The 144,179-nt window shown below is 43.6% G+C and overlaps 1 protein-coding gene and 1 long non-coding RNA gene across 3 annotated transcripts; one reads left to right on the top strand and one right to left on the bottom strand.

The window, feature by feature from the left end:
- Positions 1–24,558: 24,558 nt before the first annotated feature.
- Positions 24,559–39,490, bottom strand: LOC122563381 (transcription factor SOX-7-like). Its single transcript, XM_043717122.2, has 2 exons — positions 39,260–39,490; positions 24,559–31,710 (listed from the first exon to the last, which is right to left on the bottom strand). The coding sequence occupies exons 1-2, from the start codon at positions 39,471–39,473 to the stop codon at positions 30,899–30,901; spliced, it is 1,026 nt and encodes a 341-aa protein (XP_043573057.2). The 5' UTR covers positions 39,474–39,490; the 3' UTR covers positions 24,559–30,898.
- A 10,953-nt stretch (positions 39,491–50,443) lies between these two features.
- Positions 50,444–127,239, top strand: LOC148142154 (uncharacterized). 2 transcript variants are annotated; one of them, XR_015752205.1, is made up of 4 exons: positions 50,444–50,521; positions 93,340–93,510; positions 118,364–118,441; positions 125,984–127,239. It is a non-coding gene; the product is annotated as an uncharacterized LOC148142154 (long non-coding RNA). The 2 variants fall into 2 exon arrangements; XR_015752204.1 differs by lacking the exon at positions 50,444–50,521 and adding an exon at positions 81,904–82,081.
- The last annotated feature ends 16,940 nt before the right edge of the window (positions 127,240–144,179 follow it).

Below are 144,179 nucleotides of genomic sequence, written 5' to 3'. Positions count from 1 at the left end.
CTAGCTTACCAGTCCGTTTCACACTCTCCTCTTCAACAATACGGTCCCTCTCGTTTGTACATACTGAAGAAAAGTACTCATTCAAGACTTCTTCTATCTCTCCCGACTCAATACACAATCTCCCACTACTGTCCTTGATCGGACCTACCCTCGTTCTCGTCATTCTCATGTTTCTCACATACGCATAAAATGCCTTTGGGTTATCCTTGATCCTATCCGCCAAAGATTTTTCATGCCCTCTCTTAGCTCTCCTAATCCCTTTCTTCAGGTCCCTTCTGGCTATCCTGTATCCCTCCACTGCTCTGTCTGAACCCTGTTTCCTCAACCTTATGTAAGCCTCCTTCTTCCTCTTTACAAGACATTCAACCTCCCTCGTCAACCAAGGTTCCCTCACACGACCATTTCTTTCCTGCCTGACAGGTACATACATATCAAGGACACGTCGTATCTGTTCCTTGAAAAAGTTCCACATTTCCACGACATCCTTCCCTGACAGCCTATGCTCCCAACTTATGCTCCTCAGATCCTGTCTTACAGCATTGTAATTACCCTTCCCCCAATTGTAAAACCTACCCTGTTGCACGCACCTATCTCTCTCCATAACCAAGGTGAAAGTCACAGAATTGTGGTCACCATCACCAAAATGTTCACCCACTAACAAGCCCATCACTTGTCCCGGTTCATTACTGAGTACCAAATCCAATATGGCCTCCCCTCTGGTCGGACAAGATGGGGGAAAATTGAACAGTTGGGGGGGAAAACTGCCAAGCCACCAACATTTGCAGACTATCCAGAGAATAGCTCTCTTAAAGGTACCTTTATCCATCAATGACCTGTGAAACAGAAGTCCCTAAGAAGAAGAAGATAGGGGAAGGTACAAAAAGAAGATTCAATAGTGGGCGGGCTGGTTTTGAAATCTGAATTTTTCTGTAAATCATAATCATAAACTGAATGTTGTGAATGTGGTGTGAGTCAAATGGGTGCTTTGTCCTGGATCGTGTTTAACTTCTTAAGTTTTGTTGGAACTGCACCCATTCAGGGAAGTGGGGAGTATTCCATCACTCTCCTGACTTATGTCTTGTAGATGATAGATAGGCTTTTGGGAGTTAGGAGATGATTTACTCACCGCAGGATTCTCTGACTTGAACTTGTAGTGTCCATACTTATACAATAACTTCTGTTCAGTTTCTGGTCAGTAGTAACCCAAGGATGTTGATAGTATCGGACTAGTATTGTAGAGGGGAAGGTAAAAGATAGGTTAGAGAAAGGTGTTGAAAATAGTTGTTAATTAATTATTCTCTGTAAGACTTTTAAAAAATAAAATTGTTAATATTTACTTTAAATAGTGACTTTCGGGAATAGTTTCTTGCCTCTCAAATCTTAACAGATTACAGCACGGGTCAACTCATTTCTGTGCTGTTGGTTTTAAATTCGCCGGGGGGGAGCTGCCCGCGTTGTAACAGTATTAAAAGGCAGGGGTGTAAGGTTGTGAACAAAGCATATGGGATCCTTTTACTTAGAAATAATGTACAATGATAAAGAAGTTAAACAGTAATGAAAGCAACAGCAACTGTATTTAAATTGTGCTTTTATTAGAATGGACAGACCCCCAAGTCGCTGTATGTTATTAAACAAAACTTTGCAGCAGGCTCACAAGGATGACCAAATCTGGTCAAAGAAGTTGATCTAAAGGAGCATCTTAAAGAGGAAACAAAAAGTAGATGGAGGGTATTCCTGGGCTTGGGAGTATTAAAAGATTTATTTCTTCTTGGGATGTGGATGCCACTGGTGAAACCAGCAATTGCTGCCCATCCCTCTTGTCCTTGATGTGAATGGGCTTGTTGGGTCATTTCAAAGGGCATCTAAGAGTCACCTGTGAGTCTGGAATCACTTGTATTGGCCACACTAGATGGACGGCACGGTGGCCCAGTGGTTAGCACTGCTGCCTCACAGCGCCAGAGACCCAGGTTCAATTCCCGCCTCAGGCGACTGACTGGATGGAGTTTGCACATTCTCCCCGTGTCTGTGTGGGTTTCCTCCGGGTGCTCCGGTTTCCTCCCACAGTCCAAAAATGTGCAGGTTAGGTGAATTGGCCATGCTAAATTGCCCTTAGTGTTAGGTGAAGGGGTAAATGTAGGGGAATGGGTCTGGGTGGGTTGTGGGTCGGTGTGGACTTGTTGGGCCGAAGGGCCTGTTTCCACACGTAAGTAATCTAATCTAATGTGGAAGACTTCCCCAAGAAAGACATTAGTGAGCTAGATAGATATTTACAACAATCAATGATCATTTCATGATCACCACTACTTAGACCAGCTTCCAATTCTAGATTTTTATTTATTGAATTTTAAATCCTATCAGCTACAACCGTGGGATTTGAACCCACATCCTCAGAATGTTAGTCAGGTCCCTGGGATTGTTAGTCTATGGCAAAATCAAATTTTTCATTCAATTATAAGCTGAGGGCTTCACTGACCAGGTCAGCATTTATCATCTATCCTTCTTTATCCTTTAGAAGGTGATAGTGAGCTGTCTTCTGGAGCTGCAGTAGTCCATTTGGCTCCTGCTATTAGGGAGGGAGTTCCAGGATTTTGAACCAGCAATAGCAAGTGGTGGTGTTATTACGTATCTGCTACCCTTGTCCTTCTAGACGGTAGAGACTATGGAATTGGAAGGTATTGTTTATGGAATCTGGGTGAATTTCTGCATTGCATCTTGTACATAATGCACTTCGTGGAAGAGAAACTGAATGTTGTGAATGTGGTGCGAGTCAAATGGGTGCTTTGTCCTGGATCGTGTTTAACTTCTTAAGTTTTGTTGGAACTGCACCCATTCAGGGAAGTGGGGAGTATTCCATCACTCTCCTGACTTATGTCTTGTAGATGGTAGATAGGCTTTTGGGAGTTAGGAGGTGAGTTACTCACTGCAGGATTCTCTGACTTGAACTTGTAATGTCCATACTTATACAATGACTCCTGTTCAGTTTCTGGTCAGTAGTAACCCAAGGATGTTGATAGTGGAGGGTTCAGCTATGTCAATACAATTTATTTGTCAAGGGATGATGGTTAGGTTCTCTCTTGCTTGAAATTGTCATTGTTTAGCACTTGTGCAGTGCCATTTACCAGCCCAAGTCCGGAAATTGTCCAGGCCTAGTTCATTTGGACAAATACTGCATCAGTATCTGGGAACTCACAAACATTGTGTAATCATCATCAAACATTACCATTTCTGACCTTAGGATGGAGGGAAGGTCATTGATGAAGCAGTTGAACATGGTTGGGCCATGGTGATTATCCTGAAGGGCTCCTGTGGAGATGTCCTGGAGCTGAGATGACTGACCACAACCATCTACTTTGTGCTAGGTATGACTCCAGCCAACATAGAGTTCTTTCCCTAAATCCCGTTGACTTTAGTTTTGCTCAGGTTCCTTGATGATACTTCGTCAAAAATAACCTGCAATCCCTCTCACCTCATCTCAGCAGTTCAACTATTTTGGCCATTTTTGAACCAAGATTCTAATGAGGTCAGCAGCTGAGAAGAGCTAGCACATTCCCCTAGGTATTAACCAAGCGTCTTGGTAGCTGAAGGCCGAAGGTCCAATGATGACGCATTTAAAGTTGGGGATATTGAAGGAGGCGGGGATTGAAGAAGTACGATGTTTCAGAGTGTGGTGGTGCTGGAGGAAAGTACAGACATAGTGAGGATGAATATCAAAACAAGGATGAGCATCTTAAAACCAAGACATACCTTGACTTGGAGCCAATGTGGGTCTTTCAAATCAGACTTAGTAATTTGATTGAGCTTCAATGGTATCAATTCTGGGCCGCACTTTTTGGGAGGCATGTCAAGGGTCTTGGAGAGGCTGTGATAACTGTATAGTAGAATGGTTCCAGATATGCAGGATTCAATAATTTTTTTTTTTAGATTAGATTAGATTACAGTGTGGAAACAGGCCTTTCGGCCCAACAAGTCCACACCGACCCGCCGAAGCGAAACCCACCCATACCCCTACATTTACCCCTTACCTAACACTATGGGCAATTTAGTATGGCCAATTCACCTGACCCTGCACATCTTTGGACTGTGGGAGGAAACCGGAGCACCCGGAGGAAACCCACGCAGACACGGGGAGAACGTGCAAACTCCACACAGTCAGTCGCCTGAGGCGGGAATTGAACCCGGGTCTCTGGCGCTGTGAGGCAGCAGTGCTAACCACTGTGCCACCGTGCCGCCCTTTTTTTAAAATCGTGGATAAAAGCCCCCAAACCATTCAAATCCCAGATGAGGCCCCAAACCGTTTATGACCCAAGGTAAACCCTCCTGCTTAAGTTTTTTAGATTAGATTAGATTACAGTGTGGAAACAGGCCTTTCGGCCCAACAAGTCCACACCGTGGAGAGCCTCAGCAGCTGAGATAGATCTTATTCGAACAGAGAAGTCTAAGGAGACATTTGATAAACATGTTCAAATCATGACGGAATGATCTTAAATCAATAAGCAGAAACTGTTTCCAGAGACAAGAAATGATAGTGGGGACAGATTGAAGGCGAATTGGAAGCGATGTAAACAAAGATGGGGCTTTTGCAATCAGGAATGCAATGCCCAAAAGGATGATGCTGTCAAATTCAACAGTAATTTTGAAAACAGAATAAAAACCTGAGGGGATAGACTTATCTGTAAAGCTCATTCAAAGAGTTGACGCAGTCAAGACAAGCTGAATGGCTTCCTGTCTTGAATCATACAATGATTGTTTGAGTGGAGTTTCTTCAAAGTGTCATCATGACTGTCATGTAGTAAATACTGCAGCTAATTTCCGCATGACAAGGTCCACAAAGAGGAAATGGATAATTTATTATAGTGATGGGTATAATACTTGCCTCCTTAGCTACCTATCTCTATGGCACCCATCCCATCCAAAGCTAGTCAGATCTCCCACTCACTGTGGCTGAACTCACCATTGCCTGGATAACTTGGACTGGACTATCATCTTAAAGGATAACTCTTGACCAGTTCACCAGGGAAAGTTCCCCTGTTCTTTCTCAACTGGTGTTGTGGCAACTTTTACAAACAGTCAGAGCCTTGTTATAATGGATCCCCCAGACAGATGTACCTCCAGCAGTGCAGCACCCCTTGTGAGCTGGATTTGGGCTCAATTACTCTACAGTTTAGATTAGATTACATTACATTACAGTATGGAAACAGGCCCTTCGGCCCAACAAGTCCACACCGACCCGCCAAAGCGCAACCCACCCATACCCCTATATTTACCCCCTTACCTAACACTACGGGCAATTTAGCATGGCCAATTCACCTGACCTGCACATCTTTGGACTGTGGGAGGAAACCAGAGCACCCGGAGGAAACCCACGCAGACACGGGGAGAACGTGCAAACTCCACACAGTCAGTCGCCTGAGGCGGGAATTGAACCCGGGTCTCTGGCGCTGTGAGGCAGCAGTGCTAACCACTGGGCCACCGTGCCACCCACGGTGGGGATTGGGACTCTGGGGTTTGAGTGCTGTGCACTCAGCTATGAGCTGCTCTTTATTGTAAAACATTCACTATTCCACTCGGTTAAATTTGCATTATGCCCAGCACACTCAGTGTTCACAGCAAAGGTACAACTGTAAAGAAATTGGATACAGTTGAAAACACCCAGAGAGCTGGGAAACTGCCAGAGGGAACAAAGAATGTGCAATCTGAGGAGGAGCTGGTCGAAGAATGGGAAGAATAGAGGGAGTGACAATCACTCAGTGATTTATTATCTTGCCCAATTTGTTTATGTTTCAAATTAGCATTTACTTTCAAGAATAGAAATCCAAAAATCACACTATAGAATGCAAAAGTAAACACACTCAACATGTTTGCCTAAAACTCATCTTTCTGTTCTATTTAAGAATGTGATGAAACATTTAATTATAAATGTAAAAACTGGAGAGTGCACAGGTCTAATCATATATAAAACATTTTGGAAAAGGATCAGAGCCTATACAATGAATTGGAATTGGAAGAAGATTTCATGTTCTAAAATAAATGTGAGTGATTGGTAGAGGGAGTCATTCCTTCTCCTCTGGTTTCTTCTTTTACCCCCAGTGGTTAGATTTACTGGGGGAGGTGGGGGGTGGGGGGAGGTGTTTGGAGCTTTCAGATAAGACATGTCACACTGTTCCCAAGAATAGTGTAATTTACATGCCCTGGGCACGGGGGCAAGGTTTTGGGTAATGGGTTTGGGGCCTGACGTCAGGGTTGAATGGGACTCCCAATCCTGCAATCTGTCAGGACCTGGCAGGTATGCTCCTTGATTGGTAGACAGAGGGTACACTCGCTGACTCATTGAAGATGACAGTTGAGCTCTTGAAGTTGACAGAAAGCCTTCCATCACAGAAATTGCTGCAGAATGCACCTTGAACTGCTCTTTCAGGAACTTGAACGAACATTGTATTTATACATAACCATTGCTGCCAGATTACCATTATGGTGAGGGGTCTCCGATGGACCCGAGCTGTGACCAGGTAAGTGGGGAAGGCCTAGAGCACTGCTCCCAGCCATGCTGCCCCCAATCACCTGGTCCGTCATGGGAGGCTTCCACCGGGCAACTGGCCAGGTTTCCACATTTCAGGGGCTCATAGAGACTGGAAAATTCTAGTCAGTTCCTGCAGATTTGTCTCAAGTGGACTTTCGCTTACCATCAATGGAAATCCACTGCTTACACACTCACTTGACTGAGTCTCCAATGAAATGGCTTGAATGTGGGACTTTTTCACTCAGAGGGTGGTGCATGTGTGTGGAATGAGCTGCCAGAGGAGGTGGTGGAGGCTGATACAATTACAATATCTAAAAGATATCTGGATGTTACATGAATAGAAAGAGTTTAGAGGGATATGGGCCAAATGCTGACAAATGGGACTAGATTAATTTAGGAAATCTGGTCCGCATGGACATGTCAGACAGAAAGGCCTGTTTCTGTGCTGTCTAACTCTATGACTCTAAGGTGCTAGCAAACCAGCAACCTTAAATTTACCTGGACCATCTCTGACACCTCCCTCCTGTTCCTGGACCTCTCCATCTCCATTAATGACGACCGACTTGACACTGACATTTTTTACAAACCCACCGACTCCCACAGCTACCTGGATTACACCTCTTCCCATCCTACCTCTTGCAAAAATGCCATCCTGTATTCCCAATTCCTCTGCCTCCGCCGTATCTGCTCCCAGGAGGACCAGTTCCACCACAGAACACACCAGATGGCCTCCTTCTTTAGAGACCGCAATTTCCCTTCCCACGTGGTTAAAGATGCCTTCCAATGCATCTTGTCCACATCCCGGAACTCCGCCCTCAGACCCCACCCCTCCAACCGTAACAAGGACAGAACGCCCCTGGTGCTCACCTTCCACCCTACCAACCTTCCCATAAACCAATCATCTGCCGACATTTCCGCCACCTCCAAACAGACCCCACCATCAGGAATATATTTCCCTCCCCACCCCTTTCCGCCTTCCGCAAAGACCGTTCCCTCCGTGACTACCTGGTCAGGTCCACGCCCCCCTACAAACCACCCTCCCATCCTGGCACTTTCCCCTGCCATCGCAGGAACTGTAAAACCTGTGCCCACACCTCCTCCCTCACCTCCATCCAAGGCCCTAAAGGAGCCTTCCACATCCATCAAAGTTTTACTTGCACATTCACTAATATCATTTATTGTATCCGTTGCTCCCGATGCGGTCTCCTCTACATTGGGAAGACTGGGCGCCTCCTAGCAGAGCGCTTTAGGGAACATCTCTGGGACACCCGCACCAATCAACCACACCACCCTGTGGCCCAACATTTCAACTCCCCCTCCCACTCTGGCGAGGACATGGAGGTCCTGGGCCTCCTTCACCGCCGCTCCCTCACCACCAGACGCCTGGAGGAAGAACACCTCATCTTCTGCCTCGGAACACTTCAACCCCAGGGCATCAATGTGGACTTCAACAGTTTCCTCATTTCCCCTTCCCCCACCTCACCCTAGTTCCAAACTTCCAGCTCAGCACTGTCCCCATGACTTGACCGGACTTGTCCTACCTGCCTATCTCCTTTTCCACCTATCCACTCCACCCTCTCCTCCCTGACCTATCACCTTCATCCCTCCCCCACTCACCCATTGTATTCTATGCTACTTTCTCCCCACCCCCACCCTCCTCTAGCTTATCTCTCCACGCTTCAGGCTCACTGCCTTTATTCTTGATGAAGGGCTTTTGCCCGAAACGTCGATTTCGAAGCTCCTTGGATGCTGTCTGAACTGCTGTGCTCTTCCAGCGCCACTAATCCAGAATCTGGTTTCCAGCATCTGCGCTCATTGTTTTTACCTACACGAGGTTACTCGCCTGCCCACATCTGTTCTCACCTCTGAATCTGTCTGCAAGTTCTTCTCTGGGAGTGAAATTCAGCGTAGGGGTTGGGGAGTTGGGAATGCGTATAAGCTGTCAATACTATATTCCTGTCAGAGGAATTAGCCCCATAAATTAGAACATAAAACATAGAACAATACAATGCAGAACAGGCCCTTCCGTCCTCAATGTTGCGCCGACCTGTGAACTATTCTCAGCTCGTCCCCTACACTATCCCAAAATCATCCATGTGCTTATATAAGGATTGTTTAAATCTCCCTAATGTGGCTGAGTTGACTAAATTAGCAGGTAGGGCATTCCATTAGGGATCACAAAACACGGTTCGAAGTGAAATTAACAAACAGTATATTAGTACGGCGATATCGCGGAAGAGAAACTGACGAAGCTGAAACAGCACAGACAGTATGTCCGGGTAGCCGAGAACTCTCTTCCCCGAACCCAGGTTTTATAGGAATTTTGTACAATAAGGTTAATTAAAATGAGGAAAGATACAATGTATTTGGAAATTAATCCATTTTCAATGGTAGTAATTGTAAAACAGTTATCGGAAGAATGTCCTGATTGTTGATACAACGTAACACTCTGACAGTATCAATGAGTTCTTGATGGGATCAGGAGACTCCAGCTCTCTTTGCAGGTAGGTGAGAATGTCTCTTTTGAAACAGTAAGGTGCTTCCATTGTTCACGTCCTGGGAGAGAGGTCCTCTGGTGTACCTCCGTCTAACCTGTCCTTTGTGTGGCTTTGGTATTGCTGTGTTATGAGACTGCCCTCGGGACATTGGGACAGCTGTGTTGACTGGGTCCAGGAAGCTTATTGTTAGTGTGTTTTGGGAAGTGTATTCCCTGGTCTGCAAGTGACTATGGTCTGTCTGGTTTCACTTGTCAGCCTGTTTGGTCAATGCTGAGGCATTCTAGGTATTTCTGGTATAGTTTGGCTAAGTTGGATTTCCTATGTTCTGTGTGGGCATACTATGGGTAGGTAGGGTAGCAGACCTTTTCCCACAATTCCCTTTCCCTTCAGTGGCTTGGCCTTCAGAGCGAGAGGTTGCAGCTTCATCCCTCAGCCCCCAGACCTGAGCATGTAATTCAAGCCAGCCATTCCCCACACTGTGCTGAGGGAGTGCTATACTATCGAACGTGCCATCTTCAGGGTGAACTGTCCAACCGTGGCCAGCAAAAACTCTCAGTAAAAGATGCCACTCCACAGCAAAGGTCTAAGAGATCTCCTTGGGCAACGTTTATCCCTTGCTCTGTGTTATTAAAGCAAGTTGCTGAATCATAATATTGCTGCTTCTGGGACTTTGCTTGCTGCAAATTGGCTGCTGTGTTTCTCATATTATAACAAGGTTTATATTTCACCTGGTACTTCATTGACTGTAAAGTGCTTTGAAGTGACCTGTGTTGTGGAAGTTGATATATAAATATAGGCTATTTATTGTATTTCTCATGGGTGTAGAGAGCGAGAGAGAGAGTTAGCAAACTAGATCATTGCTAGAAAACAATAAGACATTTTATAGAGTCATACAGCATGGAAACAGACCCTTCTGTCCAACTATTCCATCCTGACCATGTTCCCAAACTAAACTAGTTCCACCTGCCTGCGCTGGATTCATATCTCCGTAAACCTTTCCTGTTCATGTGCTTATTGAAATGTCTTTCAAATGTTGTAACTGTACCTGCATCCACTACTTCTTGGCGGTTCATTCCACCCACAAACCACGATCAGTGTCAAAAGAAATCCCCTCATATCTTTTTTAAATCTTTCTCCTCTCACCCCTAAAAATATGCCAGGTGAAAGTGGGTACTGCAGATGCTGGAGATTAGAGTCAGGATTAGAGTTGTGCTGGAAAAGCACAGCAGGTCAGGCAGCCTCTGTGGAGCAGGAAAATTGACATTTCAGGCAAAAGCCCCTCATCAGGAAGCAGGGAAATTGACATTTCAAGCAAAAGCCCTTCATCAGAAACAACATGCCCCCTAGTCTTGAACTTATCCCCGATCCTTGGGAAAAGACACTTACTATTCATTTTATCAATACCCTTCATGATTTAACAAATCTCTATAAGGTTACCCCTCAACCTCCTCCGCTCCAGTGAAATTGAAGCTTTCTGTTTTGAATATATCAGGATAATGCTAATATAAGGTGAAACCAACATTTATAACGCTACCAGAAGAAAGTGTTGGTTGGTTGAGAATTAGACTGATTGGTCGCGACTTTGCCCCAGAAAATGTGTTAATTAATGATGACTGGCAGCTAACTGGCAAGTTGTTAAACCAGATTTGACTCTGATTGGTCAAGACCTGAGAAATGAATCAGTGACTGGATGTCACCTGGCAACTGCATGAAATAGTTTTGTGGGGTTCCATAGGTCCAGACTATAGTCACGTGGGTGCCAATCCTGGAAGGAGTGGCATATTTTGGATAAAGTGCCAATCAAATGGGTTTGCACATTCTAGTTTCAACAACACTGCACTTCCCTAATTGTAAATACTCAATACAGCACTAGGCATGTCCCTCCACTATTCTCGCAGTATCACAGTGAAGGAGTTTAATTCATGTGCCGCATGTTGGGATAGTGTCTAACCTGAAGGAAATTCTGAATGTTATAAAATAAAGCTTAAACAAGTTCGGCATTTAACTGTTCATCATTTTTAATTGGCACATTTTCCATGTCAAAATCTCTACCGATCAAAGTCACTTGTCAATCATTACTCTCTTCTTGAATATTATGCATGTTAGATTCACCTTACATTTGATACAGATGCTAATCTCCAGCATCTATTTCTTGTGAATTGTCCTGATAGGTTCAAGGCTAAAGTTTTGATTAATGTGTGCTTTTTCAGTTATAGTTAAGCTCTGTCTTCTAGACCAATATATCCATCATCAGCACACCGTGGCAGCAGCAGTGTATCCAATTGCAGGATGCACTGCAGTGAGTTGTCAACAGTTCTGTGGTAGCACCTACAAAATACACAGTATCCATCAGCTAAAAGGATAAAGGCAGCAAGTGCATCGGAACCACCTACAAATCACACGCTATCACTATATGGGACACATAAATTCCATTCCTCTATTGCTCCTGGGTGAAGATAGTGAAGGAAAAACCTCCCCCATTGCTAATGATTGGATTGAATATTTAATTTTAAGGAGGTAAGACGAGTTTGAAACTAATACATGCACGCCTACTTCATTGGCACTTAATCTACCATCCAAGATATACAACTCACTCCATCAATGATATCTGGATGACTGCACATGTACGTACAGGACCTCTAAAACCTGCAATATCTACCACACTTGGGAGAAGGGCCGCAGGCCTCTTCCTGTCTCACACCATTCTGACCTTGGCGTATATATTACTATTGCTCCACTGTCAATGTGTTAAAGTTCTGCCCTTGTGCAGAAGGTGGCTTACCTCAACTTTCTGAAGACAGCCAGGGATAAGCAATAAATGTTGGCCCTGTCACATTCTGTATGGAAATAAGATCTCACTCTTCTACCCAACTCATTCCTTACAAATGTGGATAAAGCACTATTTCTGAAATGTTGAACCTCCTTTAAAACATCAGTGACAATTCTCAGACATTCTCTTTGCTTCTTCGTCTATCTCTAGTGATTAACACAGTTTCTATGGCAGCAACTATGTAATCTCTGGCTAAAAAAAATTAATGACCATTTAACTGCGATTGCCCAATAGCATTATTATCCATCAAATGCCTATTAACAAATAATATTCTTGCTCAAGATCATATTTGGGCACAGTATCCTTTCACACCTACAGGTCACTGAACTCACATTTCTTTCAACACATGAGGCTTTTGAAAGACCTTTTAATCCCAATATCCATAACTCTTGATCCATTTTTTTAAAGTTCTGATTAATCTGTTCAGAGAGATGTTGATAACACACCTCTAGAGCTGGATGGGACTTGAACACAGGCTTCCTTGGTGCAGACACTAACACTGCACCACATAAGCCCTCTACACTGTAAAGTCAATGAAGTATTTGTCATTGCTGTAATGTAAGCAGCAGGTAAAGTAAGCTCTCAAAAATGCCAATATGACAATGACCAGTTTCACCTGCTTTGTTTGGTAATGTTGGTTGATGGATAAATATTGAGCTGGGACTGGAGGGAAGCACCCCCAGCTCTTTCACAACTTTTGCCTGGCAATCTTTAATGTCCACCTGAGAGAATAGAGCTCAGTTCCATGTCTCACTTAAAAGATGAGACCTCATTAAGTGCAGCACCCCCTCAGCCCTGCACTGGAGAGTCTGCCTAGATTTTGTGCTCAAGCAAGTGGAATATTGTGATTATTATTAAAGGAGTTGGGAGGTCATGCTGCGGCTGTACAGGACATTGGTTAGGCCACTGTTGGAATATTGCGTGCAATTCTGGTCTCCTTCCTATCGGAAAGATGTTGTGAAACTTGAAAGGATTCAGAAAAGATTTACAAGGATGTTGCCAGGGTTGGAGGATTTGAGCTATAGGGAGAGGTTGAATAGGCTGGGGCTGTTTTTCCTGGAGCGTCGGAGGCTGAGGGGTGACCTTATAGAAGTTTACAAAATTATGAGGGGCATGGATAGGATAAATAGACAAAGTCTTTTCCCTGGGGTCGGAGAGTCCAGAACTAGAGGGCATAGGTTTAGGGTGAGAGGGGAAAGATATAAAAGAGACCTAAGGGGCAACTTTTTCACCCAGAGGGTAGTATGTGTATGGAATGAGCTGCCAGAGGATTTGGTGGAGGCTAGTACAATTGCAAATTTAAGAGGCATTTGGATGGGTATATGAATAGGAATGGTTTGGAGGGATATGGGCTGGGTGCTGGCAGATGGGACTAGATTGGGTTGGGATATCTGGTTGGCATGGACGGGTTGGACTGAAGGGTCTGTTTCCATGCTGTACATCTCTATGACTCTCTGACTCTAATATTACAAAAGTGAGATTGATCCATCAAGCTGATAGCCAAGCAGCAGCTTATATGGAAACTTTGGCAACACAATAGCAGTTATTTCCCAAGTAATCTCAATATTTCACTGGTTGCTGCCTTGATATTTGGCTTGAAAGTAGAGGACAGGCTTCAGCCTGCCACACTGGGACTCTTCAAGATCTCATTTGTTGCTCCCAATGCTTTTCAGTCAGATCATAATAACATGAGAAGAGTCAAAATATTAAACTGAAAAGGTAAGAGCGTGCTTTTATTGTAAAGATAAAAGGCTGATCATTATATAGCACTTTATGGTATCCGATGATTATATTAATGAGAAAACATCATAATGTTTTAAATAAACCTATTCATGTGCTTCAGCTAATTGAAAGGATTATAGATAAAATCTTTGGCTCAAAGTTTATGATTGCAACCATTATTGTTTCTAATATAATTTAGATGATAAATTATTCTGAATGTGCGATTTGCAGCTAATTTCTAATCGCAAGAATCGGCAGCTGAAATATTTCACAGAACCACAGAACTGTTACAATGCAGAAGGAAGCCTCTTGCCCTTCATGTCAACACTGACTTTCTCAGCATTTTGATTTAGTGCCAAATGCCTGCTTTTCTCCCAAAACTCTGCACATTGTTTCTATTTAAGTAATCACCTAGTACCCTCATGATTGCTTCAACTCAACTTGCCCCCATCGCATTTCCAGGCACCACATTCCAGATCCTAACTACTCACTGGGCGAAAAAGCTGCTTCTCATCTCACAATATTTTCTTTTGTAAAACACTTCAAACCTGTACCTACTGGTTCTTAATCTGGTCTTGACTATAATTTTCTTAATTCTACGTATCTTTTAAAGATGGCTTTACTGACAAAATTATAGTTTTTTAAAAATTGCAATTCAGATTTACATCTTATTTAATTTTAATTCTTTTCTATTCAATCTGTCAAATATGCATTTTACCGTAGACTCAATTTTCCAAGTATTTGATTTTAAAACACTGAATTTTTATTTTGTGACAAAGGTTTTCAGTTTATTTAAAAGACATTTTAAAAGTAAAAATGGTTGCTGACCACTGGGCTACCACTAACATTCTGCCCCTCAACACCAGCAGAATAAGGCAATTCCTTGATGCTGCAATCCCAATTATATCAGACAATAAGAATTAAAATTTTACCCAGCATGTGTTACATTTTGAACAGACCCATCGCACAAAAAGCAAAAGTCACTCCTTATTCCTCACACCATCTGAAATGTCTTCCACATTATCTAGTTGGTTAAGTGAGAAAAAGTGGTTAATATTCCAGCCCTTGGCTCATTGTCTGCTGATGCTTTTATCCTGAACTGCTTCTTTTGGCAGTTTATTGTCAGTGGTGGTTTGCCATTAACTTCATGGGCATGGTGAAGAGGCAGCCCCCACATCCACTGCTGGCATTATTCTGATTGATGCACTTATCATTTGGCTAATTGAATGAATGGGTCCCACTGGTTTATTGCTGAATTAGTCATATACAGGGATAATGCTGCACTCACCAGGACCGGCCGTTTCTGTGAAGACAGAAGCCAAGCACAGAGATAGTAAACAATATTTTCTGCTTGGTTCAAAATCGTGAATTGGAACCAATGCTGTTTTTAAAAGCTTGCATTTTCTGAAAGCCAGACCAGAAAAGACTATTTTTCCAGAGACAGATATCTAATTGACAAACTTCCAACAAATCTTGTAGACCACACTGATTTAGGACCTTAGAAATCTTTATTGCTTCCTCCCACCAATCAGCTGCTCCTGGGAAAAAACCCTGTCAGTGGAACTACATAAGGAGTGGACTTGGTATGTCTCCTTATTGATTGTCTCTACCCAACACCCACCAAAGTACCCCCACTCCCACAAAATCTGCCAGACCAGGATTTGAACATTGCAGACTAATATTTCAGTTTATTGGCAATTCAGATATTAACTTAATTGCTCTATCCACGAATGATGCCAGACCAGCTCTACATGTCCAGCACTTTCTGCTTACAGGTCAGGTTTCCAACATCTGCAGGAATTTGCTTTTATAGTAATCAAGAGATATTCGGGGAACATGACGAAAAAAATGCAGTCCTCAAGCACAAGTAGAATAGACTTGATGGGTCAGACAGCCCGCTTCCAAACTGTAGGGATTATCTGATTCTGTGATTCTAAGTGAAGCTGAGAGCCCAGTGAGATGGGAGGAGTGAAGATCTGGAATTCCTGATAGTAAATGCAAAGTAGACTTCACTCACCTTACTGAAGCAAATCTAAAGTTCTGTCTAAAACTGAGTTTGCATAGATCCAAAGGATATCAAGAAAGTTTTGAAGAGGTCTTACTACCTTATGACAAGTGTTGAAGACATTTTGCTACAACTTGCTAAGGCAAAGTTCCTTACTGTCCTTAATGCAAAGGACGTTTACATTCAACTAAAGGAAGATAAAATCCTATGCAGGAAACAAAGAACTGCAGATGGTGGAAATCTGAAACAAAAACAGGAATTGCTGGTGAAACTCAGCAGGTCTGGCAGCATCTGTGGAGAGAGATTGGAATTTATGTTTTGTGTCCAGTGACTCTTCTCCAGAATGTCAAGCATGAACAGGAATCAAGTCCCAAAGACTAATGTTTTACAGGATCAAAACTACTTTTCCAATAGCTAAAGCACTATTGAAACCAGAAGCAGCGACAGTAGTGGATGTCAAAATCAGGGTGAAATGAAAAAATATCAAGTTTCACTTTGACAAACAGCTAAACCATTGCCAAAGTTGAGCACTGAAGAGTCAGAGTGCAAACATTCAAAGCTGATGCTGCTCACTTGGCAACCTGGGACGTGTGTTGATTAGTTGTAACCTTGATCATACACAGTGAGTATGTGTGGCAGCTGCGTTGTTATAACTGCTGATTCATGTATGTACAATCAGAGAAGCTGCTCCTTTACTGCAAACAGCTGATGAGGACGATATGGTAGAATCGCTGTACCCTGTCCAAAATTCCCATCAGTCCAGAGGGCCACATTTAAGGGAATGGCTCAGCAAAAACAGCTGGCAACAGCACTCACTGTGGAAATAACACATAGTAGGGATGGAACATAATCCCAGGAGTTACCTTTGAGTAGATTAACAGCCAAGCATAATGCACATGCATGTCCTTGGAACACCTGCACAACTGAAAGATTATGTATACATTGCATATACAGGGATTGCTGAAATTGGGACTCATTATATTACGTCTCATTGGAGCAGTGCACTGGGAATCAAACCCCACTATTCGTGCAGTCGTCCCAAAAGTTAAAGGTGTTATCCAAATACGCAATATTCCCCAATTTACCTGTCTTTTAAGACCCAGGTTAACAGAAAGCACATATGCTGCCAGATCCGCTGAGCTTTTCCAGCAATTTCTGTTTTTGTGCCAAACTTCTAACCAGTTAACCAGACTAGGAGCTGCTGAAGTGGTGAAAGTGTTAATTCACTGAGTCATGCGGTGTGTGTTTCTGATTGACTCTGATGATTCATCACCTGCACTTGAAGTTGACCCAAATCAACAATAAGGCCAGAACACTTACCTTCCACATCCAAATAATGGGATGTCTTTCACTGTTCTAAAAGGAGGAGGCAGTGAAGCAAATTATTATGTAAACATAAGAAATAAATTAATTTGACTAAGAATTATTTGCATTAAATACAATTTTCCTTCAAACTGTCTTTTGTTATTTCCTCCCCTTTCTCATTAGGTTTATTCTGATCTCAGTCCAAGGTCAAAGCCCCGTCAATGACAGGACTGCATATTCATTCCTGAGCTCACCCCTGGCACCTTTGGTTCTAAAACCAACCCATACCAATGGGTGAATATGTCCTCATGCTATTGCTTGTATTAACATTAAGTAAAGTCAGCTCAGTTGTGTCCACAGAGCAAAAGAGTCTTTCAGTTATAAATGAATTAGCTTTATTATCACATGTACTGAAATGAGTACAATGAAAAATTTACAAGTTGCCACTTATGGCATTATCTGAGGTATAAAAGGAGGCAAGTATTCTTCACTACGAGTTCTAACAGAAAAAATACTTAGAAAAATAAAGAAATAAAAGTCCAGTATTGTAGATTGTTTGAATAAGTTAGAAAACAGAGAAACAAAATGTACTGAACAACAGTTCTTCCATCCCAGTCCATGCTCGAACCTACCCTCCAGTCTGTGTCAGGCCTTGACTCCAGACCGTGCTGGGCTTAACCTCAAGGTTCTCAAAGCTGGGAGACTGCTCTGGATCACCTTGAGACCTGAGATCCATGCTGAGGCAACACTGGGCTGAAAGTCCACTACACTGCGCTGAGAGACTGCCATGTTGGGCTGAGAGACAGCCATGTTGGGTTGAGCAACTGCCATGTTGGACTGAGAGACTGCCATGTTTGGCTGAGAGACAGCCATGTTGGGTTGAGCAACTGCCATGTTGGGCTGAGAGACAGCCATGTTGGACTGAGAGACTGCCATGTTGGGCTGAGAGACAGCCATGTTGGGCTGAGAGATTGCCATGCTGGGCTGAGAGAGCGCCATGCTGGGCTGAGAGACCACCATGTTGGGCTGAGAGACTGCCATGTTGGGCTGAGCGACTGCCATGTTGGGCTGAGAGACTGCCATGTTGGGCTGAGAGACTGCCATGTTGGGCTGAGAGACAGCTATGTTGGGCTGAGAGACCACCATGCTGGATTGAGAGATCACCTTGCTCCGCTGCTGAGTATTTAAAATTCTGAAATGTTTTGATAATATGGATACAGACAGAATGCACTGGATTATGGACTGAGGTAAAGTGGTGGTTTAACCTGAGGGTCACTAAACCGCAGGCAAGGGAAGAGGTTGAGAAGTAAAGCCTTTCACAGCAACCTTAATTCATGTGGGAATTGAATACACGCTGTTGGAGTTATTCTGTCTTGCAGACCAGCTGTCTGCCATCTGGGCTAACCAAACCTCATAGACTGGTGGCCTGCTCCCCACAGCCCAGCTCATCAGAGGACAGCATATCTCCATTTACTAGCCTTCCTTGCTTTAGATTTCAAGGTAGCAGCCCTTTAATTAGTAGGAGGCAGAACTCCATCTCCAGGAGGAAGTTCCTATCATAAAGCCTTTGCAATCAGAGTCTAGTGTCTCTGTACTTCAGCAGGAACAGTGGTCACTGCCAGCATTACAAATTGATTAAGGTGGAGGTCAGCAATGTACTAGAGCCCTCAGTTCTTTGGGATATCACTGGGGCTGGTGTTGGGGCTGGGTGGGTTGTATAGAGGAGAAGGGGGAATCAATAAGGGGAGGAACTGCCAATTGTCATCAGGAGCCCAGCAATGGCATCCCTCATTCAAGTGGCTATCACAAGGCTGAACAATGATCACTGCCCTTTACTACCACCCCATTAAATCGGAGGCATGGTGGATCAATTCTTAACTGGGCTTTCATTGCACACTTGTGAATTGCAATTAGCCAATGAGGGGCAGCCCATTCAACATCTGTCCCACCATTTATAAAATCACAATGGGAGCACAGGGTGGGAAATCTGGTGGCATGCAAACAGCTGAAGTCACGGTAGCCTGGTTTATAGGTCTACCTGCTTGCTTTCCTGTATGCAAGGCAATCTGTAAAATTCAGCCCAACGTTGTCACTTGTGGGGAAGAACATAAATAAAGGTAATCAAGAAGCGATAGTCACCAAGAAACCTCTGTATGCCACGTGTCGGGGACAATGCAGAACTCACCACCAAGAGGCATGATTGCAGGGGTAGTAAAAATGCATTGAAGTAAAAGCTTGTGAAGCAGATGAAGCTATTGTGAGTTTGGAAGATGCTGTTGAAGGATCTTTAGTGAATTTCTGCAGGGCATCTTGTAGATTGTATGCACTGCTGTTTCTGAGCATTGGTAGTGGAGCGGGTGATTGATTGTGGATTTGGTGCCAGTCAAGTGGGCTGCTTTGTCCTGGATGGTGTCAAACCTCTTGAGTGTTGTTGGTTGTCATAGCAATTACATAATGTAATCACATCATACATACAGCAGGGCTCAACAAAATGCTACCTATTCATGAAGTTAAGAGAAACACTTGAGGTTCAACCTCAAGTCCAAGATCCTGTCTGGTTAGTACCTGACCCTTTCAAAAGTCAAGAATTGTAAATGAAACTGATGAAGACTTTGTGAGATCAGCTGAATTAAAAATCTGGACAGATCACTGATTGTCTCATCACTTCACTATGCCATAAGCCAACATGGGTCACCTTGCCTGGGAAGGTCCAGCAGGTATGCATAGCTCAACAGCCTGATGCCAAAATCATCTCCTCCCAGACCCACTCTGTAACAGCACGTTCCCGAGGGAAAGGAACATTAGTTGCTTCCCCATCACAGCTTCCTTACTGACAGTGTTCACTGGAGTTCAGATTCTGGGTGTGAATGAAGGATCTGACAGGGACTGTCCTTCTCCAGACCAGCCTAGCTCCTGGTGTTTGAAAGCATCAATGGCAATGAGGCTTTCCTCAGGCAGGTGTGAGCTTCCCCTTATAACCCCAAAATAAAAGCAAGATATTTTGGATGCTAGAGATCTGAAATAAAAACAGAAAATGCTGGAGCAACTCAGAAGATATGGCAGCATCTGCAGAGATAGAAAAGGAGTTATTTCAAGTCCCATTTGATTCTACTTCAAAACTGAATCATAGAATCTCTCCAGTGTGGAAACAGGCCTTTTGGCCCAATGAGTCCACACTGATCCTCTGAAGAGTAACCTACCCAGACCCCTTCCCTATTACCCTATATTTGACTGTGACTAATGCACCTAACCTACACATCCCTGAATACTATGGGCAATTTATCATGGCCAATTCACTTAACCTGCACATCTTTGCATTGTGGGAGGAAACCCATGCACACACAGGGAGAACATGCAAGCTCCACATTGACAGCCACCCAAGGCTGGAATTGAACCTGGGTCCCTGGTGCTGTGAAGCAGCAGGACTAACCACTGAAAAAAAGAGGGAAATATGCTGAGGTTTATGTTGTTGATAAAGGGGAAATGTAAGTAGAGCAAAAGGGAAGGTTGGTTAAAGGTTAAAGGAGGTACGTGGTGCCATAATGATAATGTTACTAATCTAGTAATCCAGAACCTGAGGCTAATGTTCTGGCAACATTGATTCAAATTGCATGATGGCAGTTGGTGAAATTTGAAATTAACAATTATGTGGAATAAAAAGCGAGATTAATGGTGACATGTAACCAGTGTTGGTTGCTGAATAAACACATCTTGTTCATTAATGCCCTTTAGGGAAGGAAATCTGCAATCCTTATCCGGTCTGGCCTGTTATGTTTTTATCTGGTATGTTATGTTATCTATCTAGACTTCCAAAGATGAGGTACCTCATGGGAGGCTGCTGAGTAAGGGAAGGGCCCATGGTGTTCAAGGTGAGCTACTGGCACGGATTGGGGATTGACTGTCTGACAGAGAGTTGGGATAAATGGTTCTTTTTCGGAATGGCAGCCAGTGACAAGTGGTATCCTGCAGGGTTCAGTGTTGGGGCTGCAGGCGTTCACTTTATCTACTAATGATCAGGATGAAAGGACTGGGGGGCATTCTGGTGAAGTTCGCCAATGATACAAAGTTAGGTGGACGCTGAGGGAGTGGGGCGGCTGCAGAAAGATTTAGAAAGTTTAGGAGAGTGGTCCAGGAAATGGCTGATGAAATTCAACGTGAGCAAGTGTGAGGTCTTGCACTTTGGTAAAAAGAATACAGGCATGGACTAGTTTCTAAACGGTGAGAAAATTCATGAAGCCAAAGTACAAAAGGATCTGGGAGTGCTAGTCCAGGGTTCTCTAAAAGTTGATTTGCAAGTTGAGTCTGTGATTAAGAAAGCAAATGTAATGTTGTCATTTATCTCAAGAGGGTTGGAATATAAAAGCAGTGACATGCCCCATTTAGAATACTGTGTCCAATTTTGGGTCACACACCTCAGGAAGGACGTACTGGCACTGGAGCGTGTCCAGCAGAGATTCACATGGATGATCCCTGGAATGTTAGGCCTAACATATGATGATCGGCTGAGGATCCTGGGATTGTATTCATTACAGTTTAGAAGGTTAAGGGGAGATCTAATAGAAACTTACAAAATAATGCATGGCTTAGAAAGGGTGGACACTGGGAAGTAGTTTCCATTAGGCGGGGAGACTAGGACCCGTGGGCACAGCCTTAAAATTACAGTGGGTCAATTTAGAACGGGAATGAGGAGACATTTCGTCCACCAGAGAGTGATGGGCCTGTGGAATTCATTGCCACGGAGTGCAGCGGAGGCCGGGACCTGGGGTGTCTTCAGGCAGAGTTTGATAAATTCTTGATCTCGCAAGGAATTAAGGGCTACAGGGAGAGTGTGGGTAAGTGGAACTGAAATGACCATCAGCTATGATTAGATGATGGAGTGGACTCGATGGATTGAATGGCCTTTCTTCCACTCCTATGCCTTATGGTCTTATGGCCTGCATGTGACTCCAAACCCACAACAATGTGATTTGATTCTTAACTACTCTCCAGACTGTTAGGATGGGCACTAAATGCTGGACTAGTCAGCAATGCCACATCCCACGAATGATTTTTTTTAAACAATGTGATGCCTTAAACACTGCAGCAGTCCATGTTCTTAGGCAGCAAGACCTTGACAACATTCAGGTCCGGACTGACAAGTGGCCAGTAACATTTGCGCTACACAAGTGCCAGGCAATGACCATCGCTAAGAAGAGAGAATCTAATCATCATTCTTTGACATTCAATGGCATTACCATCACTGAATCCCCCACTATCAACATCCTGGGGTTAAAAGTGATCAGAAATGAAATTGAACTAGCCATATAAATAGAGTAGGTCAGAGACTGAGAATTCTTCATTCACCCCAAAATCTGTTCATAATCAACAAAGCACAACTCAGGAGTGTGATGGAATACTCCCAGCTTGCCTGGGTAAATTTAACTCCAAAATCTCTGAAGGAGCTTGTCACTATCTAGGACAAAACAGCTCACTTGACTGGTACCATGTTGCCACCTCCAGTATTCGCTTCCTCCAAACCAACATACAATGATAGCAGTGTGTACTATTCTAAGTGTGCTGCAGTCACTTACAAAGGCTTCCTGAACAACACGTTCCTCTACCATCTAAAAGGACAAGGGCAGTAGAAACACATATATCGGTAACTTAGAGCTATATTACTGTTCTTTCATTGTCGCTGATGTCAGATCCTGGAGCTTCCTCTTTAAGAACACCGTGTGTGTCCTCATACTACATTCACTGTAGTAGATGCTCATTACCACCTTCTCATGAGCATTTAATGGTGGTGAACAATTGCTGGCCAATCAAGTGATGGTGTGAAAAAATAAAATATGAAAACTCTTTTGAAAAGCAGAGCAGAAAATCAGATTTCCTGACATATAATCTAAGTGTCGAGGTTTCCTGGCCCGAGGTTGCAACTGCAGTATTCACCAGGAGGGTTTTTAGACAGGATATGGAAACCAGCCAATGGCACAGCCAGAAATCTCAACACTTGTCAACAAGAACCAAAAGGTGTTGCCTTAGCTAATTAACATTTTTCAACAGTAGGATTTTAATGTTTACCTTTCAATAAATAAAAAAAACTTTGTTTTGTGAAATGACCTCAAATAAATCCGTATCTGGTTTCTTGAGCAGATCTGTCAAACATGGCAGAATTAAAACAACGCTCAGAGGAGGTGAGCATAACAAAAGTTGTTCCCTGGTGCCCTTTTGTAACATCTGAAGCAGGTAGGACTTAAATCCAAGCCTCCTGGCCCTGAGGCAGGGACAATCCCACAAAGCTCATTGCTCTTATGTACAAATATTTTCTAATCAATGTGGGACCGTGAACCTGGGTTGAAGTGACCCTCAGGCAGTATGCTGCCACTGCACACAAGTACCCCCCACCTCTCTAGCTGTAATTAGGCACAGACTTGTCCAGTAATGAAGCATCCAGCTTGCTTGCTTTTCAATGATTTTTGCACATCAAACTCCTTTAATCTTCTGGTTCAATGCCCAGTCTGTACTGAGAAAGTTAATCACTTTTCTATTTTACTGCAATCTCTAAAACATTTCCCTGGCTGCCTATCAGGAGAGAAATTAAAATGAGGCCTAATCTGCCCTATCAGATGCATGTGAAAGAACTCACGGTGGCAACATCGTTTAGATTCATGATTAAATAAATAAGTGATATTGCTTTGTATTGAATAAATAGGAAATGTACAAGAGATAGTTCATGAATTTGCTTTTAATTAATTTCCAATATCTGCCAAGATAAAACAAAACTACTTTGGCATATTGCTCACTCTACTGTTTCAGTTAATAATCATTAGCCTGATGACGTTATTTTCATAGGTGACTAACTTTCGATTCTAGGGCCTATATATAGTACAGAATGATGCAAAGTCACATTGTGACTGCTGTAAAGGTCTATGTAGATTGCACGGTGCACAGAGGCACCCATAGAGTATAATTTATTCACATCAACATATGACCAAAGGTTCTTCTTTAATAACAAGACAGTAAAGTAAAGGAAAATGTGGGGCATCCCTGGTTTGTATAGAATGTACGTTTCTCTAAAAACTGTTTGTTGTCCATTATCTCTGAGCTTCCACATCCTGGATTACTCCTGGATCATTAAGACCAGATGTTGGCAGCATGAGGTGATAGGTCTTAGATTGCACCAGCTGAGGGATAAGGAAGTAATGAAAGAAGGAAGGCAGGAATAAACAGATAAAGAGAGAGACAATGAGAACAAATGGAGAAAAAAATAGGATGAAAGGAAGAAAGATCAAAAGAGTGAAAGAGAGAAAAGGAAGAAGTAAAGAAGAGGAAGAGAGAAGCTTTTCAAAGTGACTGGTTCAAATTACATCCAGAACAGTACATTTGTTCCTGTACTTGCAAATGCCTGGGCCCAAATTTACAGGTTCACCTGGCTCAAGCCCTTTACAGCCCTGATGCCTGCGCTGAGCATAGGTACTGTCTATGGTCCTAACAGTAGGAGTCATTGACATTGGGTCCCTGCCCTAGATTCTGCACTTGCTTTATATCACCAGTCCGCTAGCAGGACTTCAGTGGAGGATATATGGCTCCAGAAAAATGCACTTAACTTATGTATGGCTCAGGTGTACATACAGTCATTATGGCTGACTCAGGCTGGAGTTACAGTGGGCGTCTGTTGGAGCAGCTACTTAATGTCCCAGTTTTGAGTGGTGATGGTTCACTAACTTCTGTAATTTCACTGCAAGTTTAAGGAGGAGTTTTCAGTAGAGACAAAAACCAATTTCATCAAGTGGATTTGGACACAGTAGAGCAGGGACTGAGTAGGGAGACTTTTTGTTGGACCTTTTTAAGAACTGCATTGATCAGCAATTTTAAACCAGACCTGATATATGAACAAAGACTGGATCGACTGGGCTTGCGCTCTCTGGAATTTACGAGAATGAGAGGGGATTTCAAAGAAACACATAAAATCCTGATGGGATGGGACAGGCTAGTTGCAGGAAGAATGTTCCCAATGTTGGGGAAATCCAGAACTAAAGGTCACAGTCTAGGAATAAGGGGTAAGCCACTCAAGTCTGTGATGAGGAAATATTTCTTCTCTCAGAGTTGTGAACTTGTGGAATTCTCTACCACTGAAAGCTGCTGGGGTCAGCTTGATAGATATATTCAAGAGGGAGCTGGATATGGCCCTTGCAGCTAAAGGGATCAAGGGGTACGGAGAGAAAGTGGGAATGGGATACTGAGATTGCATGATCAGCCATGATCATATTGACTGGTGATGTAGGCTCGAAGGGCTGAATGTTGTACTCTTGCACCTATTTTCTGTCTTTACATGTATCTTTAAATTAGACCAAAGACTCCTCCTCCAGTGAGTTCTTCAATTGTTCCCAGCCATTCACAACTATATAACACAAAGCTCAAACCTGAACCTCTGTTTATGGGTTCCCTTAACCCTGTCTATTGCAGTCACTTTAAAATTAAGCGATCTCCCATTTGAAACAGAAATTAAGGAAAAAAACTGTTTTCCCAGAGTACTGCAAATCCGTGGAACTTCCTTCCCCAGAGTGGGGATTCAGAATCATTGATTGTGATAATGTACACTTCAGAATTTTAATAACATCATGTATTGAAAGAATCAGCTATAATTCTTTTTTGAAATAACTTATTTCCTGAGATGAAAAAGGATTAAAAGCAACTTATTCATTAACCAGCCCTGGGAAGAAGCATTTAAAACAATATAAGGAAGGTGCTTCCTGGGAGAGAGAAGGCATCACTGCTTGATAACCTACTGCCTCATGATAAGTGGGCAATTAAGATTGCCTGCAGGAGAAATGTCCTGAAGTAAAGGGGTTAATTGCAGTACAGACTGTTTCAAACAGACAACTAACACCAAATACAACAAGGAGCAGGGAAGTTACTTCTGATAAGAAGGCAAGCTACAGACGTGAGATCTCCAGAAGTGAAATCAATAATGGGTATGAGGGAATCTAAAGAATCATCAATAATATCACCACAAACTTGACAGAGAGAAAAACATATAAAAATTCAACCTCAGAACAATTCAGCAGCAGAACTTCAAAGAACAGCATTGCATAAGGATTGAACCCTGGACACATCCAAAGACTGACACTATTGGTTGGAATCCTGGCTAGATTCTACCATTAGTCAGGTAATAGTTAAGTTGAGATGTGATGGTTAACTTGCTTACTTGAAGGCTCTTATTTTGGTTGCTACATACAATAAAGTTTAAATCATTGTTTCTGTAATTTTATTGTCTGTGAAATTTCTTAATAAGTAGCTAAATAAAAGGTAACTCGGGGTAATTTACTCACAACAGAATATTGTCAGGCTGAGTTAGATTATTGATTAATGTGGGAGTATTTGGTTATCGTAGGTATACTGGGAAGTTTAATTGAGGCCACAACCTGATCAGGATTTCAAGATTTCACTCAATAGTTTGGGCTTAGATTCTTCAATTCTGGGTACATTTAAGAAAACTGAATAACTTGTCCCCTTGTGATCATAGCCACCTATCAGTATTGTCCATCTTATTTTTCGGTCAAGGGTGACAGGTGATGGGCGAAGACCCAGGAAAATGGAGCAAAGAAAATATATGGAAAGATATGTCTTTGCATCATGATATTTCTCTCAGAGGCTTCTCAAATTGCTTTGCATACAATAAGTCACTTTGAAATTCCATGGCATATAGCTTTATGATCATTTACAAAGTAAACTGTGTTCAGTGATGTTTTTATTAAGGGAGGAATTGTGCTCAGGATGTCAGGAGAGCTCTCTGTTCTTTTTAGAATAACACATTAGATTTAGAGTGTTATCTTGGGGAGACAGGGCCTCACTTTGATCTAATCCGAAGGAGGAAATATATGTAGAGCTCCCACAGCACTGCCTCAGAGTGTCACTGCAGCTTAAGCACATGAGAACTGGACTAAGATTTCAGCATACCAAGGAACCTTAACAAAAAAAAGGCAAACATTCTCAAGAAATAATCACTGACCACATTTTCTATGCAAACTGTCTTTTTATTTGCATAATCAGGAAAAAGATTTCTGGAAATTAAAATAGACGCAGCGAGAAATCCATTTTTGGTCAAAGGTAACCTTGATAGATCGTCAAAGAAACCATTTTTCCGCATTCTTAAACCTATCAATTTCATGGCTTTCCCCCTTGTTTCAAGATATACCTTTGTAACACCACTGATTCCCTTTCCCATTTAGCCAACATCTATAGAGAGTTGCTTGTGTCTAACTGTACGTGTGTCAGTTCAATGATACAGAAATAGCTGCCTAACTGTTGAGTCTGTGCTGTGTGTAATGAGCAACATTAATGGAAGAAAATTGCAGGGAGCGCTGTGACAATTTCCTGTTGGATGTGGTAAAGGGTCAGTGTTCCTTGCTCCCAACACAATCTGGGAAATAGTAAATTCACTCCACAGGAAGGACAATGACCTGAATTCGCCAACCCAACCTCGCCTGCTGTGTGCGGTCCTGAGCTCTTTAACTGACCTTAGAGATGTTTTTTTCCTTGTTCCTTTCACCCTGTTTGCCTAGCTAAGCCTTTGCCTCGCAAATATTAAATTAGTCTTCAATTCTTCAGATGGGTTCCAGAGTTTTTGTTCCAAGAATCACTCACAAATTGGAAGTTGAACATTGGGTGCATCAATTCTTCCAGCTTTCTGATTAATGTTCCAGTTGGCTTAGGCTCAGTGTAGCCTTGAACTATTCACAATATATATCTTTTTTGCATCCAGTTCTATCACTTCAGCACAGCCAAAACAATCGCTGTCACGTGCTTTCAAATCTATCCTTGATTTAAATGGCCTGGTAAATTGTATGATTGGAAGCAGGAGGGTAAACTTCCATGTGGAACCAGTATTTTATTTTGTTGAGGCTTTAATTCATTTCAATTAAACTTTAGGCCAATAATAAACCAATGTGTTTTACACAAGTGATGATGTGTGTGAAAGTATCACTCAGTGAAATTTCAAGGTCAAAGAGAACCAGGTCTGGTGCATTTTGCTGGGAGTGGGAGACACATAAATTAGGGTGTGTGCCCAGCTCACCACCTTCCCACACACCCCTGAGCTTACCCCACTGCAGGGTAAGCACTGGGCAAACACTGAGATTACCAGCCGAGCCACCATGTTTAAGTAAATAATTCAGGGTCAATAGAGTTTGTAACAAAGGCACTTGGCCCTGATAATTGGCTGCCCACACTATAAAATATTTCACTACACAAAAAAAAAATAAAACCTGGAGAAAAAAAAAAGCACTGCTGCATGTAGGCGGTAGTGTGGGGGGATTGGGCAGTCTATTCTTTAAAATGTTTTTCAAGGTCAAAGATTGTTTGGGAGGTTTGTAATCTTCGGAGGGGGCGCACCCCAACACATGACAGGAAAACCTGACCTCAAGATGAAGATAGCGCATTGCAGTATCCATTTGAAACAAGAATGATGTTTACTTCTGGCAAGAACCAGTATGTGGAGTATTTTAACATGGGAGGATATTGCACTATAGCATCAGATGGCACTGGCTGACCAGGTAACTCTCCCACTCTTACTGCCTGCCATAAGTTTACAGGAATGATCCTGGAAATGAAGGGTTTGACATATGAGGAGCAGTCGAGGATTCTGGGTTTGTACATGATGGAGTTTTGAAGGATGAGGGGGGATGTGATTGAAAGTTACAGAATGCTGAGAGGCCTATAGAGTGGATGTGGAGAAGATATTTCCACTAGGAGGAGAGACTAGGATACATGGACACAGCCTCAGAATGAAAGCATGACACTTTAGAACTGAGATGAGGGGGACTTCCTTCAACCAGAGGATGGTTGTGGAACTCATTGCCATAGAGAGCTGTGGAGGCCAAGTCATTGAGTGTATTTAAGACAGAGACAGATAAGTTCTTGATTAGTAAGAGGTCAAGGTTACGGGAAGAAGCCAGGCGAATGGGGTTGAGGAACATATTAGTCATGATTCGATGGCAGAGCAGACTCAATTGGCTGAATAGCCTAATTCTGCTCCTTTATCTTATGGTATTATTTGAGCCCAAAGCTTCAGGCTCAGAGGTAGAGATGGTACAACCAACCACATGACTCTTCCCAGAGATAGTACCCCATTCAGTATGATAATACTTCTCTTCCTTTTTACTTGCCTGCTGTCTAAACCAACCACCCCATGTTTCCAGTCCCCTGACTCCCATCCTGAAGTGGACAAACCCTCCCTGTAGATTACCACCATATTGCCTTGTTGTGGGATACATTGGGACCAGCAGGACTCACTCAGGAGCTCTTGGTGCTGCAGGAACTGCTGAGGCTGTATTCCAATCTGTTTGGCTGTCTGCTCCAGACTGTTGGACTTCTTCCTACTGTGGGGCACCAATTTGCGCCAGGTCAATCTTCTCAGTCATTTGGTTGCCTATTAACTTTCCTGCTGAAAGGGTGAGTGGATATGTGGTGGGGGAAAAGGGAAGGGGCAAACAGTCTGCTTTCCCTGAGAGATTTTGGCCCTATGATCTGGGACAGAGTAGGAACTTGTGACCTGGGAAAAGGCTATTTAGCCTTACTGTGTGAAAGTCATACCTCCCCTTCTACACTAAATCGATTTGGCTCCACTTAACTTTTTTCCATTCAAACCTAAGCCTATCCTGTTTTTGCCATTCTTCAGCTGCTCCACATTTGACACACCTTACAATCTCCAGAAACCATGAAGATCTGAAGAAATGTAAAGGCAGGGTCCTATTGAGCCTCTTATTGGTTTGATTTCCTGATTGCACAACTAAATTCTCAAGCTCTCACATCCTCTTGCCCTTTGGAAAATGACCTAGGTTGCAAATAGAGGTGGCAAACTGACCACCAATGTGACTTTTTTGTCACTCTCCTCCATTATGACTCACCCCCAGCTGCAGCAGTTCAGCCCTGGAGTCCATAAGAGGAAAATTAGTGCTCACTTGCTTTCACCAATCAATGAGTCACAGCCCTGACTCACTGCGCCCTGCTCTCCACCCCAGCGTACCTTTTGTTGATAAAACTGACTCCAGATTTTGTGCAGCTTGTCAAGAAAAACTAAACTTTTCATTATAATTTACCAACCACTTGGGGTGTTATCTGACTTATCTTTACCCATTTCCTATTTATTGAAATAGCAGATCCCTCTAATACTTCCCAACGGATCCCAGCACCATCCTTCTCCCCCTTCACCCTCTCAGTTTCCAATGTTTAGAGGTCAGGTTGGAAAATTACCGCAGTAACTAAAGCAAGGATTATGGCCCGAGCTGTTAAATATACCAGAGAATTGGCCTCTACAGTGAATCCTCTACTTTTGTACAAAACATTATTCTCCAATATTTTTTTCACATTTTATTCTGCTTCATATTGGAATTCCCTGCACTCCCAAGACATACTTGTCAGCTCCTCCCAGATTCACTCTGCGTGCGGAAACTCTGCCAAATTTGATCTTTATGACCCAAGAAGCTTAAAACTAAATTTTTAAAATATAAATTTGAAACTAGTACTTCAAATATATTTGTTGATTGATTATCAAAATCAACATATTACTATGACATACATGAAAAAATTAAAAATCACACAACACCAGGTTATAGTCCAACAAATCATGAAAAAATTAGATCTATTCTTTCTGCAATAAAGGACTTACAATCCTCTCATTTCCATTCACTCTATTCATTGGCTGAGAAAGAATGAAAGGTAAAGAAAGTCTGATAGAAAGACGTGATTCTATACAGCGACTTTTTGACATCCCAAAGTATTTTAGAACTAATGTAATGCTGTACCTCTAAAGTCACTGCTGTAATGTAGGAAATGCTAGCATACACATGGCAAGCTCCCGCATTAGCAATGTAATAATGGTCAGATAATCTGTTTTGAGTGGTATAGATTAAGTCTCAAATATTGGACCAGGATATCAGAGATACATAAGCCATCAGTTTCATGACTCTTCTGAAAGGTAGCACCTCGACTGTGCAGCCCTCTATCACTTGCTGTACTGGGAGTGCCATTATGAAAGAGTGTCAAATGAATCTGGAAATGGTATTATAACAGGCTGTGTTCATGTCAGCCAACACAGACACAAGATCAGTTTCACTGGTGTCATTGCTCCCAAAGACCTTCTCGTTCAATAGATGGCCAAGTGGATCGGACCAGGAGTCATTGTTGAGGTACTGGTCAAACTCATTGCGATCCACATCAGCCAGTAGTTCAGCATAGCACAAACTATCAAGGGCTTCTGAGCTGTTCACTGTCTGCGGAGCTTGACATAGCTGACCACAGCACTGGGCTAAACTTCCGACCAATGGAGAAGTTCCTACTCCCGTGTTGTGAGAACACAGTGCTGTATCATGGGGAGGGAGCAGTGGGCTTGGCTGGTGGAATTGGCTGCCATTTGGACTCCATTTGGTTTCGGGATGACTATAAACTGGATGAGACCTCGACCATTCCATCCCTGTCGATACATTCCCTGTTTCTGATGTGCGAAGTAGGTGAGTAAGTTGCTCTCTGGAGACTGGAGACTGTTTCCCAAAAGGGAAGGTTTCCGGCATGCTGGAGGGTGAATTTATCTTTGGGGGGAGGTTTGGGCTGCTGATATGATCCATTGTTTGGGTGCTGGTGGGCAGTTCCTTGTCTTGAAGGCCTGCGGATTCCAGCTGGTCAGTGCCATCCCTGGGAGCAGAAATGCCATTCCTGTAGGGACCACGGGTTTGGCTTTTTCGTCGTGGCCTGTATTTGTAGTTGGGATACTCCAACATGTGTTCAACCCGCAACCTCTCCGCTTCCAGGATGTATGGCCGCTTCTGCACCACAGTAAGCGATTTCCAACACCGCCCTGGTAAAGGAAAGAAGGAGGATCATTGAGACTGGTTGGAGATGGGGTAAAAAAATTAGAAAGAAATAATTCTGATTATACAGCATTTAAGCAGATAGAATCATAGAACTTTAGAATAATATAGCACAAAACATGGCTATTCTTGACAAGCAATGTCAAATTCAACAATATGTACTGATTCTTTTGAAGTGTTATTCAATTTGTCCCACTCCTCTGCTTTTTCTGTATATCCCTCATTTTATTCTGTTTCAAGTATTTAGCCAATTCCTCATTGGAGGATATAATTGGATCTCGTTCCACTACGACCCAACAGCCTATTCTAAATCTCATGCTCTTGACTACATTTTGTCAATATTTTTTAAGTGTAGTGTTTCCATACTGTACATCTCTATGACTCTATGACTCTATAATTACAGCAAACATACTGGCTGTAGAGCACTTTGGGGCATTGTGAAGTCATGAAAGGTGCTCAATAAATGATGGCCTCTTTCTGGATAAATTCAGCAGGATTCATTAGCTCTATGAGCCAATCGTTAAGATCACATAATCTCTATCAGATCTTAATTAATACCTGAATGTCTTTAATTGGAGACATATCCTGCTCAAATTTCAATTAGGGTATCCTATTAGCGCATTGCCCTTTGTTTTCGAATACCTAGCTCACCTTCATGTGAAATCTTCATCCACGTCTTTGTTAACTTTAGACAAGACTATTTCAATTCTCTCCTGACCAGCCTTACACTGTGCTGACCTATATGAACAAGGAACAAGTGTTGACCAGGATGTCCAACCACTTCTGCAGCACAGTAAGCAATTTATTAACATCATCCTGGAAAATGATCCCTGAACCTGAATAAACCTGAACTCATCAAAAATTAATTTACTTGTATCCTAACTTTCACCCATCACCCTGTGCTCACTCACCTCCACTGTCTTCTTGGTGTTAAAGTTCTCATCCTTGGGTTCAAATCCTTCCTTGGATTCACCTCTCCCTAACTATGCCACATCCTCCCAAGTCTCCATATTCCCTGCACTTCTTCAATTCAACTTTTTTGTGTATTCCTGATTTTATGTGCTCCATGATTGGTTGTTGTGCCTTCAGCTCTGGCCCTGAGCTCTGGAATTCCCTTCTTCAACTGCTCTATCTTTCTCTTCTCTTTAAAACTTCTCTTTGGCAAAGCTTTTCTTTTGATAGCTCTTTTTGCTGAGATTTATTACAGACCTGAACTGCTGAAAATCCACAGGGAGCATCTGCAGAAAGGGTAGTAGCCATACTAGATGTCAACAACCTGAATTGTTAATTCTACAAACGTCACCATATATTTGATTCATTGAAGTACACTTGACCATTACTTAGTAAAGTTGAAAAATGTGGTGCTAGAAAAACACAGCAGGCAAGGCAGCGTCCGATGAGTAGGAGAATCGACATTTCGGGCCTAAGCCCTTCTTCAGGAATGAGGCTGGTGTGCCAGGCGGGCTGAGATAAAAGGTAGGGGGGAGGGAATTTGGGAGAGGGATGCTGGGAGTATGATTGGTGGAAGGAGGTGAGGGTGAGGGTGATAGGCCGGAGATGGGGTGGGGGTGGAGAGGTCGGGAAGAAGATTACAGGTCAAGAGGGCGGTGCTGAATCCGGGGGTTGGCACTGAGATAAGGTTGAGGGTTCCTAGGCGGAAGATGAGGCGCTCTTCCTCCAGGTGTCGTGTGGTCAGGGTCTGGCGATGGAGGAGGCCAAGGACCAGCATGTCCTTGGCGGAGTGGGAGGGGGAGTTAAAGTGTTCAGTCACGGGATAGTTGGGTTGGTTGGTGCGGGTGTCTCAGAGGTGTTCCCTGAAACGTTCCGCAAGTAGGCGTCCTGTCTCCCCAATGTAGAGGACACCACGTTGGGTGCAACGGATACAGTAAATGATATGTGTGGAGGTGCAGGTGAATTTGCGGCGGATATGAAAGGATCCATTGGGGGCTTGGAGGGAGGTGAGGGGGGAGGTGTGGGCGCAAGTTTTGCACTTCTTGCGGTTGCAGGGGAAGGTGTCGGGAGTAGAGGTTGGGTTGGTGGGGCGTGTGGACCTGACGAGGGAGTTGCGGAGGGAGTGGTCTCTCCGGAATGCTGACAGGGATGGGGAGGGAAATATATCCCTGGTGGTGGGGTCTGTTTGGAGGTGGCGGAAATGACGGAGGATGATATGATGTATCTGGAGGTTGGTGGGGTGAAAGGTGAGGACCAGTGGGGTTCTGTCCTGGTGGCAATTGGAGGGGTGGGGTTCAAGGGCAGAGGTGCGGGAAGTGCAGCCCTCCACTCCCACCGCTCCAACCCCAACCTCACCATCAAACCGGCAGACAAGGGATGCGCAGTGGTAGTTTGGTGCACTGATCTTTACACCGCTGAAGCTAGACGCCAACTGGCGGACACCTCCTCCTACTGCCCCCTTGACCATGACCCCACCTCCCACCACCAAACCATCATCTCCCAGACCATCCATAACCTTATCATCTCAGGAGATCTCCCATCCACTGCCTCCAACCTCATAGTCCCACAACCCCGCACCGCCCGTTTCTACCTCCTACCCAAAATCCACAAACCTGACTGCCCCGGCCGACCCATTGTTTCAGCCTGCTCCTGCCCCACCGAACTCATCTCTGCATACCTGGACACTGTCCTGTCCCCCTTAGTCCAAGAACTCCCTGCCAACGTTCGGGACACCACCCATGCCTTCCACCTCCTCCATGATTTTCGCTTCCCCGGACCCCAACGCCTTATCTTCACCATGGACATCCAGTCCCTGTACACCTCCATCCCCCATTACGAAGGACTCAAAGCCCTCCGCTTCTTCCTTTCCCACTGAACCAACCAGTACCCTTCCACTGACACCCTCCTTCGACTGACTGAACTGGTCCTCACTCTGAACAACATCTCCTTCCAATCCTCCCACTTCCTCCAAACCAAAGGAGTAAGCATGGGCACCCGCATGGGCCCCAGCTATGCTTGCCTCTTCGTTGGATATGTGGAACAGTCCATCTTCTGCAGCTTCACTGGCACAACCCCCCACCTTTTCCTCCGCTACATTGATGACTGTATCGGCGCTACCTCGTGCTCCCACGAGGAGGTTGAACAGTTCATCCACTTCACTACACCTTCCACACCGACCTCAAATTTACCTGGACCTTCTCAGACTCCTCCCTCCCCTTCCTAGACCTCTCCATTTCTATCTCGGGTGACCGATTCAACATGGACATTTACTATAAACCGACCGACTCCCACAGCTACTCAGATTACACCTCCTCCCACCCTGCCCCCTGTAAAAACGCCATCCCATATTCCCAATTCCTTCGTCTCCACCGCATCTGCTCCCAGGAGGACCAATTCCAATACCGAACAACCCAGATGGCCTCCTTCTTCAAAGACCGCAATTTCCCCTCAGATGTGGTTGACGATACTCTCCACCGCATCTCCTCCACTTCCCGCTCCTCCGCCCTTGAACCCCACCCCTCCAATGGCCACCAGGACAGAATCCCACTGGTCCTCACCTACCACCCCACTAACCTCCAGATACATCGTATCATCCTTCGTCATTTCCGCCACTTCCATACAGATCCCACCACCAAGGATATATTTCCCGCCCCTCCCCTATCAACATTCCAGAAAGACCACTCCCTCCGCAACTCCCTCGTTAGGTCCACACCCCCCACCAACCCAACCTCCCGGCACCTTCCCCTGCAACTGCAAGAAATGCAAAACTTGCGCCCACACCTCCCCCCTTACTTCCCTCCAAGGCCCGAAGGGATCCTTCCATATCCATCACAAATTCACCTGCACCTCCACACACATCATCTATTGCATCCGCTGCACCCGACGTGGCCTCCTATACATTGCAGAGACAGGCCACCTACTTGGTGGAATGTTTCAGAGAACACCTCTGGGACACCCGCATCAACCAACCCAACCGCCCGTGGCTGAACACTTTAACTCCCCCTCCCACTCTGCCAAGGACATGCAGGTCCTTGGCCTCCTCCATTGCCAGACCATGGCAACACGGCACCTGGAGGAAGAGCGACTCATCTTCCGCCTAGGAACCCTCCAACCACAAGGGATGAATGCAGATTTCTCCAGCTTCCTCATTTCCCCTCCCCCCTCCTTATCTCAGTCCCAACCCTCGGACTCAGCACCGCCTCCTTGACCTGCAATCTTCTTCCCGACCTCTGCTCCCCCACCCCCTCTCCGGCCTATCACCCTCACCTTAACCTCCTTCCACCTATTGCATTCCCAATGCCCCTCCCCCAAGTCCGTCCTCCCTACCTTTTATCTTAGCCTGCTTGGCACACCCTCCTCATTCCTGAAGAAGGGCTTATGCCCGAAACGTCGATTCTCCTGCTCCTTGGATGCTGCCTGACCTGCTGCGCTTTTCCAGCAACACATTTTTCGGCTCTTATCTCCAGCATCTGCAGTCCTCACTTTCTCCCAGTTCATCCACTTTACTAACACCTTCCACCCCGACCTCAAATTTACCTGGACCGTCTCAGACTCCTCCCTCCCCTTCCTCGACCTCTCCATTTCTATCTCGGATGACCAACTCAACACAGACATTTAGTACAAACCGACCGACTCCCACAGCTACCTGGATTACACCTCCTCTCACCCTGCCCCCTGTAAAAACACCATCCCATATTCCCAAATCCTTCGCCTCCGCCGTACCTGCTCCCAGGAGGATCAATTCCACCACCGAACAACTCAAATGGCCTCCTTCTTCAAAGACGCAATTTCCCCTCCGATGTGGTCGACGACCCTCTCCACTGAATCTCCTCCATTTCCCGCTCCTCCGCCCTTGAACCCCGCCCCCTCCAATCGCCACCAGGACAGAACCCCACGTGTCCTCACCTTCCACCCCACCAACCTCCAGATACATCGGATCATCCTTCGTCATTTCCGCCATCTCCAAACAGACCCCACAACCAGGGATATACTTCCCTCCCCACCCCTATCAGCGTTCTGGAGAGACCACTCCCTCTGCGACTCCCTCATCAGGTCCACACCCCCTACCAACCCAACCTCCACTCCCCGGCACCTTCCCCTGCAACCGCAAGAAGTGCAAAACTTGCGCCCATACCTCCCCCCTCACCTCCCTCCAAGGCCCCAATGGATCCTTCCATATCCATCGCAAATTCACCTGCACTTCCACACACATCATTTACTGTATCCGTTGCACCCGATGTGGTGTCCTCTACATTGGGGAGACAGGACGCCTACTTGCGGAACATTTCAGGGAACACCTCTGGGACACCCGCACCAGCCAACCCAACTGCCCCGTGGCTGAACACTTTAACTCCCCCTCCCACTCCGCCAAGGACATGCAGGTCCTTGGCCTCCTCGATCGCCAGACCCTGACCACACGACACCTGGAGGAAGAGCGACTCATCTTCTGCCTAGGAACCCTCCAACCGCACGGGATGAATGTAGATTTCTCCAGCTTCCTCATTTCCCCTCCCCCCACCTTAACTCAGTCCCAACCCCCGGATTCAGCACCGCCCTCTTGACCTGCAATCTTCTTCCTGACCTATCCGCCCCCACTCCCTCTCCGGCCTATCAGCCTCACCCTCACCTCCTTCCACCTATCGTATGCCCAGCGCCCCTCCCCCAAATTCCCTCCCCTCTACCTTTTATCTCAGCCCGCCTGGCACACCAGCCTCATTCCTGAAGAAGGGCTTATGCCCGAAACGTCAATTCTCCTGCTCTTCGGATGCTGCCTGACCTGCTGTGTTTTTCCAGCGCCACATTTTTCAACTCTGGTCTCCAGCATCTGCAGTCCTCACTTTCTCCTCCACTTAGTAAATCAAACATGTTCTGATATGAAAACATTTTTCCCAGAAGAAATGAGTGCAGTGCAACTGACAAAATTTAATGTTTTAATCTCCCGGTTTGCTTTTACTCAGTGGGCATGGCCTGAATTGGGCTATCTTAATCTTTAACTGCTTAAAGATATCACTGGTAACACAAACGTAAGCTGTCTTGGGTGTTACATTGCAAAAAGAGAAGACCATTTAACTCCTTGAGCCTTTACCATCATTCTGTGAGAACAAGTCTGATGCAGTCTAACTCTACACATCAGGCCAATATCCCCTAACACTTTTCAGTAAACTAGGTGATTTATCAGCTTTTGTGATAAATGTCACTGTTTTCCTATCTTTTCCTGGATTAAATTTGAAAGGGGGTGGCCCGAGCTTTATTTTGCCACTCTACCATCCGTTGAGGCCCTTTAATCAATAATCAATGAGCACTAAAGGACTTCAGCTCACCTGGACTGCAATTATACACAAAAACACTGATCTAAGAGCTTAGTCCTCAGGACGTTCGGTGTAGTCTAGGCATAGTCATGATGTTCCATGTGGGCTTATCAAATGGGAGACCTGTTGACCTCTGCTTGGCTGGCAGCTCTAGCTGGGTAGAGACTTATGACTCAGGGACTTAATTTTGGAGGCCTATATCTGCTGTATAAACTGCCTTATTGCAAGATGATGCGGTGAGCCTTGTACCTGAGGATCAGGGCAGCTGCCTTGCCACCTCTTTAGCAAGTGAGCAAGACGTCTAACCAGAATAGAAGTCTCCAGCCTTGTTCTGTAGAGCTAAGGCTCCTCACTGCATTCACTGATGGAGAGAATGTTTTGCATGGAAAGTTGTTCGAGGGCAACAAGAGCAAAGTTATTTCAGTGAAAGAGAAGGCAGTGTGAATTCTACCAATGCAGAAATATTACACCCACATTTCCTAAGTCCAGATCAGATCCTGGATTATAAAAGATGTCATCAGTGGTACAGCAGGTGGCACAAAGGAAATTATTCTATTGCAACTGTCATCTTTTAAGGTGGTCAATAAACTGAAACTACACTTGTCCTTTTGAGTGGTTCTAGGAGATTTGATGATGCTATTTTGACAGAGGACTTCTTCCTACTGTCCCAATCAATAATTACCTGTTAACGCGCATAACTAAAACTGATTATCTGGTTATCCACTTGCTATTTCTGAGAGCTTGCTGACTGTAAATTTCCTACATTACAACAATGACAGTAAATCACTGCCTGGAAAGTTTTTGAAGGGTGCTATGGAAATGCAAACTCTTTTTCTTTCTTTACACATTAATACTTTTACAATCATAAGCTCCTATGTATACCTATGTACAAATGTATTTGTATATGCATGCATATAAAATTGTATCTGCAGCTATGCAAGGGTATGTATTCACTTACATGAAAAACACAGAGAAAAAGGTGCACTCACACACATTCATATGTGGAAATAGCTTATTCTGACACATAGAATCATAATTTTACACAGTTGGATAATGTGTTGCAGCACACATAAGGAGAAAGAAAGAAATGTAATTTGTCTTTCAATGTACGTATAACATGCTGTAAAGGAAATAACATAGCCATAACCAGTAATCTACGAATTTCAAAAACTGACATTATAGAACATCTTAACAATATGGTAACTTTCTTTGAGAGGCTGTTTAAGTGTGTAAAATACAGAGCATTGGAACCATTCCCTACTCTGCCAATCCTTACCCAACAGTTTGCTGAGCTCTGTGTTCTGAAGGTTGGGATTCTGCAAAGACAGCCTCTTCCTCTCATCTTTGGCCCACACCATGAAGGCGTTCATGGGTCGGGGAATTCGACTGATGGTAATCTGGGTCCCACAATCCCTTCGCTGGTCAAGGGGCTCAGAGGCATTTAGGAAGAAAGTACCAGCATCAACATAGCCTGTACTAGCTGCTCTCATCTTCACTGGCAACTAGCAGGAGCGATCTTACTCAGTCTTCATTGGAAAAGCCAAATATCTTGTGAGAACTGATAAATTCAGAGCTTATATCAGGTTCTGTTTTGAATATAAGCTCCTCCTACATGATTACAACATGACTGTCAGTGCAAACCCACCCAGTGGATTCAAGACAAACAAAAACTAAATTTAAGATCCGGTTGGGACTACTTTTTTCTACGTGGTCCAGTGCATCAATAATCATGTCAATATTACACATCCTTTAAACTGAGTTACAGTCAACCGATTCTCCAAGCACTTATGTTCTCCGTGTGGTCTTTATGATAATTTATGTTAAGAAATGAATGAGAATGCTAAGTACACTGGAAGTAGAAGATGGAAATGTGAAGGATCTCACAAATTTGCATGTCAAATTAAAATATTTTTCTCCTGGCTGTGTGCCTATAAATAACTGAAAAGGTTGCCCATCAGAGAAGTGTACTTTTCCAGGTTATAGCCATTCAGTTGCAATTTTGCCCACACTAGAATGAAGAATTTGCAACCTCACTCCATCTGTTCAAAAATTAATAAGACTCACAAAATTGAACTTTTTCGAAAAATGCTATTACCTTAGTGTCCTGTGATCCTGCTACATGACAGGCTGGGAATACAATTCAGTGTGAAAGTGGAATAATTGCAGTTCAACTATGCAACAGGTAAATCTCTGACTCCCTTTATAGTATATGATGAGAACAGAAGAGCTAAAGAATATTGCATACTCGTGACAAATGAGTAAATGGACTCTGAGTCAGAAAGGGAGCAAACATAAACTTTGAGAATGTTTTAGAGAGAAGGAGTGGCAGAGGTAGTAAGAGATTAGGAATAGGTTTAAATCTTCGAGGAGAAAGTGAGGGCTGCAGTTCCTGGAGATCAGAGCTGAAAATGTGTTGCTGGAAAAGCGCAGCAGGTCAGGCAGCATCCAAGGAAAAGGAGAATCGACGTTTCGGGCATGAGCCCTTCATCAGGAATGAGGAAAGTGTGCCCAGCAGGCTAAGATAAAAGGTAGGGAGGAGGGACTTGGGGGAGGGGCGTTGGAAATGCGATAGGTGGAGGGAGGTCAAGGTGAAGGTGATAAGCCTGAGTGGGGTGGGGGCGGAGAGGTCAGGAAGAAGATTGCAGGTTAGGAAGGCAGTGCTGAGTTCGAGGGATTTGACTGAGACAAGGTGGGGGGAGGGGAAATGAGGAAACTGGAGAAATCTGAGTTCATCCCTTGTGGTTGGAGGGTTCCCAGGCAGAAGATGAGGCGCTCTTCCTCCAACCGTCGTGTTGCCATGGTCTGGCGATGGAGGAGTCCAAGGATCTGCATGTCCTTGGTGGAGTGGGAGGGGGAGTTAAAGTGTTAGGCTATGGGGTGGTTGGGTTGGTTGGTCCGGGTGTCCCAGAGGTGTTCTCTGAAACGTTCTGCAAGTAGGCGGCCTGTCTCCCCAATATAGAGGAGGCCACATCGGGTGCAGCGGATGCAATAGATGATGTGTGTGGAGGTGCAGGTGAATTTGTGGCGGATATGGAAGTGTCCCTTGGGGCCTTGGAGGGAAGTAAGGGGGGAGGTGTGGGCGGAAGTTTTACATTTCTTGCGGTTGCAGGGGAAGGTGCCGGAAGTGGAGGTTGGGTTGGTGGGGGGTGTGGACCTGGCGAGGGAGTCACGGAGGGAGTGGTCTTTTCGGAACGCTGATAGGGGAGGGGAGGGAAATATATCCCTGGGAGGGAAATATATCTGTGCATGAATCACAGAAAGTTGGTCTGCAGGTACAACAGGTAATTAGGAAGATAAATGGAATGTTGTCCTTCATTGCTAAAGGGATTGAGTTTAAAAGCAGAGAGGTAATGTTACAGCTATACAGGATGCTGGTGAGGCCACACCTGGAGTACTGTGTGCAGTTTTGGTCTCCTTACTTGAGAAAGGATGCACTGGCACAAGAGGGAGTGCAGAGGAGGTTCACTAGGTAGATTCTGGAATGGAGGGGGTAGACTTATAAGGAGAGACTGAGTAGAGTGGGACTATATTCATTGGAATTCAGAAGAATGAGGCAGGAACTTATCGAAACATATAAAATTATAAAGGGAATGGATAAGATAGAAGTAGAGAGGATGTTTCCACTGGTGGGTGAAGCTAGGACAAGAGGGCACAGCCTCAAGATTAGGGGGAGCAGATTTAGGACTGAATTGAGATGGAACTTCTTCACCCAGAGTGTTGTTAATCTATGGAATTCCTTGCCCAGTGAAATAGTTGATGCTACTTCAGTAAACATTTTTAAAACTAAGGTAGATGTTTTTTGAAAAATAAAGGAATTAAGGGATATGGTGAGAGCGCGGGTAATTGTATCTGAGTCCATGAAAACATCAGCCATGATGTTATTGAGCGGCGGAGCAGGCTCAAAGGGCCGGATGGCCTACTCCTGCTCCTAGATAAAAGCAATGACTGCAGATGCTGGAAACCAGATTCTGGATTAGTGGTGCTGGAAGAGCACAGCAGTTCAGGCAGCATCTGAGGAGCAGTAAAATCGAAGTTTCGGGCAAAAGCCCTTCATCAGGAATAAAGGCAGAGAGCCTGAAGGGTGGAGAGATAAGCTAGAGGAGGGTGGGGGTGGGGAGAAAGTAGCATAGAGTACAATAGGTGAGCGGGGGAGGGGATGAAGGTGATAGGTCAGGGAGGAGGGTGGAGTGGATAGGTGGAAAAGAAGCTAGGCAGGTAGGACAAGTCATGGGGACAGTGCTGAGCTAGAAGGTTGGAACTAGGGTGAGGTGGGGGAAGGGGAAATGAGGAAACTGTTGAAGTCCACATTGATGCCCTGGGGTTGAAGTGTTCCAAGGCGGAAGATGAGGTGTTTTTCCTCCAGGGAGCGGTGGTGAAGGAGGCCCAGGACCTCCATGTCCTTGGCAGAGTGGGAGGGGGAGTTGAAATGTTGGGCCACTCCTGCTCCTAGTTCTTATGTTCTACATTCTTATTGATTCATTGAATGTAGGATTGGTGACAGCAGCATTTTTTTCCCATTCCTGATTGCTCTTGAGAAGGTGTCTTTTGAACCACTTTTTGTGCATGTGGGGTAGACACACCTACAGTGCCATTAGGACGGGCATGACAGGATTTTAACCCAGGCATTCTGAAAGGCTGGCAATGTAGTTCTGAGTCAAGATGCATTTGAACTTACAGGTAAGTATTATTCTCACTCATTTGCTGCTCTTGTCTTTTTAGGTGATAGAGATGGTGGCTTGGAAGGTGATGTCAAAGGAAACTTGGTGTGTTACTGCAGTGCAATAATATTACCATCAAATGGCACTTACCCACGTCTGTATGTGGTATACACTGTTGCTACCGTACATTGATGATGAAGGGAATGAAAGTTGTAGCAGGCAGGTGGAGTGCAAATCAACTGGGCTGCTTTGTCCTTAAGTGTGTGTTGGAGTCACACTCATCCGTGCAAGAGGACAAATATTTCATTATACTCCTCACTTGGGCCTTTTGGATGGTGGAAATGAATTGGGGGATCAGGAAGTTAGTCACTTGCTGCAGAATTTCTTGCCTCTTGTGGTCAGCAAAAGTCTTCAGGAAAAGTCCAGACTTCTGACCTATTAATAGAGATAAGTCATTAATGAAGCAGCTGAAGATGGTTGGACCAGACACTCAACCCTGGGGAACTCCTGCAATGACAATCTGAGACTGAGATGATTGTACTCCAACAATCTTCATTTGTGCTGTATGTGATACGAAATAGTGGTGAGTTTTCCCTCTGATTCCCATTGACTCCAATTTTGCTCATGTCTCCTTGATCTCAAACTCAGTCAAATGTTGCCTTGATGGCAGTTGCGCTTACCTCACACCTGGAGTTTAGCTCTTTGTTCATGTAGGGACCAAGACTTTAATGAGGTCAGGATCTGAGTAGACCAGCTGAAATGCAAACTCAGCGTCCATTATTACTAAGTGTTGCTTGTAAGCATTGCTAATCGTCTTTGTTAATGATTCAGAGTATACAGGTGGGGGTAGTTGGTTCAGTTTGATTTGTCTCTTTTTTGTGAATAAGGCATAATTAGACAATTTTCCACATTGCCAGATAGATAACAGTGTCATAGCTTTACTGGAACAGCTTGGCTCGGGTGCATTAAATTCTGAGGACTTCAGTACCATTGCTGGAAAACTATTGTTGTCAGGGCCCATAGCCTTTGCAGTGCGCAGTGCCTTTGGTAATTTCTTGATATCATGTGATATCTGATAAATCTGTAATGCATCCTTTTCACAGCTGATACATTCTATAAGGTAACTAGAAGTGTTCTAGTGTAGTTTGACCACATCTTTACAAAACGTAGCGCCAATTGAATCACATTCTACCTCAAATATAAGGACCAACATTCGCATCTTTGTTAACTTTTTTTGTATTTGTCTACTTGTTTAGCATGATTTATATACATGGGTCTACGATTCTCTCCACTCCTGCATTGCTCACAGTTTCTTAACATTTAGAATCCCTCTGTTCCAATGATCCTGGATCCTCACACTACCCCACATCAAACTCCACCTGCCACCAAATTCTCTCCAGACAAAAGCTGTGCCACCTAACAATTGTGGCAGACTGATTGTGCACCAACTGTCCTCAAGGCAGTGCAGAAGATCTATAAAAAAATCTAAATTGATGTTCCCAGAACTGAAGGGTTATAGCTATCAGGGGAGATTGAACAGATTACAGCATTTATTTGTATAAATGAGAGACTGAGAGGTAATTTAACGGTGCTCAGTAAAATTCTGAAATGACTAAATCGGGTGATTATTGAACTGATGTTTCCACTTATGCGAAAACTAGGGTACATAAATATTTGGCAGTTACTGATAAATCCAATACGGAATTCAGGAAAACCCTTCACACAGAATATCGTTGGAATGTGCAGTGCTATAAGTCATGGAGTACTTAATGTGAATACATTTCAGAGGAACCAAGGTAAGTGCAGAGGCAGAAACAAATATAGAGCTATGTTAATAGAGCGAAATCAAGAGGGGATGGGGGAGTTCATGGAAAGCAGAAATCCCAGCAAAGACCAGTTGGATTTACTGGTTTATTTTTTGCTGTAAGATCTTTCAATTCAATGCAAGGTGAATCCCTGCCCCCACAACCCCATCTGGCCCCATTCCTCTATTCCATTCCCCAGAACCACCTCCTCTGCATTTCAGAAACTGGAAATGGGGGTGATGCTTGATAGGTCACCAACGTCAATAGCAATATAAAATGTGAAGGCTAGAGGAGGGTATTGGGGAAGTTGAGAATGACAGAGGTGGATCTCAGTAATTGATTTGCTGAGCAAAGCATCAGAAACAAGAATTCTGGCAAAGCTACAATATCTGAAGTGTTGTACTAAGTGCAGCATCAGGAATGAGGAGATGGGAAGAAGTTATTGAGGAAGCTAATTTAAGGGAAAGGATTGTGAGATTAAAGGAGAGCTAAGGTGTATGAGAAAGAAAGCGGTCTTGTTCAAATATCAATTCCTCCAATAGAGAGAACCATGGCAGATGACTAGCTTGAGGATTGAGTAGACTTTATGAAGATTATTGGGAAATGATAGGGGAGTAGAGATCTGGGGAGAGTTGAAAAAAGTTTTGATGCAGTTTGAAATATCAGGGATAAGGAATAATCAATGTATACTAAAAGAGATTAGAGAAAGAAGGACATTTCAGCAAGAGGAGGGTGTGGGATGCAATTGTTGCTAGGCTGGAGAGTGGTGTAGTCAGTGTCTGTAGCTCGGAGATGTTGTGACGTTGCAGTGTAGTGCCAGAATTGGAATGTTCCAGATTGCTTTGTGGAGACATAAGAGGTAAGGGCAAAAGTGAGGACTGTAGATGCTGGAAACCATACTCTAGATTAGAGTAGTGCTAGAAAAGCACAGCAGGTCAGGCAGCATCCGAGGAGCAGAAAAATCAAGAGGTAGGTAACAAGTCACCAAGAAATAGTCAATAGTCAAAGGGTGTGCTGAAACACGAACACACAAAAGCAGCAGGCGCAATCCACAAAATAAGCAATGGTGGGTGACTGCTTCCTCAGCCTTATTGTAATTAAATGAGTTGTTACCACGCAGAGCCAGAAAGACTAATGTTTGGGTGACTCGAGGAGATACAAGTGTTTGGAAATAGTGTCAGACAGGAACAAGGAATGAGGAGTGCATGAAGCCAGTAATCAAGGGAGGCAAACGGGCCCAGACCCAGAAAGATTTCACAATAATTTTTTAATGTTAACATGGATTCCTTTGTAAGACTGGGATTTTTGTTTATTTGTTCATGGGATGTAGGCACCAGTGGCTAGGCCAGCATTTATTGTCAAGCCCTAACTGTCCTGGAGAGGTCCATGTACCCTCCTCTCTGCCTCATTTCAACCTGTGGACATGCCAGACTTTTCAGCTGGATGGTCATTACTAAATAGCTCCTTAATGTTGCAGGCAACTGAGTAAACCTTCCATTTATAGATTCGTAGATTCATATGTGGGCAAAAAAACCCTTCATCCCATCGAATCTATACCAACATAACTACCAGTAAAGGCACGCTAATCCCAATTTCCTGCATTTATCCCATATCCTTGAATGTTATGATATTTGAGGGACCCATCCAAATATTTTTTAAAGTTTGTAATGTTACTGGCTTCCACTAGCTTCCCAGAAATGCATTCCAGATTCCCACCGCCTCTTGAGTGAAAAAGGTTTTTGCCAGACCCCCTCTGAATTTCCTGCCCCTCACTCTAAAGCTATGCCCTCTCGTGACTGAACATGTTAAACTTGGTGGGATCAGTAATACAGGTTTCTGATGAGTGCAAACCTGGCATTTTATTTGAAACACAAGTTCATGTATTCCTTGGTATATCAGCCTCGACCATTCTTTCTCTCTGTAGTAAGAACCTGAAGCATTTGGACCCCAGAAACGCACCCAGGAATCAGCAGCACATTAACACTTGGTGAGCAGGATAAATAGGAACTTGCATTTATATACAGACCTTCACAACCTCAGTAATTTATAGCAATGGAGTGCTTATTGACTTTTCATCACTATTTGTAGAAAAACAAGATATCTACATCAAGAGAATTATCTGACAGTAAGGAAGCAGAGCTTTCCAAGCCATCATTTTCACCAAATCCAGAATCGTCACAAAATCATTTATTGAAACAGCACAAATTGAGCTCATTCAGCCCATAGTGCAGTGCTAGCCCATGACTTCAATCCAAGATATCCAGCTTCCCTATTCTTTCCTTATAGCACTCTAATTTTGTTTTTAGGTATTTATCAAATCTCTTCTAAATGTTATAATTGAATGCGTTTCCATAACCTTTTCAGACTATCTGATTATCTCAAATTGTTGTGCAAAAGCGTGTTTCTACATGCTGTCCCATGTTCTTCTGTCAATCATTTACCATTTATGTCTTCAGCTTACTGACTTTTCTGCCACTGGAAACAATTCTTCCTTCAATGTGAACCGTTTACGATTTTGAAAACGGAACAGAAAGAACCAGTGAAAAGTGACAGCAGGATGCTGTGGGTCAAATAACAAGGATCTTACCGCCTTTCCTGGGAACAGTTTGTGTTTCTGTTCACTTATTCAAACACTGCCATACCCTGTGTGTCAATAATTAGTCAGTGCTGCATTTTCCCGTTCACATTTATCCTTTGTTTTAGCTTCCACCACTGTCTGCTGATCGCCTAATCTGCCTGACAACAGCTTTCTCTCCCATTAATGAGGCAGGAATCAGGAGTTGGAAGCAATCAGAGATCGTGAAGTCGCCTCCATATTCATTTCACTTCACTTGACAACTCAACACATTTATTCACTTAAATTAATAGTGGCATTTTCTGAGCACATCTTGTGGAGCAACTATTCGCTTATCTCTATTTTTGTTCCTTGTTAACTCTGTCAGGCTGGACTGACAGATAGAAAAACAAAAGCAGCCTGTACACTTTTCAATACTTCCACTTCAGACAGGTCATTTTTAGGACAATTTGAAAAAAAATACATAATATAAAAATATTAAAAGCAAAACTAAGGATATAAATAATTGCAGGATAGTGCTACTTTTAGAACTTTCACTTATTTCCTCCAGAGATCTGAAAATGCAGAAATGAGTCATAAAATTGGTGGAAATTTACAACTCAACGAGAGGCTATTTGGTCGTTGTGTCTGCACGTACTGTTTGAGAGATGAACAAATTTGACATTACAGTGCACTGCTGAGAGAGTGCCGCACTGACAGAGAGTTTCAGATCCTAACTCTCCAATGCCTGTCCATCGCCTACACCTGTCAGGCATGTGAAGGAGTATGTGCAGCCCCAACAACACACAAGATGCTCAACACCATCCACAGCCATTTAATCAGCACCCCTTCCACCACCATAAGCATTCATTCCTTCCATCATTGGCTCAACGTGACTTCATTTTGACCATCTTCAGGTTGGATTTCAATGATTAACAAATCCCAAACCTGTGGTTTCTGGTACCTAAAAACAAGATTAATGGGAATCTGGAAACATCACAACCTCCCTCACTCGCCTGACTTGGAAATATATCACCATTGTTGCAGAGTCAAAATCTGGGAATTTCCTCCCTAACACAACTCTGGGAGTACTTCTCCACACAGACTGCAGCAGCTCACTGCTAACTTCACAAGGGAAATTTGGATGAGAAAAAAAGCCCATATTCCATGAAACACAATGTAAGAAGAAGGGCCGCATCTACCCTCTTAAGTGGTTATAAAATATACCATAATATTATTTGAAACAAAGCAGGGGAGTTCTCCACTGAATCCTGTCCAATATTCATCTTTTGTTGTATTATATTTCATGATCAGTATGTCAGTATTCATTTAAGAGACATGCTCATGATATCATCATTGTATCATAGCATATCACCCAAGGGTACAACAGTTTCATGTTTCATCTTATCCCAGGGACCACTTGAAGCACACTATGCTGAAATCTAATAGTATTATGTTATCATATGAGATATCCCAAATTGTCACACTCCTGGATGAGAAGGGATAACTGGCTTCCCTTCTTCATCTTCCCCCTCGATTGGTTAGAACAACCTCAATGTACAATGTTCTCTCCGTTGTGAATATCTTTCTCCTATACCACATGAATTTATGCTTTAAAAGTAACCAATCTGACCAGGCTTTCTTGAATTAATACAAGTGAGTTTATTAGTTACTAAATGCAAAACAAAATAATAATGCAACACATACGTAGAGAGAAGCATTGTGAAATGAGTCCAAGATATAGAGAAAAGTTAACAAAAAGGGATCAGGCTCTGGATCATTTGTAAAGAGCATCCCAACCAACATCATGACAAAACAGATGATCACTTAACACAGTACTGTTTGGGGATCATGTTGTGTACAGATTGGCTGTGTCTTTCACCACATTACATTGGTGATTCCTCTTTAAAAATGCTTCTTTAGCTGCAAATCTTATAGGACTTTCAAAAGCTGTGGAATACATATTTTTTAAGCATGTTTTCTTTTATTACTTACTGACTACCTTGTGAATGGAACTGTTTTTCCCTATGAGCTCTGTCAAAATCTCATATAATTTTGAAAATTACTATTAAATCTACTCTTTACCATTCTTGCTTTCAGGAGAGTAATTATAGCTTCTTTAGTCTCACAAAAATGAAATAATTAATCTCTGGTATGCTTCCAGCTCATCTTAGCAGGCTCAAAGGACTGAGTAATCTATTCTTCTTACTTGTTCATTTGGTTGTTCATATGGCTGTAATCTCTGTACCTTTACTAAGACCATAGTATTGTCCCTAAAATATGCTGCCTAGAAATTGACACAATAATCAGAGGAGGTCTAACTGGTTATTTATAAATTATTAACATAACTTGCTTAGTTTTGAACTTGAATCTGAATTGATAAATCGAAAGATTTTAATGCCTTTTTGATTACCTTTTCAACTTGTCAATTTCAAAGATTTCTGCAAATAATGTTCAGTTCTTCTTGATTTTGCACTCCCTTCATAATTGCAATTTTAGTTTATAATGCCCTTGCTCATTTTTCTTTTCAATATTAATCACTGCACGTGTCTCCATTAAATTTCATCAATCATGCAACTTCCTGTTTTATTAGCTTATCTATACATCATTATAAACCGAGTATGTAATACCAGGCTTTGGCTTGCTTCCCTGAAGTGATTTGCATAAAACTATTGTTCTATTCTTGCCGTAGGTCTATGGAACTATAGATAAGATCTTTCAGATCTTTCTGTGTAACACCATTACACAGTCTCCATGGGATATGGTAGGATGAATCCAAACTGGGTTCAAAGCCAGCAAGAGACATAGTAGCTGGCGCAGGCCTGGAGAGTGAAATAGGTTTATGGTGAATGTACCAATTTTTGTTTACTATTGACTTAGAAAATATTACACAATTTTAAAATTTTGAATCAAGTAAAAGTGATGCTGAATAGCAGAAATTGTTTTGTGCAATTCAATAAAATGAAGATTGGGTGTACAGTAATGAAATATCAGCTGCTGGTTTACTGTGCACCTGTTTTGTTGTCCTGACTTGGACTAGCTTTACCCCGCAGAACCTGTTAAACAAGATCGGGGGATGGAGGCAAAGGTTGAAATGAGAATGAAATTAACCATATCTGTACAGAGAAATCACAGCAAAAGAAATATCTGGAAATGAGAGTTGATTAAAGCAGCAGCTTTGTGAGGAGTTATGTCAGGAGTGTGGTGATGTGGGCTACAGCCATTTGACATACTTTGGAGTAAGGGGAAGAAAGGAAGGCCTTGGGATCATTGAAGGAGAGGTTGAGTACACTGTCATTAATAGTGATAGGGTGTGGGAAATATCAATATTTATTAGAGGAAGGGAATAAATCAAATGGGGAGAGGCAGGTGTTGCAACACGGTGGCTCATTGGTTAGCACTGCTGCCTCATAGTGCCAGGAACCCAGGTTCGATTCCAGAGTCAGAAGACTGTCTGTGTGAAGTTTGCACATTCTCCTCGTGTCTGTGTGGGTTTCCTCCCACAGTCCTAAGATGAGCAGGTAAGGTGAACTGGCCATGCGAAATTGTCCATACTGTTAGCTGCATTAGTCAGGAGTAAATATAGGGAAAGGGGTCCTGGTGGGTTGCTCTTCAGAGGGTCGGTGTGGACTTATTGGGCCAAAGAGCCTGTTTCCATACTATAGGGAATCTAATACATTAATTGAGGAGGGAAGAATACAATTGCTGCTGCGAGTGAGTGAAATGAGAACTGTGCAGTCCTTTGTACATTTGCATCTCAAAATTGCTATTGGGGGTCTACGTCCACTAAACGTTGTGACTCATCATTGCAGAAGTTTGTTCCTTAAAACAAGTGGGGTGCTCTTGCTGCCAATCTCAGGATCCCCTTAGGATATTGAAGGGCTGACTGCTAACATAAATAGGCTTGCAAGAATTTCAATCTTTCGATTGTTGCTAACTCACAACAACAACATTTATATGGTGGAGGATGTCTCTGAGGGTTCAAGGACAGACTCAATTTGGCTAAAGCTAACGAACGTAAGGGGGACAATTACATTGCTAGATGTGATCGCTAATCCACCAGCTAGATGGAAAGATGTAAAAGAACAAATCTACAAGGAAATTACAGAGAGATGCCAACATTATCATTGTTATAAAGGGGGTGGATTTCAATTACACCAAAATATGCTGAGATACTGGTAGTTTAAGGGGCAGTGAAAGGCAAGAATTCTTGGATTGCATTCCGAAGTACTTCCTGTAGCAGTGCATGTCCAATTCAACAAGGAAGGATGCATTGTTGGACCTGTTTCTTGGAAATGAGGTGGTTCAAGTGGATTAAGTGTCAGTGGGGAAACATTTAGGAGACAGTGATCATGCTGTTTAAGAGTCAGGACAATGGTAGAGAATGTCAAGCATTGATTCAGAATAAGAGGAATAATTTAGTGGAGAGAGTTTGATTGATTGAATTGAGAGGTTGGTGGGAACAAAACATACTTAACAATGGGCTACTTTCAAAGAGGAGATGGTTCAGGTATATTGCCTCAAAGGGGAAAGGTATGACAAACAAGTCCAGAGCTCCCTGGATGACATAGGAGATTATGATAAAGGAGAAAAATATGTGCTTATGGTAGGTGTCAGGTGGAAAATACAACTGACAACCAAGAGAAATACACAAGGTTTAGAGGGGAAATGAAAAAAATAAAGAAGAATTATGAGAAAAGACTGACAACCAACACAAAGGGGTGTCCCAAAGTCTTCTATAGACATTCTGGTAGAAAGAAAAGAGGGGATTTACACATTGAGGGAGTGGGCATGGCTGAGGGCTACTTTGTATTTGTCTTTCCAAAGAGGAAGATGCTACCCAACCCATAGTAACTGAGGAAGAAACTCTGTCACTCGATTGGTTCAAGATTGATAAGGAGGAAGTGTTGAATAAACTATTGGCAAGGCACTGGGATCTGATGCGGTTCATCCAAGGATTTTGAAGAAGTGAGAGTGAAGATGGCAGGGTACTGGCCATAACCTTTCGGTCTTTCCTAGATTCGAGGGAAGTGCCCCTGGAGATGGGAAATTGCAAACATTACAGCCTGGTTCCAGAAAGGTTGTAAGGATTACAGATCAGTCAGTTTAACTTCAGTGGAGAGGAAGCTTCAAAAAGCAATTATTTGAGATAGAATTAATGTATGTAGGTTTGCTCGCTGAGCCGAAAGATTTGTTTTCAGACGTTTCATCACCATACTAGGTAACATCATCAGTGATTCTCTGGATATGTTGATGTTACCTAGTATAGTGATGAAATGCCTGAAATGAACCTTTCAGCTCAGCGAGCAAACCTACAGCCAGAACCTCAACCTGAGCTACACATCTTCTCAAAACTCACTAATAGGATTAATCGTTACAAGGAGAAAATGTAGGTTGATTAGAAAGAGAAAGCATTGACTTCTCATGGGCAAATAATTTCAGCTAACTCGCTGAAGTTTTGAAGAGGTAACAGAAAAGCTCAATGAGGGTAATGCTTTTGATGTGGTGAACATGGACTTTCAGAAAGTCTTCAATACAGTTCCACTCAACACACTTTATTGGTCATGGAATATAAGGGACAGTAGCAACATGGGCACAAAATTGGCTGAGTGATAGGAAACAGAGAGAAGTGGTCAATAGATATTTTTTAGGTTGGAGGAAAGCCTTGCAGTAGACTTCATCAGGGACTTTAAATCCTGCTTTTTGTGATACATATCTATGATTTAGATCTTGGCGTGCAGGGGTCCATTTCAAAATTTGCAGATGACATGAGTTTTGGAAGAATCATAAACTTGGAAGTAGACAATATAGTACTCCAAAAGAACATAGGCAAGCTGTTGGAATGGGTGTATAAGTGTCATTTGGGATTCAACGCAGAGAAGTGTGAGGTGATCTATTTTAGTAGGAAGAGAAATGAAAGACAATATAAAATAGATGATATAATTCTAAAATCGTTGCAGGAGCAGAGTGACCGGGATGTTTTTGCACACAGATTACTGATGTTGGCAGGACAAGTTGAGAAAGCAATTAGTAAAGCAATTAGTATGAGGATAGATTGAAGAAGTTCCTCAGGTAGTGTCCTTGGCCTAATTATCTTCAGCTGTTTCATCAATGACCCTCGCTCGATCATAAGGCCAGAGTAGGAATGTTTGACAATAATTGCACAATGTTCAGTACCATGCACAACTCCTCAGATACTGAAGCAGCCTATGCCCTAATATCCAGGCTTGGGTTGACAAGCTTTTTTTTATTCATTCATTGGATGAGGTGGGCGCTGGCTAGGCCAGCATTTATTGCCTGTCCCTAATTGCCCATGGGCAGTTAAGAGTCAACCACATTGCTGTGGGTCTGGAGTCACATATAGGCCAGGCCAGGTAAGGATGGCAGTTTCCTTCCCTAAAAGAAATTATTGAACCTGATGGGTTTTCCAATAATCGACAGCAGATTCATGGTCATCATTAGACCCTTAATTCCAGATTTGCTTTGTTGAATTCAAATTCCACCATCTACCATGGCAGGATTTGAATGCAGGTCCCCAGAACATGGGCTGAATCTCTGAAGTAACAGTTCAGTGATAATACCACTATGCCATTACCTCCCCACTAAGTGGCAAGTAACATTCACACTAGACAAAATCCAGACAATGACTATCGCCAGGAAGAGACAATCTAAGCACTATCTTTTGACATTCAATGGTTTTGTCATCACCTAATCCCCCAACTATCAACATCCTGCAGTTTATGATTGACCAGGTACTGAACTGGACTGGCCATGTAAATACAATGGATACAGGATTAAGTCAGAAGCTAGGAATATTGCAGTGAGTAACTCACCTCCTGACTCTCTAAAGCTTGTCCATCATCTACAAGACACCAGTCAGGAGTGTGTTAGAATACTCATGCATGGATGGGTATAACTCCAACAACTCAAGAAACATGACACTGTCCAGAACAAAACAACCCATTTGATTGGCACCATTTTCATAAAGATTACTCTCTCCAAACACTGTTGCCCAGTAGCAGCAGTGTGTACTATCTCCAAGACGCACTGCAGAAATTCACCAAAGCTCCTCAGGTAGCACATTCCAAACACATGTCCCCTACCATCTAAAAGGACAAGGGCAGCAGATACATGGGAACACCACCAGCTGCAAGTTCCCTCCAAGCCACTCATCATCCTGACTTGTCGCTGGGTCAAAAATCCTGGAACTGTCTTGCTGGTGATATTGTGAATTTTTGTACACCACCACCTTTTCAAAGGCAACTAGGGATGGGTAATAAATGCTGGTCCAGCCAGTGTTGCTCACATCCCATAGGTGAATAAACACTTATCCTGAGGTGCACTGGCCTTCATGTTCAATTCACTATCAGTTGTTTCTTTATAATGAGAGAGTAGTCCTGTAGCACTACATCAACTCCTTGTGAGTAAACAGCATTGTGAACAATGGGAATCATGCCCTTGTGTCAGTATTACTGTTGGATGTGTTCAGGGAAATGGCTAAAATCCCTCAGATGTACAAGTCTGCTCCTGAACTCATTACTCAGCTCCTGAAATGTTGCAGTTGATTTATGCACATCTATATCTCATGAACAAAAGCATGATAAATGACCAAGTTGTCTTTTTTTTAGGTTATGTCGGTTAAGGGTTAGTATTAGTTAGGGCACTTCCCTGCTGCTCTTCAAAACAAAGTTGTGCAATCTTTACTGTGCCTCTGAGAGGTCAGGCAGGACTCAGCATTAACATCTTATTAAAAGGTTGGGGCTGCCAGTAGTGAACTACTTAGTCATGATTTGGAGATGCCGGTGTTGGACTGGGGTGTACAAAGTTAAAAATCACACAACACCAGGTTATAGTCCAACAGATTTAATTGGACATGAACCACATAGATTCATGTCGAACTCTGAGCTCAAAAACTGCATGAATTTATGTAAAACTCTGTTATTTCACTTTTTAGATTGGAATCAATCTAAACATCAGGTCATAGACAGAGAACACAGGGGGCTAACACCTTCAACATATTGTCTAGCTTTCACCATTGTTAACAGCTAACCCGAGAATGCAACTTTAAAAAAAGGGTTTTGTGATTTACACATGAAAGAAGTGAAACTATCACTGTATTCTAACAGATGAAAGGCTTAACAGACAATCAATTCTTCAATGTATAATTTCAGTTACATCACACTGCAAATTTTTGCTATAAATTCTGTGTTACGAGCGAGCCCTCCACAATCACCTGATGAAGGAGCGTCGCTCCGAAAGCTAGTGCTTCCAATTAAACCTGTTGGACTATAATCTGGTGTTGTGTGATTTTTAACTACTTACTCAGTGCTGGCAATGGGAATATCAACCTAGATTATAGAGCCAAACTCTGGAGCAGAACTTGACTCTGATACCTTCAGAGGAACAGAATGGCCTATTAGACCAGAAATAAATCTCCTGGATGTTGATCAAATCAGGAAAACATTTTGATTTGGAGGCAGAACTATGCAAATCACAATGTGGGAATTTGAGACAGAAATCTAATGATATGCAAATTTGTAACCGATCCGATGTTTGGGAACTTGAACTGTATGTCAGACATTCTCATTGATTACAATGCAGCTTTTTGATATTTCTACAGAAAAGGACACCTGTTCCCTTCTGCTACAAAGTGACTGCTGCTGATTGTTGGCTCCAATCTCATCAGATTCCCCATCCCCATAACAATGACCCTCTGATTACCTTCAATAATAACGCACTCTGATCTCTAATCTGTCATGATCATGGAACCTCGTGCTCCACTGATTTTAGAGAATTATTCTCCTAGCTTTCTATTAATAAATTCATAACTTCATCCATCAGTCAACTTAAGAATATCAACAGATATTGGACTGATCCCAGGATCGCTAAGTTACAAAAGCTCTGCCATTAATACTGATAGGGTTGAAATGACCCTGAACACCTTGGGCTTCTTGACAATTTACAAGTTCCTAAACACCTTCCTTGTAGCTCTATCTCCCCACCCTCTCACATCCCTGTAAAATTCTCTGTGTTTACTTGGTTGTGAGCTGGTGATTGGAGACTGGAGATAAAACCAGCAGAGTCTGTTGGTCAAACCTAAACAGTCTCTAGTAGTCACAGCTCAATGGGTAATCTTATCATTGATACAAACAAACTATGCTTTCATGTTCCACCCCAGAAACCTGAGCAACTGAAACAGGTTGACAATCCAATGCTGGTGCTGAAGGAGGCTACACTGTCAGAAAGCCTGTATTCAAGATGAAATATTATGTGTGCACTTGTGATGCCAAGGCATATAAGGATGTGGGCCGAGTGATAGAAAATGGGATTAGAACAGCTTGTTTTTGACTGGCACAAATGTGATAGGCTGAAATGCATTCTTCTGTGCTTCAGATCTCAATGACTCAATGATCGGAGATAGATAGATTTCGGATGACAGGGACAAGGTTATGGTGTTGGGTTGAGTAAAGCTACTCAATTTTTTGGATTAGTGGTGCTGGAAGAGCACAGCAGTTCAGGCAGCATCCGAGGAGCAGCAAAATCGAAGTTTCGGGCAAAAGCCCTTCATCAGGAATAAAGGCAGAGAGCCTGAAGCGTGGAGAGATAAGCTAGAGGAGGGTGGGGGTGGGGAGAAAGTAGCATAGAGTACAATAGGTGAGCGGGGAAGAGGATGAAGGTGATAGGTCAGGGAGGAGGGTGGAGTGGATAGGTGGAAAAGAAGATAGGCAGGTAAGACAAGTCATGGGGACAGTGCTGAGCTAGAAGGTTGGAACTAGGGTGAGGTGGGGGAAGGGGAAATGAGGAAACTGTTGAAGTCCACATTGATGCCCTGGGGTTGAAGTGTTCCAAGGCAGAAGATGAGGTGTTCTTCCTCCAGGCGTCTGGTGGTGAGGGAGCAGCGGTGAAGGAGGCCCAAGACCTCCATGTCCTCGGCAGAGTGGGAGGGGGAGTTGAAATGTTGGGCCACAGGGCGGTGTGGTTGATTGGTGCGGGTGTCCCGGAGATGTTCCCTAAAGCGCTCTGCTAGAAGGTGTCCAGTCTCCCCAATGTAGAGGAGACCGCATCGGGAGCAACGGATGCAATAAATGATATTAGTGGATGTGCAGGTAAAACTTTGATGGATGTGGAAGTCTCCTTTAGGGCCTTGGATAGAGGTGAGGGAGGAGGTGTGGGCGCAGGTTTTGCAGTTCCTGCGGTGGCAGGGGAAGGTGCCAGGATGGGAGGGTGGTTTGTAGGGGTTGTTCCCTCCAGGTAGTCATGGAGTGAACAGTCTTTGCGGAAGGTGGAAAGGGGAGGGAAATATATCACTGGTGGTGGGGTCTTTTTGGAGGTGGCGGAAATGCCGGCGGATGATTTGGTTTATGCGAAGGTTGGTAGGGTGGAAGGTGAACACCAGGGGCGTTCTGTCCTTGTTACGGTTGGAGGGGTGTGATCTGAGGGCGGAGGTGCGGGATGTGGACGAGATGCGTTGGAGGGCATCTTTAACCACGTGGGAAGGGAAATTGCGGTCTCTAAAGAAGGAGGCCATCTGGTGCATTCTGTGGTGGAACTGGTCCTCCTGGCAGCAGATACGACGGAGGCAGAGGAATTGGGAATATGGGATGGCATTTTTGCAAGAGGTAGGGTGGGAAGAGGTGTAATCCAGGTAGCTGTGGGAGTCGGTGGGTTTGTAAAAAATGTCAGTGTCAAGTCGGTCGTCATTAATGGAGATGGAGAGATCCAGCAAGGGGAGGGAGGTGTCAGAGATGGTCCAGGTAAATTTAAGGTCAGGGTGGTATGTGTTGGTGAAGTTGGTGAATTGCTCAACCTTCTCGCGGAAGCATGAGGTGGCGCCAATGCAGTCATCAATGTAGCGGAGGAAGAGGTAGGGAGTGGTGCCGGTGTAATTATGGAAGATTGACTGTTCTATGTAGCCAACAAAGAGACAGGCATAGCTGGGTGCCCATGGCTACCCCTTTGGTCTGGAGGAAGTGGGAGGATTCGAAGGAGAAATTGTTAAGGGTGAGGACCAGTTCGGCCAAACGAATGAGAGTGTCGGTGGAAGGGTACTGTTGGGGACATCGGGAGTGGAAAAAACGGAAGGCTTGGAGGCCCTGATCATGGCGGATAGAGGTGTAGAGGGATTGGGTATCCATGGTGAAGATGAGGAGTTGGGGGTCGAGGAAACGGAAGTCTTGGAGGAGGTGGAGGGCGTGGGTGGTGTCTCAAACGTATGTGGGGAGTTCCTGGACTAGGGGGGATAGAACAGTGTCGAAGTAGGTAGAGATGAGTTCAATGGGGCAGGAGCATGCTGAGACAATGGGTCGGCCAGGGTGGTCAGGCTTGTGGATCTTGGGAAGGGGTAGAACTGGGCAGTGCGGGGTTCCTGGACTATGAGGTTGGAAGCTGTGGGTGGGAGATCTCCTGAGGTGATGAGGTTCTGTGTGGTCTGGGAGACGATGGTTTGGTGATGGGGGGTGGCGTCATGGTCGAGGAGGCGGTAGGAAGAGGTGTCCTCAAGTTGGTGTTTGGCTTCAGCGGTATAGAGGTTAGTGCGCCAGACTACCACTGCACCCCCTTTATCTGCTGGCTTGATGGTGAGGTTGGGATTGGAGCAGAGGGATTGGAGGGCTGCGCTTGTGAGGGTGAGAGGTTGGAGTGGGGGAGGGGGTAGACAGGTTGAGGCGGTTAATGTCCTGGCGGCAGTTGGAAATGAAGAGGTCAAAGGCGGGTAATAGGCCAGCGCGGGGTGTCCAGGTGGATGCAGTGTGTAGGAGGTGGGAGAAGGGGTCCTCGGAAGGTGGGCGGAGTCCTGATTGTGAAAGTAAGCTCGGAGGCGAAGGCGGCGGAAGAAGTGTTCGTCGTCATGGCGTGTATTAAATTCATTGATGCGTGGACGGAGGGGGATGAAGGTGAGTCCTTTTGTATTAAATTCATTGACGTGGGGAGCCCCATCCATCAAAGTTTTACCTGCACATCCACTAATATCATTTATTGCATCCGTTGCTCCCGATGCGGTCTCCTCTACATTGGGGAGACTGGACACCTTCTAGCAGAGCGCTTTAGGGAACATCTCCGAGACATCCGCACCAATCATCCACACCGCCCTGTGGCCCAACATTTCAATTCCCCCTCCCACTCTGCCGAGGACATGGAGGTCTTGGGCCTCCTTCACCGCTGCTCCCTCACCACCAGACGCCTGGAGGAAGAACACCTCATCTTCCGCCTCGGAACACTTCAACCCCAGGGCATCAATGTGGACTTCAACAGTTTCCTCATTTCCCCTTCCCCCACCTCACCCTAGTTCCAAACTTCCAGCTCGGCATTGTCCCCATGACTTGTCCTAACTGCCTATCTTCTTTTCCACCTATCCACTCCACCCTCCTCCCTGACCTTTCACCTTCATCCCCTCCCCCACTCACCTATTATACTCCATGCTACTTTCTCCCCACCCCCACCCTCCTCTAGCTTATCTCTCCACGCTTCAGGCTCTCTGCCTTTATTCCTGATGAAGGGCTTTTGCCCGAAACGTCGATTTTGCTGCTCCTCAGATGCTGCCTGAACTGCTGTGCTCTTCCAGCACCACTAATCCAGAATCTGGTTTCCAGCATCTGCAGTCATTGTTTTTACCTGAAGCTACTCAATGTCTGTTCAGCCCTGATAACATTGAATGGCGAATGGCCTTGATGGGATGAATAGCCGGCTCCTGCTCTTAGGTTCCTACATTTCACCATTGCCTTCTCAGGAGAAATAAGAATCAGCAATACATGCTAGCCTCACAGTCCAAGGGTAAATTTGAAAAATTGTATCAGATTTTCCTAATATTCCAGTTTTATCCCTTCTCTTCAAGAGAACAGAAAAAATTATCTGAACAGGAAAAGATTTGTAGGGACACAGCGAAATGCTGAAGGTATGGGACTAGGTGTGTTGATCTTCCAGGCAAATAGTGCTGATACAATGCGTTGAACAATTTTCTCCTGTGCTCTAACTGTTCTAGGATTCTCCTCTGAGTGTGCTGAGGTTCTTCATGGAAGTTGCACAAGCACAGCCGAGGGCTAACAACTACCTCTTTACCTTAAATGTCAGAAGCAATAAAATACTGCTTTGTCGGGAGATCGCAATCAAATTCAATCCTACTCTCACCTGTTCTTCACACACTGATAGCAAATGCCTTACTTAATAACATTTCTTATTCAGCAGATCCTTTCAAACAGTCCAGGCTCTGTCACACTCCAAACAAAACTTCAGCACAAACCTTGGGAACATTACAGCTCTCTAGTTTGATTAAATTAGATTAGATTCTGTACAGTGTGGAAACAGGCCCTTTGGCCCAACAAGACACTCTGACCCTCCGCAGAGTAACCCACCCAGACCCATTTCCCTCTGACTAATGCAGCTAACATTATGGGCAATTTAACATGGCCAATTCACCTGACCCGCACAACTTTGGACTGTGGGAGGAAACAGGAACTCCCGGAGGAAGCCCACGCTGACACGAGGGGAATATGCAAAGACACACAGACAGTCGCCCAAGACCTTGGACCGTGGTGCTGTGAGGCAGCAGTGCTAACCACTGAGCCACCGTGCCGCCCATATTGGACACTGATTATTAATTCAAGACTTTACCTGTTGGACTGTATTCACTCCTCTCTGTCCTCCTTTGTTCTTACCTGGGAATCAAAATGATAAAGTTACCGTAATCTCAGAGGACCACAGGGCGATCTCATTAGAGACAGAGAGACATCTGGTGGTGAGTTGAACCTGAGGGTCATCACACCTCAGCTGAGGGGTAAGGTTGAGAAGGAGGGGCATTCATGGTAAGGGAGTCAGTTAGTTCAGTTGGCTGGATGGCTAGCTTCTGATGATCAAACCAGTCGGTATATCTCAGCTCCTGTCTGAGGGTCTTCTGGCACAGTGGCGGTCTTCCTTTGTCTGGGTTCAGATCCCACCTGCCTCAGAGTTGTGTCAGAATATGTTCGAATAGGTGGATTTAAAAATAACCTCAACACCTGTGACTTGGAATAGCTTTGAGAATCAAAGGCTTGGCCTTGATGAATCAAGGAGCACGAATCCAGTGTCACAGAATTACAAGCCAACACCAGTAACAAGCAACTTCTGTCAAACAGCTCAGTGATCCTCTTTTGCTTGAAGATAATTAGAAAAAGAGAGTGGTAGAGAGTGCTAGTGGGACATTTGACTGTGGGGCATTATAGCCAACCACAGTCCTCTTTCAATGGGCACCCTGACACAATGACCTTTAGATACCCACTCACCAACTAGTGGCCATTTGTTTTTACATTTTCAAAGCCTCTCATATGACGAGACAGCTCCTTTATTTGAAAGTGAAGCATTCCTATTCCATTCATCTCTCTCAATGCATTGCATACAAGTTCTGTCTGACTGAAAATAGGTTAGAGAAGATAATTTGGTCTAGTTTTGCTCCTCAGCCTCTAATTGGTCATGTTAGGAGCAAAAAGTATGAGTTTTCAGTTGTTTAATTTTAAGGGGAAATGTTAACCAAACAAAAAGGTAGAAATTAGGTCAGTGAGGTGGCTGATGGTTGGCAGGTGGTTACAGTTTTAAAAATCAGATTTCTGGCCTTAACTCATCTTAAATCTGACTCTTTCCAGCTTTATCAGAAATGGGTAGCTCGATGGATCACCAACCTGCTCATTGAAGCTGCACTGGGGAAAGGGCTGTTAATGGGGGCTGAATGCCTTCGTGCCTTTCTGCTGGATCCAGTTTGCTTACGTTTAGAAATAGGAGCATGATCAGACTACATAGCCTCACAAGCCTGCTCTGCCATCCAATAAGATCAGGGCTGATATTTGTGGATTTAACTCCACTTTCCTGCCCCTCACCCCTCCAATAACACTTGATTCACTTTCACATAAAACTCATCTATCTAACTCACTCATGTATTCAATGATCCAGTGCTCTTTTGCGTAGAGAATTCCAAAGATTGAAGACTTACTGAGAGAAGAAATTGCTCATCTCTGTCTTAGGTGGGAATCCCTTATGCTGAAACATTGTTCCCTCGTTCTGGAATTCCCGCAGAAGAGGAAGCATTCACTCAGTATCCACACGATAGTATCCACCCTAGCGTGCCTCCTCAGCATGTTTCAATTAGATCACGTCCTATGCTGCTCAACACCATTGATCTATGCTTACCTGCACAACACCCATTGGTTATTGGTTAGCCCAACATCAACAGTCCTCAGAAGGCCTTGGTTTTTGGGAGTAGAGAAAATTCATTGAGGAATTTGAACCCCTTTGGCTTAAACAACACGGAAAAATAGTCAAGAATATTTTAATATTGGATTCAGTGCCATGCCCCATTGGTGAAATTACAGTCACAGAGAACACCTTTTGCAGTATCCAAAATCAATGGGATCTGTCAAGGCAGGAGCTGTGTGTCCAAATATTTTCTTTCTGCTACTTGTTGAAAACTTGATCAGCAACAAGGAAAGTCAAATGGCGGAGCAAATCTTGGAATCAATTACTGTGAGAATGTGTTGACTCATCATGTCACAAAGGTATGCATCATATCTCCCTCCCGTGTTTAGTCAGCATTTGCATTTGAAATTTGTTTTGGCTCAGTTTCTACATTGATGCTGGGAAATAGACAGTGCAAATGCAACACTGGAATCATTCAAAAATTGGTTGCTGTACAGTTTTGTTTTCCGGATAAAGAATGGATAATAATTCAATTATGTACATGGTGTCTGCTTGTCAAACTGCAGAAGTGAGATTTCATTCTTAACAAGTATCTGGAGCAAATGGAGTGAAAGTGGAATGAAAGGGAAACCAGAAATTAAGATGGGTCAGATAATGGTTTTTCCCCTCATATGACACAGAATTACACAGAAGTAACAACATGGAACTAGGTTATTCAGCCTCATCAGTCTTTATCTGGCACATGAGTATTATCCTTATGGTATATACAATTCTGTTCTTTGAGTCCATTTGCCCCTTTTCCTTCAGCCACTCTTGCCCCATTGATCCTTTTCCTTCAGTCACTTTTTCCCCATTGCGCTGTACATTCCTTCCCTTCAAAGATTTGTCCAAGAATTCTGCCACAAAACCCAAATTCCAAATTATGAAAAGACCTCTGTTATAGTGCTACATGAAAGGCTGTTAACTGAAGTCAAAGATGTAGGGCTCAATATACATCTGTGAATGAATTGGAATGAAAGGGAAACAATGGAAAGGACTTCTTTCATTCTGCATCACAACTATCACAACGTCAAGAGCTTCTAAGGTGTGTAATGGCCAATTAAATCATTTTGTGCTAACACAGCAGCCAATTTGTACACTTTAAGGCCCCAGAGAGTGATGCGATGGTGATCAAATATCTTAACTTAGATGTCAGATGGACCTTGGTCAGCACATCAGGGAGAAAATCCCTTGCTGTTCTTTGAGGAGCAACATGGATTCCTTCTGATTGACCCGAGACGTAAATTGTGGTAGGGTGCATCACTGAATTCCAAATTCCCCTTATCCCCACCTTCAACATCCTGGTGATGGAGCCCACCAGGGGTAAGAGCTGAAAATGTGTTGCTGGAAAAGCACAGCAGGTCAGGCAGCATCCAGGGAACAGGAGAATCGACGTTTCGGGCATAAGCCCTTCTTCAGGAATGAGGAAGGTTTGTCCAGCAGGCTAAGATAAAAGGTAGGAAGGAGGGACTTGGGGGAGGGGCGTCGGAAATGTGATAGGTGGAAAGAGGTCAAGGTGAGGGTGATAGGTCAGACTCGGGTGGGGGCGGAGAGGTCAGGAAGAAGATTGCAGGTTAGGAAGGCGGTGCTGAATTCGATGGATTTGACTGAGACAAGGTGGGGGGAGGGGAAATGAGGAAACTGGTGAAATCCGAGTTCATCCCTTGTGGTTGAAAGGTTCCCAGGTGGAAGATGAGGCGCTCTTCCTCCAACCGTCGTGTTGTTGTGGTCTGGCGATGGAGGAGTGCATATCCTTGGTGGAGTGGGAGGGGGAGTTAAATGTTGAGCCACAGGGTGGTTGAGTTGGTTGGTCCGGGTGTCCCAGAGGTGTTCTCTGAAACGCTCCGCAAGTAGGCGGCCTGTCTCCCCAATATAGAGGAGGCCACATCGGGTGCAGAGGATGCAATAGATGATGTGTGTGGAGGTGCAGGTGAATCTGTGGCAGATATGGAAGTTTCCTTTGGGGCCTTGGAGGAAGGTGAGGGGGGAGGTGTGGGCGCAAGTCTTGCACCTCCTGCGGTTGCAGGGGAAGGTGCCGGGAGTGGAGGTTGGGTTGGTGGGGGGTGTGGATCTGACAAGGGAGTCACGGAGGGAGTGGTCTTTACGGAATGCTGATAGGGGAGGGGAGGGAAATATATCCTTAGTGGTGGGGTCCGTTTGGAGGTGGCGGAAATGATGGCGGATGATGCGCTGTACATGGAGATTTGTGGGGTGGTAGGTGAGGACCAGTGGGGTTCTGTCCTGGTGGCGGTTGGAGGGGCGGGGCTCAAGGGCGGAGGAGCGGGAATGTCCTGGTGGCGGTTGGAGGGGTGGGGTACCAGGACATTTCCTCATTCCTGAAGAAGGGCTTATGCCCGAACCGTCGATTCTCCTGTTCCCTGGATTCTGCCTGATCTGCTGCGCTTTTCCAGCAACACATTTTCAGCTCTGATCTCCAGCATCTGCAGACCTCACATTTTCCTACCAGGGGTACACTGGCTGACCTATAGCCATTTGATAGACTGCAAATAGGTTGGAGGTAAGATTTCAGAATGAGGCAATCAGAAATCCCACCTCAGAAAGCTGTCAGCAAATCCAGGAATGATGACTTGTGTAAGTGTTTAGGAGTATCACTGGGGGCCTAGGTGTTTGGTGGAGGTGTGGGAGTGTGAGGGTGGTGTTTTTGAAGCAGGTAAGGGTTGGTTTTTGAGAGGGGGTAATTAAGCATCTGATGGGAGCAGGGGTTCCTTTAAAGAGGACCAATGCTGCCCACCAATACTCTGGGAAACCTGTTTGACTCAGCCCTTAACGTGGGCCTCATCTTCCACTAGTTATGTCTCAGCTACAGTATTCTGAGGGTCTTCAGTGGGCAGCAATTGCTCAGTTACTCCACTGACAAGCAAGCCATTCAATGCCACATGCTGTGATGGGGACCAGGGCTGGCAGGAAAAGTCACAAAATTTAACCCTAATGATTGCACAGAAAATGTCTGATAAATGATCATATTAGAAGCTACAAGATTATTGCAAAAACGTTAACCTGAAATATTATTTTAATTAAACGATAATTGTTTAAATGGGAGATACAGATTCAATGGAGAGAAGGAAACCTTCATGAATCTCTAAATGTCTCGCTTAATGAGGAATTGATTTGTAAAATAAACATCTATCATTGAAATGAGCTGAAACAATTTCAGACTCCTGAAACTGACATGGTCACATAGAAAATAGGTTTCTCTGACTTGGCTGGAAATTGACAATCTCTGTCAGAAAAGCACAGAATTGGCCAGTGTAGGGATTGGAAAGATGTTGCACACTTGGGGCTGTGACCCAATTCATGTTGCTGACTCTTGAAAGGGGCAGGGGGCATATTTGCAGTGTGCCATTCCATGACCTCCTGCCTCCAAATGATCCAGCTGACCCTTCAGATTATGATTGACAAGGATGTTGCTGGGGTTGGAGGGTTTGAGCTACAGGAACAGGCTGAATAGGCTGGGGCTATTTTTTCTGGAATGTCAGAGACTGAGGGGTGACCTTACAGAGGTTTATAAAATCATGAGGGGCATGGTTAGAGTACATAGACAAAATCTTATCCCTGGGGTGGGAGAGTCCAGAACTAGAGGGCATAGGTTTAGGGTGAGAGGAAAAAGATTTAAAAAGGACCTAAGGGGCAACTTTTTCATCCAGAGGTTGGTGTGTGTATAGAATGAGCTGCCAGAGGAAGTGGTGGAGGCTGGTACAATTACAACATTTAAAAAGCATCTGGATGGGTATATGAATAGGAAGAGTTTAGAGGGATACGGGCCAAGTGCTGGCAAATGGAACTAGATTTATTTAGGATATCTGGTCAGCATGGACCAGTTAGACCGAAGGGTCTGTTTCCATGTTGTACATCTCTATGACTCTATAACCAAAAGCGAAAATGCTGGAAAATCTCAGCAGGTCTGGCAGCATCTGTAAGGAGAGAAAAGAGCTGACATTTCGAGTCGAACTGACCCTTTGTCAAAGCTGCCAGATGTGCTGAGATTTTCCAGCATTTTCTCTTTTGGTTTCAGATTCCAGCATCCACAGTAATTTGCTTTTATCTATGACTCTGTTACTCTATGTTCCACCTTCCCATGACTAGCTGAAAAACAAACAGGATCTTCACTAATCATAAAAATAAAAAGTAACACTCAGCAGTTCTGGCAACATCTATTGGAGAGAGGAATAAAGTTAACATTCCAAACTTCTGTATCTTCATTAATAAATTGAATAGTTCTCCATTTTCCCCAAGCCCAATAGTTTTAGTGCTGAACAAAATGGGTTAAGAGAATACATTTTCCCAAGGTAGTGGAAAGCAAAACGAGAGGGTATAGGTTTAAGGTGAGAGGGGATAGATTTAAAAGGGACCTATGGGGCAACTTTTCACACAGAGGGTGGTGAATATATGGAATGAGCTGCCAGAAGAGGTGGTGGAGGCTGATACAATTACAACATTTAAAAGGCATCTGGATGGATATATGAATAGGATGGGTTTAGAAGGATATGGGCCAAATGCTAACAAATGGGACTGGATTAATTTAGGATATCTTGTCAGCATGGATAAGTTGGATTGAAGAGTTTGTTTCCATACTGTGCATCTCTATGACTTTATGACATTAAAAAGCTGAATTTTTTAAAGCCCCCATGATTTCTTTTCCCCAGGGTTATTCACTGCAGTATCCTGGTGATTCACCTCCAATGCCTTGAAGCTCTATGGATACCTTATAGTTTTGGCAACTCCAGGGTCATTGGTGGGGAATGCCAGATTTCCTCTATATCTGTCCCTTCTGAACTGACATGAGAATGTACGATGCAAACTCTGAGTGCCTGAAATGGAAAATGTTCTCCTCCCTGGTATTAAAAGTCCTAATCTTGAGGTTCACAAAGTATTAGTGGTGTGATGGCCTTCTCTTTCTCAGGATAAAAAAAACATCATAATCCCATTCACTCATTAGATGGAGACAACTGGTGGTGGTTTAATCTGAGAGTCACCACACCTCAAAGTCACGAAGGTGGCACTTTTATGGTGAACCTCAGCCAATACAGGAATCAAACCTGGATTGCTGGCTTCACTCTGTAATACAAACCAGCTGTCCAACCAACTGAGCTAACCTCAGGATAATACAGCCAGTGACATGCAATGGTGTGAAGACTGCAGTTATACAGCTATATCTGCCTCAGTGCGAGACAGAGGCCATTTTCCGCCAGCTCAAAATGTGTAGCGTGCGTAACGACCCTCAAAGAGTTGAGTCGACACAGACTCAAAAGGTGAAAACCTTCATTAGACAAAGCAAAATAAGGTCTGGATTAGTGGTGCTGGAAGAGCACAGCAGTTCAGGCAGCATCCAAGGAGCAGCGAAATCGACGTTTCGGGCAAAAGCCTTTCATCAGGAATAAAGCAGCTCAACTTCAACAAAAGAAAGAAGGATGTTTGGTGCCACCTTGTGTTCTCTACAAATTATTCAATCCAGACTTTTTAAATGTATGATTGTCCCCTTCTGGCTGATTGATGCAACAACAACTGGCATTGAAATTTAACCTGGATTTGCATCTCCTGATTCTTGGCCTGTTTGAGTTTTCAGTCAGAAATTCTTTTGTACTGGACTTCAGAGTTGTTAATGCTGTGGAAGTTCAGTAGGGTATATTCAAACAGATGTCTAGCATCTAATGAACAGTTGTCTTAAATGTTATTTTATTTTGTGCCAACAAGTTCTAGATATTAACTTTCAGGATTTACTCTATGCAACTTTTTAATCTCCTGTGGGATAATTCTGCTTAATTACCCTACTATTCCTCAAAGGACATCAAGACATTTCTGGATAATTAGTCATTTCACCATTAGTTGGTGGGTCTTCCTTTATTTGTTTAGACTTTAAATCTTGGAACTCTCTCCCGAAACTTCTCTGCCTATCTGCCATTCTCATCTGCTTTCAGATTTTCCTTCAAGTCTGTTTTTTTGAGCCAGCTTTAGTCACCTGTCCTAATATTACCCCAATGTGTCTCAGTGTCAAACATTTTTGAGACTGTGGAGTGCCCTGGGATGTTTTAATTTATTAAAGGTGCAGTGTAAAAGCAAGTTGTTGCTGCAATTTTCACCACCACCATATGCTATTTAACTCTTTAGTTTTGCTCTCCACAGGTGCCATTCTGTCAGTTATCCAATACAAAATATATTTTCACCCAATCATTATCCCTCCGTATCACTTATCTTTTCTTGCTTGACTTCCTGTCAAAACTCCCTTTGTCTACCTAACTTTTGTCCTCTCTCTCTTTCTCCGCCTTTCCATTCACTCCTTGTCCCCTCACCCCTTGCCATCAAGACAAATGCGCCTTTTTCCTCGCTGCCCTCAATTCTAAAGGACACTGGACTTAAATGTCAACTCTGTTTTCTCTCCACAGAAGCTGCCAGACTTGCTGAGTTTTTCCGCCAATTTCTGTTTGAGTTTCAGATTTCTGGCTTCTAGGATTCTTTGATTTGTTTTAGTTAGATGGTGGGATTTGTTACCACATACGGTGCATATGAACATTCAATTAGGAGCAGGAATAGACTGCTCTGACCCTTGAAGTCTGCTATTCCATTCAACAAGACCGTGGCTGGACTCAATTGCTCCATCTTCCTTTGATTCCCTTGTGGGTCAAGAGTCAATCTAGTTTGACCTTCAAACCATTCAACAATTTTACCTCCACCACTTTTTTGAGAAGAAAGTTTTCAAAGTCTCAAAACACACTGAGAAAAAGAAAATTCTCCTGAATTTCTCAGTCTTAAATGGGTGACACCTTATTTTGAAACAGTGACACCCAGTTCTAAATTCTCCCACAACAGGAAACATCTTTTCCATAAAGCCCCTCAGGATCTTATATAGAGTCATAAAGATGTACAACACAGAAACAGACCCTTTGGTCCAGTTTGTCCATGCTGACCAGATATCCTAACTTAATCTAGTTCCATTTGCCAACATTTGGTCCATTTTCCTCTCAACCTTTCTTTCAACCAAGTGGCCTCTTAGTCTATTAAACCCCAGCATACACTAGCCTAGCCTGTCCAACTTTTCCACATGGGACCTGCCTATAAGTCTAGTAAACCTTCTTCGAACTGCTTCCAATACATTTACATCCTCTCTTAATTAATGAGACCAGCACTACACACAATATTCCGGATGTGGTCCAGTGTATTTAGGTGACCAGTCTAGATACATTTAAGAAAAAGGTAGATCAAGTAAAATTTGTGTTCCCTGGTGTCCCAACTACAAGGCTCCATTAACTGGAATTTCCAGCCTTGGTGAGCTATGTCTTCTTTCTTTAAAAGTCTATTCATTAAGTACAGGTGTGATAAAGTCTGGCTCTGAAAGCTGGGAAGCACTAGTGGACTCTTTGAAAACATAACTTCAGGGACATTTTTGGGCCAACTTAGCAGTAAAATACATAAATAATTGTTTGGCGATAGAGAACATAAACATTCCTACATTTCAGGAGAAAGTGAGGACTGCAGATACTGGAGGTCAGAGTTGAGAGTGCGGTGCTGGAAATGCACAGCAGGTCAAGCAACATCAAAGGAGCAGGAGAATCAACATTTCATTTAAGAACCCTTCTTCAGGAATGAGGCTTTTGAACCGGGGGAGGTGGGGGGAAAGATCATGCGGGGGGGTGGGGGGGAAGGTAGCTAAGAGTGCGATAGGTAGATGGAGGTCAGGGTAATGTGATAGGTCGGAGAGGAGGGTGGAGCAGATAGGTGGGAAGGAACTTGGACAGGTGGGACAGGTCATGAGGCCGGTGCTGAGTTGGAAGGTTGGATCTGGATTAAGGCAGGGGAGGGGAAATGAGGAAACTGGTGAAATCCACATTGATGCCATGTGTTTGGAGGGTCCCAAGGCGGAAGATGAAGTGTTCATCCTCCAGGCATCGGGTGGTTAGGGTGTGGCGATGGAGGAGGCCCAGGACCTGCATGTCCTTGGTGAACTGAGAGGGGGAGTTGAAGCGTTTGCCCATGGGGAGGTAGGGTTTGTTGGTGCAGGTGTCCTGGAGATGTTCTCTGAAGCACTCTGCAAGTAGGCATCCTGTCTCCCCAATATAGAGGACACCGCATCAGGAGCAAAGGATACAGTAAATGACATGTGTGGAAGTGCAGGTAAAACTCTGATGGATATGGAAAGATCCTTTGGGGTCTTGGACAAAGGTAAGGGGGGAGGTGTGGACGCAGGTTTTGTAATTCCTGCAGTGGCAGGGGAAGGTGCCAGGAGGGGAGGGTGGGTTGGTGGGGGCGACCTGACAAGGGAGTCTAGGAGGGAATGGTCTTTATGGAAAGCGGATAGGGGTGGGGAGGGAAATATATCTCTGATGGTGGGGTCCGTTTGTAGGTGGCGGAAATGACAGAGGATGATGCGATGTATACGGAGGTTGGTGGGGTGGAAGATAAGGACCGGGGGTCCTTGTTGTAGTTGAAGGGGTGGGGTTCAAGGTCAGAGGTGTGGGAAGTGGATGAGATGCGCTGGAGGGCATCATTGACTGTGGGAGGGGAAATTGCGGTCTTTGAAGAAGGAGGCTATCTGGTGTGTTCTGTGGTGCAATTGGTCCTTCTGAGAGCAGATGTGGTGGAGGCAGAGGAATTAGGAATAAGGAATAGCGTTTTTACAGGAGGCAGGGTGGGAGGAGGTGTAGTCCAGGTAGCTGTGGGATTTGGTGGGCGTGTCGAAGATCTCCGTGTTGAGTCAGTCACCCTTGGAGATGGAGAGGTCCAGGAAGGAGACGGAGGTGTCTGAGATGGTCCAGGTGAACTTAAGGTCTGGGTGGATGTGTTGGTGAAGTTGATGAATTGCTCAACCTCCTTGTGGGAGTATGAGGTGGCGCCGATATAGTCATCAATGTAGCAGAGAAAATGGTGGGGTATGGTGCTGGTGTAACTGCGAAAGATGGACAAAGAGAGAGGCATAGCTGGGGCCCATGCCGATGCCCAGGGCTACCTCTTTGGTCTGGAGGAAGTGGAAGTATTCAAAGGACAAATTGTTGAGGGTGAGGACCAGTTCAGCCAAACGAATGAGAGTGTCAGTGGAGGGATACTGGTGGGGACACTGAGAGAGGAAGAATTGGAGGGTTTGGAGCCCCTGGTCATGGCAGATGGAGGTATATATGGACAGTATGTCCATGGTGGAGATGAGACATTTGGGGCCAGGGAAACGAAAGTCTTGGAGGAGGTGGAGGGCATGGGTGGTGTCCCAAATGTTTGTGGGTAGTTCCTGGAGAGGGGGGATATGACAGTAGAGATGAGTTCGGTGAGACAGGAGCAGACCAAGACAATGGGTCGACTGGGGGAGTCAGGCTTGTGAATCTTGGGTAGGAGGTAGAACCGGGCAGTGCGGGGTTCCTGAGCTATGACGTTGGAAGCTGTGTTTGGGAGATCCCCTGAAGTGATGAGGTTGTGCACGGTCTGGGAGGTGAGGTCATGGTCAAGGGGGCAGTAGGAGAAGGTGTCTTGGAGTTGGCACCTGGCTTCAGCGGTATAGAGCTCAGTGCAACAAACGACCACTGAGCCCCCTTGTCTGCTGGTTTGATGTTTCCATAAAGACCATTCCCTCCATGGAAACTTCATGTTTTCTGTAAAGACCATTCTCTCCACGACTCTCTTGTCACATCCATGACCCCCAACAACCCACCATCCTGTCCCAGCATTTTCCCCTGCCACCGCAGCAGTTGCAAAACCTGCACCCTCACCTCCCCCCTCACCTCTGTTCAAGGCCCCAAAGGAGACTTCCACATCCATCAGAGTTTTACCTGCACTTCCACATGTCATTTGCTATATCCATTGCTCCCAATGCGGTCTCGTCTACATTGGGGAGACAGAACGCCAACTTTTGGATTGTTTCAGAGAACATCTCTGGGACACCCGCACCAACCAACCCTACCGCTCCATGGCCAAATACTTCAACTCCCCTTCCCACTCTGCCAAGGACATGCAGGTCCTGGGCCTCCTCCATTGCTACACCCTAACCACCCGATGCCTGGAGGACGAACGTCTCATCTTCCACCTCGGGACCCTCCAACCACACAGCATCAATGTGGATTTCACCAGTTTCCTCATTTCCCCTCCCCCACCTTATTCCAGTTTCAACCTTCCAACTCGGCACCCCCCTCATGACCTCTCCCACCTGTTCATCTTCATTCCCACCTATCCGCTCCACCCTTCTCTCTGACCTATTACCTTTACCCCTCAGTCAGCCAATCGCATTCTCAGCTACTTTCCCCCAGCCCCCCCCCCCCCCCCACTCATTTATCTCTCAGCCCCCTGGCCTCAAGAATGTCATTCCTGATGAAGGGCTCTTGCCCGAAACATTGATTCTCCTCCTCCTAGGATGCTGCCTGATCTGCTGTGCTTTTCAGCACCCCACTCTCGATTGATAAATTTCACCCAGCATAACTGAAACGAAAGAAAACCAACTTTGGTTCTCATGTATTTCAATTCTGATGAGTGGAAGATGAAAACTTCAATTTCTTGCCTCTCTTCAGCAATGTTTTAGTTCTATATACCTGTGATGTAGAAAAGAATGAGAGGAGGTGTCCAGTAAAATGAGTTATATTGGGTAATGGCTCCAAAAAAGGTCATTGTTGGAGCCAAAATTACATTCCAGTCAATTTGATAAAGCCATATAGTCTTTGATGGAGAATCAGGAGTTTAGCTCAAGATCCCAATGAGTTTTTTTATTATCCAAAAGTGCGTTTAAACACAACTAAACATTTTTTCCAACACCAAATCACCCATGATATATTTTTCATCTATTATCCACCCCCATGAATTTGCCTGTATTGTCCAAATGATTGATTTATATGCAAAGCTTGTAAAGGACAATGCAGATGGTCAAAGGTGAGGGAGAGATAGGATGAAGGAAGGGATGCATCATCCCTGACCCACGTAATCTTAATTATGCCCATAACTAGCCAATGTGACTTGTACCATTGTTGTCATGCAATAAAGTACTCCTTGTTGTTAAGATAAGTGCCTCTTTTTGGTCGATTTCACTGGTGGTTCATCACGCATCACTGATCACCAAATCGACACTTAGGCCCAGGGTCAAAAAAGGGATTTAGTGACAGCATTTTACCCAATTGTTATCTGCCAGCGTTTGGTTTTGCAGTCCATATGACAAAAGACTACATTCTTGATCTCTAAGCAGTGGCTTGTCCAGTACAACTGTTCCTGCATAGCGCAGTTTACCAAGTTATTCGGTAGAAGTTTTAACTTGGTTTCTGAAAAGCTAACTTCAGTGAGACTATTGGGTCAACAGTGCAGCTAAATCATGCTAGTGAGAAGTCAATGAGAAGAGCAAGTGTGGTTAAAGGCAGTGCTTCCAGGAAATCCCTTAACAATCTTTTTTGACTTTCCAGTGCGTGTTGGATAACATGGACATTACCATATTCACGTATGCAAGAATGAACTAGAAGGATTTGCTGCTCGAGTTAGATGAGAAAGAGGAGGTTTATGTGGCACATGGTTGAGATGGGCTGATTTATCTATTTCTGTGCTGTCAGTTCTTATGAAATTTTATGACTTTTGCAAAACGTGATCAACAGTTTGTGCTACCAATATGTTTTTCCAAGCTTAAACCTTGTGGCACTCATCCATAAACTCCATCAACAAACACATCGACCTGGACCCAATATACCGGCCACTACAGCGGACAGCTGAAACTGACAACCGGAAGAGGCAGGGACAGGCCACTATAAATGCCGGAGGAAACACCACAGAAGCGCTTCACAGGAGGCTCCCAAGCACTGAGGATGTCACCTAGACAGGGGACGAAACGTTTGCAACAAAAACTTCCAGCTCGGCGAACAGAACCACAGCAACGAGCACCCGAGCTACAAATCTTCTCACAAACTTTGAACCTTGTAATTTCTCAATTGGCTGCTCAGATATATGACAGATGACAAAAGTTTGCAATTACACCTCAAATGACATAAGTAGTGCGCAGACATTATAATTCTTAAACTTAACTAACTAAAGGTATCTGTTTCTGGTATTTAAAATTTAATAAAGATTAAAGTGAGTTGTAACTGGGTAGGAGAGGTACATACAACTGATCAGATTCAAGGATTAACATTACCAGTGTAGACTAAACAAATTCCACTTGTGCAACTTCATGATAACTAATTCTTTGAGGATTTTTGCTTAATTTGGTCCTTGAGATTTGTTTTGATAACCTGATAAAGGAATGTTCTTAAAATACACATTGTTGAGGGCAAAGGGCTACTTAGAGCCTCCTCCTGAGGCTAGGCATTGGGATGAAAAATGTTAACTTGGCTGAACGATATGGTACCATTGGTGTACAAGAATAAGCTCAAGAACAAAATCTAGTAAAGGCTTGAACAATTGTAGTAGACCTCTGTTCACCTATCTTCCCTTTCCTATCTTTCTGATGTTCTCACTGCAAAACGGTTTGATAGCATAACCTTAGAGAAGGTGTTGGAGAACCTCATTCTGCCATTGGCATGAGGTAATCATTAATATATCTAAGAGGGAATTCAAGAAAAAAAACTTTCCTCAAGGAGTACTTAACTCTCTATCACTTGGAATAGTTCAGACAACTGGCATTGACATATTCCAGGGGAAGCCAGATAAATGTATAGGTCAGAAAATAATAGAAGGATATGGTCATAGAGTGAGAAAAGAGAGGTGTGAGGAGCAATGTTCCTTGAACGCTGCGTGTCTGCACAATTGTGGCAAACTGTGTGTGCACTCTCAGTCATCCTCCACTATGTGAATTTAGCTTCCGTTGAAATATATTGCACACAGAACTTGGCAGTCTGCGCAGAAAGAATTGGAGGAACATTGGTGAGGAAGCTAGTGAAAACAAAAAATGCTGGAGATCACAGCAGGTCAGGCAGCATCCGTGGAGAGAGACAGCAAGCTAATGTTTCTAGTCAAGATGACTCTTTTTCAGAGCTGAAGTGAAGTGTAGAGGAAGCAACATTTATGCAATAGCGGCAGTGGGGGAGTTGGAGAGCTCGGGGAGAATGGATGTTGACAGAGTAAAAGCACTCCAACTTGCCTCCCCCATCCCCCACTCCACTATTGCGTAAATGCTGCTCCCTCTACACTTTGCTTGAGCTCTGATGAAGAGTCATCTAACTTGAAACATTAGCTTGCTCTCTCTCTATGGATGCTACCTGACTCACTGTGATCTCGAGCATCTGCAGTAATTTGTTCTTACATTGGTGAGGAAGCTTATGTGGATTAGAGACACCAGCACAGAACAGTGAGGCCAAATGGTCTAGTTCTCTTCTGTACTGTGGATACTATTTAATCCTATCCATAACTATATTGTACCACAGCAAATGTTTCCGTTTAAATGCAGCATCTGCAGCTGATATGTTAATCTATTATTGTATTACAATACAAACAAGGGTCTGTAGATCATATCATCAGTCTATAACAATAAAGCAACAGCCACAGTATTAATGGCGGCAAGCAGTGGGCTGTGGGATTAACAGAGACTTTCACTTTATTTGGGTAGCCTTGTGTCCAGGGTTAACCTCATCAGAACCATGTGTGAACAAGGAATTACTGGTCCATTCAATGTAAGTGAGATGAAATGCTTCAGATACATCTCTAGACTGTTGGGCATCACAGAGACTGTTGTGTGAGTGCAGATTTGAGACAAGATAATGACAAGTTTAGGTAAATAAAACAAAGAGCTGTGCGCTGGAGAGATTCAGCACGTCTGGCAGCATCTTTGGAGAGAAATCGAAGTTAATGTTTCAAATCCAGTGATGCCAGAAAAACCTCTGATGAAGAATCACCAGACTTGAAACATTAACTTTAGGTACAGCAGACAAGGAAAAGTGGTTCTTATTAGTTGGTGATACCAGGGCTAAGAGTACAAATGTTAAGAGTTTGAACAGATACAGGGGTTATTAGAAAGCACTTTTTTTTTACAGTAGGTAGTATGCCTGGTGCATGTTGTCTATGAGGAACCTGGAAACTGAGGGGATCAGTTATTTCAAAACAAAGTAAATGTTCACAGCGAATGTGGTAAATGAGCAGGGAAATCGCAGATTGATGTGTGCAGTATCTGGTGAGTGATACTGTCCCTACCTCTAGGCCAGCAGGTGCAGATTCAAATCCCACTTGCTTGAGAAGTTTGTCATAAAATTGATCAAACAAGTTGATTTAAAAAGCGTTCTTGTGGTACAGTAGTAGCATCCTTACCTTTGGGCCAGGAGGCCCAGATTCAAGTGCTGCTTGCTCCAGAGGTGTATAATAAAATCTTTGAACATATTGATTAGAAAAGAAATCTAACAAATTTCAGTATTGTGTCAAGGTGGACTTGAAAGGCCAATGGGCCACCTTCTGTGCCAAAATGACACTAGAACTCAGTGAGATTGTATTTGACTTTTAGGATGGACCTCTGTGTTACTAGTTCAGCAACAATTATAGATTGATGAGCATTCTGAAGCACAAAATGAAGATATTTGACCCATCTTGCCTTCACTGGTTCTTTGGAGGAGCAATCCTATTTATTACCATCTGATTAGATTAGATTCCCTACAGTGCGGAAACAGGCCCTTCGGCCCAACCTGATCCTCCAAAGAGTAACCCACCCAGACCCATTTCCCTCTGTCTAATGCACCTAGCACTATGGGCAATTTAGTATGGCCAATTCACCTAACCTGCACATCTTTGGACTGTGGGAGGAAACCCACACAGACACGAGGAGAATGTGCAAACTCCACACAGACAGTTGCCCAAGTCTGGCACCGAACCTGGGACCTTTGTACTGTGAGGCAGCAGTGCTAACCACTGAGCCACCGTGCCACTCCCCACCCCCCATTTTCCAACAGACCAGCCTCTTCACGTGTATATCCAATTGTCCTTTTAAAGTTGTTATGGATTCTATCATCCTTTCAGGTATTGTGTTTCAGATCATAATATAATGTAACAATGTAAAACCAATGAATGATGAAATGTCTGCGTATTTCCCCTTTCATTATTTTGCCAATTACTTTAAATCTATCTCCCCAGGGTACCAACCAACTTGCCAGAGGGAAAACTTTCTTCTCACTTACTTCATCAATATTCCTCATAATTTTGAACATTTCTATTAACTTATTGCATAACCGTCTCTGCTCTCACGAGGAAATTGCAACCTCTCCCAACTCTCCATGTAAATGAACTGCCTCATTTCTTGAACCTTCCTGGTTACTACTAATGTGCCATCCGTGTGCCTTTACTAAATAAAGCTGTGAAGAAACTGGGTGCCCTAAGATGTCAAAAAAAAAACAAATTGAAGAGCTTCCTTTTTAGAAAGAAATAACTAACAAAGAAGAACCACTTACAGAAAAATAATTTATTTAACTCAAATAATAAGACTGCTGCTGGAATTTAAAAACAAATGTGCACGTAAACATGTGATATCGATAAAAGTGACCATGAAGATACTGGATTGTTAGAACCATAGAAACCACAGAATTTATACGGCAAAGAAGCGGCCATTCTCTCCATGCTAAATTTAAAACTGCTCCAACTGTGGAGATGCCAGGGATCAAACCTAGGGCCTCAGACATGCACAGCATGCACCCTACTACTGAGCTACATCCCCTACACTTATAGCATCCCAGCTTGTGTCTTCAGGAGGAAAGCCACTGTCCTAGCTTATTTTGGAACTACTTTGTGACTCCAGTCTAACATCATCATGGTCAACTCTTAACTGAAATGGTTGCTTGCCACCCAGACATAGCAAACCACTACAAGGGCAATTTCATTTCTGGGCATTTATACATCTTTGATTTGAATCACTCCAACATTATTGGCTGTGCCTTCAGCTGCTTAAACCCTGAGCTTTGGTTTTCCTGCCCTCAAGTCCTTCTGTACTATATTACTATATTCTCCTTCTTTAAGATGCTCCTTAAAATCTACTTCTTTGTCTAAGCTTCTGGTCACCTGTGATCATGTCTCCTCATGAGGTTCACTGTCAAATTGATTCTAATAGAGTCATAGCGTCATAGAGATGTACAGCATGGAAACAGATCCTTCGGTCCAACCCGTCCATGCCAACCAGATATCCCAACCCAATCTACTCCCACCTGCCAGCACCTGGCCCATACCCCTCCAAACCTTTCCTATTCATATACCCATCCAGATGCCTTTTAAATGTTGCAATTGTACTAGCCTCCACCACTTCCTCTGGCGGCTCATTCCATACACGCACTACCATCTGTGTGAAAAAGTTGCCTCTTAAGTCTCTTTTATATCTTTCCCCTCTCATCCTAAACCTATGTCCCCTAGTTCTTGACTCACCCACCCCAGGGAAAATACTTTGCCTATTTACCCTATCCATGCCCCTCATAATTTTATAAACCTCTACAAGGTCACCCCTCAGCCTCCAATGCTCCATGGAACACAGCCCCAGCCTGTTCAGTCTCTCCCTATAGCTCAAATCCTCCAACCCTGGCAACATCCTTGTAAATCTTTTCTGAACCCTTTCAACTTTCACAACATCTTTCCCATAGGAAGGAGACCAGAATTGCATGCAATATTCCAACAGTGGCCTAATCAATGTCCTGTACAGCCGCAACATGACCTCCCAACTCCTGTACTCAATACTCTGACCAAAAAAGGAAAGCATACCAAATGCCTTCTTCACTATTCTATCTACCTTCGACTCCACTTTCAAGGAGCTATGAACCTGCACTCCAAGGTCTCTTTGTTCAGCAACACCCCTGAGGACTTTAGCATTAAGTGTATAAGCCCTGCTAAGATTTGCTTTCCCAAAATGCAGCACCTCACATTTATCTAAATTAAACACCATCTGCCACTTCTCAGCCCATTGGCCCATCTGACCAAGATTCCACTGTAATCGGAGGTAACCTTCCTCACTGCCCACTACACCTCCAATTTTGGTGTCATCAGCAAACTTACTAACTATACCTCTTATGCTCACATCCAAATCATTTATATAAATGATGGAAAGTAGTGGACCCAACACCGATCCTTGTGGCACTCCACTGGTCACAGGCCTCCAGTCTGAAAAATAATCCTCCACCACCACCCTCTGTCTTCTACCTTTGAGCCAGTTCTGCATCCAAATAGCGAGTTCCATTGAGATCTAACCTTGCTAACCAATCTCCTATGGGGGAACCTTGTCAAATGCCTTACTGAGGTCCATATAGATCAAATCTATTGCTCTGCCCTCATCAATCCTCTTTGTTACATTTTCAAAAAACACAATCAAGTTTGTGAGACAATTTTCCTGCGAAATAATTGTTATAATTTTCCTGTGAAATGCCTCAGCACTTTTTACAGTGTTAGAAGTACTGTATAAATCCAAGTTATCATTATGTATCAGATCATACCTTGATCATGCTTTGCCACAGACTGACTCTGTTCTTGGCCTCCATTCACTAACAGTGTAGCCTTGATAAATATAGATCTGCTTTGCCAAGAAAAGCTAAGGTTGACTTTAGATAAGATAAAAGTTGTCTATTTGTAAGTTCTGCTCATTTAATCTAAATAAAACAGAACATACTGAGTAACAGAAACAATTATTTCACGTAAGACTGATAAGGCCTCTGGCATGTGCTTAGGTTTTTGTAAATGGGGAAAAAGAAACAAATTATCATAGGCTAGCTTTACTTTGATCTAGCTTCTCACATTACTGGAGCATATAGGGATTTAAATGAGGGAATTCCATGGATTGGGATGAATAGGAAGAAGTTCAAGGATGTCCATCGAAATGTCTAACATTAACAAGAGTTGACACCATCCTGGACATAGCAGTATATCGATAATAGTCTGTCCACCGCCTTCAACATTCATTCCCTCTACCTGTGATGCACCATGACAATACCATTCACAAGATGCACTGCCACAACTTATCAAGGCCGCCTTGTCAGCACTTCCTAAACTCACAAACATTAGCACCTGGAAAGGTAAGGGCAGCAGATGGATGGCTCTGATTGACTGATAGCCCCTGGGTGAGGTCAGGTGGCAGAGAGACCCAGGATTTCTGCCTCTAGTGTCCTTGGTTCTGGGGAAGACCCACTGCTTGTAACCTAAGTGCCAGCTGTTTAAACTCAAGGGAACACATGGCAAATTTATGCATCTTGTCCTTATAATTTCACTCACTCAGCTCAAAGGCTAGAAAGCCAATAGCCCTCTCAATTATTGAGGTACATGATGGTGAGATCGAAGATGAGTTAGGATTTACCTTTTGGAATAAACACTCCAAACAACAAAATGGCCAATAAAAAAGGCCATTGGTGCATGCACTGATGGGGCTGGTGATGTCTGCAAGTCTCAACAGGCTTCAGAATGTACCCACTGTTGATGCCACAATGCCGATTCATTGGAGCTTACACTGTTGCCTTCACCACATTTTGTGCACAATGAAGTCAACACCAATGAATGAAACAAATAAAGAACATATTAAGGGGAAGGCATTAGCTTGAAGCAGACGTTCTTTGTGTTCTGCCTGTTGATTCCTGGCCAAGTGCTAGTCCTAGTTGTGTTTTTGTCAGGCTCTCTCTGATAAGATGTGCTGAGCGTTCTTAAGCCTCACATCCTGGCTGCTCTCATTTCAGATTCTACAGGTGTGACTATTGGCGATGGTCATAGCGTCCATGTGTGCCACTGATAATTGTGAATAAACTGGATACCAACCACAAACAATTTTCCCTGAACAATATTAGGTTATAGTATGTACAGAGTTTCTCTTCCCGAATCTAGAGATCTCAAATTAAACATCAGAGATGGCCAGCCCTAAACTCAAGAACTTCCTCCTTCAACCTCTCTCCCACTCTCTTCCTTTAAGATGCTCCTCCTAACTTACATCTTTGACTAACCCATTCCTTATCTATGTTCCAATAATCTCTAGATGTGGTCCAGTGTAAAATGTGCTTGGATAATGCTCGTTTGAAACACAAGGGGGCATTTTAATATAATAAAGGTGTTACATAAATACAAGTTACTGATACATATTAAACAATGGTCAAGAGGCTTGTCCAGGCACTATACGCTGAATGATCTCTTCTAGTGCTGTAGGATATTAAGAGGCTGAATTTCCTAGTTCCACAAAGCCAGTTTGGGAGATAGTGCCCCTGAAATTGACATTTTTGTTCCAGTCTGGTCAGTTTCTCTATGAGCCGGAGATGTGTTGCTGGAAAAGCGCAGCAGGTCAGGCAGCATCCAGGGAACAGGAGAATCGACGTTTCGGGCATAAGCCCTTCTTCAGGAATGCCCGAAACGTCGATTCTCCTGTTCCCTGGATGCTGCCTGACCTGCTGCGCTTTTCCAGCAACACATCTCCGGCTCTGATCTCCAGCATCTGCAGACCTCACTTTCTCCTCAGTTTCTCTATGAGTCAGGCCAAGCAATCCTGGAATTAGTGCAGAGGCTGCTGGATGGGGAGGTGGGCTAGGAGGACGCTCTGCCTTGATGTCCTGGAAATGTGTTGCAGTGTCACAACATCCCTCCCCCAGCAGGGAGACCAGAATTGCACGCAGTACTCCAATAGTGTCCTAACCAATGTCATGCACAGCTGCAACATGACTTCCCAAATCCTATTCTCAATGCAGTAAACATGATTTTTTTTTAAAAATTCCAAAATAAAGAATTCATCATTTTCAAAATGAGCAATTAATAAAAATGGCCATCCAAAAGTGCCAAGCAGTGGAGCTAACTAATAAGACAATTTTTGGTCTGTTAAGAAACAGAGCTAGAAAGAGGTCCTGATGAAGGGCTTTTGCCCGAACTGTCGATTCTCCTGCTCCTCGGATGCTGCCTGACCTGCTGTGCTTTTCCAGCACCATAGTCTTGACTCTGATCTCGAGCATCTGCAGTCCTCACTTTCGCTAGAAAGAGATCCACCAAGCCACAAGTCCTGATCACCAGAGAAGAAGGTGGGTATTGGGTTTGAGCTAAGTTAGGTTTAACTAATTCTGACCTTGTGTTCGGGTTTGATGGCTCACACTCTGAGCTGGCTTTGGTGAAATTCATATGAAAGTGGGGGTCAGAAGTGAGTCTTTCAGCCTAGGTGATCCTTCGCTCCCTGCTTGCTTTTTGGATAAAGTTTTGGGTAAGTGACAGGGAGGCAAGTTTAATTGTGTGTCTGGTTAACTGAGTCTTAGGATTCACACACATTTTCTCTTACCCCTTCCACACAATTCTCAGTTTTCACAAACATCCAGTCTCTCACTCCCCCCCCCCCCCCCAACAACTTGCATTCTCTCACTCCCTCACAGATGCACACTCTCATTCCCTCAAACACACACACCTTCTCACTCCCTCACTGATGCACTATCTCACTCCACCGAACATGCATATTATTTCCTTCCTTCACACGTACACCTGTTCTTTCATTGTGTGACACAAACTCTACTCCATCAATACATACACTCACTCAGTTTTTTAAAAATTCACTCCTGGTCATTGCTGGTTGGCCAACATTTTATTGCCCATCCCGAGTTGCCTTTGAGAAGGTGATGGTCAGCTGCCTTCCTGAACCGCTGAATCCATGTGCAGTAGATTGACTCACAATGCCCCTAGGGAGGGAGTTCCAGAATTTTGACCCAGTGAGAACGGAGGAAAGGTAATATATTTCCAAGTCAGGATGGTGAGTGGTTTGCAGGGAACATGTAGCCGTGGTGTTCCTAAGTATCTGCTGCCCTTGTCCTTCTAGATGGAAGTGATTGTGGGTTTGGAAAGTGCTGCCTGAGGATCTTTGGTGAATTTCTGAAATGCATCTTATATATAGTACACACTGCTGCTACTGAGCGTCAGCGGCGGAGGGCCTGTGGATGTGGTGCCAATCAAGTGGGCTGCTTTGGCCTGGATGATGTCAAGCTTCTTGAGTGCTGTTGAAGCTACACTTAACAAGGCAAGTGGGGAATATTCCATCACACTCTTGATGGGCAGGTTTTGGGAAGTCAGGAGGTGAGTTACTTGTCTCAGTATTTCTAGCCGCTGAATTTCTCTTGCGTTTATGTGGCATGTCCAGTTAAGTTTCTGGTTGATGGTAAACTCAAGGGTGTTAATGATGGGAGATTCAGTGATGGTAACACCATTAAATGTCTCTCTAACTGGAGATGACCATTGCCTGGCATTTGTGTGGCATGAAAGTTATTTGCCACTTGTCAACCAAAGCCTGGATATTGTCCAGATCTTGTTGCGTTTAAACATGGACTAGTTCAGTATCTGAGTAGTTGCAAAGGATGCTGAACATTATGTAATCATTGGCAAACATTCCCACTTCTGACCTTATGAAGGAGTGAAGATCATTGATGAAGCAGCTGAGCAGGTTATTGCTGAGCAGGTATTGCTTGATAGCACTGTTGATGACACCTTCCATCACTTTACTGATGATCAAGAGTAGACCGATAGGGTGGTAATTGGCCAGGTTCTGCTTTATGTGCAGAGGACACACCTGGGCAATTTTCTATGTCATCAGGTAGATTCCAGTGTTGTGATTGTACTGGAAGAGCTTGGCGAGGGGAATAGAAAGTTGTCGAACACAAGTCTTCAGTACTATTGCCAGAATGTTGTCAGAACCCGTGTCTTTTGTGGTATCTGATACCTGCAACCCTTTCTTGTGGAGTAAATCGAATTGGCTGAAGACTGGCACCTGCAATGCTGGGGACCACTGGAGGAGGCCAAGGTGGATCATCCATTCGACACTTCTGGCTGAAGATTTCTGTGAAAGCTTCAGCCTTGTCCTTTGCACTGATGTGCTGGGCTCTTCCATCATTGAGGATAAGGATATTTGTGCAGCCTGTTCCTCCAGCGAGTTTTTAATTGTCCATCACCATTCAAGGCTGGATGTGGTAGGACTGTAGAGCTTAGAGCTCAGCTCTGTCTACAACTTGCTATGTATGCTGTTTGTAGCTTGACGACATTCAACCAGGGTTGATTCCCTGGCTTGATGGTAATGGTTGAGTGGGGGATATGCCAGGCCATGAGGTTGCTGATTGTACTAGAGTACAATTCTCCTGCTGTTAATGGCCCACAATACCTCATGGATGCCCAAACTTCAGTTGCTGGATCTTTATTTTTCATTAGAATCCCTACAGTGTGGAAACAGGCCATCCAGACCATGGGGTCCACACCGACCCTGCAAACAGCACATGCAGACCCATCCCCTACCCTACCCCTGTAATGCTGCATTTCGCATGGCTAATCCACTTAGCTTACATATCCCTGGAAACCAGGGGGGGAATTTTGCACGGCCAATCACTTAACTAGCACATCTTTGGACTGTGGAAGGAAACTGGAGCACCAGGAGGAAACCAGTACGGGGAGAATATGCAAACACCACACAGACCATCACCTGAGGCTGGAAGTGAACCCAGGTCCCTGGTGCTGTGAGGGAAAGCACTGAGCCATCGTGCCACCTGTTCAAAGTCTATCTCATTGAGCATGATGATGGTGCCACACAACACGATAGAGGGTATTCTCAATGTGAAGGCGGGACTTCATCTCCACAGGACTATGCGGTGGTCACTCTTACTAATACTGTCATGGACAGATGCATCTGCAGGCAGCAGATTGGTAAGGATGAGGTCAAGTCTGTTTTTCCCTCTTGTTGGTTCACTCTTGTGCAGCAAACCCAGTCGAGCAGCTATGTCCTCTAGGATGTAGTAGCGGAACTGACCTCCTCCCAGAATCTCATCACGAGAACTTTCTAACAAACACCAATGGGTGGTGGTGAGAAGGGCACTACCTGTGAGATCCTTCACTTATGCCCGGTGTGTCTGCACCACCACACACTGCCCCTGAGGTGGCTGCAGGGTTTGAGACTGTCATACATCTCCTGCTGGAATGTACCTTTGCAAAGGAAGGCTGGAGAGAAATGTAGTGGTGTTTTTCGAAGTTTGTCTGGAGCAGCTCGATGAGGCAGAATTCCATGCTCTATGGTCTGTTCTCTGGGACACACACCAAGGCAAACATTGACTGCACCTGGTGGACCATCAGCTTGGTGAGAGACATTGGTCTGCCTGAAACTTGTTAGTCTTCCAGAACAAGGAGTTGACCTCAACTAGACTGGCACATTCCAAGGTCCAGGACTACGTGCTGAGGGATGCACTAAAGCCAAGACACAGTGGGGAAAGACCACTGTCTGAGGTCCTTCTGCCAAAGTTAAGTGGTGGTCATTCAATTATCTGACACTCCCAGTGCCTCAAATGCATATAAATGTAGTCTGGTTCAAGTAAGAGATGCCATTGGTTTGTTTGTTGGATAAAGTCAAACTCCAATGTTTGTTTTTTCCTTGCTGTACAGAACTGAACTGTGTTTGTGACTGTATATGTATCAAAATAGTTTTAATGAATAAAGTGTATTTTGAAATTTTAAAAATCTTCCATGCCCCTACCGAAGGGCACTGAGGGCACCCGAACTGCTCTGGAAGCTTCAGATCAGCACATCACGCCAGAGCCCTGTCTGTTATCCGTGGCTCCATACCAGGCGTGGTGGGGCATTTGTCCACTGAGCTGACTTGACAAACTTTCTGGGAATTTCTTCTTTCCCAATTCTTCTTGTTTACTAGACTGCAGTGCGCCAGCAAGAAAAGTTAATGGCCCACAGCAGGATGCTTTGAAGGTTGACATACTGTAAATAAATCTGCAGTTATCATGTTAGTGTCAGGACTGAAGGGGAAGCAGCTGGTGAGTCTGCTATTGTATGTCACAGCTCCCACACACTATCAACCACTGGAGTAATCTGAAGACTGAGCTATCCCACACTAAATCATATTAAAATTCTTTAAGTGGCAGAGAATGACTCACCATCCATGGGATGACTTAACCCAACACCTATTTTGGGGTAATTCTTATCTCCTTTATCTACATCTCCATTCCTTCTGCTCTTGCGAACAACTTGAGGTTTTCTCTGCAAATTTCATTGTTGTTTGTGTCACAAGTTAGTTGAAAACATAAGTATTTTCTGTAATAGCAAAGAGCTAAACATTTTTCTCTGTGTACATGGCTGATACTCCTTTTATAGAGTCACTACAGTACTGAAAGAGGCCATTCAGTCCACCAAGTTCACACCCACCCTCTGAAGAGCTTACCACTCAGACCCACCCCCACTCCCCCTATCCCTGTAATCCCATGGTTAATCCACCTAACCTGCACAGCTTTGGACTGTGGGAGGAAACTGGAGCACCCAGAGGAAACCCACACAGACGCAGGAGAATGTGCAAACTCCACACAGTCACCCAAAGCTGGAATTGAACCCAGCTCTCTGGCATATTGAGGCAGCAGTACCACCCACTAGCCACTGCATTAGACTTCATTGCATCTTGTTGCTGTTAGAGTTTCTATCAGATTACCCTGTTGTTATTGGTACAATTTGTTCAAAATGGGCCTAACAGGCACAATTAAAAATGAAATTTTAAATACCAGCTATTTGAAAGCACAAGAGAAGGATTTTTATTTGTTTTTGGGATGAGATTCATTGCCCATCTCTGGTTTGGCCTTAAGTGGAGTATTGTGTCCAATTTGGGATATTACATTTTAGGATTGATGTGAAGACTTAAAGTGGGGACAGTAAAGAGCTCTGAGAATGGTTCCAACAATGAGGCTTTCCCAATATATTGATAGGTTGGAGAAGCTGAGGGTGATCTCATTCGACAAGAGAAGGTTAAGAGGAGATTTGATAAGAGGTGTTCAAAATCATAAACTGTCTGGCAGAATAGTTCAGGAGAAGATGTTCCTGTTGGCAGAAGAATTGAAAAGGTGATTGGCAAAAAAGCATCACAAGGTAAAGCTTTTTCACATAGTTCATGGTTAGGATCAGCAATCCAATTGTCTGAGAGCATGATGGACACAGGTACAGCTGCGACTATCAAAACAGAATTGGAGAAATATCTGAAGATAAAGATGTTGCAAAAAGTAGCGTAGAGGGACTAGCTGAGTGGGAACTGGCATGATGTAATCATTTGAATGGCCTCCTTTGGTGCTGTAACCACTCCATGTTTCCGTGAACTTATGTGTGGTACAAATAGAGTCCTCACAATCTTTTATGTTAGATTAAAAATCAATACATCACTTGCCAAACTCACACACAAGATGGGCCATGGACTTCGGGTGAATTCATCATCTTGTCAGGTTTCTGCTAATTAGGCGTCCTGGATTTAAAATTAAATCAGGTCTTCTGGTTAAATAAACAGGCACATTTAAGAGATTTTAAATAGAATCTATATGGTATATCGAATATAAGCTGACTACAGTGCTCCAATATAACTGGCTAGAAGCTAATAGCTTTTTAAAAACATTTTCAGTATTTTAAAATTAGGTTACTCACAGATGGTGAATTGGAATGTTTTTTTGAGAGAGAAACCATTTCCAGCTGTAATAAACAAACTGCATTATGCTAGGTCTCTTAAAATATATCAAGGAATCATTTATAAAACATTTTTTTTTAAAGAAAAGTGTTGCTCGATTGCCCTGGCTCGTGCCAAATGTTATATTCGATTATGCTGAAATGGAAACTTGGGGAAAAACCAACATTTCTCAGAACTTGTAAAGTTAGGGGCACAACTTGTCCTGAGATTGCTGATGTTGGCCAAATCGAAAATTTTACCACAGTATCTCACTCTCAAACAAATGTGTTTAATGAAAAAAAACAGGTTATATATCATGTTCTCTTCTTATAGCCTTGCCACACCACCATTTTTGGGAATCTTCAGACAAAATGAAGCTATCCCATCATGCACTGGTAGAACCATCATGTGGGCAAACAGTTTACAGTTGCAAATACTCAAGGATCTTCCTTAAGTCTCCTGGAATTCAAGACTTATCTTTGGCTGGAAGACAACATAAGAGGGAAAATAATCATAGAGGCACTCAAAAAAATGTGATTTAGAAATTTTTTTTGAACAGTTTTGCTGATCAAATGTAAAATGAAGGGAGTGAACATTGTTTGACTAGTCACTTGGAGACTGGAGATGATTAAGACTCCAGAAATATATTCAATCAGAGTTGGCAACTCACCAGTTGGAAGCAGGCTGCTCATGCAGTTTATAGCAGTTAATAGGGACCAGAGTTCAGAAAGCTTTCAACATTTTGTCACTTTCTTTCTTGCTTCTGGTAAATCTTATTCACACAACCTCTATCCCTTACTCTTCATGTGCTTACTCAACTTCCTCTTAAATGTATCCATTTATTCAACTCAACCATTCCCTCCAATGGCAACTTCCACACTTCCCACACTCCAGTGAAATAAATCTCTCCTGACTTCCCTATTGGATTTAGTAGTGACTATCTTAAATTTATGACACTTAATTTTGCATTCCAGAACAAATGTAACAAGCTCTATCTTATGAAACTACTTCATAATGTTAAATACCTATAAAATTGCCCTGAGTCTACTCTCTTCTAAGGGGTTCAATTTTTCCTTAAAGTTCTAAATTTTCAGTTATAATCAGTCAATTCTATACTTTCCCAGTAAAATAATATGCATATAATACATACCACTTGCAGAATGTTAAACACCACCCACCCATATGACAAGAAGACAATGAGATGTAGCAGCAGAAATAGACCATTGACTCTGGTCTGCCATTCAGCGAGATCATGCCTGATCTGATAATCCTCAACTCCATTTTCCTGTCTCCCTATAACTCTTGATTCTGTTACGGGTTAAGTATCTATCTCAGCCTTGAATATACTTAATGATCTAGCGTTGACAGCTCTCTCTGGTGAAGAGTTCCATAGATTCACTACTTTCTTGGAAAAGAAATTCCTCCTCATCTCTGTCTCCTTTCTCTAAGAGTATGCCCTCTGGTCCTAGACTCTCCAGCAAGGGAAAACAACCTTTCCACACCTACCCTGTCAAGTCATCTAAGAATCTTCTATGTTTTAATAAGTTTGTTTCTCATTCCTCTAAACTCCACTGAGCATAAGCCCAACTTACTCAATATTGACTAGTAAGAATATCTGTCCATAACTTCCATACCCAGAATTAACTTGGTGAATCTTCTCTGACTATTTTCACTGCTCTTATATATTTCTTCAGTCAAGGGGACCAAAACCCCAAACCGCTGGCTGGTGGGACTAGATTGAGTTGGGGTATCTGGTCGGCATGGATGGGTTGGACTGAAGGGTCTGTTTCCATGCTGTACATCTCTATGACTATGCCAATGACTATGCCCACTGAATCATTGTGATGATCTTAAAGTACCAGCTTAGTGTGAGTTAAGGATTATTTTATGCCATGCAGAGAGAGGGGATATTAGAGACATGCAGAGCAAACTTATTTCAGAGTGAACTCTAACGAGCTGTGGTCAGCGGTAACATTTCTCCATGGGAACACCACTAAAGTTCCCCTCAAATCCACTCACCATCCTGATTTGGAACTATATTGCTGTTCCTTCATTGTCACTGGGTCAAAATCCTAGAATTTCTTCCCTCATGGCTTAGTGGGTGTACTGACATCAGACGAGAGCAGCAGTTCCAGAAGGCAGCTCATTACCACCTTCTCAATGGCAGCTAGGAACAGACAATACATGCTGGCTGGCCAGCGATACCTGCATCTCAAAGTGAATTTATAAAATTCACCATCCATGTTTTCATCATAGCTATAGGGGGAGGCCATTCAGCTCCTGAAGCCTGTTCTATCATTTAATTAGATTGTGGCTGCTCTTCATCTGAACTCCTAACATTTTGCCTTGGTACCATAATCCTTAATACTCTTGTCTAACAAAGATTTATTAGACTGCAATTTTAAACTTTTCCATCAATGGCTAACCTCAACAGCTTCCTGAAGAAGGGCTTATGCCCGAAACGTCGATTCTCCTGTTCCCTGGATGCTGCCTGACCTGCTGCGCTGTTCCAGCAACACATTTTCAGTTCATATTTTCACTACCATGTTCAATGTTGTGGTTATGTCAGGATATTCTGGTTACAATCCGTTAAAATCAATAATTTATCTGCATCCGCATTATCAACTCTGATAACCATATTTAACACCTCAATTAGATCACCCGTTATTCTCCTAAAATCGAGGAGATACAAGCCCAGTCTATGCAACCTTCCTTTCTAAGTCAAAAGATTTAGCCCTAGTATAGTGTTATCGGATAAGTGATATAAATATCTGCAAAACCCTCAGGAATTTCATTATTGCACATTTCTTTTCACAAGGGAAACACATTATTATGAAGCAGCTGTTTAAACATTCGGGAATGTTCCAGAACAAACACAGTGTGACACTAATCCATTCGATCAAATAAAAATCAAGGAATTCACTTTTTGTAGCCACAGAATTGAGGATTTGCACCCTACCAGTTACTTTTTATTTATCTGACTTTGATCGAAATTTATATTCCGAAGTTCCATCAGAATCCGCTACTTTGTGTCAGGGTGTGTGTGTGCGTGTGTGTGTGTGTGTGTGTGTATCAGTTATGCAAAAAGGAGCAGTGGATTGTTGTCTAAGGCAATTAATAGCTGAAAACGTTAATTGACATTGTGTAATAAGCTCTGTCCTATAGGATACAAAGACCTATTCCTGAGGGGAGCTAACCATTGCATAACCTCTATAAGTCATCACTAGAAAGTCCCAAGATATATTCCTCATTCGAAGTGTCCCCAAAACTGTGGTTGACAGGGTGCTCAGCCGGGTCCAACCCATCACTTGGGCTCTTACCCCCTCTCTTCCCTCCCACAACAGCGATTGGGTCCCCCTTGTCCTCACCGACCATCCCACCTGCATCCACAGCTTGAGGATCATTAGCCATTATTTCCATCAGTTCCAACAGAATGCCACCACCAGACACATATTCCCCCTCCTCCCTTTTCCACTTTCTAAAGGGACCATTCCCTCAGGGACACATTGGCCCACTTTTCCTTCACTACCACCAGCCCCTAGCCACCACTCTCACACCCCAATCCCAACCCCCACAGCCCCACAACACATTCCCCTGCAACCACAGAAGCTGTAATATCTGTTTGTTTACTTCCTCCATCCTCAGTATCCAATGGCCCAAACACACCTTCTATGTGAAGCAGCACTTTACCTGCACTTCTCAAAATCTAATCTACTGCATTCACTGCTCATAATGTGGTCTCCTCTACACTGGGGAAATGAAGAGTAGACCGGGTGACCACTTTGCAAATCACATTCTGTCCGCAAAAATGACCCCGAGCATCCAGTTGCCTGCCACTTCAGCACACCACAATGTTCCCTGGCCAGCACCTCTGTCTCAGGCTTGCTACAATTCTTCATTGATGCTCACTACAAGCTGGAAGAACAGCACTTCAGTTTCTGCTTGGGAACTCCACAGTCTTCTGGGCTCAATATTGAATTCAACAACTTTAGGGCTTGAGCTGTCCCGTATCCTTACCCTTTACCCCAAACACCAAGCCTTTTATCATATGGTCTGCTATTACACACAAACCCATTGTTATGAAGTTGAAGGAGTGTACTGTACCTTTAAGAGAGAGTGAAAGCTGTTTTGCACTGAAAGATTGCAGGCATCTGTCACGTGACTGACTAGCTGTCTCAGAGTGTACTGGAAAATTGAAAATATGTAACTTTTGGCCATGAAACAAATGCCTGAGCTTTGGTTGCTGTTTTGACAACCATTTGAATTGAACAAATCAGTTTAAACTATGCCTTAGGATACTAAAAACCAATTGATTTTGAATTTATTGTTTTGCCAACATTGAATCAATAAGACGATCCAATGCACAGAGTATGAAGACGCAGACATTTTCACAGTTAGAGAGTGAGACCAACTGCCATTGACAGAGTAACTGCCAGCAAAACACTCTCGATCAAAGGTATCTTTTTCATTTGAAACACCTTTGCAGCAAAAGACCAAAGACAACCCAAGAAAATCTTCAATGAGAGGGAGGCAGACACCGATGACAGCCACTGTGTGGTTTTGAAATTAAGTTGATGCAATTTTAATCCTGGTTTTTATTGAAACAGTACATTGTTATAAAGTGTGAGATAGATAACAACATTTAAGAGAAAGAGGCTTCGAGTTGTAAATAGTTGTTGTTTAATGATCACTTTTAGAGTTAAAGAATAAATTGATATATTTTTTCCTTAAATAGTGGAATTTGGATGTTCTCTGTCACTCATGTTTTAACAGATTACAGGCTGAGGTGGGTTTTTCTGGGTGTTTTGTTTAATTAGCAGAAGAGTTCATCGCCGTGTCATAACACATTGTCAGCCACTAACAATCCCCACTAATACCTATTCACCCTCCCAGCCAGACCACTATCCACTCCTTTGTCTGTCCAACTGTTCCACTCTCTCTTTGGGCTCTATCTCCACTTAGCATCTACTCTTTACCCCCTCCCCTCATCCTATGTTCTGCAGTAAAACCAACAATTTCTTAGCTACCATCATAGAGTCATAGAGATGTACAGTATGGAAACAGACCCTTCGGTCCAACCTGTCCATGCCGACCAGCTTTTCCCAATCCAATCTAGTCCCACCTGCCCGCACCTGACCCATATCCCTCCAAACCCTTCCTATTTATATACCAATCCAAATGCCTCTTAAATGTTGCAATTGTACCAGACTCCACCACATTGTCTGGCAGCTCTTTCCATACATGCACCACCCTCTGCGTGAAAAAGTTGCCCCTTAGGTCTCTTTTGTATCTTTTCCCTCTCACCCTAAACCTATGCCCTCTAGTTCTGGACTCCCTGACCCCAGGCAAAAGACTTTGCCTATTTATCCTATCCATGCCCCTCATAATTTTGGAAATCTCTATAAGGTCACCCCTCAGCCTCTGACGCTCCAGGGAAAACAGTCCCAGCCTGTTCAGCCTCTCCCTGTAGCTCAGATCCTCCAAACCTCGCAACATCCTTGTAAAACTTTTCTGAACCCTTTCAAGTTTCACAACATCTTTCCGATAGGAAGACCAGAATTGCACGCAATATTCCAACAGTGGCCTAACCAATGTCCTGTACAGCCACAACATGACCTCCCAACTCCTATACTCAATACTCTGACCAATAAAGGAAAGTATACCAAACGCCTTCTTCACTATCCTATCGACCTGCGACTCCACTTTCAAGGAGCTTTAAATCTGCGCTCCAAGGTCTCAGATCTAAGGAAGGATCATTAGACCTGAAATGTTAACTCTGAACTCTCGCCACAGATGCTGTCAGACCCAATGAACCTTTCCAGCAATTTCTGTGTTTGCACTCAGGACTAAATGCTGGTAGAGGAGATGTCTAAATGCTGGTAGAGGAGATGTCTACTACCACAAGATGGCAGCAGTCATCATCTGGGAAAATGCCACATTAATGCAGTGTGGATGTTTGAACTTCACCTTGAGGAGAAGAAATCCAGGAGACCCAAAAGAAAAGAGAAAAGAATGGTAAGTGAATTTCCCACTTTAAAAGAATTACCACTTTAGGAATGCATAGAGTTAGGAAAAAAAAGAAAAGGCAGCCACACTTAGAAATAGAAAGACCTTAGCAAAGGTGGTTCTAAGGAGACATCGAAAGGAGGTAAAGTTAAAGTTATCTCCAGGAGGTGAAGCTAGAGACCCTAGAAGCAGAAGGGAATAACTTTATGAAAAATATCACAAAGATCAGATAGGGAAGGTAAGGGAGTCTCAAAGAGACTAACAATAATGTTATGACACTGCGATGAACTCTTCTGTTAATTAAACCAAACACCCAGAAAAACTCTTCTCACCTCATAACCCGTTAAAGTATTAGTGACAGAGAGCATCCAAGTTCCTACCATCAACATTAAGCTCCTGTTGAGTAAGGGCTTCAGGAACCTGGAGCAACCTTGTGAAAAGACCATATGACCATAAGACATTGGAGCAGAAATTAGGCTATTCAGCCAATCGAGTCTGCTCCGCCATTCAATCATGGCTGATAAATTTCTCAACCCCATTCTCTAGCTCTCTCCCCATAACCCTTGATTCTCTTGACAATCAAGAACCTATCTATCTCTATCTTAAATATACTCAATGACCTGGATCCACAGCCTTCTGTGGCAGAGAATTCCATAGATTCACCTCTCTGTGGCTGAAAAAGCTTCCCCTCATCTCCCTTGCAAAAGGTTTTCCCATTACTCTAAGGCTGTGCTTTCGAGTCTTAGTCTCTCCTACCAATGGAAATATCTTCCCAACATCCACGCTGTCCAGGACATTCAGTCTTCTATAAGTTTCAATTAGATCCCCCCTCATCCTTCTAAATTGAGTATAGACCAAGAGTCCTCAAATGTTCCTCATATGTTAAGCTTTTCATCCCTGGACATTCTTGTGAATGTCCTCTGAACATGCTCCAGGGCCAGTACATCGTTCCTGAGATATGGAGTCCAAAACTGTGCACAATACTCTAAATGTGGTCTGACCAGAGCCTTATAGAGCCTCAGAAGTACATCCCTGATTTTATATTCAAGTCCTCTCAAAATAAATGCCAACATTGCATTGCCTTCCTAACTACTGACTCAACCTGCAAGTTTACCTTGAAAGAATCCTGGACTTGAACTCCCAAGTCTCTTTGCAATTCAGACTTCTGAATTTTCTTCCCATTTCCAAAATGAGATAGAGCTAAAAATAAATTGCACAGAGCAAGCAGAGTTAGCTGTCTGTCTGGAAGGACACCATTAGACCACAAAAATCTTCACTGGAAGACGAACATGAACACAGAGACATGAACACACAAAGATAGATTAGTCCCTAACTAACATTACTATAAATCAGAAACTGATATATCTATGATTGGTCATGTAGTACTATACTAATACATTTAATACTAGTATATAGGAAATAGTTACTTAGATTTATCAGCATGAAGATATTTCTTGTCTTTGTCTTCTCCTTGACCAGTCTGTCATGAAACTAAACCCATAATGTAGCATCAAACCCAATAACAAGAGAGTTCCATGAGGCACAGCAGCAAGGAAAAGTGAAAGGACCAGAAAATAAATTTAGACCAGGGCTACAGGTTTGGAAAGAATTTGTCTAATCTCAAAATGAACAAATTTAAAGAAGTCGAGCGAATGAGTAGCAGAAGAATAAATATCAGGAAAAGTTAAAGGTTCAAAAGGATTGGGACTCAATAATTAAACAGTGACTTCAGTGGGAAGATCTATTCTGGCTGAAAACCAACAGTTCACATTGAAAAGTTGGGTAGAACAAAATGCTTGTGCATCTGACTGTGAAAACCCAGTAAGCAGCACAGAGATGCAGTATTGAGAGTGTGATGTTGGAAAAGCACAGTAGGCCAGGCAGCATCTAAGGAGCAGGAGAGTTGACAATTCAGGCATAAGCCTTTCATCAGGGCTTCTCCTGCTCCTTGGATGATGCCTGATGTGCTGTGTTTTTCCAGCAACACACTCTTGACTCTGATCTCCAGCATCTGCAGTCCTCACTTTCTCCTAAAGATACAGTATTACCAAGAAACAGATTTAGAAGAAGCTTAAAAGTAGTAAATCATGTCAGAATGGCTGTACAATAATTTAAAGCTTTAATGAAGAACTTAATGCAGTCATATGGTAAAAAGGTTGGAACAGAAAGACCAATAAAGGACATGCTGCATAGTGTAGCAAGCTCTACAGCAATTCTTGTAGCCAATTCTACAAGCAGTTTTAGCCATTGTATTTATATGGCTAGCCCAGATCATGTTCTAGTCTATAGTGATCCCCAGGATATTAATCATGGGCAATTCAGTGATGGCAATGTTATTAGAGGTCAAGGATTAGATTCTGTCTTGTTGGATACGGTCATTGCCTGGAACTTGTGTGGCATTAATATTAAATGCCATTTGTCAGCTCAAACCTAGATATTGTTGAGGTATTGCTACATTTGGACAGGGACAGCTTCCATATCTGAGGAGTTGCGATTGATGCTGAGCATAGTGCAATCATTCGTGAACATTCCCAATTCTGACCTTATGGGAGGGAAGGTCATGGATGAAAAAGCTGAAGATGTTTGGGTCTAGGACAGTATTCTGAGGAACTCCTGCAAAGATGTCTTGGAGGTTTCAACAACAACAGCTTTCCTTTATGCTGGGTATGACTCCAACCGGTGGCGGGCTTTCCCCCCAATTCCCTTTGACCCAGTTTTGTTGGCGATCCTTAAACCACACAAGGTCAATTGCAGCCTTGATTTCAAGGGCAGTCACTCTCACTCTCACCTCATCTCTGGAATTAAGCTCCTTTGTTCATGTTTAAACCAAGGCTCCAGTGCAGTTGTTTGAGAGATAACAGTTCACCCAGGACACCAAGTAGGACTCACCAGTTATTCTTTGAATATTGCTGAGGGTCCTTTTCTGTCTACTTTAGGTGGCATTGGTTTAAAGTTTCTATGAAAGGATGTTGCCTCCAACAGAATAGCACTCTCCTGTGATTCTTGAATACAACTCTCTGGGTTTGAAACTTTCTAACTTTCAGAGCCAGAGTAGGGTTTACGCTGAGTCGAACCTTTCACATTGAGTTTGTTTCCCTGTGATCACATCAGTGGAATTTATCCTTCTCTCCATGTACTGCAGACATACTCTACATGAATTTTGAGTTAAAAAAACAAGTGTTAGAAAACCTTTTAATTTCAGGCAACAAATGTTTTCAGGGAAGATACAGCATATGATAAACACTGAGTAATCTCCCTCTGGAATACCATTAAACATTCTCAGGACAAATACAGTGTTAGGTACAGAGTAATGCTCCCTCTACACTGTCCCATCAAATAACTCTGATTTACCACAGGTTAAATGCAGAGTAAGGTTTTCTCTACTCTGTTCAACTGCACTATTTCGGGGAAAATAGAGGAAAACTTTTCAAGAATATCCCATCAAAAACACTCCAAGGGCAGTGCACAAGCTAGATACAGAGCAGCACTCCTCCATTTCCCCATCAGTATACGTCTGCTGCAACATCAGAACAGCAGTGTTCCATTTTCCTTTCCCTAAACCAGGGCCCATCGAGCTGAAAATAATACCTTAATACCAATTACTGGGCTTCGAGCATGAGTCATTTGTGCCATGCAAAAGTCATGAGCTGGTGATATTGTAGCAATATTTGTTTGCCAAATCCTTTCTGTGAAGACTGTGACCACCCACACCCCCCACCTCACACCCATTTATGCCCATCACCCTTGTCATGGGGCAAAATAAGATCAGCAACTGTGCTTTTATGCAGAAAATGTGCTGTACAAATGCTGCACTACTGGCAGAAATCTTGGAATCCCATAAGATATAAATGGAATCTGACCAGAAATGATACATTTATTTTAACTAGTATAAAAATAGAGCCGGTTTCAACATATGCTCTCAGCAGTTCCAGTTTTAAGAATTACCCTGATATTAACCCAATGATAATATATCAAGTACTTGTGGGGACAGGCCTGCAGGCTGCAGTAACATTCATTTCAAAAACTATCTTGATACTAAATATGGGAACAAACCATTTCCCTCACAATTTTATAAGCATTCCTGGCCCAGGCTGTTCCTCGAAAGAACAGTGCAATTCAATGGGAAGAGAAAAGAAGTACTTTGGGTGTAATGTCAGAATGGGATTTCACTGCACTTTGGTAATTTATTTTATTTCTGTCCTGCCTCTGATGAGACTCTAGTGCCTAATCCCATGTGTCACAGGCTGCAATTAAAAAAAAACGAATGTTATTAAATCTGGTTCTATTTCACATTCGCGGCCCTCAGCTGACAGCTGCACTCTGTGCTTGCATGCTCTCTCCACACACTCTGCTCGATGTAGGCTTGCCCAGAGACAATGAAGCAGGTCATTAAGTTATTCTGCCCAGGAGAGAGAATGAAAGAGAGAGAGGTCATTTGCAGACCAGCTGCACTGCTTGCTTTGTCACCCTTGGCGGGCATTACCAGCAGGGCCAAGAGGGATGGGGGAAGGGACATTGGGCATGGTGAATCCAGAATAAGGTGAGGTACTAAAGTTTGTGCAGACACTAGAGTGTGTTTGAAGGTTAAGGGCATCCCAGCCCATTGATTTACTGACAGTCAATTAGTTGTGAACCATTAGTGTCAATATGATCCAATTAGTCGCCTATTTTATACACTGATGGTAACACACTTTTAAACTGCCTGATTCCGAACTTCTTCAGTGCAGTGAGAAAGTAAGCAGAAAATATGTAGCTGGCATCTGAATGAGGGAGTTGCTTAACTCTATACATGCAGATCCAAATGTCCTAGCTGCCTCACAACGAAAGTAGTTAGCAGACTTGAAATCAGTATCTTACAGTACAGACGGAGGCCATTCCTCTCTTCATGTTGGCTGCTTGAAACAGCTGTGCAATTAGCTCCACTCTGCGTTTTCCCCACAATGTCTTTACTTTCCATGAACAATTCAGTTTGTTTTTACTTAGTCTGCTTCAACCTCAAGAGAACCCATTATCTCCCCCTTGTTACTTTCCACTGCACTGCACTGAAATGGCAGGCCACATCTACTCCCTGGGGTCAATTGTTGATCATTGATTATATCAGCCTTGCTCAAGTGCTATAACAATTAAACTCTACCTTGTACATGGTGGTTGAAATGTTGAGTGATTGGTGCAAGTGCAAGGAAACATGTTTTAAAATATAAATCTGCCTATTCACAAAGTGCAATAGGAAAGGTGTGCATTTACTTAGGTCCCTGCAAAACTTCAAGATGTAACAAAATGTTCTACAGCCAATAAAAAATGGTTCTGAAGTGTGGCCATGTTTGTAAAGTAGGGAACACAGCAGCCAATTTGCATGCAGCAAGCTTCCAGAAACAGCAATGTGATAGTAACCAGATTATCTGTTTTTAGTAGTACCGGTTGATTGAGAAATATTGGCAGCACACCTGAGGGAAACACCTCTGTTCTTCGAATAGCGATGCGGTGAATCCTTGCACAGTCCTTGCTGTGCCTTGCTAGTGAAAGGAATGTGTGTCAGATTCAAAGTTCTTTGCATTGAAAACTTACCCATAGAAGACAAACAGTTAATAGCATAGTTGCATGGATTCATGCAGCTTGACCCTTTTAGAATATTTATGACCATCTGCTATGAAGCCATAACCTTAATATCAATAATCAGCAAAATACACAACAGAGATAGGGCAGATTTCAACTTTGCAAGGACAAAAAGGATATCACCCAGGGGAGGGGTACACCAGTGGGGACTACAAAGCCCAATTTAACCCTTGCCAATCAAACTTTAATAATAAGCTTTTGGTAGGAATGATGTAGCTTATGAAAGGGCAATTAAGCAGCAGACTATCATCCCTCATTCACACCTTTGTAAAGAGCAGTGAGCTAAATATCCAAATGAGTTAGTGAAACAGTTTATTATGTCATTCACTGAGCCTATATTTAAGTGGCAACTATCTGTGCAGTCCACATGATTTTCCCTAATTTGTCTTTACCCACATGGTCACTGACTTACCTATATTGGCTCTTGATCCAACACCACTATAAATTAAAATACTTACTTTGTTTTTAGCTAACTCCATCACCTCACTCCATCTCTATCTCTGTAACCTCTTCCAGCCTTACAACCTTGCAAGGTGTGTGTGTTTTCCCAATTCTGGACTCTTGCATCTTCTACATTTTAATCTCTTCACCATGGTGGCCACGCCTTCAGCTGTCAGAGCTCTGAAATTCATCCGAAACGTTTCCATATCCTATCACTTCTTCCTGCTTCCTAAAACCTACTTTTTTGATTAATGTCATGGCTATTGATCTTGGTAGCTTGGTATCCATACATGTTGCGAAGCTCTTTGAGATGTTTCCCGACATATTTGGAGAAATGCATTTGTGCAAAGTGTACTGGCGGGTGAGCCATTGTCTTTTGACATTTACCTTTGTTGAAAAGAGCTTTCACTTTATATTATGACAGCCATTAAACACATTACATGAAGCATAGGGCTATATTTTAACAGAAATCAGCAAAGTATCAATTTTGGTAAGTTTCACAGCTTTTCGTGAGGCATAGAGGGTGTGCTCGCACTATCATCCCAAATTCTCCGCACACCTCCATGGCAGCTTGCTCATCATATTCTTCCACTCACTTCAGGCAGAAGGACTAGTCATTGCTGTGATATGGTTAGGGTTAGCATTGAGCATTAGTATTAGCATTAGGAGTGGGTTTGGATTAGGGTTAGGGTTAAGGTTAAGGTTAGGGTTAGGGTTAGGGATTCTTGGCACTGGCATCATCTTTGAAGTCCAGCTGATGCTATTGCAAGTCAGATCCCAGTCAGCCTTGATAGATCATATTTTGTTTTTTTTTATTTGAACAGGTGTTCTTTCACTTAAATACAATCACACAATGCTGCATATTTGGTGTTAACAATAAAATACAAGTTTGTTATTGAAAGAAAAATAACGTAACATAGAATAAACCAAGCTAACCCAAATTACTTACGTAGAACGAGATGGGGGAGGTGTTGGCCTCATGATATTATAGCTAGGCTATTAATCTAAAGGAGTTGAGAGTGTGGTGCTGGAAAAGCACAGCCAGTCAGGCAGCATCCGAGAAGCAGGAGAATTGATGCTTTGCAAAAAGCCCTTCATCAGACCCTGGTGATGTTTTGGGCACACAGGTTAGAATCCTGCCTGGTAGATGGTGGAATCTGAGTTCAATATAAATCTGGCATTAAAAGTCTAATTATGACCATGAATCCATTGTTGGTTGTTGGAAATATAATGTCCACTATAGGAAGGAAACTATCATGTTTACCTGGTCTGGCCTACATGTGACTCCAGACCCATAGTAATGTGGTTCACTCTTAACTGTCCTCTGCGCAATTAGTGATGAGCAATAAATGCTGGCCTATCCAGCGTCATGGATAATATGTGAATTAATAAAAGAAACATGAATTGAATGATTTAGGAACATGCATACAGTAAAAATCCAATCCTGTCTATCCTAACACAATGCAGTTTTCAAACACTGGAAAGAATTTCCTTCTCCATCACATTTATAGGTTTAACCTAACTGCTTCTTTCAATTCTCAGTCTTGAGAATTTGGTAGCCTCTTTCTTGATTATTCACACAGCTAAGTGTAGACTTTCTTCACTTCAAATAACTCTTCAGAATTCTAATCAAACACATCTGGTCTGGAACTTGCAAACTAAAATCTTTACACTCAGGTAAACTATTTCCTAACAGTTCCAAACTATCTAGCCTTTCTTCAAATTGTTTCATACATCTAACTTCCACCAGGACCCTGTGAATTTAAACCAAAAACTTTTTAAGCTCTGGGATTTACATCAGTCAAAATAAAAAAACTCCTGATCCTTAAAACAGAAAGCAAAGTAACGCTCTTCAATGTGTATGCTATTTATTTGTAAAACTCTCCCAATGCAACCTCTTTATCAATTTCTGTCTCATGTTGGTTTTTGAAAAGTATCATATTTGCATAAAGTTAATGGACACCAGGTATCAGGCACTAACATCTCAGGGCACCTGAGCAGCGATCATACACAACACCATCAAACAGGTCCTCCAGCTCCCCATTGGCATAGCAGGGCGCTAAGTTAATCATTAAACCTCTTCATTCACACAGACCAAAATGCACATGCCACCAGTTCAAAATTCAAACCCTGAAATAAAGAATATAAAAATGATATAAATCACATGGCTTACTTCGCATGCTTAGCTCTGCACCCAGTCAAGCGTGGCAGCCCATAATTGCTGTGCATAATTCCAATGTCAGACAAGGGAAATTGGCACCCTACTATGCCAATGGGGAGCTGGAGGATCTGGTTGATGGTGTCGTGTGTGATCGCTGCTTAAATGCCCTGAGATGTTGGTGCCTGGTGTCCATGATGGAGGACTGGAGGAGCAACTGGTAAGCTGAAAATAAACAGGTTGCTCCTCTGACTTTCCCATCAGGAAATGTCACCATCCAGTTTCTATTTGGCGGGTGGGAGAAATGGAAACTGCATACCAATGAGGCAAGATTATATAATAAGAGGGTGTTAATGCATGCAAATGCATGTAAATAGGCATCTCACTGCTCACTAGTGAGCATCTTATTTCACTGTTCAAGACACAGTTGGAAAACAGGACTTTTTGCTCTTGACAGCAGGAATATTCTTACTGCCAATCTTACACCATGTGGTTAATAAGGCCATTTCTAAAAAAAAAGAAAAAATGAACTGGGGTTTATTTCAAGGTGAACAGAATTGAAGGATAGAGAAATTATGTTAAAATTTGTATCAAATCTTGATTGGCTAATATTTAGAGATCACATTTCTGGGCGCAATTTTAGAAAAAAACATTAAAACCAGCTACCAAAGAGAGTGGAAGATAACTTTACAAGGATGATATCAGAGATGAGACATTCTAATACCAATATGGGATGAACAGAGTGGGTCTCTCTTTCCTTGAGAATTAGATGCCTAGGGATAACCCAACAGATATTTAAAATTATTAAGTTTTTGATAGAGTAAACACAAAAGTAACATTTTCTTTTATCTTTTAGGTGTCATCAATATGATTAGATTATATTCCCTACAGTATGGAAACAGGCCCTATGGCCCAAGAAGTCCACACTGACCCTCCGAAGAATAACCCACCCAGACTCTTTCCCCTACCCTACATTTACCCCAGACTAAAGCATCTAACACTATGGGCAATTGAGCGTGGTCAATTCACCTGACCTGCACATCTTTGGATTGTGGGAGGAAACCGGAGCACCCAGCGGAAACCCACGCAGGCACGGGGAGAATGTGCAAACTCCACACAGACAGTTGCCCAAGTTGAGTCCTTGGCACTGTGAGGCTGCAGTGCTAACCACTGAGCCACCGTGCCCCCCGATAGTCACCAAGAAATCAAATAGGGAATTCAGAAGGAACCTTTTTCACCAGAGAGTGGGGAAAATGTGGAATTCATGAGGCGGATAGAACGGATGCATTCAAAGGGAAACTAGATAAACACACAAGGGAGAAGACAACAAAGGGCAATGCTGTCAGATTTAGGTGAGGAAAAATGGAAGGAGGTTTGATTGCAGTATAAACACTGACAAGAATTAGTTGGCTTGAATTGCCTGTTTCCGTGCTGCATTTAATCATAACGGGGTATCTTTACATTTTTTGCAAGTTTTACATGTGGGGCATGGGAATTTGGATCCACTCCTAGAAAGTGACAGATTTCTGTCGAATTCTAGCTGGCATGGGTGAATGCCACTGGAGAGGAAACCGGCAATGCGAAAAAATTATAATGATGGGCTAGGAATGAACTGAGAAGAATGAAGGATATGTTAGATTGCTTTGAAATAATAACTGCTACAGGATATATAGTTAATGCAGCTGGATGTTTCAGGGACATACAATCCTACTGAGTTGAGTCAGAGCTGATAACCAACTAGTACAACCGGCTGTACCTTCATTAAAAGATAACTGGGTAGAGACTGATGGTAATATGTTTAGAAAATAAATATTGCAGCAATGAAGGGAGAGATAGCTGGCAAAACAAAACAAGAGTTAATCTGAAAATAAGAGAACCGACCCTGACTCGGCTGAGTAGGAATTAAAAGCAGCTTGAAGAAGGAATGGCAAACTCCTGATGAACAGTCCTGGTATTTGCAAGTCTCAAAAATCTGGCAGTCACCAGGAGGAATTTGCGAGGCGATAGTTGTCAAATGTACCATAAACCAACAGTGTTTCCATATTTAGATGGGAACGTTTTGGATCCATCTATCTTTGCTGGGAATGTGTCAGCAGGGAGTCCTGAAAGTATGTCAGTATTTTTAGGAGTACTTTGCTATAAATATATCGGATGTTTTAAACTTAATTGCAAAAGAAAGTGATCCTGGAAACAACGTGTTTAAGGTTCTGTGCAGGCATGGTGATGTTACTCATGTGGTGGCATAAAAGGCTGACAAGTATGGATTAATCACCTGTGAGATTGTAGATGCATGGGGGAGGAACTTTGTAAAAGGTTCACTTTATAAACTGCTTGTCAGCATCTCCTAGTGGCCACATCCAGAAAAGAATGGAATGAGATTTGGTGACTGGTGTCCTCTGCTGACTCCAAAGTTTATGAGCAAGGCAATCATCTTTTCTTTAATGGGAACTCAATGAACTCAACTTAACAGAGTGGCCAGAAACTGACACAGAACTATGCAGCCAAGAAGATTTGCATTAGGTCTGTGCTGAGTTGGTTGATCATAGTTGAAGCCCAGCTGTGGCAAAATCATGAGTTAGAGAGGTTATCTGCTCCTGATCACCAAGCTGTGCCATTGCTCCCAGGTGAAAACTGCAGGTATATGCAGTTAGCCCACAGATCAGTCATGATCTCATTAAATTGTGGAGTAGGCTTGAAGCGCTGAATGGACTACTCCTGTTCCCATGTTCCTATGCTTCATGTAGAGTTGACATGATGGTGAATTTGGACAGAGGGAATAGCGGAAAGTATGTCCAAGATATAGTAAAAGTTTCTAAGATCCTTCAGGTATATGGGTTTAGCTGCGGCTCAATATGTAACATTCTAAAGTTTCTTGTGGTGCAATGATGATATCACTACCTCCTAGCCAGGAGACCTGAGTTCAAGTCCAGCTGCATGTCACAACACATCTGAACAGGTTATTTAGAAATATCTATGTAGCATTCTCCCGTTTGAGCTAGGGAGACTGTGTTCAAATTATGCTGAAAGTTCACTGTCAGAAGAATTATCTTTCAGATGTACATGAAGCCAAGCTCCCGTCAGTCCACTCAGGTGAAGGTAAAAGATCCCATTCCATATCAGGCGTAGACAAGTGACAAATAACATTCATGCTGCACAGGAGCTAAGCATCACCAACATAAGAAAATATAACAGCCGTTCCTTGATGCTCACTTGTATTACTATTGCTAAGTCCTCCACTATCAACATTCTCCAGTTTATCATTAACCAGAAACTCAGCTGGACAGCAATATAAATGCAATGGCTCTATGTGCAGTTCAGAGGATAGTAATTTATCTTCTGTCTGCCCATTTTATGTCAACCATTCCATAGGGCATAAAGCAGGAGTGTGATGGAATACTCTCCCAGAGGAGGGCAGCTCCAACAACACTCAAGAAGCTTGACACCATCCAGCTACTTTGATTGGCACTTTCAACATTCACTCTCTTCCACCACTGACACAGTAGAAACTGTGCATGCAAGTTACGAAATGCTCTGCAGCAATTCTCCTTTGGTGGCACCTTTCAAATTCACAATCTCTATCATCTAGAAGGACATGGGCAGCAAATGCTTGGGAACATCACCATTTGCAAGTTTCTTTCCAAGTCACAAACCACTTTGATTTAGTACTATACCCCTGTTCCTTCACTGATGTTGTGTCAAAATCCTCTAATTTTTTTTCAAACAGTATTTTGAGTGTCCCTACATCCCAAGGATTGCTGTAATTCAAGAAGGAAACTCACCATCAACTTCTCCAGGGCAAATAGGGATATGCAATAAATGCTGATCTAACTACCAGTGCCCATATCCCATGTGTGAATTTAAAAAAGCCTTGCACAAGAATTCCCAATTGAGACATGTCATCTCTGGCTTTTGATGGTCTTAAGTAGTTATGTCTAACTAGTTGATGCAAATTGTATCCACTGCATCATGTAATAAATTGTCTCATGTTATGTAAGACAAGTGTCACTTCTTGATAAGACTCACTAAGGGTCTATCCTGTATCACTGATAATTAGACAGGCTTATATACTTGGAACAGAAATGTAGTGGCATCACTACATCGCAACTACTCAGAAACTAACATAACACAAATAATCTACAAAAGGCCAAGACATGAGGTGATGAGAACACCAGTGCTGGAAGGCTTTGTGAACCATAAGCATAAAACTGCAGTTCCTCCCAAACGTGTTACAGTTACCAGAAATCAGTCTCAAATTACTCATGCACTGTATCCCAAAATGTTATTTTCTGACAGAAATCTATCTAATTTATATTTTGATAAATGAATACGAAATTGTCTTATGAGGAGAGATGCAAAAATCTGGGTCTAGAATTTTCAAGAATGAGAAGATGCTCTCACTAAAATGTCGAAAGTTTGAATCTGGCATGACAGGTTGGATACAGACAGGATATTTCCTTGGCTGGTGGCTTCAGAAAAGGTTACATCATCTCAAGATATGAAGCAGGCCATTTAAGACAGAATTAACAACAATGTCTTCACTCAGAGGGTGGTGAATTGTTGAAGTTCTCTACCCATAAGGGCTGTGGAATCGTTCAGCATTGTCAAGACAGAAATCAACAGGTTTCCAGAGACTTATGACATTGAGGGATTTGGAGACAGTGAGAGAAAATGGCATTGAGGAGATGATTGTAACTGTTTTCACCACCTCCCAAGGGAGTCTGTTTCGTAAACTGACTATTCAATCACTAAAATATTGCATTTACAGATCGTATCAAGTCTGTGCTCTGCAAGCACAGGCCAGGAGCTCTATGTCTAAGATTCCAGATAAGGTTAAAAAGTTGATCGCAATATCTAATTGCTTTAGAAACATTCTGTTCCATTAAAAATGTGCCCAATATATTTATATTGATCACACATTACAGACCTATGAATTTTTCTGATTGCACTCTTCTGAATCTTTCCAATAGCTGACATATCCTTTTCTACTGGAATCTTGTTAGTGAATAAAGTTGTTTCTGGCTTGTCTGCCTTTACCTCTCCAACTAAGATGGGAATCAAACCGCTTGTATTTCATCTCCCCCTGAGCGACACTTCCTTGCTTGTGGGTCTATTTTAATCTTTATCAGTGATTTTAATTTCAAAAACGGAAATAGTGTCAGTTGCTGAAAAAAGCTCAACTTTGCACGCAATTTTGAAAAATGTTGCACAGTTGAGGATGAACTTTGCAGGGAGTTGAACATTTGGGAACATCTCATTGACCTTTGGGCTACCAGCTCCAAAAGACACCTGCAGCTGAACTCATCTCTCTGTCATATCAGAGAAAGTTATTTCATTCCAGTCAACTTCACCCTTTCTCTGATCTTTTAAGAATCATAGAATCCCTGTGGTGTGAAAGCAGGCCATTCAACCCATCAAGTTCACACTGACCCTTTGAAGAATATCCCTCCCAGACATACTCCCCTACCCTATAACCCTGCATTTCCCATGGCTAACCCACCTAGCCTACACACTGTGGGCAATTTAGCATGGCTAATCCAACTAATCTACATATCTTTGGACTTGATGTGAAGGAACTGGTTTTGGGCTGGGGTGGTCAAAGTTAAAAATCACACAACACGAGGTTATAGTCCAATAGGTTTATTTGGAAGTACTAGCTTTCAGAGCGCTGCTCCTTCATTGGGTAACTAGTGGGGCAAGATCATTGGACACAGAATTTATAGCAAAAGATCTTTTACTATAAATTCTGTGTCTTATGATTCTGCCCCACTAGTTACCCGATGAAGGAGCTGAGCTTGCTAAAAGTGACCTCTCTAACTGAGCTTTTGGTCACCTACCCCATGTCTCCTTATGTGGCTTTGTGTGAAATTTTGTTTCACAATTTGCTACCAAGTGCTGATTTACCAATCAAAGAGAGCTTTACAAATAAAAGTTGCTCTTTGTTCTTTATCTTTTATATAATAATTTGCTCAACACATTGGACCAAAAATTAAAAAAAGATTGAATTCTGTGAGGAAAGTTGGCATGTGTACCCGAAGGTTTAGAAGATTGAGGAGTGACCTAATTGAGGTATTTAAGATTGATGAAAGATAAGTGGATTGATACAAAGAAGGCATTTCCTTTGGTGAGCAGTACAGCATAAAGAGACATAAGCATGAATTTGGAGCCAGGTCATTTTTGGAATGAAATCAGGAAGAATTATTCCAAACATAAAGCAGCGAAACTCTGGAATTCTCCCTGTAAAGACTGTCAATGCTCTGCACTTTTTTTAAAAATCAAGAACTGAAATGCATCAAGGGATATGAAACAAAGGTAAATAGAGATGAGGTTAGGGTGGCATGGTGGCTCAGTGGTTAGCACTGCTGCCTCACAGCACCAGGGGCCCAGGTTAAATACCAACCTTGGGCGACTGTCTGTGTGGAGTTTGCACACTCTCCCTGTGTCTGAGTCGGTTTCCTCCGGGTGCTCTGGTTTCCTCCCATAATCCAAAGATGTGCAGGTTAGGTGAATTGACCATGCTAAATTGCCCATAGTGTTTGGGAATAGGTAGGTTAGGTGCAGTAGTCAGGGGTAAATACAGGGGAATGGGTTTGGGTGGGTTACTCTTTGGAGGGTCAGTGTGGACTTGTTGGGCCAAAGGGCTGCTTCCACAATGTAGGATTTCTAAACTAAAAAATAGTGATCAGCCATAATCTGGCTGAATGGTGGAACAGGCTCACAGAGCCAGACGACCTCTTTCTGTTTATATAAAAAGAATCAGCACATCTTCAGAAGAGGAAGTGAAAATACTGAGTGGAAATGTCTGTCCTTGGGAGAAAGATGCGTAGTTTATATCAGCTGGATTCTGATGTCCACTTACTTGCTTTTATAAAAATAACTTAAAAAGCAGAGTACCAAATTTGGAAAGCCACAGAAAGTGAAAATGAGAGTGTTATTTGCTTGGAAGTAAACATTTGATAATTATAAGCAAATAGCTGCTTATGCCAGCTCATACTGAGAGACAGGGCAACTCTGGTACATACTAATGCTGCCTGTTTAGTAGCAGATGGTGTCTAACTCCACAGCAAACTTGAGCTAGCATCTGTGACTCGCTCCTGGGTATAATTCTCAACTTATGTCTCTGCAAAGCAGCTCTGCAACCCTCCTTAAAGATAGAATGAATCTCAAAATATTTTAGTGATGATTGCGAATACTGGGCACTCACTTAACTCATTTCCATGGTACAGTAAGGCTATGGTTCAAGGTGAATGGTTATTTGAAGGTTTCAAAATATTGAGGCTTGAGATTGGGAAATCAGTGCTTAGGGATAATAGGTAAAAGAGTGCCAAATGGAATATTGGTATGAATTTGTTAACTGTAGCTCAGCTTGATTTGTTCTTGTCTCTTAGTCAGAAGGATGTGGATTCAAGTCCCACTGTACAGCCCTGAGCAGAAAATAGATTAGATTCCCTAAAGTATGGAAACAGGAATTTTGGCCCAACAAGTCCATACTGACCCCCTGAAGAGTAATCCACCCAGATTCCTTCCCCTTATTTACCCATGACTAATGCACCTAACATTATGGGCAAGTGAGCATGACCAATTCACCTGGCCCGCACATCTCTGGATTGTGGGAGAAAATCAGAGCACGCAGAAGAAACCCACGCAGACACAGGGAAATGTGCAAACTCCACACAGTCAGTCACCCGAGGCGGGAATCAAACCTGGGTCCCTGGTGCTGTGAGGCAGCAATGCTAACCACTGAGCCACTGTGCTGTCTATCTAGGCTGATACCCAGTGCAAGGTAAAAACAACGCCTGCAGATGCTGGAAACCAGATTCTGGATTAGAGTGGTGCTGGAAAAGCACAGCAGTTCAGGCAGCATCGGAGGAGCAGTGCACTGATACCCAGTGCAATACAAACCTTTGCTTACGATGTTAAAATTAAGCTTAGCATATCTCCATGGTCAACCTCAGTGCCTGTCTAATATTAATCTCCCAACCAAAATCACTAATATAGGATATCTGACCAAAACTGTATTGTTAATGAGGGAGCTGTATTGTTATTGGTTGCAGTGTTTCCATGATCCAACAGTGGCTACACCTCAAAAAGAGATTAATTGATTGTAATGCACTTTCAGAAAGTCTAAGTTCATAAAAGTTGACATGTAAATGCAAATTATTTATCTTTATTGAATATGGCACCATTCCAGAAAAAGAAACAAGTCATCAACATTCCTGAAGAAGGGCTTATGCCCGAAACGTCGATTCTCTTGCTCTTCGGATGCTGCCTGGCCTGCTGTGTTTCTCCAGCACCACATTTTTCAACTCTGGTCTCCAGCATCTGCAGTCCTCACTTTCTCCTAGACATCATCATAGGCCAGAGTAGTATCTTCCCAATTAGACTATCTTGTGTTGCTATGGTAGCAAGTGTCATTGATGTTAAGGATCAATGCCAAGCAGCTATCAGCCAGGCTTAGACCACATCAGTGATTTTGGTTACTGGTAACTCCTGCCAGCTATGATTATATGCTGGGAGTACCAGAGATAATCTCTTCTACCAGGACTGTTTGAGGTCCAATGAGTTACAACATAGCACTGTGTTACGTTCAGGAGCTGGTCATGTTAAGCTTGTTCACAGTGTTTAATTGACTGTGGCAATATAAAGTTAAGGGAGATGTAAAATCAGCCAGTGTTCTCACTCCTAATCACTCACCACTCTGCTAGAAAGTATTGTGTTCACAAGACAGTAAACAAATTCATAATGATATATTTTCAATTTACAAAGAAATGTAAAAACATCCACAAGATGGGGATAAGTGAACACAGTGAGACTGTGTGGTAGTATCCAATGCTTCTTTCAACACAAATTACTTGTTCAATGCTTGTTCTTTGATGTAGGGAAGATGGGTCCAAACTCAGAGCCATGAAAGTAGGACAATCACTTATAAATCCAGTTGGGAATTCATGAGGAATCTTCTCACTCAGAGAGTGGTTAAAATGTGGAACGACGTCATGGAGCCACATTGATGCATTTAAGTAAAAGTAAGATAAATATATTGAAGAGAAAGGAGTAGAAAGTTGTGTGAATATGATGTGGGAATAGGGGTGAGAAGAGGCTTCTGTGGGGCCGGAACACCAGCGTGGACCAGTCGGGCTGAATGGTCTGTCAGCATATATTTTATGCAATTGGCAATTCATTGTTGTCAAAGGGAATCCCCTGGATGAAACGATGCTGTGCTCTGAGAAATAGTTAGGGTCTGCTGTGGAACGTTTGAGGAAGTGAGCTTGTATTAGAAAGCTGTTTGAGAATAACAGGAAGTGCCATGTTTTATTCGATGGAGTGTTAGCTGGGTGCAGCAGCTGCAGGGAGGAAAATATCTGATTTCTGTGGCATCCTGTAGCCCGTTAGTTGCCACCCACTCACCTGCCGCTGGACTCAGCTCAGTCCCCACCTTTTCACAGCTGCGATTTTATCAGCAAAACCACGGTTGACGTGTTCGTCCAGCTGTTGAGTGTCTCGCACCGACATGCAAGCACGCAGCTCAGCTCCACTTACACCCACCAGCTTCCTGTCAGGCTTGAATGAAACAGGTTTGAGAGCTATGCACCTCACAAAGGTCCTAACCCCTCCAGGGCATACCTGTACTGCATCTGTCTACATGAAATCTATGCAGAAGTTCATCTTTATTATTGTTATCACACTTTTCCTTTCCCTTTTCTGTTTCAAAAACCCACTCTTTTGTTATTCTCATGCCATTGTCTCGATGCTTTTGAACTTATTGAAAGATAACTGAGTGTCATTTACAAAAGTTGTAACCTGCATTTTTTTTAATGTCTCTTGAGGTCTTGAGAAATTGATGCACTGCATTAAACTCACATTCAGAGCTAAAGGGTATGGCTCACCTTCATGGTTCTCTCTACCAGGTGAGCCCTATTTGTGACTCCAGTCCCATACCAGTGTGATTGACTCTACTCCCTGAGCAAAGCACTCAGTTTTATTAAAACACTGCTTGTGCTTCACAAAGGTGGGAGGATGTGCAGTAATCTCAACTTCACTAACTTCATATCTGAGGTTGCTTAAGGGAGATAGAACACACCTCTATTAGAAACTCAAAACTTTTAAAATTTGGATAAGAGTTGTACGTCAAGGAATTACTTCAAGGTGAACAAACCATTGCCACTTTGAATGCAGAATAGAGCTTCATTTGATGGCATCCATGTGCACTTGGGTCACAAAGAGAAACTCCCAGATTCGTTCCCTGATCTGCAATTGGTTAAGTATATTACAATTGTCCTTGGAATCCGAGAGTTGTACAGGTGGGATTCAAAGAAACATAATAAAGTAGGAGCAGGAGGACTTTTCCACTTCTGGTTGAGCCCTGAATGGAAATATGTGACTGAGATTCCTGATGTATCCCTTTAGTTCCCACATACCATAATCGATCTCCTGCACGGTCATGTGGTGGACCAACTTTGGGAATCAAACACAAACCTTGGCTTCCATATCATTTGTGTGAATATAAAACAGGACAGAAATATATTGAGACAACAATGTACCACATCTCAAAATAAACCTCAAATAACAGTACACACATTGCACTATTTTAAAGGGCAGCTATTGAGTAACTAGTACTAGCAACCAATTTGTATACAGCAAGATTCCCCAAAATAAAATGGGATAAAAGAGCAATTTAATAACATTAGAAGCTGGAAAACAGGCCAGAGTTACATTTAGATACCATGAGAGATCTTGCACACCCAGTGAAATAGGCTGAACAGGAATGAACATAGTTCTGCAAATCTTGACAACATAATATTCCTTCAGTGCTGGATGGCAACATCAGCCTGGGATATGGGTTCAAATCTTGGAGGGAAATTTGAATGCACAATCCATTCTGTGAGCTGACTGGGCTATCAGCACTAAAGTCTGGAAAAGGGAACATTGAGAGGTAACCTAGTAAAGGTCTTTCAAATTCTGATTGGTTATGATTAGAAAAGTTGATTTCACTTCAAGGGGGATGCCAAAACTAGAGAGGATAAATGTGGGATAGTCACTATAACAGCTCAATCAAGAATTCATGAGCAATTCTTTTACACAAAATGTGATAAGAATGTGGAACTTGTATTACAAGGAGTAATTGAGACCAGAGTGAGCTAAACAAATACTCTATAAAAAGGAATATAAGGATGTGTAATAAGGAAAGGAAGTATCATGGAAATACTGTGTGGAACAGCATGAAGCTTTTGGGATGAACAGTCTACGCAAAATCTATACAACTTACTTCTAAGGTATTTTCACTTTCTAATAACAAAATATTTTTAAAATACAATACACAGCATTGAAGAATCTGTGGTCAGAGTTTCTATATGAAAAATTACTCTTGTTCTGTAGACTTTCAAGACACTATATATAAATCTGGAATTGACAGAGAAAGCAGATCATCAAATATTAACATCAATAACACGGAACAAGAGAAATGGTGTGGGAGTGTGGAGTTCCTTGGTATTCTAAATTAACATTTTTACAGTTTCACTGCATAAAGAAAATCTTTGCCTCACTATTACTATATGGCAGTACTCCAGTTCTGACCTTAAGTACAACTAAGGATGGGCAACAAATGTTTACTTTACCAGAGATCCACAGAATCCATGAAAGAATAAAAGAAAGGATAACAATTGAGGCCAACAATTCCTCAACAATCTGAGCAGCGCAGAAAACCAAAGAAGTTGGAAAGGAAAGAACTTGTATTCACAAAGCGTGGCAACAAACTGAAGCAGGTCCAGGACCAAGGAGTCAATTAGAAAGACAAACCAAAGCTTAATGCTCAAAACGAGTGAAGCTCAGTCAGCCATAGCATATGTGACTTTATGTGTCACAGTGAACAAAGTCAATCCTGATTGAAATTAAATACTTTGAAAAGAGGTGTCAAAGCTATCCCTAGTAATCTTTGTCATCCTGACATTTTATAGAATTTCTTAAAATTGTACCAATATTGCAGAAAGACAACTCACAAAAGCCCATAGTTTATGCATATCATCAATCTTTCTTGAACTCCCCTCCCATTCCCAATCAGCAAAGAGTCAGAGTCAAAGTAATTTCTGTACAGGATGTTTGAAGGAAGATGTTTGCATTTCCATCTCACAGCACAGCTCAATCATTACCTGAAAAGAAATATAGCAGACTAACAAAAACATTAGTGTCTAGCACAGGCATTTCTACTCCTTACCTGTATCTACCTATGTGTGGCATGATCCTATGTGTGGCATGATCCTATATCAGCTGGAAATACACTTTCACACAAAGCACTTCAGTGTTTCTGCCGCTCATTTGAACAAGAGACTCTGTTCTTGACTGTATCAGAGGTATGTTGTTGAGGTAGTTACCTTACACCCAGATACATGACAGGACATTAGGCCTCTTTGGCATCCTGAAATAATTCTGCCCTAGCCAATAGCTAATGTAAATGTCTGGAAAGTGAACTTTGAGGGGAATATGACATTGTGTCTGAGCATGAAGTCTGCCACATGTCCCCAACTGCTGTCCCCTCCCCAGGGATTCAAACCTGGCCCCTCACATTTTAAGGGACCCTTTTTGATGATAAATTATTGATTTTGAGGATACCAAGAAAAGCATGGAGGTCCAGGACAGCTTTTTAAAATCTTTTCCATGGTTCTGGACCATAAAGTCCACTAGATTGTAAAGTATAGAAGCAGATTTAGGCCATTTGACTCATTAGGTCTGCTCCACCATTCAATCATGGCTGATATATCTCTCAACTCCATTCCTCTGCCTTCTCCCTTTAACCTTTGATCCATTTACCAACCAAGAACTTGCCTATCCCTGTCTTAAATACACTAAATGACTAAATCCACAGCCTTCTGTAGCAATGTGTTCCACAGATTAACCAACCTATAGCTTAAGAAATACCTCCACATCGAAGTTCTAAAGGGTCATGCCTTCACTCTGAGGCTGTGCCCTCAGATATTTGTCTCTCCTGCTAGTGGAAACATGTCTACTCCATCCAGGCCTCTCAGTATTTTCTAAGTTGCCCCACAGATCCTCACTCATCCTTCTAAACTCCATTGAGTACGCACTCAGAGTCCTCAGCAGTTCTTCATAATCCTTCATCCCTGGGATCATTCGTGGAAACCTTCTCTGCCGCCCACCCCCAAGGCCAGTGCATCCTTTCTTAGATATGGAGCCCAAAACTGCTCACAATATTCCAAATGCGGTCTGACTAAAGCCTTATACAGTCTCAGCAGTACATTCCTGCCCTTGTATTCTAGCCTTCTTGAAATGAACAGTAACATTGCATTAGAGGAGAAAGTGAGGTCTGCAGACGCTGGAGATCAAAGCTGAAACTTTATTGCTGGAACAGCACAGCAGGTCAGGCAGCATCTAGGGAACAGAAGATTCGACGTTTCGGGCACATGCCCTTCTTCAGGAATGAGCAGAGAGTGTTCAGCAGGAGAAGATAAAAGGTAGGGAGGAGGGACTTGGAGGAGGGGCGTTGGAAATGTGATAGGTGGAAAGAGGTCAAGGTGAGGGTGATAGGTCGGAGTAGGGTGGAGGCGGAGAGGTCAAGAAGAAGACTGCAGGTCAGGAAGGCGGTGCCGGGCTGGAGGGATTCGGCTGAGACAAGGTGGGGGGAGGGGGGATGAAGAAACTGGTGAAGTCCAAGTTCATCCCCTGCGGTTGGAGGGTTCCCAGTCGGAAGATAAGACGCTCCTCCTCCGACCGTCGCGTTGTTGTGGTTTGGCGGTGGATGAGTCCAATGACCTGCATATCCTCGGTGGAGTGGGAGGGGGAGTTGAAATGCTGTGCTACAGGGTGGTTGGGTTGGTTCGTCCGGGTGGCCCAGAGGTGCTCTCTGAATCGCTCCGCAAGTAGGCGGCCTGTCTCCCCAATATAGAGGAGGCCACACCGGCTGCAGCGGATGCAGTAGATAATGTGGGTGGAGGTGCAGGTGAATCTGTGGCGGATATGGAAGCTTCCTTTGGGGCCTTGGAGAGAAGTGAGGGGGGAGGTGTGGGCGCAAGTGTTGCACCTCCTGCGGTTGCAAGGGAAGGTGCTGGGAGTGGAGGTTGGGTTGGTGGGGGGTATGGATCTGACAAGGGAGTCGCGGAGGGAGTGGTCTCTACGGAAAGCTGATAGAGGAGGGGAGGGAAATATATCCTTGGTGCTGGGGTCCGTTTGGAGGTGGCGGAAGTGACGGCGGATGATGCGCTGTACATGGAGATTGGTGGGGTGGTAGGTGAGGACCAGTGGGGTTCTGTCCTGGTGGCGGTTGGAGGGGCGGGGCTCAAGGGCGGAGGAGCGGGAAGTGGAGGAGATGCGGTGGAGGGCATCGTCGATCACGTCGGGGGGGAAATTGCGGTCCTTGAAGAAGGAGGCCGTCTGTGTTGTGCGTATTTTGAACTGGTCCTCCTGGGAGCAGATGCGGCGGAGACGAAGGAATTGGGAGAATGGGATGGCGTTTTTACAGGGGGCGGGGTGGGAGGAGGTGTAGTCCAGGTAGCTGTGGGAGTCGGTCGATTTGTAGTAGATGTCCGTGTTGATTCGGTCGTCTGAGATAGAAACAGAAAGGTCTAGGAAGGGGAGGGAGGAGTCCGAGACTGTCCAGGTGAATTTGAGGTCGGGGTGGAAGGTGTTAGTGTAGTGGATGAACTGTTCAACCTCCTCGTGGGAGCACGAGGTAGCGCCGATACAGTCATCAATGTAGCGGAGGAAAAGATGGGGGGTGGGGCCAGTGTAGTTGCGGAAGATGGATTGTTCCACATACCCTACGAAGAGGCAGGCATAGCTGGGGCCCATGCGGGTGCCCATGGCTACTCCTTTTGTTTGGAGAAAGTGGGAGGATTGGAAAGAAAAGTTGTTCAGGTAACATTGCATTAACCTTCCAAACTGCTAACTGAATCTGTTAACCTTAAGAGAATTCTGAATTTGGACTCTCAAGTCCCTTTGTGCTTCATTTTTCAAAAGCTTTTCCTCATTTAGAAAATAGTCTATGCATCTATTCTTCTGACCAATGTGCATATACTCACACTTTCCCATATTGTATTCCATCTGCCCACTCTGCTAGCCTGTCCAAGTCCTTCTTCAGCCTTCCCACTTCCCTCCACCTATCTTTATGTCATCTGCAAACTTAGCAACAATGCCTCAGTTTCTTCCACCAGATCATTAATTATATTGTGAATAGTTGTGTCTCCAATACTGGCCCCTGCGGAACTCCACTAGTCACAGGCTATCATCCTGAAAAAGACCCCTTTATCTCCACCTCTGCCTTCTACCAGTCAGCCAATCCTCTAATGATGCTAGTATCTTGCCCCTAACACCACGGACTTTTATTTTATTCAGCAGCCGCCTGTGTGGCACCTTGTCAAAGGCCTCCTAGAAATCCAAATATATCCACTGGCTTTTGTCTAATTTGCTCACTACCTCCTCAAAGAATTCTAACAGATTGGTCAGGTTTGACCTCCCTTTGATGAAACTGTACTAATTCAGCTCTTTTTTACCATGCACTTCCAAGATCTCCACAACTTCATCCTTAATAACAGACTCTAAAATCTTATCAATGACCAAGGTCAGCCTAACTGGCCTATGGTTCCCTGTCTTCTGCCTCCCTCCCTTCTTAAACAGGTGGGTGACATTAGCTATTTTCCCATCCTCTGTGACACTCCCTGACCCCAGTGATTCCTGAAATATCATCACCTATGCCTCCACAATCTCCTCAGCTATGTCCTTCATAACTCTGGGGTGTATTCCATCTAGTCACTGTCATTCATCCACCTTCGGAACTTTCAACTTCCCCTGGTACCTTCTCCTTAGTGATGATCACTACACTCAGCTCTGCCCCCGCAGTCTCTTAAAGTTCTAGTATGCTACTCAGTTTTCCCAATGTGAATACTGATGTAAAGTATCTATGCAGTTCCTACACCACTTTTTGTTCTTCATTACTACTTCTCTAGCCTCATTTTCCAGTAGTCCAAGGTCCACTCTTGCCTTTCTCTTACCTTTTAGAAATAGCTCCAGTTCAGTCTTCTGCCTCCTGGGAAGGAACCTGAACTTCTGTCAATGACATGGCCAGGACTGAGGAGTCAACAGATGGGGAAAGCACAATCTTGATTCCCTAACCATTTATGTCATGTTAGCTACTGTCCATGACCAGCACAATTTTAGAGCCCTCTTCTTCAATGTTTAGGAGCCTAACAATAGAAAGAGGTCATGCAACCTCTTGAACCTCTTATCACCGCTCAATATCATATCAAATCCATTTACCCTACTTTTCTCTGTGCCTGTTGATACTCTTACTAAACAGAAATCTATTGATGTTAGTCCTGACAGTTCCAAATGCCCCAGTATAAAATAACTTTTAGAAAATAGATTTCTAGATTTCATAGCCTCTTAATTTAACTCAATGTTTTATGATGTGTCAATAATTGCCTGGTGGAGTGTAGCTATAAGACTTCTAGAAAATTCCATTTGCTAGTGACTGTCACACAATATGAGGTGGTGCTTATGAATTGATGGAAATGATACTTTTGCTGTGGCTGTAATTACTGAGCTTGTGCATAAACTATTTGATAGTGACATCAGATCAAATAGACCTGAATCCTGGCTCTGTCAGGATCCAAGTGAAATGTCCTCTTTAATAATTCTCTGTGTTGTTAGGTTCAGCAAAGTCTGTTGCTGTTCACTCACAAGAATGTGCATCTCATCTAACTATACGGTACATGTGCAACAACCGAGGTAAGCAATGGATTGAAGTTTTGTTAAGGTTTCCATTTGGTATTACATAAAAACGTAAGAAATAGGAGCAGGAGTAGGTCATTTGGCCCAGTGAGCCGGGTCCACCGTTCGATAAGGTCATGGCTGATCTTTTTGTGGACTCAGCTCCACTTACCACCTGGTCACTGTAACCCCTAATTCCTTTACTGTTCAAAAATCCATCTATCTTTGCCTTAAAAACATTCAATGAGGTAGCCTCAACTGCTTCACTGGGCAGAGAATTCCACAGATTCACAACCCTTTGGGTGAAGAAGTTCCTCCTCATCTCAGTCCTAAATTTGCAACGCCTCATTTTGAGATTATGCCCCTTAGTTCTAGTTTCATCTGTCAGCGGAAATAGCCTCCGTGCTTCTATCTTATCTATTCCCTTCATAATTCTGTGTTTCTATAAGATTCCTTTCCCACATTCAACGAGTTGTCTGATTTTCAATAATGCTTTGTGACACAATAGCAGTTTCCCTACCTCTGGGCTTGAAAGTCCCAGCTTAAGTCCCACCTGCCACAGAAGTGTGTCTTAACATCTCCAAAACAGGTTGATTAAATTTTGTAACACAATGAGATGATCTCTGTCGCTGAGCCAGAGCATCTGGGTTCAAGACTCACCTGAGTGGGTCAGGCCCACGTTCAAATAGGTTGATTAGCAACAACTTAGGGATCTTATGGCACAGGTGATAGTGTCCCTACATTTGAGCCAGGATACCTGAGTTCAAGTCCCACCTGCTCCAGAGGTGTGCCATAATATGTTTGAAGAGGTTGATTAAATATATCTCACACCAGGAGTTCCTATGGCACTGAAGTAGTGTCACTATCGCTAGGTCAAAAGACCTGTGTTCAAATCCTATCTATCCCAGGATCTAAGCAGGTTGATTAAAGATATCTATGACTGATTTGTCCTTCTCTTCGAAGATCTTTTGTTTCTTCATGTTGAATTTCTATGGATAAATTAGAAATGTGAAAATAAAATCTCCCAAAGCGGAAAGCAGTGGGTCCTCTTGAAAGCGACTCTGACCTTTGGTGTACTGGCTGGATGGAATATTTCATTCGGTCCTGATCACTGCACTTTAGGAAAGGTGTCAAAAACTTGGAATCGATGATGAGATTTACTGGAATGGTACCCTATGTCAGTTCTTTAGGGTCCAGAAGATTGTTCTTCATAAAGCGTGGAAGCTTCTGGGACGATTTAAGAAGTGTTCAAAATTAGGAGCTGTTTTGAGTAGAAAAATATGAGAAAGAGTTTCAACTGGTTGATGGGTCGATAACCAGAGGACACTTTCAAAACAAAAATTGTGAAACGAATCAGTAGGGAGATGAGGTTTTTTTAATGTAGCGTATTGTTATAATCTGGCAGGTGCTGCCTCTGTGGTTGAATAGCAACTTTCAAAATGGAGGAGGATATGTATTTGATGAGAATACATTTGCAGGGCTGAGGGGAAAGAGCTGACAAGTGGATCTAATGGAAAGCTTTTTTGGAAAACTGGTACACACATGATGGATCACATGGCATTTTTCTGTACAATGTAATACAGCACAGGAACAGGTCCTTCTGCCCACCAAGCTTGTGCTGATTCCTAATCCTTATTTCAACCTGCTACTTATTGCCCATGCATGGTATCTATCCCTCTGTTCGTCTCCCATTCATGTATCTATCAATGCTAACTCCATGTTTCCACCACCTTCACTGGCAGTGCATTCCAGGCACACACCATCCTTTGTGTGAAAGGTTTTCCCTGCACATCTCCCCATAACCTTCCCCCTTGAACCTTGAACCTGGGCCCTCTTGTAGTTGACCTTTCCACCCTGAGAAAAAGCCTCTGACTATGCACTCTATCAATGTCTCTCATAAATTCGCAGATTTCTATCAGGTCACTTCTCTGCCTCCACCTTTCCAGTGGAAACAGTCTGAGTTTAGCCAATCTCTCCTCATAACTTAAACCCTCCAGACCAGACAACATCCTAATACACCTCTTCTGCACCCTCTCCAAACATCCACTCCTTCTGGTAATGTGGCGACCAGAACTGCATGTAACATTCCAAATATGGCCTTACTAAAGGTTTGTACAGCCATAATATAACTTACCATATTCAGTGCCCTGACTGATGAAGGCAAGTGTTCTGTCTGCCTTCCTGAACATCTTATCCAACCTGTGTTGATACTATCAGGGTCTGTGGATCTGTATGCCCAGATCCCTCTCTATATCAAAGTGCATAAGGATTCTGACATTTATTGTATAGTTTGCATATGAATTCGGTGCTCTGTGATCCCATAATTCAATGCAAGAGGTCAATGGTTCTTAAAAGTAGGATACTACACCCTTTCTCTCATTCCCCTTCCACCTTCATCCACACAATACAAAGTACAGCTGTCAAAAGCCTTTTGGTTTTCATCCCTCGGTTCACTGCATTCAAAAACATCGCTGTCTTTGTGGAATAGATTTAAAATGAAAGGACATAAAATGCATAAAAACATTGTTCAATCAGCTGAGCGCAATTGGTTGCTCTGTCACCTGCCATCCAATGGTTGTGGGTTCAAGTCCAACTGGTTTGTGGGTTAGTAATTAAAGTAGAAAGTGCCAGAAATACACAGCAAATGTGTCAACATCTGGAAGATTAAAGGCAGGTTAATACTTCAGTCAGGCCTTGAGACCACCTTTGTAAATTTAAACCATGGATGCCTGGTATTAACCTTTATAGAAATAAGCCTGATTCTTGGATTGTTAATTTGTACATTAACTACACTGTTCTAATTTAAATAATTATATTTTAAAAATACTTGTTTTTATAGGTCACTTTACACAACCACGGGATATCTCAAAACACTTTGCAGTAAATGAAGTGCCTTCTTTTTGGAAGTGTAAAAAATGCAGCTGGAATTTCAACACAACAAGTTTCCACATCGGCACTGTGATATTTTTTTTTAAAATTCAGACACAGGATGAGGGTGTGTCCAGCTAGGTCAGCATTTATAGCCCATCCCTAGTTGCCTGGGGCAGTTAAAAGTCAGCAACATTGTTGTGGGTCTGAAATCACATGTAGGCCAGACCTGGTGATGTTGGCAGTTTCCTTCCCTACAGTGAAATCAGATGGCTTTTTCCTGACAATCGGCAATGGATGTTAGGTCATCATTAGACTCTTAATCCCATGAGTAGACAATCTGTGTTTTGTGATTTTAATGGATGGATGAATATTAGCCAGGGCACTGGGATGACTCCCCCGCCATGGCATTTCTTACACTCACATGAGCAGGCCGATGGAGTCTTGAGTTAATGATTCATCCGAAGGTCTGCTCCTCCATAGTGGAGTTCTCCCTCAGCACTGCATGGGACTATCAGCCTTGGTGTTTTGGGCTCAAGCTCTGGAGCATGGCTTGAACATGATTCAGAAGTGAGGGTGCTGCCAAACAAGCTATGGATGGCACCAAATTGCTCTTTCCACCCACTATGGAGATGACGCTGCCAATGATTCCTGCCACAAGAGAAATAATGATGAAAGCTTATTGAGCACCAGTCACATCTACAGGTACCTTGTAGTAAATTTGAGTATGTTTTGGAGGCACCTCTGTTGTATTATAGGAAAGGTAATAACCAAATATGCACTCCCACAAACAACAGCATAGTAATGACCAAGTAATCTGGTTTATTGACGTTGGTTAACAGACCAAGATTGGCCTGGACACTGGGGAGAATAACTGCTCTTTTCAAAATGGTGCTGTGGGATATTTTACACCTGCCTGAAAGACATTGGACCCTTGGCCCCTGTTAGAGCTGGGAGTGGCAGCCAGTGGGAGGTTAGAATAGCCTCACTGGCCAATAGGCTATTTGCTCAGCTCCATCACACATTCAGCCATTCTTGCTGGGACAACATTAGTAAGTTGAAGGATCCACACAGTGTGACGTTGAGCCGTAAGGGCCACCAGATGCCAGTTGAAGGAGGCCAACTAAGATTTTCTATTTGGCTTCCGGCTTCCCACAGAGCTAAGTGGCTGGTGGGGTCCTCCCTGGGACAGATCAGTGTGTGGTTTTGGGGTGAGGCGGAATGGGTGGCAGTTCAGGTTGGTCTATAGGTCCCTTCCTGCCCACCTGGATGTAGGAGTAACCACACTATCCTCTACCAGGGTAGCACAACCCCACACTGTGATGGCCCAGATGCAACAAACATTACTCAATCTAACATTTTAAAGAGTTGGAGGACAAAAGAGGGTCCTTCCCTCTTAAAACACTTTCTTTCTTACTTATCTTTCCTGGATGTGGAAGGCCTCTGATTAGTCCTCCAGCTTTGGGAGCTCACCCACTGTCTCTAATTAAACAGAGAACAGTTTAGGTGCCGATGAAAGGGTTCACCCATGAGAAACACCAATGAATGATTATTTCACCCCAGGATCGGGTTTGTGACCTGAAAATAGTGCCCTCCTCAGTTTTCCAACCTAGAGGATAAATTCTGCCAGGCCCTCAATTTATTCTTGAGTTCACTGTATGGATTGATGATGCTGCAGAAAGTAACATACTTGACAATTGCTCTTAGCCAGCAAACAAACTAGGCTCTTCTCATTATCAGAACAGATGGAAACACTTCCACATTAAACAGACAGCCTTGCACATGGCAGGGGAATAAGGCTTGCCCTAGATAAAGCATAAAGGACAAAATGAATGATGAAATTCTTTTGTGCTGAAATTTTAAGGCAGTAGAAAATGCTGATTGAGGCATAAAGATGGAGGATAAATACCAGTCAGTGGCACTGGGCTATTGATATCAATTTGGCCTTGGCCTGTTTCTTGGGCATAGACCAACAGCAAAACAACCAATCCTGTGCAACGAAGACATTGTTATCATTGCTAAATTCATGGTGCCTTTTTGCAGACACCCTCATGATGCCTAAACAATAACTTGTACTGGCTTCATTCTCCTCATATCAGTGCATGCAAGTTAAAAAAGTAACAACGGAAATATCTTCTCAATGGTTGCGCTCTGCAGCTCAGACCTCTGGCCTGATATTTGTCACAGTTTCAATGTGCTACGTCTTTGGATGCTTGGCAGTTGCTGCATAAACCACAAATTGGTTTCAGTCGGTTTTACACTGCATTGGCCAACTGACCATTGGTAAGTGCTATCAAATGTCTTTATCTCAGCATGGCAACTGAGAGAGCCCAGCTGCCCACATTGAAGGAACATATACAAGGAACAAACCATATCTGACACTGTAGTCAACAGCATGCACTAACACAAATTCAATTGATCTACTATTTCTATGACAGTCTCAAGAGGAAGAAGTTTCTTGCCTGGCTTTGATGCTTAACTACTTGGATATAGAACTAGCTCGAAGGTAGGAGACAGAGGTGGTGGTGGAGGGTTGCTTGTTAGATGGAGGCCTGTGACAAGTGGAGTGTCACCAAGATCAGTGCTGGATTCTCTGCTTTTTGTTATTTATATAAATGATTTGGGTGTGAACATAGGAGGTATAGTTAGTAAGTTTATTGACAACACTAAAATTGGAGGTGTAGTGGACAGCAAAGAAGGTTCCCTCAGAGTACAACAGGATCTTGACCAGATAGGCCAGTGGCCCTAAGAATGGCAGATGGAGTTTAATTTAGATAAATGTGATGTGTTGCATTTTGGAAAGGCAATTCAGGGCAGGATTTATACACTAATTGGTAAGGTCCTAGGGCGTGTTGCTGAACACAGAGACCTTGGAGTGCAGGTTCATAGTTCCTTGAAAGTGGAGTTACAGGTAGATAGAATAATGAAGAAGGTGTTTAGAATGCCTGCTTTTATTGGTCAGTGCCTTGAGTATAGGAGTTGGGAGGTCATGTTGTGGCTGTACAGGACATTGGTTAGGCCACTATTGGAATACTATATGCAATTCTGATCTCCCTGCTATAGGAAGGATGTTATTAAACTTGAAAGATTTATAAGGGTGTTGTCAGGATTGGAGGATTTGAGCTATATGTAGGGGCTAAATAGTCTGGAGCTATTTTCTCTGGAGCATCAGAGGTTGAGGGGTGACCTTACAGAGGTTTATAAAACCATGTCGGGCATGGATACGGTGAATAGCTAAGGTCTTTTCTCCAAAGTGGGGGGGCTTCCAAAACTAGAGGGGGAAGGTGAGAGGGGGAAGATTTAAAAGGGACCTCAGGGAAACTTTTTCACACAGATGGTGGTGTCTATATGGAATGAGCTATCAGAAGAAGTATCAGTGGCTGGGACAATTACAACACTTAAAAGGAATCTGGATGGGTATGCAAATAGGAAGGGTTTAGAGGGATATGAGCCAAATGGGCGGCACGGTGGCACAGTGGTTGGGCTGCATGGTGGCACAGTGGTGGGCAGCACGGTGGCACAGTGGTTAGCACTGCTGCCTCAGAGCGCCAGAGACCCGGGTTCAATTTCCGCCTCAGGCGACTCTCTGTGTGGAGTTTGCACAATCTCCCTGTGTCTGCATGGGTTTCCTCCCAGAATCCAAAAATGTGCAGGTTAGGTGAATTGGCCATGCTAAATTTCCTGTAGTGTTAGGTGAAGGGGTAAATGTAGGGGAATGGGTCTGGGTGGGTTATGCTTCGGAGGGTCGGTGTGGACTTGTTGGACCGAAGGGCCTGTTTCCACACTGTAGGGAATCTAATCTAATCTAATAAAAAATGCTGATAAATGGGACAAGATTAGGTTAGGATTTCTGATGAGCATGGACAAATTGGAGCAAAGGGTCGGTTTCTGTGCTGTATATCTCTATGACTCTATGTTGGAGTGACAGTACACTGACATGTGGAGGTTCATAAGATGCAGACTCATCTCTCTCTGCTCAATTCTTGGTAAATGTGGCATTGGATCCCTTTGTTGTCTAATTCTGTCCTGATTTTCCTGCTGCAAAAACAATCAATTTCATTTGGTTCCAGAGTGAACTCCTCTGCATCAGTGTCTAAAAGATTATATTGAGTTAACCACGCTCCCAGGTAAATTCTCTTAGATTAAAGACATTGGATTCTTCCTGCAATTCTAACTCAAATAAATATATAATCTATCATCCCTGTTTCAATAAAGTCATCCTTAAGGCATGAATGAGAAACATTCCACACAACTGCATTCATTTCCTTACTTTCAATTACTATTGCTTGTTTTGTTACCAGCTCTTCACTGACGTCTACTTGCTCACAGAACAGAAATCTGAGCGTTTCGAGTAGCCAATCAGTATTTGTAGTTCACTGAAACATCTATTGTTTTGAAGCATTACATCAAGTTGAAAGTGTATTTTTGGAAGCTCACATTTTAGCTGTTGTTCTTAACTATGTATGTTCATTGGTTTTGAAGCTGCAGCAATTAAATATTCAAACACTTTTATTTTACTTAAGCTTGAAAAATTACTTTGTTCATTGATCCGACCATTAGTGTGACAATCAGTGTAAGGAATGTGAATATCAGCTGCTCTAGAATCCAACTGCAAATGTGATGATTCTGATTGAATGTTAAATTCCTCTACCACAAATTCATTGTATTTCTTTTTTTTTAATCTAAATGTAGGGCCTGCTCCTCTACATCAGAGTCATCAGGGAACTTCCCCGCTTCAAAGTCTATATCAAATACACTGGGAAATCTTGATACTTCCTGACTCCAGTCTGAGAGATCTTCATTGAACTCTGAAGGAGAATTTGTAGTAAGATGCTCAACAACCCACTGCATTCTTAAACTTGTACAAGGGCTGTCTACATATCCTTGCTCTTCTCTGGACTGGATAACGTTGTCCTTTCCAGAGTGCAGCATAAATGATCTTGATAAGATCCTCTTGTGGCAACCATTAAAGGTTGTTCTATGATATTATACTTGTTTCATTGCACAGAGTCTATCTGCAATTCCTTGTTTCCCGGCATGCTGATCAAAATAACTGCAATCAGAACTTAAACCTGATGGTACAGATGAATCTGCTAAGATTGAACAGTTGTTTCATATTCATCTAACTGATCAAACTTTTATTGTCCATCTTCTTTTCATAACAAGATTCTGCTTTCTACATTCTTTGATTAGGGTTTCAGATTCAGCACTTTTATCCTAAGTTTGAAGAAAAGCAGAGATTTCTTTCTCACTATTAGAGTTTTTCTCTGGATTGATTAACACCGTATTGAATAGGAACATAGGAACAGGAATTAGCCATTCAACTTGTTGAGCCTGCCCTTCCATTCTACACAATCATGGCTGATCAAACACGTCATTGCCTTTTACCCTCCCCATCCCCAAACCCTGGACACCATTACTAATCAGAAATCTGTCAATCTCTACATTAAACAAACTGAGCTGCCACAGTATCAAGAATTCCAAAAGGTACACAATCCTCTAAGTAGAGCACTTCTCTTCACCTGAGGCCTAAGTGACATTCCTCTTCTTTTTAAAATACACCCCCTGGTTCTAGCCTCCGCGACCAAGAGAAACATCTTACTTGTATCTTCACAGTCTAGATCTTTAAGTAGTTTGTAGGTTTCAATGACATCATCTTTCATTCTTCAATTCTCTCGAGATTACAGGCCGTTTTCCCATCCTCACTTCATGTGACAGTCTCGCCATCTGGGGAATAAGTCTAGAGAACATTTGTTGCACTCAATCTATGGCAATAATGTCTCTCCTGAGATAAATAGACAAAACTGCACACAGTTCTCCAGGTATGTCTAACCAAGCTCATGTATCTTGAAGCAAGTCTTCACTGCTACTGTACTCTTGCAATAAATGCTAACATTCCATTAGCTTTCTTAATTGATTTCTGCACCTGTATGTTAGCTGTCAGTGACTTATCAACAATGACACCCAGATCCCTTTGTACATCTGCACTTTCCAATCTTTTATCATTTAAGAAATACTCCGCATATCTGTTTCTGCTACCGAAGTAGACAACCTCACATTTTTTCGTATTATATTCTACCTAACATAGTCTTGCTCGTTCATTAAATCTATCCATATCTTCCTGAAGCTGCTTTACATCTTGTTAGTAACATACCTTCCCACCTAGCTTTGTTTCATTCACTAATTTGGAAACATTACATTTGGTCCATATCATCGATTCATGTGAATAGCTGGGGCCTAAGTACAGAACTTTGTGGTATCCCAGTTCCAGTATCTCTACGTGAGAGAGAGTGAGACAAACGCAGAGATGGTTCTTAGGTTGCTTTCTCTTTGTAGGCCTCAGGGGTCCTCTTGCTGCATTAATCGCACACAAGGGATGGTCACCTGGTCAGGACCCAATGAGAACATTGTCAAGTTGTTGTCCTTTCGTTTTGCTATCACTGATCCAGGGAAAGCAACGTTGTATATAGATGACAGTAAGTTCCAGCAAACATGATTATAAAAGCTGTAGCTGTCTTTTTGCACAGTCTCTTTGGTTTAAAGCAGTATCTTTATTTAGTGCACAGTCTAAAAATAAAGGAAATAAAATGTTGTGGTTTTTACAGTAGCCACTGCACAGAACTATATGTGAAGATGAACTGATGCCATGCCTGAGAAACTCAATCCTGACAGGAGATTAGTTCCTCCAGGCGAGGATAGAAAGGAGGAAAAGGCCAAAAGGGCAAAAGAAATGCAGAAAGTAAGGCAGAATCCAAAACATTGAAAGCAGCACGAAGCTGTTTTTTTTTTGAAATATAAATTGCCAGTTTGGGGTTATGTACAGGTTAAAACACAGGCTGGAGAGTGTTATTAGGCAGTAACGCTGAGGGGTTCATGAAAGGGAAGTTAAGCAATTATCAGTCCAACTCCATCTGATCCCCTGATGTGTTACATCCTGAGACTGTGCTGTAACTAACAGTTCCCTTTACAACAGAGGTTCAGTTCACAGGGAGAGGGCGGCTGTATTTCTGCTCAAACTTTTGTTGTATTCTAAACCGTGGGTATTATGGCGGAAGACAACTGGCATGGGCTCACTTAATTGAATCACAAGACACACACTGAAGTGACTGTGGGGCTCAGGGTTAAAGTATATAACCTTTATTTCAGTGTATGATACAGGGAATGGAATTTCCCTATAAATATACAGATTAACTGGCCCTTTCCATGCATAGATAGATTCATTGATACTCTCTGTGAACACAAGCTGTACATTTGATCTACCCACTCTATCCAACTGTACTGACCCATCAATTCTCCTTGTATATTATAACTGCTGGATCCCTCACTATCAACAACCACCTGATGAGGGAGCGTCGCTCAGAAAGCTAGTGCTTCCAATTAAACCTGTTGGACTATAACCTGGTGTTGTGTGATTTTTAACTTTGTACACCCCAGTCCAACACCGGCATCTCCAAATCATAGCATCCTGGGAGTTATTATTGATCAGAAAGTTAGCTAGGCCATCCACAAAAGTTCTGTGAATATGAGAGCTAGTCAGAGGTTAGGAATTTAGCAAGTAACTCACCTCCTGACTTCATCTGCAGGCACAGGTCTGATGGTAATGGAGTAATCTCCACTTGCCTGGATGAAAGACAGTTTCAAGAAGCTTAGTCCCTTCCAGGACAAGACAATAGCTTGACCAGTACCTCATAAATAGTCACTCTTTTCACCACCACAATGGCAACAGTGTGCACCATATTTAAAATGGACTGCAGCAACTTGGAAAAGTTCCTTTCCAAAGCTGTGACCTCCTGCTGTCTAGAATCATCAGGTCAGTAGATATACCAGTACTACCTGCAAGCTCCCCTCCAAGTCACATTTGAAACTATATTATTTTTCCTTTACTGCATGTTGCTCGGTCAAAATCTTAGAACTCATTTCCTAAGGGCACTGTGAGTGTATCTACAATGCAGAGTTGCTAAGGAATGCAGTTTCCAACCACATTCTCAAGGGCAATTAGGGATGGGCAACAAATGTTGACCTTGACCGTTATAGAATCATAGAGATGTACAGCAGAGAAATAGACCCTTCGGTCCAACTCGTCCATGCCGACCAGATATCTAACCTAATCTACTTCCATTTGCCAGCATTTGGATCATAGCCCTCTAAACCTTTTCTATTCATATACCCATCCAGATGCCTTTTAAATGTTGTAATTGTACCAACCTCCACCACTTCCTCTGGCAGCTCATTCCATACACGCACCACCCTCTGCATGAAAATGTTGCCCCTTAGGTCCCTTTTATATCTTTCTCCTCTCACCTTAAACCTATGACCTCTGGTTTTGGACTACCCTGCCCCGGGAAAAAGGCCTTGGCTATTCACCCAACCATGTCCCTCATGATTTTATAAACCTCTGTAAGGTCTCCCCTCAACCTCTGATGCCTCAGGGCAAATAGCCCCAGCCAATTAAGCGGCTCCCTATAGTTCAAACACTCAAACCCTGGCAACATCCTTGCAAATCTTTTTGCAACCTTTCAAGCTTAACAACATCTTTCCTATAGCAATGAGACCAGATTTGAATGCAGTATTCCACAAGTGGCCAACCAAGGTCCTCTCCAGCAGCAACATGACATCCCAACTCCTATGTTCTCATCTCGGGACTGAATGGAAAAGCAACTCCAGAACTTGTCTTGATGTTACCGTCAGTGTTTTAAAATTGGTCATTCTTCAAGAGGGAACTGTTTGTAGAGATGCAGAATTACCACAATCCTCTACACTCTTGAAACTACTCAATTTGTCAAAATGATGAGGGCTAATAGGAGGATAAAGGACATGAGGTGAGGGGGAATTTTAATTGAAATGTGAAAATGGTGAAACTCAGCCACCTCTAATCTTAACAGAACAGGGCATGTATTTTGTGGATGGTAAAGTTTTGTTGATCAAAGTGCTCCTTTGAAGTGAGTTTGTTATATAAATATTCTAAAGAAGCTGTATGTTTCACAATTAACCACCATACTCAAATTAACTAGACACCTAAATCATTTTCCATTGGGTTCCAGATAGCAATACAGAATCCCTAATGTGGAAGCAGGCCATTCAGCCCATACTGACCCTCCACATAGCATCCCTAGATCCAGCCCCCGATCCTATAATCCTGCCTTTCCCATGGCTGATTCACTTAGCCTGGATATCCCTGGACACTATGGGCAAATTAGCACAACCAATCCACCTAACCTCCACATCTTTGAACTGTGGGAGGAAATCAGAGCACCCAGAGGAAACCCACATAGACACAGGGAGAATGTGCAAACTCTACACAGACAGTCGCCCGAGGCTGGAATCAAACCCAGGTCCCTGTTGCTGTGAGGCAGCAGTGCTAACCACTGAGCTTCCATGCGACTTGACAGCAACTACTGGTGCTACAGTATAGTTATAAGTCTATGTTACACACACTATCCACCCACTTTGGATTCATAATCCTTCATACAGTTGACGTTATGGAAATCTGAAGCAATCTCTGGCTTGAAATTTCCATATGACTCCCAGCCTCAACAGCTATTTGGAGGAGGTAATTCCAGATGTAAATGACACTGGGGACATTGCAATTCGGCTCTAAGTCATGTGAGACCAAGAGGGATAAAAAGAAGAAAACCTTCTCTCAGGTTCCTGGCAGGAGAGTAATCTCTCATTCCCGGAAGAGTAGCTAACCCACAGGGAAAACATCTACCTCTTCAATCAACCGGACAGACTCATGTTGGGTGCTGCGGGAGGAAGTAGGGCTCATCATGGAAACTTCACTCCCCTGTCTAATCTCTGATCTGACCTGCGGGTACATGAAGCTCTATAAATAAAGACGTGAAATCTGCGTGGTTTGCAGCGGTCATTTCAGTCCCTTGAAGAGTCCACAGCAAAAAGCAGTCCTGCACATTTCATTAACGTCTCGTGCCAAATAACGGGACAAAGTAAGAGCACTGCAGGGTTTGGCTCAGTTGAGGATGCAGACTGAATCACTGTCTTGGGGGTGGGGGTGGTGGGGGTGCTGCTAGTTCAGTGAAAGGATGTGGTCGACTCCGATGCTACAAACAGACTGAAAGCAAAAATAGTAGCAGTAGTATTGTCACACTAGGAGCTGCCTGCCCATTTGAAGTTCAGCAAGATTCAGGCTCTCGATAATCTTTCTTCACTTTGCCTTGCAAGCAAATTAACATCTGTGATCCAAGATACAGCCACCCCACATCACTGCTCTGTTTGCCAATGATGCCACCTCTGTTTAACCGAGACTCCTGAGTTTTTAAGATAATCTCAGAATTTTATGATTCTTGGGAGTTTACAAAAAAATAATACCAGCTAGTTTTTTTGGTAAAATGTATCTTTCTGACCTAATGTTTGGCCTTATAATCTAACATCTTGTGTTCAGTTAATTTTTTTATTTGATAATGCTGCTGGTAACCATGGCAGTTTAACTAGTTAACGACACTGTATTAATACAATTGGGTTTCTCAGTCTGGGTATTTGATACCTCTTTCCCCACTGTGCCCTCCAATTCCATTCTTTAATTCATATAGAATTTCGTGCAATGGTGGCTGTTCTTTTAGCTACCTAAGTGCTAAATTATAAAATGACCTACCTAAATCTTTTTCTCTTCTCTTTTAAGATACTCCTTAAGATTCCTCTTTGACCACTCTTTTGGCCACTTATTATAAAATTGCCTCATGTAGTTCAGTGTCAAATTTCGTTTGACAATCTGAGGCACCTTATATTACTACTTCAATATTAAAGATGCCATATAAACATTCTTTGCAATTTCCACAGCACAGGCAATACTGTTCTTGAGCATTTACCAATGTTTCTCAACCATAGGAGACTCAAACTGGATCAAGAGTTGGTTCATTCCCTGCAAGTTTGTTCTTGCCCTCTCTGCCGACCTGGCCCTGGCTTCAACTCAACCTCTCTTGTCTAATGGTTTAGTTGGGACAGTAGGTACAATGCACCTACATATGTTCAGTAATCACTTGTAGACTGTTAGCACTTTTCAACTTCTGGTCTTGAACATGGATGATTTCAGACAACAGAGATTATTTCATAATCGACAGTACTTACCTTCAAGCTCTGAGACAAAGAAAGTGTTGACAAGTGTTGTCCCCATGCTTTTAGAAGGGGCTCACTATATTCCCAGTTACACCCATGATGATCCTCCAAGGATCTGTTGAGGAAGATACCAGGAAGTTCTTTCCTTAGGCTGAAGGATCTACAACCAATGGCCATATCTTCAATTAAGGCCAATGAGGACTGTGTTGAGGAGAAATTTCTTTTCTCAGAGGGTTGCAAAATTTTTAGAATTTATTACTCCTCAGAAATGATCAATACTTAGTCATTAAATATATTTGTGATTGAAATCACTATGATGATAGAGGAGAAAAGTTGAGTTGAAGTTGCAGATCTTATGATCTTATTGACAGGTAAAGCAGGCTTAAGGGACTGTATAGTCACTTCTGTTTCTATTTATTGTGTTCTAAAGGTGCAATGTGCTACTGTTTGATCATGAAATGACCACAAAAGGAGGTCTCTTTCAGTCCATCATGTCTGTGCAGTGTCTTTAAAGGAATCATCCAATTAGTCCCACTTCCACTCACTCCCTGTTATCTTTATTGGTTTTCATAGAACATACAGCATAGAACAGTACAGCAAAGTACAGACCCTTCAGCCCATAATGTTGTGCCGAGATTTATCTTAATCTAAGATCAACCTAACTCCTCAATCTACTGCCGTCCATGTGCTTGTCCAGTAGTTGCTTAAATGTCCCTAATGTCTCTGACTCTACTATCACTGCTGGCAGTGCATTCCACGCATCCACCACTTTCTGCATAAAGAACCTACCTCTGACATTTCCCCTAATACCTTCGTTCAATCACCTTAAAATTATGACCTCTCGTGACAGTCATTTCTGCCCTGGGGAAAAGTCTCTGGCTACCTGTCTATGCTTCTCATTACCTTGTACACCTCTATCAAGTCACCTCTCTTCCTCCTTCTCTCCAGTGTGAAAAGTCCAAGCTCACTTAACCTCTCTTCATAAGACAGGTTTTCCCTTTGTAGTTACTATTGAATCTACTTTCAGCAGCTTTTCAGGCAGTGCATTCCAGATCATAACATATCTCAGATCATAACAATTTCCTTCTTTGTCACCTCTTCAAAAAACCTCAATAAAGTTAGTGAGACACGATTGCCCACGAACACACCCATGCTGACTATCCCTAATCAATCTCACCTTTCCAAACGCATGTAAATCCTGTTCCTCAACATTCTCTCTAACACAGTGGCTCAGTGGATAGCATTGCTGCCTCACAGCGCCAATGGCCTGGGTTTGATTCCAGCCTCGGGGCAACAGTGTGTGGAGTTTGCACATTCTCCCCGTGTCTGCGTGGGTTTCCTCTGGGTCTCTGATTTCCTTCCACAATCCAAAGATGTGCAAGTCAAGCAAATTGCCATGTTAAATTGCCCACAGTGTTTGGTGTATTAGTCAGGGGTAAATATAGGGTAGGGGAATGGGTCTGGGTGGGTTACTCTTCAGAGGGTCAGTGTGGACTTGTTGGGTCGAAGGGCCTCATTCCATACTGTAGAAAATCTAATCTACAGTAGATTAGATTTAAGCCTTTCTTAAATAATGGCTCCATATTATATAGTTTGCCTAATTTCATTTTCCAAAAAGCATCAGTCGAGATGTAAGCTGCCATTCTGACTGTTAAGAGCAATACCAATGTAAACTTGCCAGGTTAGTAACTCCAGCAGATCAGTAAATCCCTGTACTCTGTAAAACCATAAAGACCTCAGGGTCACCAACAAGTTTAGCTTGGAGATCTGACCAGCTGTAGGAGCTTGACAGCAGCAGCTCATGGCACAAGGGTGGCCCCACAGGCTTCCAGTGTAAGGGCAAGGAGGGAGCTTAGAAGGTTACATAAAAGATTGGTGCAATCGCTTGGCCTGATATTTGTCTCTTGAGCAACATTACAATCATTATGACATTACAGTTCTGTGGGAACTTGCTATGGGTAAACTGACTTCTGCATTGCAACATTACAGTTGACTGCATTTTGGAATCTTTTACTGCCAATAAAGCATTTCAGGTGATGCCAAGATTATAATATGTGCTATAAGTATAAATTCTTTCTTTATGGTCACCAATCATATAAGGTTTCTCTTTGTAAATCTTCGGGTGAAGTTTAACTCAGAAAAGATAGATAAGGAAGAGTTGAATTTCCTAAACAGCTTTAGTGATCGTGGGACATCTCAAAGTGCTTTCTAACCAATGAGTACAGGAGTCACTGTTGTAACATGGCAGCTGGAGGGTGTGAAGCAGAATGCAACAAATGGCAGTGAGCGAATGGTCAACTTTCTGCTGATATCATTGGAAGAATAATTATTGGAGCAGCATTTTGAGAAGAAGTCTCCTGTTCATCAAAACCTATGACTTTAGGGAGTGAGAAGACTGATATCTAACTGTCTAACCATTGTGTGATTTAAAGATGAGTTTGATCATTTAGTTCTTGTATGAGGAAGAATTATCAGGGCCGGGGGAGGGGGGTGTGAAAGAGCAAATTGAAGAAGCCTTGCCAAGAGGCCACTTCGGCCCAATGATTTAAATGGCCTCTTTCTGTGCATTATTCTCAGCTTCTGTGATAAATCAGATCACATTGCAGACTGAATATACTCCCTGACGCCTGTAGGTTGTCAACCTCAACTCAGTTTCTGGGCCAAAGTCTAGCATCTGTTTCCTTTAAAGTTACCCACAGCCATGGAAACACACCTGTCAATGTTCTGAGTAAGGGGTGTCTGCCTTTGAGATTGTTTGAATCACACACTTTCCTACACAGCCTGGAGGGGCACTGATAAGAAAAAAAAGCATGTTTAAGAGACACCATGTGAATTATATACTTTCGTTGAAATGTCACACAGGTGCCAATCACATAAGCACAGAAGATGTCAACTTGAATCCCTACAGGTCTGACTCATGTTAGTTGCTCTTCTCTGCAGTTGAGAATGCTATAAGTAATTACAACTCCCAGGACCAGGGAGGATTTATCTAAAGTTCAGCAGACTCCAGATCACCAACCAGCTGTCAACAAGGGGACTCAAATTTAACAATCAGAGTTGTGTCACTGTAGTCTTACCAGACCATAGGGACTGCTCTCTTATTAGAGAGAAGTAACTGGCGGTGATTTAACCTGAGGGCCACAGAAGAGATTGAGAAGGAGCATCCTTCATGGTAGCCTCAAACCAGCAATTGGAACTGAACCCACGCTTTTGGTGTTACATTACTCTGCAAACCAACCATCCAGCCAACTGAGCTAAACCAATCCCCACAATCAGAATGCCCTCAATAATAATGGCAGACTGCACTCGAGTTCAATTTCATAATACTGGGACATCTGCACCCTCCCAACACCCTCACCAAACTCAACATGTCTGAAAGGGAGTGGAGTAACATGAGGGTGAACCCAAGGTAAAATCTGCTTTCTCAGGTGTAACCTCTTTACCTAGAGCTTGGTTAAAACGTGGAACCCAGTACCAGAAGCTGAGGCAAATAGCATGGACGCATTTGGGGGGAAATCTAATGTGTGGGAGAAAGAGTTACACTGTCAGGGTTAGAGGAAGTGCAAAGGGAGGAGGTTCACATGGAGTGTAAACATCACCAGCAGCCAGTTGGATTAAATAGCGTATTTCTATGCTGCAAAACTGTGTAAAGAATAACTGTGGACATACAGCTCTGATCATATCTCTGTCAGTTGTTCTTTATATTGAACTATAATGATGCTGTTGTATACTGGGCAATTTTCTTTCTCCAAATGTATTTTATGCCGAACTGGACAAAGAGCCAGTCCCTTTTCACTCAGTCTGTCCCAGGTGGGTTATGGTGACTCCCCCTGCACAACTTCTAAATAAAAAAATACAGATTTAGAAAGCAGCGTCAACCTCATTACAAACACTGTATTTACAATTTCCTGTTCTTTCTGTCAGAGCCACCTGGCCCTCACAGCTGCAGGCACTGCAATTGGGAGAAAAAAAATAAAAGACAAATTAGGTGTTTGTCATCAACAATTGTCAATGGAGTGATGTTTGGAAATTGCAGAGATAGAATTTGTTCGGGTACACAAAGGGATTGCAGCTGATATCAGTGTTCTGTGACCCCCATCATTCTAGCCTTAAAAAGGAAATGGAACGGGATAAGTGAATGCAGCTTTTCTGGAGGCGTGCCTTGTTTAAGGACAGCAAACAGGAGCCATCTCTGTTTTTCCACATTTTCCAGGCTTCCCTCCCCCTATGCTATTCACACCTCCTCTGGACCCATAATTTCTTCCTTTGCTTGTCTCATTACCACCGCCCTCTTTTCCATTGCACCATCATCTCATTTGTTATTTAATCATTCCTGTCCTTCATTCTATCATTGATCTTTCCCTTTCTGTTCTTTCCCAGGGTCTGTATTTGCTTGAAAGCTGTTCTAGTTAAAAATTTGAGGCAGGATCTAAAGGCCTAAATGACTGTGGGTTGTGGTGAGTCATGTGGCAGAATCCTTTAATAAGTTCAGCCAGGCCAATCTCATCGTTGGGAGCAACTCATAGAGTCATAGAGCTGTACAGCACAGAAACAGACCCTTCGGTCCAACCCGTCCATGCCGACCAGATATCCCAACCCAATCTAGTCCCACCTGCCAGCGTCCGGCCCATATCCCTCCAAACCCTTCCTATTCATATATCCATCCAAATGCCTCTTAAATGTTGCAATTGTACCAGCCTCCACCACATCGTCTGGCAGCTCATTCCATACACGTGCCACCCTCTGCGTGAAAAAGTTGCCCCTTAGGTCTCTTTTATATCTTTCCCCTCTCACCCTAAACCTATGCCCTCTAGTTCTGGACTCCCTGACCCCAGGGAAAACACTTTGCCTATTTACCCTATCCATGCCCCTCATAATTTTGTAAACCTCTATAAGGTCACCCCTCAGCCTCCGACGCTCCAGGGAAAACAGCCCCAGCCTGTTCAGCCTCTTCCTGTAGCTCAGATCCTCCAACCTTGGCAACATCCTTGTAAATCTTTTCTGAACCCTTTCAAGTGTCACAACATCTTTCCGATAGGAAGGAGACCAGAATTGCACGCAATATTCCAACAGTGGCCTAACCAATGTCGTGTACAGCCGCAACATGACCTCCCAACTACTGCACTCAATACTCTGACCAATAAAGGAAAGCATACCCTACGCCTTCTTCACTATCCTATCTACCTGCGACTCCACTTTCAAGGAGCTATGAACATGCACTCTTTGTTCAACAACACTCCCTAGGACCTTACCATTAAGTGTATAAGTCCTGCTAAGATTTGCTTTCCCAAAATGCATCTTTTAACTGCGCTCTGGACACGGAGATGCCTATTAAAGAGGAATATTGCTTGTTAATGACTTTATTAACTGCACATCTCACCATATTATAATACAGCTACCAGGAGTACCACTCTTTGTGACTTCAGCTCACCACTGGCTACAAAGAGCCACCTTATTAGGCTCAAAAGTTAAAAATCACACAACACCAGGTTATAGTCCAACAGGTTTATTTGGAAGCACTTCTTTTGGAGCGCTGCTCCTTCATCAGTTGGTTGTAGGCTAGACACGCTGGGCCTGTATCCTTTGGAGTTTAGAAGAGGCAGAAGTGACTGTCTCAAAGCATACAAGACCCTGAGGGGACATGACAAGGTGGATGTGGGAGAGTCTGGAAGGAGAGGTCATAATTTAAAAAGAAGGGGTTACATATCAGAGATGAGGAAGCACTTTTTTCCTCTCTAAAAGTTGTATGTATTTGGAATTCCCTTCCTCAAAAGGCACTGTATGAACAATCTTTACATATTTTGAAGGCAGAGATAAATAAATTCATTAGATTAGATTACTTTACAGTGTGGATTGCCAAGAGGATGAAAGATGATCAGGGGTTTGCAGAAATGTAGAATTCAAATTAAAATCAGATTAACCATGATCTTATTAAATGTTAGAATAGGCTCGAAGGGCCGAGTGGCCTCTTCTTGTTCCATCTTTGCTGCTCACCATGCAGCAGCATTAAAGAGCACAGGCAATGGGCACCAGACACATGCACCCACCTCCCCACCTGAGGGCTGGGAACTGAATATACAGGGATGTACATCCTATCGAAGGAGAGGCAGATTGGCAGAGGGGGTGGGGTTTCTTTTTTAGTAAGAAATGAAATTAAATGGATAGCAAGAGGTGATGCAGAGTCGGGAGGTGTAAAATCTGCAATGGTGGAATTGAGGAATTGCAAAGAAAAAAAGAGCCTGATGGGTGTTATGTACAGGACTCCTAGCAGCAGTCAGGATGGGGCACAGAAAATAATTCAGGAGATAGAAAAGGCATGCAAAAAAAGGCAGTATTACAATAATCATAGGGGACTTCAATATGTAGGTGGAGTGGGAAAGTCAGGTTAATATTGAATCCCAAGTAAAGGAATGTGTGGAATGTCTTTGAGGTTTTATTTGGCGCAGCTTATGTAAGGCCCACTAGGAAACAAGCAATTCTGGGCTGAGTGATGTGTAATGAGGCTGACTTTAAGACAGCTTAAAATGAAGGAACCCTGAAGGGGCAGAGAGCATAATATAATAGATTTCACCCTGCAGTTTGAGAGGGAGAAGCTAGAATCATATGCAGCAGTGTTACAACTGGGTAAAGGTAACTATGAAAACATGAGGGAGGAGCTGGCCAGAGTTGATTGGAAGGAGATCCTGGCAGGGAAGACAGTGATTCCTGAAGAAGGGCTAATGCCTGAAACGTTGATTCTCCTGTTCCCTAGATGCTGCCTGACCTGCTGCGCTTTTCCAGCAACACATTTCCATCTCTGATCTCCAGCATCTGCAGACCTCACTTTCTCCTCAAAGACAGTGTAGTAGCAATGGCAGGAATTTCTGAGGGTAATAAGAAACGTACTATGGAGGGGCAACCATGGCTGTTGGGCAAAGTCAGGGCGTAATGGTAGTGTGCCTATTGTGGACCACGAGGCCTGGGTTCAAGTCTGACCTGCTCCAGAGGGGTGTAATAACATCTCTCAACAGACTTATTAGGAAAACAGGTTAAAAAGAAAAGGAAAAAAATTGCAATGTGTGGAAGATCAGTGGGAAGCCAGAGAATTGGGAAGCCAGAGAATTAGGAAGCCTTTAAAAACCAGCAGAGGATAACTAAAGAAGAACTAAGGGGGAGAAGATGAAATATGAAGGTAAGCTAGGTAGTAAATAGAGAAGATTGTAGGAGGTTTTTTTAGATTGTTTAAAAAGTAAGAGAGAGGCGAGAGTGGACATTGGACCACTGGAAAATGAGGCTGGAGAAGTAGTAATGGGGAACATAGAAATGGTGGAGGAACTGAGTCAGTACTTTCTATCAGTCTTCATGGTGGAAGACATCAGCAGTATGCTAGAACTTCAAAAGAGCTGGGGCAGAGATGTGTGTAGTGGACATCACTAAGGAGACAGTGCTGGGGAAGCTGCAAGGTGTGAAGGTGGATAAATTACCCAGATCAGATGGACTACACTCTAGAAGGCTGAAGGAGATAGCTGAGGAGGTTTTGGAGGCATTAGTGGTGATCTTTCAGGAATCACTGGAGTCAGGAAGAGTGCCAGAGGACTAGAAAATGGCTTATGTAACACCCCTCATGAAGAAGAGAGGGAGACAGAAGACAGGAAACTGCACATGGATTAGCGTGACCTCAGTCATTGCTAAGATTTTAGAGTTCATTATTGAGGATGAGATTGCGGAGTACTTGGAAGTGAATGATAAAATAGGGCTGAGTCAGCATGGCTTCATCAAGGGAAAGTCATGCCTGTTAGAATTCTTTGAGGAGGTAATGAGTAAGTTAGACAAAGGAGAGCCAGTGAATGTGATGTATTTGGATTTCCAGAAGGCCTTTTACAAGGTGTTGCACAAGAGACTGCTAAATAAGATGAGATCCCATGTCGTTAGGAGTAGGATATTGGCGTGGATAGAGGATTCGCTGACTGGCAAAAGGCTGACAGTGAGCATAAAAAAAGTCTTTGTCTGCCATCACGAGTGGAATTCGATAGGGGTCAGTGTTGGGATCACAAACTATTCACGTTGTTCATTAACGATCTGGACGAAGGAACTGGTCACATTGGTGCTAAGTTTGCAGATGACAAAAAGACAGGTGGAGGGTCAGGTAGTGTTGTGGAGGTGGCGTGTCTTCAAAAGGACTTCGATCGCCTCAGACAGTGGGCAAAGAAGTAGCAGTTGAAATGCAATGTGGGAATATGTACGGTAATGCTCTTTGGTAGGAAAAATAGAGGCGTAGATTATTTTGTAAATGTGGAAAGGCTTTGGAAATCTGAAGCACAAAGGAACTTAAGAGTTCCAGTTAGGGATTCTCTAAATGATAAGTATCAGGTTCAGTTGGCTGCTTGGAATGCAAATGCAGTGTTACAGTTCATTTCAAGAGGGCTGGAATACAAGAGCTGAGGATGTATAAGGCTCTGGTCAGACAGCATGTGGAATATTGTGAGCAATTTGGGGCCCAGTATCTAAGGAAGGATGTGCTGGTATTGGACAGGGAACAGGAGATGTTTACAAGAATGATCCCAGAGAGAAAGGGCTTGTCATATGAATATAATACCCTTTGTTGTCACGTACACTCCAGTGGAGAAGTACAGGGGTTTAGTGAAAAGTTTTTACCATGGCTGCTGTACTTAGGTACAAGTCTTCGATACAAAAGAGGAATAAAAGAAAATGTAGTAGTCTTACTTACAGCGCCAAAATTTAAGTAATAATTAAGACAATTATAACAGAGTTAAAGGATTGATACGACAGTTGGTAAAGAACTTCAAATTGACATTACATTGCAGCAACTCAGCAATCACATGGCCTAACCGCCATGCGCCAGAGCCAACACCAACAACAGTCTCTTCCCACTTCAAGCCTTCACTCTGCTCTGCCTCAGCAATCAGCTGCACCAAGGGAAGTTGCGCTGCTCCGGGACTCACTTCCCCCTCGCGCTGCACCGGGATTCACTTCCCCTTCGCGCTGCACCAGGATTCACTTCCCCTTCGCGCTGCTCCGGGACTCACTTCCCCTTCGCGCTGCTCCGGGACTCACTTCCCCTTCGCGCTGCACCAGGATTCACTTCCCCTCGCGCTGCACCAGGATTCACTTCCCCTTCGCGCTGCTCCGGGACTCACTTCCCCTCGCGCTGCACCAGGATTCACTTCCCCTTCGCGCTGCTCCGGGACTTACTTCCCCTTCGCGCTGCACTAGGATTCACTTCCCCTTCGCGCTGCTCCTGGACTCACTTCCCCTCGCGCTGTTCCAGGACACACTTGCCCTCCCGCTGCACCAGGACTCTCTTCCCCTCGCGCTGCTCCGGGACTCACTTCCCCTTCGCGCTGCTCCGGGACTCACTTCCCCTTCGCGCTGCACCAGGATTCACTTCCCCTTCGCGCTGCTCCTGGACTCACTTCCCCTCGCGCTGCACCAGGATTCACTTCCCCTTCGCGCTGCTCCGGGACTCACTTCCCCTCGCGCTGCACCAGGATTCACTTCCCCTTCGCGCTGCTCCGGGACTCACTTCCCCTCGCGCTGCACCAGGATTCACTTCCCCTTCGCGCTGCTCCGGGACTTACTTCCCCTTCGCGCTGCACTAGGATTCACTTCCCCTTCGCGCTGCTCCTGGACTCACTTCCCCTCGCGCTGTTCCAGGACACACTTGCCCTCCCGCTGCACCAGGACTCTCTTCCCCTCGCGCTGCTCCGGGAATCACTTCCACTCGCGCTGCTCTGGGACTCACTTCCCCTCACGCTGCACTAGGACTCACTTCCCCTCGCGCTGCTCCGGGACTCACTTCCCCTCGCGCTGCTCCGGGACTCACGTCCCCTCGCGCTGCACCAGGTCTCACTGCCCCTCGCGCTGCTCCGGGAATCACTTCCCCTCACGCTGCTCACATCCCCTTCGCGTAGCTCTGGGACTCACTTCCCCTCGCGCTTCTCCGGGACTCACTTCCCCGCGCGCTGCTCCGGGACTCACTTCCCCTCGCGCTGCACCAGGACTCACTTCCCCTCGCGCTGCACCAGGACGCACATCCCCTTCGCCCTACTTCGGGAATCACTTCCCCTCACGCTGCTCCGGGACTCACTTCCCCTCATGCTGCACCGGGATACACTTTCCCTCGCACTGCTTCGAGATTCACTTCCCCTCTCGCTGCACCAGGTCTCACTTCCCCTCGCACTGCACCGGGACTCAATTCCCTTCGTGCTGCACCAGGTCTCACTTCCCCTCGCGCTGCACCGGGTCTCACATCCCCTTCGCCCAACTCTGGGAATCAATTCCCCTCGGGTGCTTTTGGACTCACTTCCCTTTGCGCTGCACCTGGGACTCAATTCCCCTCGTGCTGCTCCGGGACTCACCTCCCCTCGCGCTGTTCCGGGACTCACTTCCCCTCGCACTGCTCTGGGACTCACTTCTCCTCACGCAGCACCAGGACTCACTTCCCCTCACGCTGCACCAGGATTCACTTCCCCTCGCGCTGTTCCGGGACTCACTTCCCCTCACGCTGCTCCAGGACTCACTTCCTCTTGCACTGCTCCTGGACTCACTTCCCCTCGTGCTGCACCGGGACTCACTTCCCCTCGCGCTGCACCGGGACTCACTTCCCCTTGCACTGCTCCTGGACTCACTTCCCCTCGCGCTGCACCAGGACTCACTTCCCCTCGCGCTGCTCCAGGACTCACCTCCCCTCGCGCTGTTCCGGGACTCACTTCCCCTCGCACTGCTCTGGGACTCACTTCCCCTCACGCAGCACCAGGACTCACTTTCCCTTGCGCTGCTCCAGGACTCACTTGCCTTCGCAGTGCTCCAGGACTCAATTACCCTCGTACTGCTCCGGGACTCACTTCCCCGTGCGCTGCACCACGACTCACTTCCCTTCACGCTGCACCGGGACTCACTTCCCCTCGCGCTGCACCAGGACTCACTTCCCCTCGCGCTGCACCAGGACTCACTTCCCCTTCGCACTGCTCCGGGACTCACTTCCCCTCGCGCTGCACCGGGACGCACATCCCCTTCGCACTACTCTGGGACTCACTTCCCCTCGCGCTGCACCGGAACTCACTTCCCCTCGCGCTGCACCAGGATTCACTTCCCCTCGCGCTGCACCAGGACTCACTTCCCCTTGCGCTGCACCAGGACTCACTTCCCCTCGCGCTGCACTGGGACTCACTTCCCCTCGCGGTGCACCAGGACTCACTTCCCCTTGCGCTGCACCGGGACTCATATCCCCTTCCCGCTGCACCGGGACTCATATCCCCTTCCCGCTGCATCGGGACGCACTTCCCCGCGCGCTGCACCGCGACGCACTTACCCGCGCGCTGCACCGCGACGCACTTCCCCTCGCGCTGCACCGGGACTCACTTCCCCTCGCGCTGCACCAGGACTCACTTCCTCTTGCACTGCTCCTGGACTCACTTCCCCTCGTGCTGCACCGGGACTCACTTCCCCTCGCGCTGCACCAGGACTCACTTCCCCTCGCGCTGCACCGGGACTCACTTCCCCTTCGCACTGCTCCTGGACTCACTTCCCCTCGCGCTGTACCAGGACTCACTTCCCCTCGCGCTGCACCGGGACTCACTTCCCCTTGCACTGCTCCTGGACTCACTTCCCCTCGCGCTGCACCAGGACTCACTTCCCCTCGCGCTGCACCAGGACTCACTACCATATTCCCTTCCCGCTGCACCGGGACTCACTTCCCCGCACACTGCTCTGGGACTCACTTCCCCTCGCACTTCTCCGGGACTCACGTCCCCTCGCGCTGCACCGGGACTCACTTCCCCTTGCACTGCTCCTGGACTCACTTCCCCTCGCGCTGCAC

The sequence above is a fragment of the Chiloscyllium plagiosum genome, unplaced genomic scaffold, assembly GCF_037043375.1.
Source record: "Chiloscyllium plagiosum isolate Xiang-an unplaced genomic scaffold, Cpla_swu_hap1 HiC_scaffold_30, whole genome shotgun sequence".
Classification (NCBI taxonomy): Eukaryota; Metazoa; Chordata; class Chondrichthyes; order Orectolobiformes; family Hemiscylliidae; genus Chiloscyllium; species Chiloscyllium plagiosum.
This window is presented reverse-complemented; position numbering and strand designations above follow the sequence as displayed.

Bases quoted from the DNA above. Each gene is read 5' to 3' on its own strand.
- LOC122563381 (XM_043717122.2), bottom strand. From the start codon at position 39,473: ATGAGAGCAGCTAGTACAGGCTATGTTGATGCTGGTACTTTCTTCCTA. The intron at 31,711-39,259 runs GTAAGGATTGGC...TTCCTTTACCAG, and splicing joins AGAGCTCAGCAAACTGTTGG to GGCGGTGTTGGAAATCGCTT.